At 31.8% G+C, this 132,791-nt stretch overlaps 3 protein-coding genes and 1 non-coding gene across 5 annotated transcripts; 1 reads left to right on the forward strand and 3 right to left on the reverse strand.

The window, feature by feature from the left end:
- Positions 1 to 2,361: 2,361 nt before the first annotated feature.
- Mst84Dc (Male-specific RNA 84Dc) lies at positions 2,362 to 9,895 on the forward strand. Of its 2 annotated transcripts, none has more exons than XM_035371559.2 (3): positions 2,362 to 2,523; positions 6,178 to 6,262; positions 9,103 to 9,895. In XM_035371559.2, the coding sequence occupies exons 1-3, from the start codon at positions 2,491 to 2,493 to the stop codon at positions 9,513 to 9,515; spliced, it is 531 nt and encodes a 176-aa protein (XP_035227450.1). In that variant the 5' UTR covers positions 2,362 to 2,490; the 3' UTR covers positions 9,516 to 9,895. The 2 variants fall into 2 exon arrangements, with proteins under 2 accessions (XP_035227450.1, XP_035227451.1); XM_035371560.2 differs by having other exon boundaries at positions 2,399 to 2,653.
- A 12,382-nt stretch (positions 9,896 to 22,277) lies between these two features.
- Positions 22,278 to 31,956, reverse strand: LOC146998289 (uncharacterized). The gene is made up of 2 exons (XM_085813891.1): positions 31,870 to 31,956; positions 22,278 to 25,541 (listed from the first exon to the last, which is right to left on the reverse strand). The coding sequence occupies exons 1-2, from the start codon at positions 31,890 to 31,892 to the stop codon at positions 25,076 to 25,078; spliced, it is 489 nt and encodes a 162-aa protein (XP_085670017.1). The 5' UTR covers positions 31,893 to 31,956; the 3' UTR covers positions 22,278 to 25,075.
- A 1,492-nt stretch (positions 31,957 to 33,448) lies between these two features.
- Positions 33,449 to 33,521, reverse strand: TRNAT-CGU (transfer RNA threonine (anticodon CGU)). The gene has a single exon. It is a non-coding gene; the product is annotated as a tRNA-Thr (tRNA).
- Positions 33,522 to 61,653: 28,132 nt separating this feature from the next.
- Positions 61,654 to 74,662, reverse strand: LOC118193005 (cuticle protein 10.9-like). Its single transcript, XM_035364037.2, has 4 exons — positions 74,507 to 74,662; positions 66,990 to 67,061; positions 64,840 to 65,197; positions 61,654 to 62,355 (listed from the first exon to the last, which is right to left on the reverse strand). The coding sequence occupies exons 1-3, from the start codon at positions 74,516 to 74,518 to the stop codon at positions 64,886 to 64,888; spliced, it is 396 nt and encodes a 131-aa protein (XP_035219928.1). The 5' UTR covers positions 74,519 to 74,662; the 3' UTR covers positions 61,654 to 62,355; positions 64,840 to 64,885.
- Between the last annotated feature and the right edge of the window lie 58,129 nt (positions 74,663 to 132,791).

Here is a 132,791-nt window from a genome sequence, read left to right on the forward strand (position 1 = left end):
AAAATGATGTCGAAAATTACCGTTTATCCAAGTTTTTAATTACCGTTTTTTTAATTAATTTCTCTGATTTTAGCTTTTTCTTTTCTTTTTTTTGAAAAAAAGTGCATGTCGACCTTTTCCAGGACCCAGAAAAGAATTGTAGAAAGGTTTGGTGACGATAGCTATAGTAATGATTGAGTTATTAGCGAATAAACACACAGACTTTCTTCTCTACATATAGATAAGAGAAACTAAGTTTTTTTAACGCATCATTTGACAGCTACAAAATACGATCATCGCGATTAGAGAAACTTACTACTTTTATACATTCAGCGAACGAAGCATAGAATGCGGAAGGGATTACTAGCATTCTCAAATATTTGTACACAAGTGCGAAAAATGTATTTTGAGCATGTCAAGGCGTTATTAGTGCGTTTTGGGCTTGCGTGCACTGGAAAACTTCAGCCCATCGTTAAGTTTGAGATAATATTTAAAATGGGATCTTTTACCCTCCCCGTCAATTTCATCAGGCAAAGGAAAGATTGGCTGAGATATGCTTCATAGTTACTTAAGTATTTTAAATAGCAGGTACTCTAACATACAGGAATAGATAGCATTTCATTTGGATTTTCAATGGCACTATGATTTCAAGCCTTTTGATCCTTTTTGCTCTAATCGCACTAGAAAACTGTCAAAACCGTACTGGAGTTAGTGAGCTGTATAAAGGCACAAATATTTCTGAGCAACATACTATTTTCTAAGTAGAACAGCTCTGATTTGGTTACCACAAGAATCTTTTTTAGCTCTCCACTTTCTGAAGGCAATGATACTGACTGAAGGCAGTGGCAGTGGCTTCAGGCAATGGGTAAGGGACATTTATAAGAAAATTTCAACGGAATTTTTTTTTTTTTTAATTTTCACAAAAGTTGTCTGATTTTTGTTTTAAAATACGTTTTTCTTTCTTTTTTTTTTAATTGAAATAATGTCTTCAGCAGACTTTTCTTTAAATCTTTCCATTTCTGTGACGTACGTAATCTCGTATATTTTTGAGTGTTGAGAAGACAATAATACGCTGTTTTCAAACTCAAATTTTGATGATTTTTATCAACAAATTTTGGCAATAAAATCGAGACAAATCTCTAATTAATATTTTCAATTTTATTTTATATTTACTACCATTAGACATGCAGCATTCTTAATTTGCAATAATCTTCGTTCAATTACAAATGGGTAAATGTTCAATTACAATCCCTCATATCCATTTACAGTATTCCTTTATTGAACTGAGTATGCTGAAATTATCTGTCGGCTTCCTATAAAATGAATATTTTCCCATTAACTAAAATTAAAATTTAGAAATATGAAATATTTTGCTGAGGTACTTAAGATTAGTTCTTCGCCTTCTTATTAAGAATTTTCCCATTTGAATGTTATGTAGTAGTAGGTAAAGTGCCAGATTTTAAGTCCTTAAAATAGAGACTTTTTTTTAAATAAATTTCCAAGACTAAGGTAAAATATGGTCGATTTCATATTTTTTCCAGAAAACTGCGCCGAGAGTCTGTTGTTAAAATTTCATAAGTTTTTTTTTTTTTTTTGAGAAGGTACTTTAAGTTTTATTTTGCTTACATGAAGAGTTCTTGCATGCTTAACAATTTATATATATGAAATAAAAACGAGAAAAAGACGTAGCGAATGCTGTTTGACGTAGAACGTAAATCCATACTGAGGAGGAATACTTCTGATTGCGCAGAATGCTAATCCATAAAGAATGAGAAACTTGGCATTCGAGGTAGATTAAATTCCGCTTTTATTTAAATTCACACTTGTGGCCACAATTCATTTGGCACTCTAATCATGTCTATTTCCAGAAAATACATTTTTGATACAATTGTGATAGGAAGAAAAGCATAGCGAAACACCGTCCAATCAGCACAGAAGGTAGAAGCGAAGTGCGCATTAATCCATTACGGCAGCTCACGAAAGACGAAGGCTTTGGTTTAGGTTAGAAAAGTTTCAGTCCTCAGAGTTTAGGTTCCCATTTAACTACGCCATCAGCGTTTCGCAAGCTCTGGCATAGACTTATCTATAAATGAAGCAGTCCAGAAATGTTATTAATTTTTTTTAGAATAAACAGGGAATACCCAAATTAAAAATGAGGAATTAAGAGAATAAATTATAAGGCTGATTTACATATTTTGTTATCTTATATATATATAATTTAAGAGCATATGAGAACCGCTCCCTTCCTTATTTCAAAAGAATGACAAATTAGGATTTTAATCTCTACTGTTTTGACAACGAAGATAAGGAAATACAGGTAGAGGGAAATATATCCATTTGTTATCACATCAGTTTTTTTAACCTTCACAAATGCATATCTTCAGCGAATAATGATTGGCTGTAGTATTGGCAGACATAAATATTTCTCATTCCCATCGGGAAAAGTGGAAGAAGTACTTCTATTATATTACACTTGAATATGCGTGAGCGTGATAGAAATTCATTTCAATCATGATTGGAATTTCATCTGCTTTTCATGCAGAGGTAAAATTTTCATGTGTTTGTAGCTAATTTCAACGATTAAAAGCAAGAAGAATAAACCGCTGCTAAAATTTTGAGGGTTTTTTTTTTGTATTATTCTGGAGCTTGAACTGTTTAGCACAAATTAATGAATGTAAGTTTAATATATTGGACTTAAACTGATTGATTAATTAATAAAGATAATGATTTCTTTAAACTGACTGAAAAATATATTTATGAACTGTGTATGTAAAAAATTATTTATATATTGTGAAGTAGAAAGCTCATAAGGAAAGTAAAGGTAATTCGAGTAATGCACTAACTACTTTCCTTTCCGAAGCAGTCAAAATTATTCTGTTAATAACAATTAAAAAAACTATCCAGTCAGCATACCATTTTTTTTTAATTTTTATATTTTACAAATTCAATATTATGCCCAAATTATAAGTAGCAAAAGAAAATTTTTAATCCATTATCGCTGCAAAGTTGACGGTTTCGTTATTTAAGCATTGAAAATATTTTATTAAAAAAAACTTGTATTCGTAGCAAGCGTTTTAGGAAAAAAATAAATTTTCGGCGACATATCAATACAATAATTTTTCTTTTCGTGCAAGTTTGCATTATGCTATTTCTGCAAATGTTATAATAAAAGTTGAATATTTGAATGTGTTAATGGTGCATGATGCATGAATTTAGTTTTACTTGTTAGATATCATTTTTTATGCTCATTATTACTGTAAAACCTTACTGCTATAAAATTTGTTGTGCCTTTCAAAAATCTTAACGAAAGCATTCCTTAAAATATCTAACTATTTCAAAACTGAGCTCTTTTTGTACACTATCAAGGCAACTTAGGAGGCCAAAAAGAAGAGGGGGGAAAGGAGCGAATTGCATGATATGATGGGAGAAGCTGTGGACGTAAGGTAAATACTACTGCATTATTTAAAGAATAGGATTACTTTTCGGGCGATGCTATGAAAATGACTGTACTGTAACTCTAATTGTTACTGTATGTTACTGAAAACATATTTTTAACCACCAATAACTGAAATGTTTTGAGCGTATACTGTGCCAGATTTTGATAACAAAATGCTGCGGATAGCACTGGTTTTCCTAGAGAACCTCAAACGATTAAAATAAACTTTTATCAGTATTTATAATGGGAGACCATTTTACTTAGAATGGAGGTAAGTTCTTTTATTGTGTTCTCCAGAAATAATTCTTCTATGAGCACTTAAATAAATATTTACTATTAGCTAACATGCAGTGTATATCATAATATCTGTTTATTATTCTAAAAAAAAGGCTAAAAAGCTATAACCGTATTTCAAAAGAAGTTTTATTACTTTCTAATGCTGTTTTACTTATTTAACAACTTAATATGTAGATCGCTCTGAAATGTTTGAGACATGCGTGGACAATAAGTGGAAAAAAGAAAAGTTAAAGCTTAGATTTGAAAATACGAATCATTTTAGCATAGCACACGACTTTTTATTGGCCAACTGCAAGTAGTTTAGCGTAGAATAAATTTTAGACAGAAGGAAAAATGGAGTTGATGCGAGAACACTATTGCATTATGATTTCCTATGATATTTAAGTTGTATTAAATCAAGAACAATGCATTCAACGTTTACAGTTAGCATTTAGAAATGAAATTCCATCTTGTACTACTATATTCAGATGGTTTACAGAATTTCAGGATGAAGTCGCAACTCTCTTCAAGATGAAGAAGACACAGGAAGGCCGTTGTCAGCTGTAATCCCGGACAATGTATCTCTCATACGGAAAATATTAATTGATGATAATCGCTGCATAAGCCAAATGATACAGAAAGAACTTATCATTGTATCCGCCGCCGTATATAAAATTATTCCTGAAAAACTGCATATGAAAAAAACTAGTTTGCCAATGGGTTCTCCATAATTTAACTTATGAGCACTGAAAAGTGGAACGTCTGGTCAAAGACATCAACCTAGAAGGAAAAGAAGACAGTCACAGCTAGTATGTGGTACACCGCTAATGACAATACATCTTTCTCATTCAGCAAGATAGAGAGTTGATTATCTTGAATAAAAGCATATCAAAGTGACTGAATATCCATTCTATTCGCTCGATCTATCTATGCGTGACTTTTGGCTATTTTTTAATCTAAAAAAAACTTACATTGACGTCGTTTTCATTCCGAAGATGAGAATGATGAGACTATAAATGCACCTTTTCACCGCTTCCAAGAAATAAATATGTTGCGGCACTTTCTCCAGAGCTGAAGACATGTTAGAAGTAATTAATAAGAGCTGATTACTCAATATTTCCTTACGGTATGAGTTGTGTATTACTTTTATATACTATAATAAATTATAATACAGTTCATTACACTTTACACATAAATTTGCATTGTAGTCTCTTCACTTTCTAATCAAAACCAATGTTTTTCCCAGACATGATAATTTTCATTTGGAAAATATGATCATAAAATATTTCATGACATTGAGAGAAACATGACATTTTTTATAAATTTAAATATCCACATATCGTTAAAGTTAACATAAATAATTTTATTTTTAACTTATATTGTATTTGATTTAGTCTGAAAGTTATAATTTTCTCTAATTTCTCTGCTCCTTTCTTTTTATCCTTCCCTAACACGTTCAATGCACATTTAAAAAATATTATTTTGCAGTTCACTTCAGCTGAGCTTTTGATTATAAATAACATAATATTTTATTTGTTAAAGAAAAATTTTTAAGAGTAAACAATAAACAAATGTAATTAAACAACTTTCAGCTGAATTTTGCTGATCTGATAACTTGCATTGAATTAACATATTCTAGTTTCTAGGATTCGTTTATTCTAAGATAAGATTCTAAGATTCGTTTATTCAAGATTTCTATATTTTTGTTATCCGTCACTGTATTTGCTTAACTGCTTTCTGACTGTATATCTAAAAATACATGCCATTTTGAAAATTCAGTACCCAATAAAAAGTGTTTTCTGTACTGAAAGCAAAAGAATCTGTTTCTGTTTTATTAGAATACAAAAATAATATTCTTCCTACATGATGCGTTTTTCCAGAATACTGAATAGAAAAATTTTGATTTCGCCAGAAGATACAGAAATTGACATCACTGAGAACTAAAAGTAACCAATAGTTCCTTCAAGCAGTGAGCCGCCAGCTCTCTTGCGTGTATCTAGCGGCTAAAGCAATCAAAGCAAAAAGAATTTTAGAAAAAGGCAAAGTATGTTGTGGTAATCTGCATCTGTGCCTAAAATGAGCCTTCAAATACTTTTTCGATATGCAGTTGGATATCGGAGCTAGTAGTTTCCAAACGCTTATTTTGTCAGTACTTAGTAGAGATTTTGTGTACTAATGCTTTCCTGCACCTACATGGATCGCGTGCCACCAAATTCTTAAGACTTATTAATTTTTTCTATTTTATCGCCATGGCATTGGATATAAGATCAGGTAGATATGTGCATAATTAGAAATGAAATTTCTTTGAAGTTAACTTTGAACTTAATGAAATTTTGAATATAATGCATCGCTAAAGCGCTTATTAAATAACTTTCCATTAGAAGTAATTTTAAAATTATCTTCAGATGTATATTTCATGAGTTGATAAAAATAATTGTCCTGCCTGTGAAAAATGTTAATATTTATTATATATTTTATATTGACAGACGTGGTTATTACTTTCGTTTGTTCTTCTACCATTCGCTATCTCCGGCGAAAATGCATGTCCAGATGGCAGCACGTGTACCGAAGGTTAGTACTCTATGTAATTCAAAATATAATCTTTTGTAACTGTAGCATCATCTTCAGAATGGGCGAAGAATCCTAGCAATGTCTAAAGTATTGTATATTGTAAGTTTGAACTGAATCAGTTTCAAAGAAAGTACTTTTTATACACTTTGGGTAAATACAACAGAAATTCAAAAATAGTTTTTCTGATAATCCTCCCCCCCCTCGTATCAGCCTGGCAGAGTTTCTTATCGCGCAATGCTTTTTAAGCACACTAGACAGGAAAAGTTTCTTATTTCACATGCACTTCATTCTTATCTATCTGACATTTTCATTTTTCTTTACAAATATTGCGTTACAACTGATTTTATTTCAGATTTGACAAACGGACTCGATTTGTAGCTGACAGATATGATCCACTTATATTTGATTTCGACCGTTAATGGTGAAATACGAGTACCTCTATGAATAAATTAAGATTCTTAATAAAATTTCTGAAAAAATTTTACCAATTCAAATAAATTAGAAGAAATTATTTTTTATCATTGTTAAAATAATCAGAAGGTTAATCTGTAGATAATCATAAAATTATTTCACAATTTCACTTCAATTGCTTTGGTTGCTGAAATTCATTGGTAGCATTATTCACACTTGAATCCGGAATGCTCCTTTAAACACCAGTGAAACTGTACTTAAATGCTGATGGTATATGCAATTTTGACATCGATCGCTTCTTTTTAACAGAATTTAACACCAGTAAAATCTTTGAAGTAAAATTATTTGTCTTGTTTGGCTTTAAAACAAAGTAGTTTAACGTTAACAACGTCTTATTTAACGGCTAATTTTTCAATTTTTTGTCGCGTCCATTGATTGCCATTTCATTTTCATGAACATTTCTAAACCAAGCTTTCAGTGTTTTCCCAAACGTTGCCATTTTTTTTATATTTGTCTGACTCATGCTTTCATTTCGACTTTGCTTTGATTCGCAAATAACATGATTTTTCTTCAAAATCTTACATGAGAGATGTTGAGAGACCTTTGTCGAAGAGCTGCATTCCACTGACTCATTTTTGGAAGTTTTTCATAGCAATCGAAAACGTAAATTTTATCACTACTTTTACTAGATTCCATAACATTTTAATGTTCAAACAAAAAGCGGTTGCAAATGATAAAAAATAATTATGTGTACCTTAACGGAATAAAAAGCAGCACTTCCTAGAAAAGAACATTCATCAAAATTTAAAGCTCAGAACAAAGCAAAGATTTTAATGCTTAGTTACCTTCTAGTTAACCTGAATTAGTCCCAAAGAAGTCTATTTCATTCCAAGAGCTAACCAAAGAGGTTCTATTCTAATCTTCTTGCTCAGTCTAGTCGTTCTTTTGTAAAACTTGAAAAACGGTTTCCTTTGTATATGGTTGACTTATATCAAAACCAGAGCTGTTTAGCGACTTCAAAGCTTACTTGATGACTTTTCAATTTCTATTTTGACTTTATTTGGCGACTTTGTCATTTATTTGGACATTTTATTTCTGTTTAAAAAATTTAATCACAATAAGCTATGTAGTTTTCATGTTTTTGCATACGAACAGGTGACACTTCGGCAATTCGATAATAATATTCGAATGATAACATTAACTATGATCATATGTCCCTACTGTATTAAAGACTACTAAAATTTTACGCATGAGCAGATTAATTTAATTTAAAAAAATGGGAATTCTATCGTTTGTCTCTCGAAATATTTTGAGCTTTTTTATTTGCTGCAAACAAATTGTATTAATACTGTTTGCTGTGTTATAGTGGCATTAATCAAGATGCTGCCATCTCAGATATTTCTCGAATAAAATAAATTTAAAAATACCTCTGACGATCATTAACAGACGTTATCTCATTTATTAGTGAAAAAAAAGAGAAATTAAAAAAGTTTTTTCAATAAATTGCATGCTTTTTTAACCTTGCTTTAATCTATAACGATCATTAAACAGATGTTATCTCAGTTATTGGTGAAATAAAGAGAAGTTTAAAAAGTTTCATTAAATTACATGCTTTTCTAACTTTGCTTTAATTTGCACGAAAATGTTGGAGAATGACTCAGCATTTCTTGGTGCTTAAAAAAGTTTTAAAAATATTTGAATTCTAACTTCTTAAACCAGATTTTTCTAACGTATAAATGTTTCCTGTGCTTCTCATATGTAGTTGTTTTGTATTAATCTTCATGTTCGTTAAGATGAATGAAATTGTTTTGTAGAAATGAAGATACTAAATATTTTTCACAAAACTTTTTTTGATAAGAAGAATAAAGATGTAACCCGAATGACTACAAAGAAAGTTCAGATTGATACCAATTCCTATTTGCACAAAGACGAACGTGTTATAGAATCGGAGCAACACTCGTCTTTAATAATTTTCTTACTGTAAATATATTCATTTGTACGTCAATAAGATGACTTGCAAATAAAGCGCAAGAAATATTTTTCAACAAATAAAGAATTAGCGTAATAAAAAAAGATGCTGTTTAACGGGAAACAGAGTTATAAGACACAAAGTAACAGAGAAACCGGTTAACAGAGTCGATATATATATACATATATTTATATACTTTTGGTGAGGCCGATTGCAACCAAAATACGAGGTGTATATCTACATGTTATAGCAGTGCTATATACAAAATTTCAACGTTCTGAGGCTACTGGTTTTTGAGTTATGCGAGATACATCCGTTACGTACGTACGTACGTACAGACACCAGGAAAAATTCTCTGCAGAATTCATTTTAAAGCAGTTTTATAAATCTTTTGGAGGAAAAGAGTCTTTATTTATTTATATTTCTATGCACTTGATGATGTATTTACTGTTCTTTTTAGGAAAAGAATGCTGTCCACAGAGTTTTGGTAGGTATGGATGTTGCAATATTTGGCATAATCTGATGAAGGAAATTAATGAAGCTGGCCAACAGCATGTCATGGGAGCACCCTCTATGTTTGTACAGAATAGTTCTTCAAATTATCAGAGCTGCTATTGTCCCAGGGGAACTTGCTGTGGTATGTACTGCTGTCCGCTTCGAGGTGCGCAGTGTTGTGCATATCCTTCATTGTGCTGTGGAAGTGGAATGAGGTGCTGCGGAAATGGTCAATGGTGTTGTAAGAGAAAACAATTTTGCTCAGCAGCTTATGGCTACTGTCTGAACACAGCTTCTACTATTGTCGGTTCTCTGACGACAGCCTTAATCATGGTATTCACTTCGGCTACATATTTTCAGTATAGTGTGTCACATTAAAATATTCTGTGCTGTATAGTTTATTATTCTTTGTCATGTGTTCGTAGTAGCCATTTGAACTAATTTTCGAAGTTCTAAAACTAATGAAATAGTTTTGTTTTTAATGTTTTTAAATCAAAGCAATTTTACAGAACACGAATTTAAATAACTGCATTCACTAATTCATTTTCTTTGCTGAAATTTTGAGATTTAACTAGTACCATGAGAACTCATGCAAATGTAGATAATTTAAAGGAAACATATGTTACGAATGTAAGTCATGCAAATGTAGATAATTTTAAGGAAACATATGTTACGAATGTAAGTCATGCAAATGTAGATAATTTTAAGGAAACATATGTTACGATTATAAGTAAATAAAATTTGTATAAGCCATAAAATTACGGCATTTTGTTCTTCTATTGTACATCTTTCCTATTTTCAGTATTCGAGTGTTATCACCACAGACGAGAAAAGGTCGTACTTACAGTTCAAACTTATTTTTGTTGTATTTATATCAAGTATATATATCTTGCAATTAGGACAATCTCTTGCCCCTCAGTAACATAATTAACACTCTAGTTAATTTACTTTCAGTTTATGTTTTGAGTGAATTTAGTAATGGTTTCAAGTGAGGCTGTTTTCAATTCCATCTCACACATTTTTGGCTATAACTAAATTTGTTTTCCATATTATGTCTATACTGTTAAAAATAAATTAATATCAACTTGCATTGGCTATTATCTCAACTATAAATGTCAATGCATTTCGAAAGTTTGGTTTATTTTATTATGGCAAAGCACACTAGACCTATCTGTCTAAGGGAAGAGATGCCTTCTTGAAGGATCGTCTAAGGAAAACTGGCTCGTATACACGTTAAACAAGGTGAAAACCACGAAAATGGCCGTGCAGCTAGCCCGTTAGCCTGGAATCGAAGCCAGGTCGGAGCTCAGTGTCTAGCGATTTTGCCATTCGACCCCTGAGATGTAGCATTTCGAGAGACACACTCATGTTATATCATCCTCTGACAAATTGAGAATATCAATTTATTCTTCGAAATTCATTGAATTTTTGCAACTGAAATAAAAATGGCAATCTAGGGTTGAATTTTGTTATTTTTCAAGTTAAACTGACATTATATTTTAAATATCTCTAAAAGTACTAACAATAACTCCCTTATAATTAGTACTAATAATAGCACTATTAATTATAAGAAAAGTAAAATTTTGACATAAGTAAAAAATTTTCTAAAACGCACAGTTAAAAGAGCCGAATTAAAACTCTCATAGGTTTAATATAGATTCAACTGAGAATGAATGGGACCACCTGGGTTTTACAAACGGTTAACAGATATTGTCCCATATTCATAATTAATTAGATTAATTTTTTTAAATGACAATGATAGCATTTTTTACATTTTCAAATTTTATTTTGTAATTTAAATGTATAAATTTTTAAAGAAATCTACGTGAAGAAATAACGAACTAAAATTAAAATAAAATACAGTTGTATTAAAAAAAATTTCATAAAACCTACAGTTCATGGAGTTCATAAAGTTCTATCTAATTTTTATTAAACCGAACATCATACAAAAAAGTCATAGTGTCTTAATATTAGCCTTTATACCTCATGCTCATAAATTAAAGTTACTTTGTGCGGGCTTATATATAAAATAATAAAATTTTAATAGAAGAGTTAAATACGCTTCTATTATACTCGTATTTTCTAGCTTGTTGTTAAATATCTTTGCTCAACGCAGAAAGTATATTCATAAGTTTGCAAATTTTAGCAACAAGCTGTCTTTACTTAATAAGAATCTTTTAAAAGAAATGGCATTAGCTGCAGGAGGATCAATATGGTATTGTTTCGGGTCATTCGATTATATAATGATCATGAGATCCTTTGTCCCCACAAGCACAATGATCAGTGGGTAAATCCATGTTTAGAGTAAAACGTTATGAATTTACCATGTCCCGTTATGCGTCAAGAAAACTGCGAAGTTGAAATATTGTGATTTAGATCAACTATTCGTAGATGCCTAATGTTGCGTCTGCCCTGGACACAAATATGCCACTCTTCTTCTCATTTCTTTAGTGAGATTATTAAGAGATACGTTTTTGGATATAATCTAAGCCAGGGAATAATATATTCTGCATTATAATTTTCGGTGGCCTTTCTAGTCAACTGATCGAACAAGTCGTTGACATGAGATCCAGTATGAGCTTTCATTTAACAAATATTGACATAGAGATTTTTTAAAAATTTCTAATAGCGGGGCATATGAACAAGAATTGAAAAAGTGGCAGAAACAGAATAAAAACAAATTTTAATGGCGGTGAAAACAAGAATAAATACAAATAGAAGAAATGACATCAAAAAGTTCATTTTTTTCCTCATGAAGTAAAATATCTGAGAGTGCTGCTAGATGTAAAATTGTTCTTTCAGGATACCATCACATAAAATATTTAGAAAATTAATGTAGCAGCAGTGACTCTCTATTCTAATTTAGGTCACAGCCCGAACCTGTCAATCCAGACTACAGATCTCATATATATTGAAAACGTAAGGTTATTTCTTACCTATGGACGCACACTTTAGATTCAAAACATCAGAGAAAACGTCATCAGAGAGGACTTAAAATATGAATATGGGAATATCTTTGAGAACCCTATGAAATTTTCTTACATTTGCAAATGCTATATGGACAGGATCATATTTAAATAATCCCAAATATATTCCTCAGCTTTGCGTGGGAAAAGTGCTTCTTAGCAGCATTAACCCATTTTAATTCTTTATGTGCACAATGTCCTTAATTGCACGCAAAAAGATTTGCAAGCATTTGCGGGTTGCATACCCGTGGACAGTTTTTCAAGTGGATGTTCAAGGATAGGATAAAAATAATTACATCAATAAATTTTTAATTAGCTATTTAATTTGGGAAGTTTGGAATACATTATTACAAAAACATACTTTTTACTCAACTGCGAATGGAGCACAAGTGCCCTGTTTTAACAACCCAGCGGACGCTCGTGGAAGCCATGTGAGGTTGGATTCAGTTTTTCTAAAGTTGAAACTTCCTCTTTATTATTTGATTACACTGAATTCTGTAAATTCTAAAATATAATTATTAACACGTGTGGTTAATAAATCAATTATAGTAACAATTGTTATTAAATAAAAGTCATTCGCATAAAAATAATAAATAAATTACTCATAATATGATATATGGTTACGTAACAATAAAGTATTCGTAGATTAAGGATACCACTATAAAATTTTGGTAGAAGAAATGTTTTCTTCCTAGGAAAATTTCTCTCTTATTTAATTTAATTTTTTGGTGAAATAAAGTAGCTTAATTTTGTTTACATTATAGTTGATACCATGAAAGATTCAGTCTATCATAAAAATTCCTTTTCAGTTAAGTTCTTTTCAAATTTCCTATAAGCTTAAAGTATATTACATTAATTATTAATACAGTAATTCGAACTTTTACTGATGAAATGCATTTAAAAAGAAATTTTGTAGTGTTTTAGATTCGTGTACTACAGATGCATTCATAATTGTGGATCATTCATGTAAATTTATGTGTGAACGAGTGAAATTAAAAATTACATTCTGAATCATGAAAATATTTAATATCGTTAAAGCTTATTGGATAATATATATAAAAAAAAGCATGAATTAAAAAAAGTTCCTCGTGAAGAATTACCGATAAACGTAATTTTTTTAAGTTCCTTAAATAGTGAAAGTGAACTTTCTATGCCGTATCATGAGTGTTTGGTTGACTGCACAGTAACTTTCACTATTTAGCTTCGGGTGATGTTCTCCTTACCGTGACATTCTGTCGTTTCATTCATTTGCGTGTGTTACAACTACTCTTAAAAAAAAAAAAAAAAGTGTAGTTACGGTAATCGATTCGTATCATTTCAACTTTATCTTATTTTTATTTGATGACTTTCTGAATGAATTTAAGTTCGACGTGTTTGGATATACTTATATTTTATTTCAAAGTAAATTAATGAAAAAAATGTGAAAAATTTACTATATTCTATTACTTGTAAAACTACTCCGGCGTATGTTTCCCCATTTCTCTTCATTGACTACAGAAATAATATTTCTTCAAAGTGCTTAAAACGTTTCGAAAAATTTTTAATCAAGTTAATACTAAATGTTTGAAAGAATTTCAATAACGAGAACTCCAAATATTGGGATTTAGTGAGTTTTAAACCCTTTTAAATATTCTAAAATCCGGATAACTTATTTGCCGATTTTATGTTGGTCGAATACTTATTTATTATTATACAAGCGAAGATACCTTGTTTTTTTTTCTATCATAGTTTGTTTACGTATAGGTTATGCAATTAGAAAATAAAATATTTTTATGTCTATAAAACTAAATACATCAACTACTCATGATTTACCAAAGCCCGTATTTAAATAAAACGTAAATTTTTATTTAAGTACAGCATAGAATTTTAAGCAAAAAACTTAAGAATTTAAGTAAAGATTAGGAGTCACATTACACTCAAAAATGAAAAGAAGCATTATGTCAAAAACAAAAAATATCCATGAAAAGCAATGCAACATACATCAAAAAGCTAATGAAAGATAAGCGACTCGAGTTTTATATTGCATATTACAGGACATAAATTCCTTGTGACAAGAACCGGCGATTTATCCACGTTTGTTCAGTATTTTTTTATGAAAAGCTCATGGAGCAATGACTTATAGAGTAGGTATCGACAATATTGTATTGTATTGTATTAGCCTTTGATCTTAGAAAATTCTTAACGCAGTTCTAAAATTTTTCGACTGTTACAATTCGCTAAACTATCACGTTTTACCACTCACTCGACTCGAAAAGTGTTGCTATTGCGTGGGATGTAATACACGTTTCAGAATGTTGCCAGTCAATGCAACAAAGAGATCTTTAATTCGTCTGTTAAAGTTTACCTCTGAATAAGTTGAGGGATTTGAAAACATTGAACGGATTTAAAAGTTTAGAAAATGTAATTTAAATCTCTGTTTTCAGTTCTTAATAAGATTCTAACGGATGTAATTTAAAATACATTTTATATTGTCAATTGATAACTTTCATGAACATTTTTTATGTTATTGAAATTTCTATAAGTATCATTCCAATCGATGAAAATAATAAAAAGAAAATTAAGAAAGTTAACAATTTTAAACCGTAATTTTACTGTTCTTAAGAAGGATCAAATCATCAAACTAATTTGTATTTTTAGTCATACAGAACCCAAATAACTAGAATCGTACATTGTATTTTTCTTATACAGCAGCAGTGAAGAAAGGTATATGTATTTTAATTATATGTAAAGATATATGTATTTTACATAATTATACATTTCCCGTTATTTCTGTAAAACGTCTTGAGCAAGCAGTGTGCGTTTATATGGAAACAAAGGCGACATAACAGCAAAACAGAAATTTTCTGTCTATCTCTTGTGCATCCAGTAATTTTAATGTGTTTTCTTGGCATATTTCCCACTTTGCGTACTTCCTGTTCTAGCCTAAGAGGCTAGGCTTTGAAATTTTAAAAACATTCGCGTAATTTTCCCCTTTCTTTACTGCATACAGTTGTTTCCTTTGAGGGTTAGTTTGCTGGTAAATTGCATTCAATTGATTATTTTCATTTTCATTTTCATTTCAGCCATGTTATTTTTCCTCACATTTATTGTTTGAAATATTTGTGCAGATTCTTCGTTAAGCTACCTGGACATGGCAGGTGACGTCACTGTGTCAGGACTTGTGCTTCTCTTGATTTGCGTTGGAAACATGAATGATCCTGAATAGGAACAGGGAGCTTACTCAAGCTATGTTCAAGAAGGTGTGAAGTATCCAACACAAGCAGGAAGGGTATACGAAACCCTTTATTTTCAATACATTACAGGTATTTCCGAACTTCGGAATACAGAGACCAATGCCTTGTGGTCTGAACGTAAAAATATAAAAACTACTAACTAAAACTCTAACTAAAAGCTAACTTTGAATTAGTATACAAATGCCTAGCACTAAGACTGGTCTTTATTAAAAAAAAGTTACGTATGTAGTACGCCGAGCTGCTTAAACTACAATACGTTTGCAAATATCAAAAGGGCTAAACCTCTGGCCTTAAAGGCAACCAGCAACCGAGTGAAAACTCGTAAAACTACAGTGGCAAGCGGCTTGCTTCCTAAAACTCCTTTTCTCTCCGGCTTGGCAAAAAGCCACAACTTAAGTACCTGGGCGTTAGCAAGATAATTTGCATAAACAAGTTAAAGCATTTTAATTCTGGCCGGAAGTATAAAATAAGAAGTGATAGTACAGTTTTAAAATAAAATAAACGTTAGTAAAACTTAGGATCCTTACAACAGTTAAGAAACTTTTCAAATATGTGATTTCAACTTACTTCTGTTATGTACGTTTCAGTTCATTGTAGCCTTATATATTCGATGCTGAATTTTCGATCTTTCGAAATCCTCGTCCTTTATTCGCTCTCTTTTCCTTCGTTCTTCTGACGTCCGTTTTTGGAACTGTGGTCAAGACTTATTTGTTATGTATGCTAACTATGCCTTTTTATGCTAACTGAGGAGGACACGTTGCGCATGCTCAGTCACTGTCTGATATTGGCTCAGTATCTAGCATATATTATAACGTTGATGTTACTGTGTATTCTTATTGGAATGTAAGTTTCTTAAAGAAATAATTGTATGCTAGTTACCAGTATTTTACTCACGACTACTTTTTATTCGTTATGTTCTTAACGGTAAGCAGGTTCTTCGGAAATGAAATAACTTGCATAATTTTCCTCTCTCGATTTTCAGACTATGAAGTTAATTAATAAAAGGAAAACTTGCATGAGGTAAATTTATTAATTTTTTTACTCAATTAATTTTTTTTCTAGTGTACCGCAAAGGGCAGAGTTTAACTTTTTACAGATAAATTCGGCTTTAGCGGCTTCAATTTTATTTAAATACACCCATTCATTAAATTATTTAAAAAACCAAAAAGTTATCTAAGAGAAATTTCGAAAATCTAACACCTGAATTATAAACATGTGCCTCCACAATATGGCGAAGCAAGTATTTCTATCATCCATTGCGATCTCTATTTCCGTAGTCTGTCGTCCCGTGTTTATAGAACTTTGTCACCCCTAAATTATGCAGTTCGATGCGACCGCAGCTATTGCACTGGTTCTGACGTTGTTCCTGCATCCACGATTTAAGATGCATTTGATTTTTTGTTACTTTCAGTTTTATTTGAGTTCTTATTAGTCTTTTCATTATTGTTCTTATTATATTGACGTCTTAATTTTAACACAGAGTTGCTATTTTCCTGCCTCTGCAGTAGTATCTCATTTATTCATTGTGTATTATTCTAATTTTGGGAGCAGGAAAGAAATATGATTTTTATCCTTTTCGGATTTACAACAATTTCTTATACCTTTATTTTGAAAGAGTTGGAATAACCGAATTAAATGCAACAAAATCTGTGCCGCTTAACATGCTCATTTTTATCTAAATATGCGTTACAACATTCGTTAAACCTTCTCAACATGCAATTGAATCAAGAATTGCGTCAAGAATCATCTTGACGCAATAAACGCATCTTAATTTTACAAAATGTGGCTATCCTATGTATAAAAGTTTTCTGTCCTCGATTTGTTCCTTATATGAACTAAATAATGATAGCTAATAAAAGAATATGCTACAACGCACTCTAATTTGGAAGCATAACACGCACTTGTAACTCTTTAAAACGTGTTCAAACTGCAGATGAATTCACAAGTTTAATTCCCCCCTCCCAGCAGGAAAAAAAAGTAATAGTTAGAACTAAAGACGTCAATCAAATTTGATAAAAGGTACAGTAGCTTCAAAAATATTTCATACAATCCTCAACAGATGGCAGCAGTAACAGGCAGGAAGTTGATTCCAAAGTCTCCAATGAGCTGCATTACTTTAACAGATACATGACTCAGTTTGCAGCAGTATATCCGTCATTCCCAGAATATCTCGCGGTACCATATTTATGCGAATCTAATGCGCCATCGAATCTAATGCGCATCCCCATTTTAAAACTTTAAATAATAAAAAAATTGTTTGTCGGCGAATGTAATGCGCATCAATGATATGAGGAATTTATTGAATCTTATTTTATACAACAATGGATTTGTATATAAACTAGCAATTAATGGTATGATAATTTTCTTTAAATTTAGATACCATATTTTATACAACAATGGATTTATACATAAAGTAGCAGAACATAGAATTAACCTATTAGTGGGCTATTGTCATGTGACATGTGAAACAATCATTGTTAATTAGCACTACCGTATATACGGTACCTATCGTAAAATATGAATATGAAATAAATCGTAACATTTCTATCTAGCTAACAGTTTCTACAATCAGTGATTAATAGTAAACGTCTTTATTCACTAATGTTTTCATCACTGGAATCCTCGCAGCTCTCTTCGTCAGAAGCAGATTCATTTCTTCTTTCCTCATCATCGTCATCGTCATCCTTGGCGTTCCAGAGCACGTCATCGTCACTGCCATTCAATGAATTTGCAATGCAGCATTTCTTGAAAGATTTCACAATCATTGGTGCTTCGATGCTTTTCCAGGCAGCAGAAACCCAGTGTGCAACAATGTGCGGTGCAGCACGCTTAATTTTTCCTGTCGGGGTCAATACACGGTTTGGCTCACAAAACCATTTTTCGTACTCCGCCTTAACGTACCCCTTAAAAGGTTTATTTATACTAACGTCCAGGGGTTGTAACACAGACGTCATCCCTCCAGGAATGATAACAAGATCACTGCCTAGGCTGTGCATCTTCTTTTTTACGTCGTCGGTGAGATGACCACGAAATGTGTCCAGACAAAGCATTGATGGTGGATTAGAGAGCCCACCGGGACGGCGTTTCCATACATTTCGGAGCCAATCAAGCATTAATGATTCCGTCATCCACCCCTTCTCTTGGTTTCGAATCAGGACATCATCTGGGAACAGCTTTTCATTCTTAGGGGTTTTAGGGCATGTTTTCCGTTTGAAGATTAAGAAAGGGGGAAGTTTGCACCCGTCTGCTGTTATTGCCAGCATCACTGTTACGCGTTGTTTTTCACATTTCGAAATTTTGATGATAACTTCCTTAGTCCCCTTCTCCGTAATGGTGTAATTACGAGGCATATCAAACCAAATCGCCGTCTCGTCAGCGTTACCAATTTGCCCCATTGAAAAATTCTTTTCCTTCCGAAGTGTGATGACACACCGCTGAAATGTTAGTAGTTTTCCCTCAAAATCTGCAGGAAGCTTATGGCGTCTTAGAGATAAACCCATCCGCTTCATAAACCGATCCACCCATCCACGGCTAGCCTTAAACTCTTGTTTCGGTATTCCAAGAACTTCAGCCTCCTCTTTTGCTTTATTTCTTATGGTGTCACTAGTCACAGGTTGTCCATTCTTCCTCCTTTCCCGTACAAATTCCAAAACCTTTTCTTCAATTTTAGGGTGTCTTCCTTTGCGAGGACCAGTGAATTTCTTTCTACTAGCTTTAGTTGCAAACAGTGCCAATTTCTGTTGCCGCCACAAGCGAACATTGCTCTCAGTTACGTTGAACTCTCTCCCTGCCTTTCTATTGCCATTTTTTTTTTCAGGATAAAGAATTACTTTACGTTTAAAAGCAGCGTCATATGACATTCTTCTCTGTTTGCCCTCCATTTCGTGACTACGGACTCTTCAGTTTGTATCCTCTATGCAATAATGTGTCAACGATAAATGTAACGGTAAATGTAGTCGAGAAATTTGGTTGACGTCATCGGCGAACTTTGCACTCGAATCTAATACGCCATCGAATCTAATGCGCACCCCAATTTTGAATACTACATTTGGCCAAAAACGATGCGCATTAGATTCGCGTAAATACGGTATTTGTTTGTACTGCAGACCACTGCTTCATTACCTGGAACTCACAGAATAGATCTGTCCAAGGCGATTACAAAGCACCAAATACTGATTCAGAAGTCAAACAACAAAAATCAGCGTTATATTTTCAAAATTTTCACAAGACTAGTTTCGATAGTTTTACCGAACCACCATTCTCAGCTGCAAAACAGCAAATGAAGTGCGGTTCATTTGCGGCAAATATAACGCTGATTTTTGTTGTTTCTGAATTAGTATTTATTCGGCGTGTTATTGTGTCTTAACCAAATACTGGTTTGTCAGAACAATAATGACACCGGAGTACAGCCGCAAATTTAATGATGCGATATCTTATCTCAAGATTTGATAGCTTGCATATTATCAATGTACTTCCATCAACCATGTGTTATTTATGTTGAGCATTCAAAACTTTATTTTTATTTGCATATCAGAAACTGTATGCATATTAAGCATTATTTTGTAATTTAGTCAGTAATAAATGGTTTCAAGCTTTTGAAAGGCATTGTTTATGCAAGAACAGGTTTTTGCCTTGCATTACGCGAAAGAATAGACTAAATAAATGGAATTCTTTCGGAAACTTTTATTTAACAGTATGTTTTCGTCAGATTCAAGTTTAAATTAAGTGTTCCAATTTTACTTCAGGGAGTTCTATATCATTTTCTCCACATCAGCGTATATTAATGTTTTTAAATGTTTTTTTAAGAGAAAATGATAACTATATTTTACTGAAGTTACACTGAGTTAATAGAAATTATGCTGAAGTAATAGAAACATAATAAAATTATTTTATTGTTTATTACATGCTAATGAATGAAATGGAATTTATATTTTATAATATAATTTTTAATTTATAATATAATATTTAAATTATACATAATTATTATCAATTAACTATATAAATCCTATTTCAATATACAAGAGTTAAGCACTACACTTGAAGACGATGCAAAATCGTAGTTCCTAAGATGATGAACGTAAAAATATGACAAAGCTAACAAATGATGAAAATTTTTTGACTTTTGATGAAACTGGCAAATGCAAATTTATTGATTCAAAATAAGTTTTACTTAAAATGTTTTTCTGTGACATTGAGTAAAAATGATGCAAGGCAAAATAGAGTGCTTTTTCAGTTGTCCTTGACATAATGAACTCCTTCTTAAATGTTTAGATAGTTACGATATACGTTTAGATAGTTGCGATATATATTTAGAAATATGATTTGTAAAATATCCATTACCTCAACAAAGAATTACAATACATATTTTAAAAATTGCAATAAATGTATACAATTATAGTTCAATTGTTTACATTAAAATAATGTATATTGGAAAAATTTCCAAACAACCCAACAAATTAAAAAATTACAACTTTAATATAATATTTACGTTTAAATACAAAATTATTTATCCAAACATTATAAAAAAAATCATTATTGAAGCGAAATCACATCGAAACCTCGAAACAAAATAATTCGTCCTTAGCAGCAAAGCATTTTAAAACAATAAGATTAGTAGTTACAGTACCTTCATTACACTCAAAGATAATATATAAATCATTTTATTTTTCGAAATAAACTATATTAACAAAATCTCTAGACATCTCCAGGGTAAATAATTCAATCACATATGTTTTGTTTGTAATCAATGTGAGCGATATACATTTGGTTTCACAGAATGTGTTACATAATTTCACATTTTACGAAAAGTTGTTAAATAGTTATGTGCAAGTGCGTAGTAGCTAATATCTAATAATTGCTCAGTTAAAAAAATTACCACAAATGACAATATTGTGCTCGCAAAGAATGCATCTTTGTTTTATTTCAGAGAAATGTGCAAGCAAGTTTTTGATACGACTATATTCATAGCAAAATCTGAGCGAAGATAATATAAATATTCTGAGTTGACTGCAAATATGTTCCAGGTATTTTGACAGCATAGAAGTTGGTAAAAAGGTTACATAAGAAATTGTTGAAAATTAAATGAATGCCATTTGAAAACGGAGCATCATGCACCATAGTATCTAGAAAAAATATTAACTAATTAAAAGAAAATTGCATTAAGTGAACTTAAACATGGCAGACCTTTTAAAGTACTAGCAGCTGTGAAACAGAATATATTCTACAAGAACTGCTATAGTTAGTAAAATTTGTTTAAAATACATAAATTAAAATAAAAGGATAGATGCATTTGATGCCATCTTTTTCACCATTTCTTACCGAAGCATTAGTTAACTTATTCTACTCGTTTCTCATGTTGTTGTCAACATTAAATGGCTTACAAGTATAATAATGAACGTGCTCTTCTTTACAGTTTATTTCAAATTGAATGGTTATTAGTATATTTTGTATATCTTCCTGGTATTTTTAGTGACATACGCTGAGTATAAAAGAAGCAACTTCATTGTTATTGCAAAAACTGTATTTTCTGTATGTTGTTTTTTCGAGATAGGTTTGTTTCATATATGATTTAACAATTCCAAGTTCTTATTATCATGTATAAGATTATTAAGAAGCTTTTGATTTTCTCATTATTTCATTTTTAATGAATGCGGTTTTTTTTTCAAAGTTATTCAAAATGGAGGAATATAGCATCTCTTCTGAATCCATTATTTTCAGTTATTTAGTTGGAAATAAAATTGGTTAACAAAATTCTGAAAGCATCAGGAAATATGCATTCCGATTAAATCGTATTTATTGAAATTATATCGTCATTAAATATATAATTTCAATAAATACGATTATAAATTATATCGTCATTATATTAATATCGTCATTAAATGGTATTTAATGAAGAAAAGGATAATTGAAATTATGATGGATATTTACTGTATTATTTCCAACTGAAGCCTCTGAAGGATTTTAAAATGGGAAAATTAAAATTAGCGGTTAATAATAGTAATAAATATCCGTTGTCCAATTTAAGCTTAGTACGATTTTAAAATTAGAAAGCTGAAAGCTTAGTAAAATATAACAGTGCGTTTATGACAGGAAAAATATTGTATTTAATTGGTATTGAAATAAATTGTATAATAAAATATGTATTGAAACATTTCTATTTTTTTAAATGCATGCTTATATAAATATAATAAGCTACGTACTTTTAGCGAAATAATATGATAAAATATTCACTCTGAATTTAAGGCAGTTCCTAATTTTAAGTCTTAAAAATTTGAATAAAACGAACCACTTAAATTTGGAGTAATAAGGTTACTGAAAAGTAGCTACTTGCCATATTAGCCATTATTATAATTTTCATATTAATAAATTCACTCTTTGAAATCACATATTTATTTTTCTTTGTACTATCAGTTTAGCTAATAGTATAAAATGGTTTACGAAACCAAAAGTGTCATTTATAATTACATTAATCATTGTAATAACTAGTATAACGCGTTTAACTAGGACATTAAGGTTTGATAATTAAAGTGTTAATATATGAGTATAAGAACAAGAAAAGCTACGAAGGAAGAAAGAGCATCAATTTAATTATAAATTTTCATTTATTGATGCATGTGGCCAAAATTTAATTTTTAATACACTATTTTCAACATAAATTTTCAGAAAGCCCAACCACTTTACTTAGATTTTAGGTTATTTGATTTTTAATTCTGCTAAAACTGCGCACATAAAATTATATACTTTTATTTCAATTTTAGATCTAGGAAGTGCTGTCTCTAAATTATAAGAGTTATGAGAAACGCGGGTGATAATGCTGGAAGAAAACAAAATTAGTGGCAATACAGTTTTAATTTTTCTAAATTAAAATTTTTAAGTTTAATTCATCTTCTGAAATAATTTACTTCAAGAGTAATATGCAAAAATTAGGTTTTTTGGAAGGCATGCATAAAGATCAAAAATGAAATAACGGCAACGACATGCATATAGAAATCAAATGAATCAAAATATATATAAAAAAGCGAGCATACATATAATTATACTTAACATACTAGTCTTCAAACAGTTCATTATCGCATGAAACTTATAATTTATTAATTCTATAATATTTCAAACTAAAAATAATTTTTTTATTCTTAGAATAGAATGAAAAAGAACGCTTATCACTGAATTATTATTATATCATTTTTATTTTTTACGAAAAAGATGAATTCCTTGGGTTTTATGGTAAACATTTTTTGCCTGTTCAAATTTACGAGCTATCGAAAATTATAGCCTTATTTATTACATGAATATAAAAACACACGCTAAATTTGCATGTACATACTACAAGCGAACGTTTGATTTTGTTTCAGAATAGAGAGAATAATTTCAAAAAAATTTCAAATTCGACACTTTTATGCACTTTTGGAATTATTTCCTCTTCAGTTGATAGTGCAACTGCATTCTTCCCGTTAAGATCAGTTTTACATTAATACCATTTTGAATTAATCCGTTTAAGTTCAGTCGTTTTAATTGACTCAAAATTCAGTATCAAGTAATAAATATTTACAACTTTTGCTATTATTTAAGATTTTATTAGTTCAAACTTTAAATCATAATGTGTTGATATTACTTTGAAAACGACGAAGAAGCAAAAAAAGATCTTTAATTTTTATTATAATTGCAATTCTTTATTATATTTGACTTAATCATTTAAGAAAAAGGAAATTATTTCCACAGCAGTGAGTTAGAAGATAACAAATAAATATACTTAAAGAAACCTGTAAATATTTCTTTTAAGTATTGCGTTTGCTTTCACTTGTATAAAGCTCTTTTAATTTTTTTTTAGTTCTTTGTGATCTTTTCTTCCGTTTCCATACAATATATAAATAAAACGAAATTTGAAAAATACAAAAATTCTTTTTATTTATTAAATAAATCGGATTTTCTATTTTAGGGATTGGGGAAACTAACAATAATTTGACTAAATATAGATAGCTTGAGAAAAGTTTAATTGATTTTGTCCTTCTTTGAACTAACTTCAAAGCTTTAATATACGTTTCACTTCATAATTATAAATTAATCTAAATTATTTTAGAATATGAGCTGAAAAACATTTTACTTTAATTTGAAAGTGTAAATGAATTCCAGCATCCAATTTTCCAGCATCTTTCTTATAACTTTCAAAATTTTCAAATTTCTGACATTTTAATAGTTCCATGTTTCACTACAGACGATATTCTACTCTCATTCAATGTGCTTACTAGTTTAACTTATATCTTATTATTTCATCTAAATACTAAATTATTCGAATTCATTTCTGAAATCTTCTAGCTGTTATTTCTGCTCCTAGAATTTTTTAAATTTGTAGCTCAATCATTTTCTAACGTATGATTTCATATTCTTTTCTTATGATTGATTTTCTTTAAATTTTATTTTTTTGAATTTACTGGAAAAAGTTTTGTGATTCATTTCTATTCAAATACACTTAGGTTTAGCCATAATAGTTCAATCAATAGTTATCTCTTTTGGCTTTCCTTTGTCTGAAAAGGAAAGCGGGGAATAAAGCTGATGTAGTTGAATTCATCGTAAGTGTAATATTTTCTTTTCATTTTTTTTTCAGTGTTATCATATTATTTTACTGTGATTACCATATAGAATTTATATGAATTATGACTATGGAAATAAATGTGTCTACGTTAATTAAATGCTCATAACATGCAGAAGTGGATATAAATAGAATGTGGCTAAACAATACAATTTACAAACAATCATCTTTTGCCGAACTATGCGTTAAGCCTTGTACTTCGAAATAGAGGGACGTGATGATAACTAAGAAAGTTGCCATATAGCAAAGATATGACAAACATGGCAAAATTTTATCCCAGCACAATCCAAAATAATATGTTGACAATGCGGCAAACATAGTAGCTAGTAGACGTAACGTAGTCTTTACAACTTCGTCGACAGTTTCCTCCATCCATGTATGAAATAATACGATCAGTGCTTCTAAGATTGTTCCAATAAACAAGATCTTAAGAATCGTGAGAGCAAGAACAATAAATCTAGCGTTGTCGGAAATCATATTTCTACAGACGTTGCTCCTGAATAAGAGACTTGGATTGTTCTTCAAATACTCCTTCTTTTCTCCAGAATCAAAAATGATAATAAAAGAATCCTTGGAAATACTCGAACTTTCGGAGTTTGAAATTTTCTCCTTCGTTTGGCTGGAAAATTAAAATACATATAAATTAGGTAAAAAAAGAAACTTCTTAAAAAAACATATGTTTGTTTAGAAAATAAGTAAACAAAAGAATCAGCTGATCTTTAAAAATGATCTATTTCTTTTATTCTCGTTAATTGATACGATGCATATTAAAATGCTAATAACGAAATCATAAATGAAGCGCACTTTCACGGATTTCGCATGTGACCACAGCGAACCTTAACATTAATGCGTGTAACAGAAATGAGGAATAAGAAATAAGGAAGTAGACGGAGGCTACGATCGAAGTTAAATATCATGTATATTACATAAGTACAAAAGATTTTCGCAATGGTCAACAACAACAACAACAACAAAATTTGAAAAGTTTCAGATTTTAAATTACGTCCAAAGGGGCGTTTTTTTTAACGTTTTGCATGTTACCTTTATTTATTAAATATCATGTTCTACATACTCAAACCATAAAATTCAGTTCACCAGCAATATCGCAAAATAATATTAAAATGAGCATATCTTTAGAATTTCAGATACAGTCTCGCAAGCTGGAGATGAAAATATTTTTTTTCTGTACAGTGTTGCCCATTGCTCGCTTTGAATTCGATTAGTTTTCTTTAATCAAAAACTCGTTGAAGTGTTGCAAAATATAAAATCGATAATAAAACAAATTTCAAAAATCACTTTCCCGTCTAGCAAGGACTGCTGCTAGAAGTGATTTCTAGCGACAGTCCCTGCTAGACGGGACTTTTCTGAGAAACGAAAGTCTGGTAGCACTGGTTTAAACGCGATGATTCCTACGTTTGATTTTTTAGTTAAATACAAATTCAAATACTTCGCTGCTTAATTTATGCACAGCCCTGAATACGATGTCCAACTTTAAAACTAAATATCTAGGTCAATGTTTGTAATACGAGAATCACACATTTTATATTGTACATTTTATAGTGAATGTAACATTTTATTAAATGCAAGTTTAGAGACTGGAAAATGTAAAAAAATTTGGTAATTTTTTTTAAAATTTAAAAATGCCACAACATGAATATTTTCACAATTTAAAATATTTTTTTTAACAGGAAATATTTACGATCAGCGGTTTCTAAAACAGGGTAAAGATTTTTCTGGAGGTGGAATATTTAAATATTTCCTTCAGCAAAGTTTCAAAAATTATGAAAATTTCACAATGGATATTAATGGCAAATAGTTTTAATACATGATAGCTACTCTTATTATGTTGTTGTATGTTTACAGATTGTATTTTCGCCTGTAACCCTGTATAAAAAAGGAGTTTTTCCCACTAAATTAAAAACAAAAGACCGAAAGGAATGTATTGATCTCGTACTTAGGCTCACCGGCATATATCAAAACACAGAACAGCTGCGCAAGGATACCAGCTTTCTGAAACGTTTTTCAAGGAGGACACTTTTATAAAATAAAATAGTTTACGGATCAGCTTACTCTTGCCTTCTTCGAAATCAATTTTTAGTATACATGTTATTACCAATATACTTAAGTTTTAAAAATATAATTAACTGAATTCATTTAATTTTATATTAGTATTAGGTTAATAGTAAACATTTAACTTGTTTTTAATAATTCAGGATTATTAGAGTTTGGATAAAATTTATCTTGTTACCTAACAATTAAATAAATATTGATACTCACGTTAATGAGGTGGATAAGACTGAGGGTCCTTGCGCAGCTGTTCTGTGTTTTGATATATGCTGGTGAGCCCAAGTACGAGATCAATACATTCCTTTCGGTCTTTTGTTTTTAATTTAGTGGGAAAAACTCTTTTTACTTCCTTGTGCGAAGTAAAAAGGAAGTATTGTTTCGCGAAGTCGCGAAAAGTTTCAGGCAGCATATTTCCATTTTGAAAATATCCATTTTGACCGCTATCGAATGCAATTTAACGATGTTTTTGCGTCATAACTGTACGTAAGGACAGAATAAAATACTTTTTTCCTTCAAAAAAAATTATAAAACTGCTTTAAAATTAATTCTGAAGAGAATTTTTCGTGGCGTCTGTACGAACGTATGTACGTACGTATCTCGCATAACTCAAAAACGAGCAGCCTCAGAACGTTGAAATTTTGTATATAGGACTGCTATAACATGTAGATGTGCACCTCGTATTTTGGTTGCAATCGGCCGCACCAAACGTATATAAATATATTTATATATATATATATTATATCCACTCTATTACTCGGATCAGTGATCTCAGTTTCTTTACTCTTATATGTTTGTAAATTGTACATTTTTTGCTTTAAAAATGATTGAATTATGTTGTTTTTATCTTCCGGTTAAGGATTTTATGCCTTTAGTAAATCTGTGTGCAATATTTTTAGAATTATCAGCAATTTTAAAGTTGTTTAATTGCCGCTAAGCTTGTTTTTAATGGCGGCCATTGATGTTTACATTTGAAACAGGAGACTAGTGGATTTGTTGCCAATCTAGAGAAACTTAGCTTCGCAACAACAAAGATAACGCATTAATTTATTATTGCTACTTAAATCATGCTTAATTCTTTCTGGAATTTTCTCGAGGAAATAAGCGTTTGAAATTTACTTCGTAATTTTTAATATAGATATTTTGAGTTTTTATGTATTTTTGCCTTCTCGCGAAGTGAGAACTGAATTAATTAAATGAGAAATACTCAATCGTCTGTGAAAAACTGTTTCTGTTTTGTTTTGTTTGCTTAATTTCTTTTATACATAGTTCTAGTTTTATTATAGTATTTGAATAGAACATATAATATGAACGAAATATAATACTGTTAAGGGAATTTAGCGCCAGAGTGTCGCTATGGTAAACAAATAGAGTGAATTTTAAAGAAGGCATTTATTCTATTGTGATTTATGCGCTGTCGGCGAAGTAGGTTTAATTCAATCTAATAAGTTTAAATAAAATGCAAGAAAAAATGCGTATAATTTAATATTCCTAGGCCCACCAGCGGCCGAGCGGTAAAGTCGCTGAACACTGGTAGTTCGGTCCGAGGTTCGAATCCCGCGAACGGGCTGGCTGCATGGGTGTTTTCGTTTTTTTCCCCATGTGTAACGTGTATACGAGCCAGTTTCCCTTAGAAAGTCCTCCACGAAAGGCATCCCTCCTCTTAGGCAGATAGCCCTAGTGTGCTTTGCCATAATTAAATACACCACCACACACACAATTTAATATTCCGTACAAGGAAGTCATGTGGTGTACACATCAGATTTTTTTTATACAGGGTTACAGGCGAAAATATCGTCACGGAACGAGAACATCACGGAAAAAACAAAGGAAGGCGAAAACGTCGTCGCACAAAACATCGTAGGAGAAAAGAAAAAAGGAGAAAACATCGCGTCCAAAACTTCGCATTTTAAAAACATCGTCGTCGAAAATATCGTGGTAAAAATTAAAGCACGTACAAATCATCGCAAATACGTTTTAACGTTGTAAATGTACATTCGTATCAAGACTTGTGAGCACAAGAAGGAATGAGGAATATTTTTACTTTTACACTTTGAATCAACTAATAATTTTTTGCTGAAAAATTAAGAAGGGCTCTTAAGCATTTAAAAACTGAAAATGAGTAGAGAATTATTGTTATTTATAGAAGTTAACAGAATTTTATAATTTGATAATTAATCAAATAATTTTAATGGAGGTAACCATATGCAATTACTCATTTTCCTTTTTCTGATCTTTTTTAGACTGTATTTTTCATTAAAAAGTACCAGTAAAGCTTTATAACAGAGATTAATTAATTAATGACCTTTATTATTTAACTATGTAAGTTTGAAAATCTATTAACCACTAAGTATTATTTTCCCACTCATTTTTCAGTTTCTGAATGCTTATATTTTCTTCTAATTTTTTCCAGCAAAAATTTATTAGTTAATTCAAAAATATGAAATATAAAAGTAAAAATATTCCTTATTCATTCTTGCTGTCATAAATAATTATGCGAATATGCGAAAGTTTAAATACTGAAAACGCATATCTGCGATGTTATCGTCATGCTATGATTTGTGGGTGCTTTATTTTTTACCACGATATTACCGACGACAATGCTTTTAAAATTCGAAGTTTTTGAATCGTTTAATTATCGATGATGATGTTTTCTACCACGATGTTTTAGAATTGCGATGTTTTTTCCTTGTTTTCTTTTTTCTCATGATGTTATGTAGACGACGTTTTCGTTTTTTCCACGACATTTTCGTCCACGATCTATTTGCCGCTATGTTTGGCTCTGTCAAACAGATACGTAAGAGCAAACTGAATTACAATTTTGAAGGCTCTTTTGAGAAGTTGACTCTATTTTGTTTTCATTGGTAATGCGATTCAAAAGTTAACCATATATTTTGCTGGGAATTTCATTTTAAGTAACCGGTTTCGTACGATGAGAATTTTGTTATTTTCAATATCGATTTCTTTGTCTTTTTTGGAAATTTAGCAGGATAATAAAAGAAAGCTTCGAAGACCACTTCTTGCACCAAAGATTATTAAAACTAGCAGCATAATGCAGCGTTTGTAAGTCTATGGTATGAAACATAAATCTTAAAAACCTTTGGTGCAAATTCGAGAGGAGGTTTACCAAGCAGAGCGCATGTTTTGATACTATGAGATGTATTCTTTCGGGAAAGGTATTGAAACGTTTTAGAAACCATTTCCAAATATTTGTTAACTTAATTTTCAAGACAATAATTTTCCGCTTGGTAACCGGATATCGAGAAACTGGAAGTATTCACCTTCAATGTAACAAAATCACCATCCGCATGATCTGAGTTCAGACAAAATGGACAAAGTCAGAAATATAATTTTGCAATTCCTAACAAAGAGTGTCAGAGAAAGAGGATAGCGCAACTGAAATTATGCATTACGAAGTGATGGGCAACCATAAAAATTCTTTCCCTTTTAAAAAAAAAGTCATCTTAAGACAAACGTTAAATGTAACAGCATAAGCTGCAAGTAAAATTTCGAATGGTACCTGAAAAAGTACATTTACTTGTAAGAGTATAGGGACATCATCCGCTGAATAACTGCCTTTATTATCTATTTTGAAATTCCACAATCTTGAGAGGTTGCAATCACGTGCTATATAAACGCGACGAAATGTATATAAATATTTGGTTGCGTCATCCTTGTAACTTTACGCTGTCTAAGTAAAATCTCTTAAGTTCGCTATCAAACTAGTTTTATCTACCAAGTGAGCACGAAAGTATGTCAAAAGCCGTAATTTTATTTCTGCTGGCATATCATTGTAACTACCTTCTTCCCATTATTTCATTCTTCCATTCCGTTCTGGCACTGCAATCATTTTCTCATTGATTTCATACTTTAAAAGTTTCTACGAGCAGTTTCATTCATTTTTGAATTTTGATTCGAAATTCTCACATAATAATGAAGCTTTTTATTGTAATTTTCAAGAAAACTTTCGTTTATCCTTAGTCTTCTGTGCCCTCTCTTTTTTGAATGGGTGTTGGAGAGGCCAAAATGTGTTTTGGAAACATGCATTGAAACTACAATCAGTTGAAATGGTGGATGCATATTTTAACTCTCGAGTCATTCCTTCCATAAACGCTGTTGATATGACTGTTGTAATTTCATTAATAATTACATCACTGTAGCATCTAAAACTTTAGTGCAAAGACGTAAATTATTAATTCACTTGACAAAATTTGGAACGCAGAAATATGTCAAAATTTACAACTTGAAACCTTTTGTATTAATTATACTCAAACTTGATATACAGCCAGATAGAAACAAAGAAATGGAACAAGAGTAATTCGTCAGCAATAGACTGGCTGATTACATCCCCTATCACAAATATAAGACAGAAACCATTTATAAACTGCTTCGTCTTAAATGTGATTGGATGATATGTTCCTAACTTTGAATACATCAAGTAATAATTGTAATTTGAAGAAAATTGTTTCTGTTCTTTAAACGATAAAAAGAAAGCCAACAAAAAATTCCAAACCGTTGTACGTTTCATCATTTAAAAATTTATAGAAGCTCTATAAATTTCATGTCGTTCTAATAAAGATTAATTTTATTTTTAAAATTTTAAAGCATATACTCAAAGCATTTTATCTTCTCTATAATTTTCAAGAATTCTAATGCTCTAAAACTAGATAATTATTTGTATTTTTATAATTTGAAAACAAAATTTTATAATAACTGCAAGTTAAAAATAATTATTTTTGTTATTCGTATCATTATTTCGGCCAGCCCAATTTGCATTTATTATAGCGGCAGTTCAAAGTATATGCTTAAAATGAATATTTTATATCAGTTTCATCCTAATCAGTTCACCCTAAGTTTACTTAAACTATTAGCTGAAAACTCACCTGCTCATCGTCTTCAACGCCATAGCTGCAGAGAAGTTAAATCATAAAATAACAACGTATGCTCTAAACGTATGTGTTAGAAGTAAGGCCAATAGAAGAATGTTTTTCGCAAATTTGTTGTCCTTTATATAAGTGTTTAGCATATGAGTCACAGTCTACGTAAACTGTAACAGAAATTTCCTAGAAAAACGATTTTTGCTCCTATCAAATATGAGCATATATCCGTACGAAGGTCAAACCGGATGATATCTAATATCACAATTATAATCAAATTTCTCAAAATACAGTGATTATCCCATATATTTTTGGTTAAGTTTTAGCAATTTATTTTATTTTATTTTTTTTTTATTTTCAGGAAAAACTGATTTGAACAAGTTTTAGATTTTAAGCATCTATGTTGCATAATAACTTACAAATTGTAAAAATAGAAATTTAGCAGAAACTTATTAATATATTTCTATTGCAAATAAATTGGTAAAATTTCTGCAGTAAAACCAATGTATAAAAAATGTCTTTGTATTCAATGAAGTTAGAAGAATATTAATTCAGATAGTTTACCCAGCATTCATATAGAAGTTTCACATATTTGTACTTGTTTTAAATATGCTGTTTCACTTACTTTCATTATATTATTATTATTATTTTTATGAAATATTTATATATACTGATTTAGAAAAGTTTCATCCATAACAGAAAATTTTCGATATAATAACAAAGATTAGAAAATGATAGTATCAATTTTTCATATTTAAATTTTAACCACATGTTTCAAATTACCAGATTATTCAAAAATTGACTAGTAAAAACTATATAGATTTCAAACGTTAAAGTTCCGTAAAGTTTACAGCAAAATAGTAGCAATATTGAAAGTCTTTACCCATCTTTAGAATATATTCTCGAAACTCGTGCATATAAATAAAGATGGTTGATGATAAAAGGACTGTGCGTTATTAAAGCATATTCGTTCTTAGTTAAGCCCACGAGCGACCGAGCGCTGAATATTGGTAGTTCCGACCTGGGTTTGATTCCAAACAAATGGGTTGGCTGCTTGGGCGTTTTCGTGGTTTTTCCCATCTGTAATGTGTCTAGCAGTCAGTTTTTCTTATAGAGTCTTTTAAGAAAGTTCCTTAGGCTAACAGCCCTAGTGTGCTTTACCGTAAGCAAACCAAAACAACGAAAACGTTTTTTAGTTAAATACTCAGAAAGCGTGAGGCGAATCCTCCTTTCATAAAGTGTCAGTTGAAATTCGTTGAGAGCAGATGCTTTTTGGAAAGCATGTAGAGAAATCAGAATTTTTTGGAAGCAGGAAAGATGAAAAATGAGTAACCCTCTCGCCGGGAATCGAACCACGAACCTTTGGATTACGCGCTCAGCGTGCTGACCACTACACTACAAAGGGATGCTAAGAAGGTGTTTGTAATACCTTATATACTCCCTTTTAAAGGACGACTGGGTTTCAGGGGACCCAATCGCCAAATCCTGGGTGTGGAGAATCATCATCCACCACCCTTTTAGTTCGGGCTCCACTGTAGAGACATTAGGTATTTTTTTGGAAGCAGGATTCATGAAAAATGAGCAACGCCTTCGCCGGGACTCGAACCACGGGTCTCTCGAATACGCGTCGAGTGTGCTGACCACTACACTACGAAGGCATGCTAATTTGGCGGGAGAAATAACTTATAAACATACAATAAGAATATTACCATTAGCAAAGCCATTTCTAGAATTTTGTTTCCGAACCAGGCTAGAGTAATAGCATATAAAGTTTTTAATCACTTACAGGGTAAGAACTTTTAAATATTTCACAAGTAAAAATTGAAAACACATCTGTAAACTGAGGTACCTTTAGATAGTTAAAAAATGAAATTTTTATGCTATTGTATTAAAATTCAATTTATTAAAATATTTTAAAACAAAACACACGTAAAAATTTCCCTACGGAACAAAATTTCAAGCTTTTGCCATTTAAAGGCATCATGGTTGGTAGTCGTACAGACCTTCACATCTTCGACGCAGGTTCAGTCAACGGGACCCGTTATTGTAACGAGATTCTTCTTCCATATGTGCGTCTTTTTAGAGGCGCTATGGGTCCGCAGTTCCTTTTCATGGACGACAATGCACCATGTCATCGCACAGTTTATTTACCTTTGTATTTTAGAAAGTTCCTCGTATTTAATCTCCCGACGTATACCCGTGATTTTATATGCAATTTTATATAAAGATTTAACTACACATAACAGAAAAGTTGACAATTTTGTTAGCAGCACATCTATCTGTATATTTATTAATTTTAGGAGAGCAATGTGTTTACCAGATTCCAAGATAATTTTTTCTTTCGAATAATATTTCATGAAAATGTGATTTTCTTGTTTGTGCTCAGGACTCCTTTGGTTGATTAGAATTTCAGTAGTTTTTCACGGACTGTGTAAGCTTTGTATCTGTACAAAATCGCCCGTTATTGTGTTATTGTGCTTCTAACATAATAATTTAAAGAACCATAATTAAATTTTAAATCATATGAAAATTTTGGCTTCTCATTTTCATAGCTTTAATAAAAATTATGGTGTTTATATATGCCATAGTGCTTAACTATAGTATAACTATGCATACTTACAAACTTTAAACTATAAAAACAATTCATATTTCTTTATTAATATTAAGAAAATACACTGGTGTGCAAAAATTAAGGACGAAGTCGAAAAATTAGCATATCAGCTGAACGAAGAGGCAGAGCGGACAGAAAGACCAATCAGGAGATTAAGTAAGGTGATGTACGGTAGCACATGCGCAGATATGCAGGTAGACGTAATGGGGGAGTGTCTGAGTAGTATAAAGCATGTTGTCGGTGTAAGATCAGTATTTCTGGCAAAGAGATTGCACGCCGTATAGCAGTTAAAATCACACCGAGTTGCTGCCTCAGCGAGAAATGGCGAATAATCAATCTGTTAGACGACATCTGGATCCTTTTACCCGAGGTCGAATCATTGGGAAGTTGGAGGAAGGCCGCAGTGTGACAAGTGTGGCTGCAGAGTTCGCAATTGCTCACAGCATCGTTTCACGACTTTGGAGACAATTTCAAACTACAGGAACAGCTATCCGAAGGTTTAGTAGTGGTCGTCCACGAGGAACCCCACCCGCAGATGACCGGTATATTGCCTTACAGGCCAGAAGAAACAGGCGGCAGACAGCGGGGGAAATCGCTAGACACACGACACAGGCTACTGGACGACCGATATCGCGTTTTACCGTGGCCAGAAGACTGCACGGTGGTGGTCTGTTTGCACGACGCCCTGTACGGTGTGTACCTCTAACGCCTGCCCATCGGAGAAGGCGTTCTCTGTGGTGCCGGGAACACCGGAATTGGAGAGACAATGAATGGGGACGAGTACTCTTTACAGATGAGAGCAGATTCAGTCTGAGTAGCGATTCTCATCGCATACTCATCTGGAGAGAGCGGGGAAGCCGCAATCATCCCTCGAACATCATTGAAAGGGACAGGTATGGAGGTGGCGGTGTTCTCGTTTGGGGAGGCATCATGCTTGGTAGTCGTACAGACCTTCACATCTTCGACGCAGGTTCAGTCAACGGGACCCGTTATTGTAACGAGATTCTTCTTCCATATGTGAGTCTTTTAAGAGGCGCTATGGGTCCGCATTTCCTTTTCATGGACGACAATGCACCATGTCATCGCACAGTAGCTGCCGAACAGCTCTTAGAGAGTGAGGATATTGAACGTATGGATTGGCCGGCACGATCTCCGGATCTCAATCCCATCGAGCATGTATGGGATTTTCTAGGCAGACGCTTGGCAGCTCATATCTTACCACCAGTAACGATTCCGGAGCTTCGATTGGCGCTGCAAGACGAATGGGCAGCAATGCCTCAACAACTCATTGACACCCTCATTCTCAGCATGGGCAGACGCTGTGAAACCTGCCTAGCAGTCAGGGGAGATCATATCCCCTATTAAAGACCGGATGTTTCTTGCTGGACACCCATCACAGGGATGTTTCGGCCTTCAGTCGCATTGCGCTCCATGCTACTTTTTCAACAAAGCTTCTTTTTATCCCTCTGATTTCTTTTTTAGTAAGTGTTGCTTACATTACTCATGTCATGGGGATCTTACGGTATTAAATGTGTTGATTTGGAAAGCTTTTGTACAAAGTTATATTGAAAAAAACCGTCTCGTCCTTAATTTTTGCACACCAGTGTAATGTGTATTCACAGGATTTGAAGTGAACTAAGTTTTTAAGATTTTCTAAAATTTATTTTCCTGTTTGCGAGTATGATTTCCTGTAATCGCTGGTCAGGCTTTTAATAAATTTTGATCAATTGTATAAATCTTATACGAGAATAAAATGATCAACTGTTATGTTTCTGGCACAAAAAGCTTAGAAATAACTTTTAGTTTTATATAAAATATAGTCTATTTTGACTTCTTAAAAGTCATTTTCTAATTAGTTAATAGTTTAAAATAAGTCATTTTCAAATTAGAATATATATATATATATATATATATATATAATGATTTGTTAAATGCATAATGCTGTTTGTTGTATATATTACAAGTTTACGTCGATATCAAAATAGGTATATCATTTTTATTTTAATTGAAATACTTCCATATCTGGAACATAAAGTAAATGAGCAAATGCAATAGCAAGTATATGGAAATAAAGCATACGAAATTCCCCTATTACAAACTGTTTGGTCTTTAGAATGTGCTATGTACTTAGCTTATTTTTATATTTGAAAGGTAACTTGACCCTTTGAATAATGAAGAAGAGATAAAAAGTATCTCTTAACTTTTGCACAGGATGATTTATGGGTGTACTCGAATGAATGAAATTCCCCCGCCCCCGTTTCGTGCTATAGTCCAACTGCGCTAATCGAAGTTTCTTCCCCCTGTCGCCTACAGGATTACAATTTAACTTTTCGAAGCCAATTGTAGCCAAGAGAAAAATAAAAATAAATAAATAGATAAATACATATCACAAGAAAAAGTAAAAAATATCTAACAAGCAGGCTAATTACTTGAATAACAGTAATAAATGCGAGAGCTAACAAAGAAAATAAAAGGTATTGGTAAACATACATATTTGCATTACAAACATCTTTCATTAATTATAATAATATCATAAATTAAATAATTATAAAGCATGTAAATTATATTTTTAATAAATTACATTAATAATAGTCAAGATGTCTGAACTAGACTTGAAAATTTAAAAGAGTTCACTAGCGTGCAAAAAATTATTCCATATCAAAGTGTGCTAAAGTGTGCTTTGCAGAAATTAAATTTAGTTAAATTTAAAAAACGCATAGCATGAAATCTATTATAACAACATTACTATGCATTTGAAACACTGACGTATAAATTTTAAATAAATTTAAATTGTTATGCTAAGAAGTTTTTTCTAAAATTTATCTAGAAGAAAGGAATTAGATAAACAATACTGCAATTAATATAATCAATCAGGCCTCTCAATAATTAAAAGTTTATTTTTTTAACCAAAAATTAAAAATTGGGTTGCAAAAAATTGAGTAATATACTTGGAGATATCTGAACATATAATTAATTAGAAATGTATAATTAAATTAATAAGAAGCTAATTAACAGTAACATTAAGCTTAATTCCATTCAATCTAAAACCAGCAATCGATCAGGAACTCCGCATAACTGAAGTTTCATTACTATTTTACGTAGATTTGCGTATAAAATAAATATTTGCACTTGTGAAACAAGTGAATAATGTACTGATAGTCAACAGGAATTAAAATACAGTGGCTCAAAATATAACTACTTGTCAGAAGATATGCAAAGTTGCCATGGCTAGGGAAATTGAATGATTATAGAAAACTTATAAAGTTAAGCGCTACAGTGTGAAAAGAAAATTCTGGAATAAACATGTTAAGAAAATTAGATAGAGAAATAATCCTTAATTTATTGATATCCATATAAACTCTATGCTTTTGGAAAAAGTTACATATAATTTGCACCGACGAATCAATCACCGAAAACGAGTTAATTTCGTTCCTTATTTTTTCTTGTTAGAGGGATTTGTAAAAAAGGTATGCCAATGTGAAAATTTTTGCAATATTTTTAAAGAATAAATAAAAAACTATTTTACTTCATGAACTGAAATTTTTACGATACATTTTTACACGGTAAATAAGTACAAAAAAAGAAAGAGCTGTGAGATATCTGGGATTAGAAACTGAGGTCGAACTACTAATGTTTAGTGACTTTTCCGCTTGATCATAAGACATTTTGAAATTAGGCCGAACAATATATTAGAAGATACAGCACAGATAAGAACAAAAGTGGGCTGAATTAGAGATTTACATTTTTGGTGAATGAGTTAAACGTATCTATATGCCATTATGAAATATTAGGAATGTAGCATAAAAGCATCATTGAAGAAGGCAATGGCAATCTAAATCATTGTAATCTAAATGTGTAACATTATCAGTATCTGCTATTAGTTTCAATACTGCTGAAAAAATTTGAATTATATTCTAAATCGCATGAACTCGTTGCATTATAAATTACAACAGTTAGAAATATTATTAGCGTGATTTAGCGACCATCCTTGTTAACAAATAATTTCAAATAATTAATTTTACAAATAATTCAGCGTGAAACTAGGCTGAAAAATGAGCTGCGTGCTGAAGATTAAACTTTACCAAGGTGTTAGAAACATCTTAACTAGAGTTATGATGCAAGAATTGCTAAAAATTATCATTTAAATATAAATTGGCATAAATGCAATACAAAATATATAAATTCTACATACATGAAAACTTGAATACGGTGCAATAAGATGTGAAAACGGAATGAATTAAAAGGGAACTGAAAATCCCAAGATATGAATATAAGGGAGTTCGATTTTTTTTTGTTAATTATGAAAATTCTGTAGACGCTCATAATTATGAATTTATTAATTAAATGTGCATTAGAAATTAAATGTATGCCAAAGTACATGAGGTAGAGTAACTAGAAAACAGAATAGATATTCAAACGTTTCTAGTATTAAAATATGGAATTTGTAAGAAAGTTAAATAACCTTAAAATAATTTCAATGACTAAAAATGGAAAGCTTAATACGGCAATGTATTGCAGTAATATTAGTGTGAATTCAGAACCACTTAAGAAATCTAATTTTTAGATTTAATAAAGAGAATTATTTAAATTAAATTAGAACTGTTTAAATTAAATTAGAACTTTTGTATATATATATATAATTTATTTCCTAAACAGTATTGATTAATTGATTATATTATCTCCTAAGTTTAATTAAAGTAGAATTATTTTAAAAGTGTGCATCCATACTGGTAAGTTATATTTTGAAAGATGTTTTGAAGTAATTTGAAAGCAAAATGTTAATAATGTTTTAACGGGGACTGGAGTTAAATCATCACGAAGAATAATATTACAATTGTAAAAGTAAAAATTAAAACATGTAATTATTGTCATTGATCGGAAATTAGTTGACTTTTCAAGGGGAACAAACCAACTCCCGTTCAATGATCAATAATTGAAAAAAATACGTAAATATGAAAGTGTTTCGTCTTTACTCGAGTTATAAGTTAAAGCCAAACCGGCAATTCTAGTCAGGCCAAATATTTCCGCGAATAGTTGTTACTCAAAGAACTTATTCTCATGAAGCATTTTAGTCAATTCAATTTGGAGTAAAAATCAATTACTGTAGAGAAATCCTGTAAAACTCGAGTAACCGTCCCCGACACTATCATCTTTATATATTTGAGTACTATATTATTTGTAGAAATTAAACATTGGAAATTGTCATTATGAAATCGAAATCAAAGTAAAGTTGAAATAAACATAGAAGATTATAAAAAAGATAAATAATGCAAACTTTGTAAAAACAAATCAAAGAGAACATAAAAATAATATAAAAATAATATAAAAATAAAATAGAAAATAATATAAATAAGATCAGTGAATGTACATGAAGATATAAAGGCCAGAAATGTATTAAGTAACTTACATTCTTTCTAGTGGGGGAGTTGGCAATGTGTTCTCTTCGTGTCTGACTCAGAAGTGTAGGGTGTCCGAAAATTCTTAGCGGCAGTAGGGGCTTTGAATTATATCAGTCGGTAAGACTTGGGTGAAGAAATTTATGGTAGTGGGTGGGACTTGGAATTCTTGAGGGATGTAGTTTGTGGAGTTCTTATCTGAGAGAGACCGTCTGTTAAGATTTTTTTAAAAATACTAGTGAATGGAAATTAATTAATTTCTGGCTGATTGTCGTGTCGCAATGATTAAGAATTTAAGAAAGGAAAAAGGCATTTTCGCTATCCAAGAGCTAGTAGACAGTCTAAAGGCAGGAAATAGGCCCATTTTTTTAGTAACAGTATAGTAACAGTATATATCTGAAGACAATTAGCTTTTTACAATATATACAATTGAGTAATTACACTATATACAAATCTTTCAACTGACAGTCATCCAACTTATACCGCCTTCTCAGGTTTAGGAATAAATTATCATATGCCTATCAGTTAAATGATTTAGAGTGAGTATTTAACGCCTGCTCTTTTAAGGCAATGGTTGATAAATTGAAAGGGAATTAGATTATTTTTGAGAATTTTGATAAGGATCAAAATTTCGCGTTGTAAATCTATTGTATCTGTGCATATAGTTTTAATTCGTTGTATTTGATTAATTATAGTATTGTTAATTACTTTTTTGGATATGTTGGAGTTCCAATTTATTAATTTGTTAGTATTGAAATTGAAGTTTCTTGTTTTGTCAAAAAGTGAAATTTTTTTGTAGTTAATGATTTGAAGATCTAGAAAGTCTATGCTATTTTGTGAATTATTAGTTTTATTAAGTTTAAGACAATTCGGATAAATGTCGGAGTTTTCAATTTTACCAAAATTATTAATTGTAATAAGGTCATCAATAAATCTGTAAGTGTGTTTGTAGTAATTTAACTCTTGTGGTTGTAGATTTTTTTGGAAGTTAAATTCTTTGACAAATAAAAAGATATTACAGATCGAGGTGCTGGAATGTAAGCCCATTGGCAATCCTCTGACTTGTTTAAAAAGTTGATTTTGAAACTTGATGTAGTTATGAAAAAGTGTGCATTTTAGGTAGGTTTTCCATTTGTCAAGAGTCATGATATTGAGTATATTAGGGAAAAGTTTTGGTAGATCAAGTAGACTGGTATAGATTTCTTCTAGAGGAAGTGAGGTATATAAGTTTTCAAAATCATAGCAGTTAATGTTTTGGATGTTAATGGTATGAATGGTATTAATGACAGGAGTGTTATTATGAATGATCCAGCAATAGTTATGATTAGTGTTACAATCATTGAAAATAAATTTACAGATTTTATTAAGTTGAATTGAAAAATAATAGTCTATATATACACATTTAATTTAAATACAAATTTAATTAATTCTTTGCGCCATTGCTGCAAGGAATGAAATTTAAATTTAAACAAATTTAAATTTTAACAAACATGTATATATGTAAAAAAGCAAATTTAAAGTTAAAATAATTAAAAAATGTGCAAACATATAAAAGATTTAATTTTCGAACTAATCTACAATATCATTTAAATTCAGATAGCATAAGTAAATCAAGTGCAAAACTAAACCATGAAAATAAATTCACCAATTTATCAAATTAAAATTAATCTAAATTTTTTTTTTTAAAATGCATAAGTGAATGATTGTTGAGCAGGCAGGAGACAGACTTATCAAAGGGAAGTCGCCTCCAAACCTAACTCTTCAACCATTCAATTCGTGTTTCGTCATTCATGCAATGTTTGTTAAAATTTAAATTTGTTTTAATATATATTTATATCAGCGACTAAAATCTACAACTTGATAAGTTTTTAATTCTTACATAGAATAAAAAAGATCTGGTTCATCATTCTTTTAAGCATCATAAAACTTTAAAGTGAGTGTAAAAGAAATTCATTTTTACTTTAGCACACGCCAGACTTTAAATTAATATTTGTTTTGTATGCACAATTTTTACAATATTGATAAACGAAAATAGAGGCTTGCAGTCTCAATAAAATGTCCCATTAATGGTGATAAATGACTTTTTGTAGCACCCAATCGTCTTGCCAAAGAAAGAGGGGACAGGAAAAGTCGCTTATTTCGTGGATTAGATAAGATGGGGGGGGGGGAGAATCTTCGATCAAATTTTGCGCAGTTCGTACCCTACCTGATTTATATTACCGCCCCTCTTTCACTTTCAGATTAGAGCTCCGGTGTTAAACTACAAATGATAAACAATACATGTTAAAAAAAACATTTCATTTGTTTGGCTACCTAATTTATCCCACACTTTTTATTGCTCAGTGAATAGTAAGAGGCGCATGCGAGTTTTAACTATCATTTAATTTTTAGGTTTCCTTTTTATTCCCGCTGTTTACAAAAAACTTTTCTTTCTGCGATCATGTTATCCATTTTCGTGTTTAATGTTGCGCAATATGAAACCCTTAAGATGAACTGTAACTTTCATAAATTAGCTCAATGAATGTAAAACTTATGAGAATACATTCAACGAATTTGGTTGAAAATGAATCCACTATTTTAAGAAGTCATGCATCAAATTACTTCAAAAATGGAAATACGATTCAACTTTGAATGGGCAGCATTAATTTTATGATTAATTTTATTTTATTTTATGATGATATATTAAGCCACATAACATTCATTTCCGGTTCAGAAATAGTATTCCAAAATACATCAAAACGCTTTGAATAAAGTTATTTCAGATACTAGTTTGCGTGCAATAGAAAATAATCGCGTGCTCAATTCATACTGGTATCGGTAACGTTATGACTCGATATTGCGAATTTCGCAATGTGTCTGGCTCAATAAAAATGTTACCCTTAAATAAATACATCCAAGTGATGAGATTCCCCGAACTAAGCAGAGTTTTGAAAAATATAAGCAGTGATGAATCATTACTTTCTGCTGATATCTGTTATTAGTTTATTTGTCAGTACTTTACGTAGAATGAGGCAGATTTGCATGGAAAATTAATTCTAATTTTTGTAATCGTTTGTAAATTTTCCTACCAATTTTGCCCTCCACTTGAAGTTATTTCGAGTTCTTTGAAGAAATTTTACTCTAGTAAATATAGGGCTTCTAAACTTAATGCATTCTTCTAAGTCAATCTTAGGAGAATACATTTATTTTGCTGCTATTTAAAGCTGTGATTATATATATCATTAAGCGTTTTACGAACCAGTAACTGCAAAAAACGATAATGGGAAGCTGTTTTAAACTGAAAGAATGCTGATTTGATGAATATTTAACCCTTTGACGCGCGGTGGTCGCGCCCTGAAACCACCAATTTTCGAATTTTTTTCTCCTCTTCCTTCCGAAATTTTTGAGTGAAAATCAATTGATTTTTGATCCTTTACCTCTAAATAACACAAAATGACTGCAGAATCATACATGTTTTTAGGTCTTAGTACTTCAAATCGGATGCCTTTTAAAATTCGTTTTCAATGAGACAAAATAATTTCCTTTTATGAATATAAACAACTTTAAATTTCAAATGTTATTGATCGCACATCATGATTTTTATCATAAACAATAAAAAATAGCAATAATTAAACTGAATATATATATATAAAAAAAACCTCTATATGTGTGACATTTGCTTTGTGGTTTCAGGGCGCGACCCCTGCACCATGCTCTAGAGGTTCGGTGGTCGCGCCTTCAAACCACTGCTCTTCACAATGGCGTCTGCTTGCTTCTCAAATAGGAATGTTTATTTTTACCCGGATATAGATAAGGGGTTTTGAAATCACAGAGTTATTTTATTACTAAACAATACATGCACCTGCTCAGTAAAAAGGCCTTTCTTTTCCAGAGACTTTTCTCTGACCTCAACACACTTGCTCCCCAAGCTAGTATTGTGAATTTATAAATTATTTCCTGTGGTTTAAATTTAATGTAAATATACTTTGCTGTAATTAAAAATAGAAATCGCGTAAAGTTTTATTTAAATTAAAAATATATTTTGGATATTTTGGGACGAAATACGAATAAAAAAAGTGTGAATGGGAAACGAATGATCCGTATCAAAGCCAAAAAGACCAAGCCCCTCCTCATTAACATAAAAAAACCATTTTTCATGTGCCAGATGAAAAGAAACTAAATAACGCTGGATATATACCAGTGAAATTTAGACCCAATCAGTGTACATTTTGTAGCACAAGGAAGAAACCTCATAGAAGAAGATACATGTGGCGAAACGTGCAATGTGGGCATGCATGTACCAAGAAGACAAAGCATGCTTTGAACAGTGTCACAAAAAATATTTGTTCTTTGAAATTAAAAAAAATTTAAAAAACACTGCGTCTTTTTTTTTATCCTTATTTTACTGAGTTTTTTAATCCATGTAGCCAAACGTCCTTATTATATAGGTACTTTCACTGCTATAGAAAAATTACATAAATGTTTATTTTTTAATTTTTTCTTACGATTTGCTTTGTAAAATAATGTAAAAAATATATATATTATATATTATGCAATTCCTACACGCATTTTGTTTTAAAAAATTCGTAAATTTCGTCATTTATTGGAAACGCGCACGGGGATAGGTAAGTTTTTTTCTCCTACTTACCTCGGTAAGTTTCAAAGTCCTAGACGCGCGGCGGTTTCACAGTGCGACCACCACCCACAGAACAATGGGCAAGAGTAGATTTTTTTAAATTCATATATTATTTGTCTCTAGGATCATAATATTCAATTTCTAGAGTTTTTAGTTAAAAAAATTATAAAAATAATATCGCGCGCGCAAAGGGTTAACTGAGATACTAATATAAAACACCGTGCTTATCATTTTAATATTCGTGAAACAAATGAAAAGATGGCGTGTTAGTTTCTCATTTCAGTTATTTAAAAATGTCTTCAGTTTGAAGGCAAAATTGATTATTTAAAAACTTTCAATCTGAAAATTGCACGCTGTTGTCTAACATCTAGGGGAAATTAACATTAAAGCTTTAAAACTCTGAAATATGCAGTCTTAATCGTTTAACAATTGCAGGTATGCATTTTTAGTCCACATTTTTTAAATTTAGTTTATTTATTTATTGGTTTTATATTTTTAGCCTAAAAGGGCAATTTGCCGAGAAGGGCTATTAATTTCATTTTAGCATTTTGTGTCGGTTTACTATAAATGCCGGTTCACTTTTCAAATTGCTGCCACCAAATATAAGAGACCTACCTGCTTTATATTTAAAGAAATTAAATAATGAAGAATTTGCATGAATGCATGTATTTTTCTCGTACTATGAAAAAACAATGTTACCTAGAGACATCAAATTTTGAATAACGCAGTCCTCCATTCGAATATGAGCATCTGGAAGCCCAAACTTGAAATTTAGAATTTGTTTTATTATGTATTTCATATTTTGTCAAACATTAAAGAATTTTTGATTAAGAAAAACTGTGCGGAAAAAAATCTGAAAGTTTTCAGATTTCAAATTATGTCCAAAGGGGCGTATTTTTTAACATTTTGCGTGTTACCTTTATTTATTAAATATCATGTTCTTTGCACTTACACCATAAAATTCAGTTCAAGGGCAATATAGCGAAATAATTTTAAAATGAGCATATCTTTAGAATTTCCGATACGCAGTCTCACGCGCTGGAAATAAAAATGTTTTCTCTGTACAACGTCGCCATTGCCCGCTTTGAAATCCTTGAGTTTGTTAATCAAATATTTGTTAAAGTGTTACAAAATGGGAAATCGGTGATAAAATGAATTCCAAATTTCAAATTTGGTCTTCCATGTGATCATATTCACAGGAGGATTGCGTTATTCAAAATTTGATGGCTCTAGGTACCGTTGTTTTATCACAATGCGAGAAACATACATACATTTATGCAGATGTTTCAATATTTAATTTCTTTAAATATAACACAGGGCGATAATGTTTGCTGGAAACAATTTGAAAAGTGGAACAACGCTTTTAGTGAATCAAACCAAAACGAAAACCAAAATGCCAAAACGAAATTAATAGTCCGTCAGGGCAAATTGCCTCTTTGGACTTAAAAAAAAAAAAAAAAAAAAAAAAAAAAAAAAACCTGCAGCACGCGAGATTGTGTATTGGAAATTCTAAAGATATGCTCTTTTAAATATTTTGTGATATTGCTGTTCAAATGAATTTCATGGAATTTCAAGTGTGCGAAGAACATTAGGTTTAATAAATAAAAGTAACACGCAGAAAGTTAAAAAACGCCTCTTTGGGCGCAGTATAAAAAATCTGAAAGCTTTCAGATTTTATTTTTAAAAAAAATTTTCATCCAAAATTTCATATGTAGATTCCAGTTTAAAGTAAAACTGCAAGCTGATCGTGATATGCAGATTACAATTCAATATCTGAAACAATTTTAAGCTAAACCGTTATAATTAATGGAGTATTTTCAAGAATTTCCTATGAGTTCAAGATATACACTCGTGTGCAAAATTTAGAGATTTTGCAAACTATGCCTGTTTTTACGAAGAGTATTGAACCAAATGTATTAATTATAGCCCCTAAGAATTTTGCAAATGTACAGAGTTTAACACTTGCGTCTCTGCGGAATTGCGATTGTGGAGGGGATATAAGCGCACGAAGTGTTTGTGTGCTCGTACTCCTATACGACATTTCGCCGTGTTTCTCGTAAGAGTTTGGTAAATTTTAGAAGCGAATAGGTAAAATAAGTAGCTACGAACGTACGGATAATGAAATAAGATGAAAACTGTCGCAAGATTGGAAGGAAAGTGCTGACGGCTTCAGAGCTCAATGTAACGCTCATAGTCACCTGTAATTTATGGAAACAATTTCAAGACACTGAATCCATATTAAGACGACGTAAACAAGGTCAATTACGAACGAGGATCGTTTTGTGGCACTTTCAGTGTAACGACACGGGGCTGCTACAGCTTCACAACTTTCACGTGAGCACTGGGAGAGTTTCACAGGCTATAGTTGCTCGGAGGCTTCATAAGATAGTGCTGTATACAAGAAGATTCGTTGTTTACGTTCCGCTCACTGCTGCATACAAAGTGCCGCTTTTAGTATGACAACATGCGCCTTGACCAGACTCCAGTTCAGCACCGCGTATTTTTGTAGATGAGTCGAAATTCACTTTGGACTCTGATTCTAGGCATAACTGCATCTGGAGAGAGAGCCTGGAACACGATACATCCCTCCTTCGTCAAGGAAATGGATCATAACGGTGGTGGAGGTGTGATGGTTCGGGCAGGCGTTATGTTGGACGGCCGTACAGCCCCACATATATTTGGGAAAGACTTCCTGACTGCTGTGAGGTACAGGGAAGAGGTCTATGTTCGACTTTTCAAGTTAGGGGGAGTTAATCCTGTTTTCATGTAAATGAGCGACAACGATCAGTCACATAGGGCTCAGCTGGTTGATGATTATTTGGAACGCGAGGATATTTACTGCATGGGTTAACCAACCAGACCTGTCTCGTCAGCTCTCTTCAGCCACTGGTACGACAATTTCAAGGCAGACCGTGTACAGACGCTTAGGGCAGATTGGTATATATGCTCGTAGACCTGTCAGATGCGTTCCACTTACTGCAACTCACTGTCGCCTGCGGTTACCCTGGAGTAGAGAGCATGCATTGTGGACACCGCAACAGTGGGCTTATGTGATGTTTTCCGACGAGTCCAGGTTTAGCTTGCAGTCTGATTCTCGCCGGACTTTCATATGGAGAGCTCCAGGTACCCGTTACCACCAAGAAAACATCATTGAACGACACCGTTACGGTGGTGCAGGTGTGCTCGTTTGGGGTGGAATTATTCTGGGTTCTAGAACTGACCTGCATGTTCAAATTGGAACCATGACAAGCCAAATCTATCGGGACGTCATTCTGGAACAACATGTACGTTTGTTTCGGGGCGCCATGGGCGCACAATTTGTGTTTATGAATGACAATGCCCGTTCTCACCGTGCAAGCATCGCAAGAGAATGCCTTCAATCGGAGGATATCACCCGTATGGACAGGCCAGCATTCTCGCCGGACTTGAATTCAGTAGAGCACGTGTGGGAATGCTTGGCCGACGAGTTGCAGCCCGTCAACCTCCTCCTACATGTCTACCGGAACTTCAACGGAGAGCATTGCTTTTTGAGTGGTGTAATATCCCCCAAGATCAGATCGATAATTTGATACTCAGCATGCCTAGGCGTTGTACGGACTGTATTGCATCGTCTGGGAGACATACAATGTATTAACAATTATACCAACCATGTAATATTGGTTTTTTGTAAATAGGTTTTTTTTTTTTTTTTTTTTTTTTTTTTTTTTTTGTAATTTGCTCCAGGGAGAAAGAATCGCTAATTTTTTTAATAATATCAAACATATAGCATCTTTTTTTTTGCTCTTTACCTTTTGTTTAGTAAATAAGCTTTACAAATAAGTCAAATTTGTTTTGCTTCTAACTCTTCCTTTGCCTGATTTTGCATTATCCTTAATTTATGGACATGAGAGTATATAATTAATATTGTTACCTATAGATTGGTTCTCCTGCTCTATATTTAGAAAACTTTCTTCCAACGACATACAAATTCTAATGTTTTGTACAGTGCAATTGAACGTATTTTTTTCAAACAGAAAACTAAGCATTTTATTCCAGTTTTCTGAATCCCTTAGTAAATACTGACTATTTTGATAGAAATAAATTGAAATTAAATGCCATTTGCGAATACAATAAAAAATGCTTTTAATTTGAATGAATAATAAACCAAAGCAAAAGTATTTGAAAAGTAGATCCAGTGATTTTCTCTACTTTTAATTCATATATAACCATCTGGAAGGAATGCAAAATAGGACAACTAGATTACGAAGCTGCTATTTGAGAAAGGTTTGTTTGCTTCCTCTAATATGGCAACGTACACAAGGGCTATCTGCTTAATGGAAGATATAACTCAGTGGAGGTCTTTCTAACTCAGTGAAGGACTCATATATATATATATATATATACTCTATTAAAAGGAAGAAAAATTGTTTCAAATTAAGCTGCCCATTTTCTACGGTTTTTCTAAAAAAATTATAATTTTTTTTTTCTATGCATCAAATCAACGATTTATAGGAGGATCAACATACTGAAATCTATTCTAGTATTAAATAACTGATATAAGTCCTTAGACTCGAATTGGATTATGTTCTGTATGGGGAACGAACGACAGGAAGATTACGATGGTATAAACTATACTACTTTATTTACTAAATTGTTATGATGAAAACAGAAGGTTGGCTGGATATAAAATTGATATAATTGCTGAGCAACCCCATAGAATGTGATAGACAGGATAGATTTACGCTGTCTACGACTTCAGCTCGTCTGATCCTCTAGGCTGGCAGCCAACTGAAGTGAAGTCAGTGCTGACTGGGCGTAACTCCTTATATCTGTATTTTGTTTCTTCTAGGAAGTCTGAATCTTCAGATCCCACTAATCTTCAAAAGAATTTGAGTTAAACTCGAATCTTAGAGCTTTTTTTTAATCATTCGAATCTTTCGAATCCTAACTTAAGAAATCGCTTGTCGTTTTAACTGAAAATTTTGGGAAGATTAGTTTTATTGATACTGAAAAAAAGCGTTCATTTATAAAAGAGCAAGACTATTGCAACTTCAGTGGTACCGAAATCGCGAAAATCAACTAGTGATGGCTTTGATTTCAGTGTAAGGTCCAGCAAATTTGCGTCAATGTTAAATTAACTGACGCACTTAGCTTTCTCCAAAATTCTACAAACTAAGGCTTGAGCACTTTCGATATTCTTGATATAGTGATATAGAAGACCTATATCCTACATCTTTCTAATAACTCATGGCATGGTATATAAATGCTGAATCTCATATATATATGACTGTAAGTGTTTAACTGTTCAACTATTCAGTCACGGTTGCTGAATTGCAAGCTATCAATTCAAATCTGAAGCATTATTCCAACACGCTTGTTAAACTATACTGAAAAAATGAACTTTAAGATTCAAGAGCTTAATTATGTACGTTTATTCTGAATTTTATGCTCAACTTTTTTGTTAACTATAGGCAAGGGTGCTTTCTGAAAACCTTATTTTAAAGCAAGCTTTTATTAACCACTAGGTTCGAATTTTGCTTCATTCAAAAACTTTTAATTTTTCCTCTTTCCTTTGATTGGCTCAGGATGGAAAGCAAAGACTTTCCTTGCATTCTGGTGCAGCAGTCATAACATCGGTGCCAGCAATTCACTCGGCAGACGCGATAATAAATGAAGGCAATCCAAACAGGTTTTCATCACACTGCTTCCAGGAAATACTGTTTTGTAGTGAAATTACTTTCCCCTCCATCCTCCTTGGAGCATTCGCATATTTCACTCTTTTTTTCATAGTCTCATTCGGAATTCATGGTAGTTAGCAAGTAGCGTGCTTGAAATGGTAAACTACAGAAGCTATACAGCGGCTTTTAAACTGAAAGTCGTAGAATTTGCGCAGAAAAATGAAAAAAGAGCAGCAGCAAGAGTATATAATGTTGACGAAAGTGTGTGCGCAATTGGAGTAAACAAGAGTGATCAACTGGTGGCAATGAAAAAATCAAGACGGGCGTTTCGTGGTTCGAAAGGTAAGTTTCCGTACTTAGAAAAAAAAGTAGTTGCTTATGCCAGATAAGAGTACTTGCTGCGGCACAAGAAGAAGACATTCCTGCAAATACAATTCAAGGCGAGTGAAGGCTGGTTGCGGCGAAGGATGAAACTAAATGGATTTTCAATACAGTGCGTGAGAACAGATTTTTTTTAAATAATGAGTGCAAGATATTAAAAGAACTAACGTTTATATTTGTGTAAAAGTAAACATTAAAATTGAAAGTGTTGGTTAAATTGTGCCTCTATATCGTGCTCTTGTTCTAACTAATACGTGAAGAGTGTTGATAACGTAAACGGAGTAATTTATATTATATATGTGGATGGGAGAAAGTGAGTTTATAAATTTTAGGTGGCTGTTTGACAGCTTTAAATTTGATACTTTTATTACTTATGCCATTTTCTTCTACTCAGAACTTAACTTGGCCGTTTGAAATGAAATTTACACCCAAAATTACTCACGAGAAAAAGCGTGACATTTGAACTACCCGTGTATTGTCCTCACTTGTATTTTAGTAATGTAATTGTAGTAAAAAAAGTGCGGACATTACCTGAGCGTATACGGTACCACTTATATACCTTGGGTGGTCGGGTCGCGACATTCAATTCTGAGATCAAATTAAGTTTATTTCTTGTTGTAATGTTTAGCTGCTACGTAATATTTTGCTAATATTAGCAGGGTCGGATTTACGTATAGCTTAGGGCGGCCACTTTCTTGCCCCCCCCAAATTAGAATATAGTATAAATAGTATTAAATATACATTATAACAGACTTATAAAGGGCCCCATATTTCAAATAGTTGGGGACCTTATAAAGTCTAAATCTAGGCTCACCAGCGGCCGAGCGGTAATGTCGCTGAACACTGGTAGTTCGGTCCGAGGCTCGAATCCCGCGAACGAGCTGGCTGCATGGGCGTTTTCGTGGTTTTCCCCATGTGTAACGTGTATACGAGCCAGTTTCCCTTAGAAAGTCCTCCACGAAGGCATCCCTTCCCTTAGGCAGATAGCCCTCGAGGCTTTGCCATAATCACACACACACAAGTCTAAATTTGGCTCTGAATATTGGAAATGACACACAGTTTGTCAAGAGTATCGAGTTCAATTTTCGAATCATATTTACAAGGAGTTTTTTAATTTCATAGAATAGATGGTGCCACAGTTAATATTACTTTCAGATTTTGTTCCAAAAGAGTTTCACTGGTATTCTGCAACAAATTGCCTGTTTTTCATTCTCGCAGAATAGCGAATCACTAACCAATTTTATTATTATCAAACTACCAAAATGCTGCTTATCATCGGGAGTTAAGAAGTACAGCTGTCTACAATTATTGTTTAATTTAATTATTATTATTTAACTCGAGATACATAAATCATCTTAATAACGAAACTGTTTTTTAATGTATGGATTTATTTTATAAATAACAATCACTATCATGTACAAAAAAGGCCTCAAATAATTAGTAAAATTTATTGAATTTTACTCGTTATTGAGTGAGAAACCAAAAAAATCTTACTTTTTATTAAAAAAAAATAACAGAGTTAATTATTTAAAATTTGCTAAATTTTAGGTAGACAGGCATCTAAAAATGCAGTAATTTCTATGGAATACTCAGTGTTAAAATACTTTAAACAAAATTCTTTTATATCATTATTGTGAAGCGTATACAAGAAAAATAATACTTTTGACAAATCAATGATATAAATCAGTTATACATTTTTGTAAGCAAAGTTTCTTATTATAAATAATTAACTGTGGTAAACGCAATTAATTAAACAATATATACTTATACCACTTAGTTTAGCTTCCTTGTTAGTAGATGGCACCACTAGAAAGAATGCGATCAAGGCTTAATTTCGGAAATTACAAGTGCCCGAAAGCTCTCAGCAGAGGCGAATAAATACATAAAATAATATATAATGAATAATACCGTTTAAATAAAAGAGAAGAAATAAAAATTAATTAAATTAATGAAACAGACAAAATCCATGTATGCATAAAGAAACCTTTTAGAAGAGGTTTTGCTTTTAAAGCACTAAGGCAGAGTTTCTTAAACTCTTTTTTTCAGTCGCGATCCCTTTTTATCACTGAGATTTTTTCGCGACCCCCAGGACCCCATAATATGTACAAAAATTTTTGGGACCCCCATAAGTATTGCGCAAATCCGACACACGCGTGAGTGAAACTGTCAATTTTTTCACTTGTACTGTAATATACAAGTTGCAGTTTTAGTTTTAGGTCATTAATTTCTAATTTTAAGACATAGAACAAAAATTTTAAATAAGTAACAGACGAAACGACAGCGTCACATGCAAAGCAAGGAAAATGAACGTTTATATTATAAAAAGAATGCGTCGAAACGTTTTCGTTTTTTTTTTTTTTTTTTTGTCTGTATTGTCTTATCTTTATCTATTTTCAGATACATTGTGTAAAACTATTTGGTAATTGTAAAATTATTATAAGTTAAAGAAATTTCAAAACTGCTAAAATTTTTGGTGACCTTCTGCTGGAGGTCCCGCTACCCCCTTGGGGGTCACGACTCACAGTTTAAGAAACCCTGCACTAAAGTATAAAAAAAGTACCTGAAATTAAAATAAAGTTTTGAATATACAATATTTTTAAAATTAAGTTTCTGAAATAAAATGACAAAGATAGGTATGATTGGCTAGGATTTCATACGAAACAAATATTAATTATTATTAATATTATTATTATTGTTTTTTGAGCCCAGTGTGGCGTTAATCCAGAAAGCCCTAAAAGAGTGTTTTACGTCAAATCGCTATAAAAGGCTGTATCACTTTTCAAATTTTTGCCTAAAATATTATTATTTGTATACCTCTGTTATATTTAAATAGTAAATTAAATAATGAAGAATCTACATGAATGTATGTATGTTTCTCGCACTGTGAAAAATCAACGATACCTACAGCCATCAAATTTTGAATAACGTAGCCCTCCACACGAATATGGGCACCTGACCTACGTTGAGAAGAATCTGGGACCGTTAACTATCCGGATGTTTCGAAAATGAGAATTAATTGGGTAATATGTTTTAGTTTCGGCCGCATACGAACATGTTAAATATAATACAGAAGAGAATATGTTATGTTCTATTTACAGCATATTATTTCAACAAGAGTGGTTATTCTGAATTTAGTTACTCATCCAGCAGCGCAGGGTTGAGGCTGTTGCAGATCTTTACACTTTATTTTTTAAAATGGTATTTTTAGAGAAGACTGTCTTTTCAAAGTTGGCAAAGATAGTACAAATTCTAAAGATGTAACTGTCACATGTGCTCTATTATTATAGTAGTAGCTTCAATTACCGTCCGTCCAATTTCATAGCTTAAATTATTATAAAAGAAATTAATTCTTAATTTTTGTTGCCACTAGTAGCATTTTGTCACTCTGAATTTGTAACAGGGACAATGATTTTATAATTAATTGAAAAAACAGTTTTGATGCTTAAAGTAAAATACAGTACGCACGTTATTGGTAAAGCAGATGATTAAATGAAGGAATAATTTTTCTATTTTTATATTTGAGCAGCGTGTTTTAACTAAAATTTAAGCGTAGAATTGCTATAGTTATTATAACTTCTTTTAGTATGGTTTAAGCGATGGTGGCTCACCTAATAGCTGCCTTCATAATAAAGAGACCACCACATCCGGCCTTGTAAAATAGTTTAATGGACTGTGTAAAACAATATTTGTAATTGTTCGCAATCTGCCATTGGAAAAAAAAAGTTTGGTTTAAAACTAAATATATAACTTTATTTTTATTTTTATTGTGCTAAAATCAAGCAAACAATTATTTTTTTTATTTCAGAGAAGTAAAAGAAACAACTATCTCCTATTTAATTAAAATTAAATTAAGATATTATTACAAATTTTGTATATATTAAGTAATTTTTGCGACATTGTGAAAATCGCAGTATCTCTTCTATAAAATAACAAGAAAATACTCTAGACCTCGGAGCTTCACCAGAGTAGTAAAATTAGAGGGCGGGCCCATTTAGCATTGAGGCAAATGGCTATCTCGCCAAATTTGGCGAGAAATCGTCAAAAGTAGCCAAACTTTATGACTTTTTGGTCCGATCTCTGTATAACGGTAATTGTTCTGATCACTATATATAACTTAAACCGTCTTTATATGTAACCAAAACTGTATACCTTCCAGCAATTTTGAGAAATAGAAGGTACTGGAAATTTCTCGGCGGCCGGGTGAAAGCTATTTAGACAGAGATACCATCAGTTCTCAGTTTTTAGTTCAGAGCTGACTTTAAAATAGTGGCAGAACTGCGTGCGACCTTCGCTACTTAAATTAGCTCTGCATTGCGTTGAGGCCCGGTGGCGCAGTAGCTAGCTCATCGCGCAACAGCACCACAGGTTCGGGGTTCGAACCCCGGGCTGGACAAAGTCGACTCAACCTTTTATCCCTTGATTTCTATCCCTTGGGTCGATAAAATGAGTACCAAGTTCGCTTGGGGACTAAACACTGGCGTCCTGCGACCAAGCTGAACACTTGTTCAGGGCACATGCTTACGCTACCCGGGGTCCACGGTCAAGAAAGCAGATTTCGGGGCACTGCAAGCTTTGGCCCATTAGGGCTGTTTGCGCCACTGGATTAAGTTTTTTTTTAGTTTTGCATAGCGTTGTGTTTAATGTTCTTAGTAGTTTGAAGTGGTAACTTTTGACTGCACTCTGTCCCACTGTAAAGAGCTGTATGAGTATTTTTGCGGAAAGTTTTAGAACTGTAAAACGTTTCTTTTGTGAAAATAAATTTCATCAAGTTATCATGGGTTCTGTGTGCATTCAGTCCATTACGAGCCTGTACGCCCGCAACTATGTTATTTTTTACAAATTCACTGCATGAGTATTATTTTCTATAGATACTTCTAGGCTGTGTACAGGATGGAGAACGGAATGTCATAGCATTCAGTCGCTCCATGAAATATTTTATATTATATACTGAATGCTGAAAATACCTATTCGGGTGTTTTTGTTCATGGAAAATCCGGAAGATATCAGGGAGGACTCTAATTTCTAGCAAATCAGAAGTTTGCAAGGTGACAGATAATGCCCGACTGACTGCTGAACAGAAGGTGAAAGCTGCAAAGTTTTTTAAAGAACCAAAGAGGTAGGTGGAGACATTTTTACTCTCAGTTTGGTACAAGATTGGCTCCTGGAAAAGAGACCATTCACCGATTTCGCTATCAACTTGAAGACAATAGCTCTGCACTGAAGACGAATTGACGGCACCCTTTAATTATCCGCGCAACTTGAAACTTACACAAGTCTCCCTTTACACATTCTGTGGTTCATGCAACATGAAGCCCATTACACATTACGCATGTTGTTCTCGGTTTCCCTTATGAGATGTTTAACATGCATGTAATGTTAGATCGATTTTCTGAATATCAGGAAGTTGGGAGAGACTGACCGCTGTATATTAATCCATTAGATTTCTTTTTATGGGATTGTTTGAAAGATATGGCATTTGCAAGGAAGATTATAAATCAAGTTCCTTACCTCGTAGCTGTGCCTGCGTGTCGTATGCTGGAAGGTTATAATATACTCGAAGATTTTCTTGCAAAATAAAGTAAGGGACTCATTAAACACATTCTGTACTAAACTCGCGTTAAATATTCAGTGTAATATTTCGATGATAGATAATGCTCGTAAGCAAAACCAAGGGTATAAATGAATTTGATAACGTTTTGAAAATATGCACAGCAATCTCTTCTCATTTTACTTTATTTATAGCGCATTTGAAAATTAGAAGCACTTAAATAAACTAAAGACAAACTCAAGTTTACTTCGTCTGAGAAATACATAAGGGATCAAAATAATTGAAGATGTAATATAATTCGAATATATGATAATTTAGGTGACAGTGATTCAAATGCAAAAGTAATTAATTGAAATGGCATTTCTTAAGTATCAGTATACAGGTAGTATATTGCTTACAAATTTTGCAAATTGCTCGATTACTTACAAATTTTGCAAATTACTCGATGCAAATTGCAGTGTTTGAAGTTTTACTTTATGGTACTGAAACATAATTGTACAGTAAGGATACACAAACACACGCGTATAATAACTGAGATACTTGTTTTTAATATTTTGCAGCAATATTGCATTTAATCATGATTATGAGAGTCTTTAAATATGTTCTTGCTTAGACCAAAGACTTACAACTTTTTAGCGTGGATCAATATTGATTTTATTTCTGAAAGTATTCTAGATATATTTATTTCGTGCTTTCTTGTTATTAAAAACTTATCGTTTTTAATCAGGGTTTCTGTAAATTTGTGAGAAATCGTAATAAACCGCCAAAATTGGTAATATAATAGGTAAAAAAACTCCACAAGACCAAATATGACTTAACATAATAGTTTGTATATTTCATTTATAGCTGAGATTACTGATCACGAATTTTACTTCCATTCGGAACACTCTTTGTTTACGCTTTCAGGTGAATGCCGTAGGTAATACAAAGGTTTCATATTAGAAGCCTAACACTATTAAAAAAATAAACATCTAGTTTGTTACTCATAAAATACTATCTCCTTAAAATTAGGGCCCATCAGCGGCCGAGCGGTAAAGTCGCTGAACACTGGTAGTTCGGTCCGAGGTTCGAATCCCGCGAATGGGCTGGCTGCATGGGTGTTTTCGTGGTTTTCCCCATGTGTAACGTGTATACGAGCCAGTTGCCTTAGAAAGTCCTCCACGAAGGCATCCCTCCCCTTAGGAAGATAGCCCTACTGAGCTTTGCCATAATTAAATACACCACACCGCACCTTAAAATTAGAAAGTGCATGATAATAACTCAAAAAGAAGAAGATGAGAAATTAGCCTTGAAAGGAAAAATCTAAAAGGCTTAGTTTATTACACAATGCAACAAGAAGATCATTTTAAACAAGGCTACATCTTAGGTGGAAAATCTTTTCACAGTTTTTTTTGCCTCATAGTTCTACACATTTACATGTAAAATTTAAATAAAAAATAATCCTTTTTCACTGTTTTCACTCTGGCAAATCTTCTGAAGGATTTTCTTCTAGCGTGATAATAAATAAAGAAAAATAAATTTTAAGCTTGTATTATATAAATTGGAATGATTTAAATTATATTCTTCAGCCTAGAAAAATGAAAAATCATTAAATGTCCACTTTCGAACGAAAATCGCAATATTACATTCGAAACACATTTTCGCAAAAAGTTAAAGTTGTTAATAAAAATTATCTTAAATACTCTGTTTTAGCAGTTCTCATGCAACTCTATATTTAAATTTAGAATGCTTCGTAAAAGAAATGAAAACTGAAAACTGATAAAACCAAAATGATACTGCAAAAGTACCGAGGAAATTAGATTTAAATTTAATTTACTTTGGATGCATCTGATGTAGATTTAATAATTACAAAGCATTTTGTTTAAATAAAAAGTATGAAACCGGAATTTAAAATGATAATACTAAATGGGAACAAGGTATGACATGCGATTTTATGAAATGGCAGTAAGGCATAAATATTAGATATATTTTAAGTAGAGTGCTTCAAAAAGCGACTGGAAGTAATCTCTAAGCTTGAATTATTATACCAATTAAAGATTTTGTAGCTGTAGAACACTGGAGGATGCATGATCTAATAATGCGTTATTTTCCTATGGGTATTTAATAGCTGTTGGAACCAAATGGTGTTTAGTAATTGAGCGGGCACTTAAAGAACGCGCTTGTCTATTAAGTGGGTGTGCCACTGCCTGTATCAATTATAACATACATCATTTAGTGACTCTTTCCTTAGTACTGGTCAATTCGTCTGGTGGAAAGAGTTATTTAATGTCTTCTTTCCATCAAAATCTGCCTTTTTAAATGCATATCATGGCAACAGAAACTCGATTTATCTCTCATCATAAGCAAAACCAAATGAAAATGTATTATATCAAAGTAGTTGTGAATAAAGCAGGACATTCCTAAGTCCCTCCCTGAATTTATTTTTAAACGATTACATTGCAATGTACAAATATTACACTGTAATACTTTTATATAGAAACGATAGTTATTGTATCTCAATCCGAGAATTACACGTATCTTGCGAAAGATTCGAGTTTTCAAATCTTCAAACTTCTCGATTTGTCACTCGAATCCTTGTACAGTACTAGAATTTTTTTGGAATGTTTTTGGAAGCAGGAGAGATGAAAAATGAGCAAATCCCTCGCCGTTACTCGATTCACGGACCTCTCGAATACGCGTCGAGTGTGCTGACCACTACACCACGAAGGCATGCTAACAAGGTGGGATAAATAGCTTATATCCTAACCTAAAATATCGCAAAAATATTTTAATTGAAAATATTAGGAAGATTAGCTTTAATGAAATTCAACAAAAACCTGTTATTTTGTAAGTGTTATTTTGAACAAGTTATTTTGAAAAAGACAATTTTGATCTACATAGGCCAAATAGTTTCAATATTTTGGTAGGCCAAATAATTTCAATATTTTAATTTTTAGCCTAACTATTCCTGTTTCTGGAACTACTTTTAGTTTCATTGCATATCATTTAGAAAAAAATTAATACTAATTTTAAAATGTGTCATCTGCTGTGAAATCAAACTGGAAATGCTATTTTGATAGCAGAACTTATCAAGAAATGCAGTATTTCACTTATATCAACTATTGCTCATAGTTCAACATTGAAATAATATTTTCAAAATGTTGCTCAAGTAAAGCCGCATTTTTACTGGCATTTTTAAATTAATTTCTTTGCAGAAAAGTTGAATTATTAGATCGTTTTGTTTAGAATAATTTCCTAATTCTTGGATTGCAGAAAACCGAAGGGCTTAAATGTTACCAAATTCGACATTTTGGTAATAAAAAGTAAAGTATGTATTTCGATTGCTTTCTTTGGTTGCTTTCTTGTAACCTTATTCTGTCTTTCGTTAAATAACTATAGTATGATAAATTTGTTTTTCAGTTTTTATGAATGTTTACTCAGATCCAAGAAATTTTTATTAAGCACTTATTAAATCATATTTAGACTTCATTTGCTTTATAACGCATTTAGTGGTGGTCTTTAAATATTAGAAAAAAATATATTTCTTAGAGCAAAATTTGTCGTTACATTTAAAGCAGGTAGATTTTTGTATTTGCTGAAATTTAAAGTAAAAGATACTAACTAGAAATTTAATATTTTTATCTGGAGAAATATCAGGGGAAAGCTCAGATTCTTAGACGTATGAAAATTAGGTATTTAATTGCCAGTGCCTGTAAGTTGTACAGTATGATTGGATGACATGGTAATGACTGAAATATGAAAGGACTACATTCTAGTATACGTACATAATTAATGATATATATCTACGAAGATTTACAAACATCTAAATTTGTCATGCATCTTCTGAAAATTATTTGATATGCTTACAAAAAAAAAAAAAAAAAAAAAAAAAAAAAAAAACTATTTGTGATTAGTGGGGAGAGAAAAAAAAAAAAAAAAAAAAAAAAAAAAAACCAGAGCTAGTTCTCCCGTTCTACTGGGCCGATTGACGACTTAGGATATATATTAGATTTAAATATAGCAATCTTCTAACATAGGTTTTTTGACACAAAACGGGGCTTTTTCTGAAATAACAAACCAACATTTTTCCATATTTCGATTCTACAGCTCAAATTGTGCCTAAATATTAAATTTTGTAGAATTTAGTGCGAGATTTACGGAGAAATTCAAAAATTTATCTTAGCGCATTTTTTTTTTTCAGTTTGCGCCAAGATTTTTTTTATTAATCTATTTGTATTTTTTATTAATCTATTTGTATATTTTTATTAATCTATTCTTCTTAGTTACATGGCAACCTATTTTCCTTTCCCTTCCATTGTGAATGAGGGGAAAAAGTCACATCGTTCCTACTTTCAAATAGTTTTAGTAAAATGCCTAAACAGCATTTGATGTTATTATTGCTTTCAACAAATATGCCAAATTTCAAAACGCGCCAATATAGAAATTCACGTATATCTTTTGAAATTTTGAATAACAAACTCTAATTTTTTGCAGGTATGCTTAAAAATACATCTACCTTGAGATAGATGATGGTAAAAATTTTACACATTATGATTCAAAATTTTTTCGTAGAAGTTTAAAAAATTATTTAGTTCATGAAATCATAAAATGGCATAAAAATTCATCAAATCATAAATCATAAAAAATGGGCAAATATTATTTGGAATAAACCTAAATTTCCAAATGTGAAAGGAAGAATCAAATAAGTATAATAAAAAAAGATATATTAATAAATATATATAACAAACTCAATTAACACTGAGGAGCTAATTTTTTAAAAACTACTCGTAATTTAAATTGGATAAAATCATATGAGCTAAGCTCCAAGGTTAGGTAAGTTAACACATATTTGTTGGCGCACAGAGCCAAAGAATATGAACTCCCTTGTAAAATGGTTTTTAAATATTGTGAATCTGTGATGATTAGAATTCAGTGCGTAAAAAGGAGAGTAAAAAATTAACCTCAATTTGGGCAAAAAAAAATAGAAAACGCATAAGAGATAACTGCACTGTAGGTATGTGCCCTCCAGCTTGAAGTTACAGAACTTAATAGGTTCTTTGTCTGATGGAAAATTGGCTTTTTATCAAACAACAACAAGGCAGCACTGAGGACTACGGTTATCGTTTCAGAAGTTTTATGATAAGACATCTGAAGAAGATATTCGTGGACGAGCAGTTCAGTGCACGCAGTGTAACAGATACAGTTAATTCAATAGTGATAAATGAGACACTGTGCAAAAGATATTCAGTTACTCAAAGGACACTTTTAATATTCAAGAATCTAAGTGTTACACCTACGAAATGCTAACAAAATTTGTTAAATGCCAAAAAAACTATGTTAATGTTAACACAGTCTGTTAAAATGAAGAAGTTATTCCAGTCCTATCTGGTTAACGCTACTTTTTGACACTTCCTAATATATGAAATCTGATAATCAAGGTAGAATATTAATCATCAGAAGGAATGTCTACTCCTAGAACGTGGCCTATTTTTATATTTTTGGGCTGTTATTTACTGCTAGGGGTATTAATATATCGTGAACAATCATTGTAAAGTAGGTTTCTGTATAGTGAGTTGAGTTAGAAGACAAATAAAGCGAATCAATTAAATAAATAAATGCTTTATTTACAAACATCCATAAAACATTTCAAGTGTTCCCATGCATGAGAAAAGTTCGATAACTGGAAATACTAGAAAAGATTTCATAGATAAACATGTTGATTGGATTTCTCACATTTTAAATTAAGCTATGAAACCCTTTCTGACTAATACTTGCACAGATGAATATTTTGGCATTTAAGTAGACTTCGTGTTTGGTTTATAGTGTTTGGTTTCATATAGCGTTCCGCTCGAGATCACTTAAGCAAATAGTAGTATAAGAAAATTGAATTTTAAATAAAATTATTGTTTTTACATTAAAGCAAAAGGAGGAACAACTAAATAGTCCCACATGAGCTTGAATAAACAAAATTAACTATTTTCCTTTGAAGAAAGACAATAAATATTTTTTAAATTTATAAACATGAAGCTGCGAATCGGTACCATTTTTGCAGTGAAAGACACTTGAGGATGTCTGTTCGTTAAACAGACGTATTTGAATATGCCAACTATGTACACACTCTAAACAAGTAAGAGAGTAGTCCTGCTGCTGTGATACTTTTATGGAAATCCATAATCCTTGGAAATGCATAATCCTTGGAGATCCATAATCCTTGACGGTTAGTGCCATTCATAGATGATATGCAATACCCATGGCAGTTAGTTGCATATTCGAATCAGATAATTATTCGTCTGGTCCTTGAATACCTAAAAAGATAAAAAGTTTTGTTAACAATCTTTTAGCATGTCAGCGTTAAATATTGCTGCTTTGCTTTTCTCTACCAACAATGGAAAGAAGCGACCCATCACAGGTTTTCTAACTGTTCACCACGATCTGAAACGATGTTCTGGATCTATAAGGAATCTGTGAATGTGCTTTGATAATGCGTTAGTTTTATTTGGCTTCGTGTAATATTTATTACGTTGCAATTATAGCAACGTAATAAATATTACACGAAGAAAACTCATCTGAAATCATGTGCTGCTAATTATTGCATTGTTATTTACTATTATTGTAATATATTACCCCAAAAGAGCTATTAGTCTCGAAACACGATTTTGCATCGAATCACTATAAATGTGTGGATTCACTTTTCATTCGAGTCTGTTGCCGTTCGGTAAAGTATAAGATATTTATCATACAAATTGAATCTGTTTGTTGGGAAACAACAAACTAAGCTACTTGAAAACAGTAGATGAAGTTCTTAAGAATAATCATTTCTTACTTTCGAAGAGGATTGATTAAAATGCATATGATTCATGGTTTATCTAATTAAAAATATTTAATATTTTCATAGAATGACGATATAAGTTTTTTATTATTTATTTCCTATTTTGTAAAATTTTAATGTAATTGTGATTAACGAATTCAATGATTTGAAAGCGAACAATGGCAATACTGTAAGGAATAAAATATTTTTATCTCCAGCTCGCGAGTCTGTGTATCAGAAGTTCTAAAGGTACGCTGTCTTTAAATATTTTGCGCTTTTGCTGTTGAATTGAATTTTATGTGGCTTAAGTGCAAAAAACATCATATTTGATGAATAAAATTAATACGCGAAACATTAACGATAAAAAGATAAGAAAAAGTTTTGTAAGCCATATTACTAAGAAAACTGAATATTGATATGATAAACTGAGAAGAGATTGAAAAAAGTTTTAAAAAAAGATGCTAACATTTAATACTGTGTCAGGAATTCTAAACATATTGTGCTATGCTGCATTTAAAATTTTATTATTTTGCTGTTGAATTGCATGTGGTGAAAGTGCAAAGAAAATGATGCTTAACAAGAAAGCTAAAAAGACAAAAAAATGGGTTAGTAGAAGTGAGTGCAAGATCAGACTGGTAAACTGTGAGCTCACCGAGAGCATAAAAAACATTAACAGACCCTTTTGGGTAACCGTTAGAATCTGAAACCTTTCAGATAATTTTTTTATGTATATTATATTCTTTTCTTTGGTTACAAAATAATACATTAATATAGGGCAGTTTAAGATTCACTTTGGTATAAAGACGAATGCATAGGTTGTCGTAAAAGATTTCTGTAACTGTACACAATCAAGAAATTTGGAAACTCCTGGCATATATATAAATTAGAAAATGTAAAAGATAAATGAGAATGATTAATTCTGTTTTTGAAATTAAAAAAATCTTCGAAGATTTTTATGCTGACTATCTGATCACAAGAATTTAATACTGTTTTTGTTGGACATTTTAATAAAGCAAAAGCTATTCGCCCTAGCTACATCAAACATTGCTTTTTAGAATATACATTGAAAAATTATTTTGTTTTCAGTGTTGACATTAAAAATAAGTCTAGGAAACGCAAATCCATTGAATTAAAAATTGTAACAGAAATCTTGTTCTAGGAAGCGCAAATCCATTGAATTAAAAATTTTAACAGAAATCTTGTCCTTGAGCAATCACATCAAAATGAATTATATTATGATTAATCATAGCTGCGCAAATTGTCACGCTGTTGGTTAGTAGTTTTCCAATGTTTCATGTAAAATGTTACAAGAAATATTGGAAAACTACCTTTCAGGTATTTCTTTATTGTAAGTACAGAACAAAATCACGTAATTATAGATAAACCATCATAACTGTTTTAAAATTGGTTATAATTATAGAGAATTAAAGATTAGTCTCAATTTTTCATTGTAAATTAACCATAAGGAAGTCTATTGCGACTAGTGTCTGTTGTGAAGACCTGAAAGGATAACAGGAAACTAATAAAAGTTACCCACGTTTCAGTTGCAGGTATCTTCGGCCGATACATGTGATTCTAAATGGATACATTAAAGTAAAAGGTAATATAAATCAATATAATGACAAAATGTTGGAAGTAAACATTACCAAAGTTGTGAGATAAGCTTTCATATTTATTAATGTGAAAGTTAATTATTATTAATATTTTGATAACTTTTAATCCAAATAATAGCTCACCCGAGAATGTCTATTTCAGTATCATACATGTATAGAAATGAACCTAAACAGTAAATATTTTAATTAATGAAACTGTAGCTATACCATTTTAATATTGATAATTTAATGATTTTTATGGTAATAGTATAGGCAACAAGGAAAAAAATAATTAAATTCCTACTCATCGATTTTAATTTCAGCAATTTTTTCATAGAAAAGGCGTGAAAAAGTAACATGAAACTATGAAACCAGCAAAAATGACATACTTGCGTTTCAATTGTAATTATGTTCTATAGGCCGGTCATTCATCATTTAGCTGAAATATTCTTGATGGTGTGGTTCTGGAACATCTTCGTGAAGATGAAGATATTCATGAGCGTTCGAATGGAATCCAACATTAGCAGGCTGTTGGTTGGCAGTTCCAGGCTCGTTGGTCTTAATTTCAGCACGGAATCCTTTCTCGTCAGCAACGTAATGGACTTCTCGGTGGATTCCTTTCTCATCAACGAAACCGTAACTACCCTTCACGTTACCATGCCCATCACTGGCTTCTTCCCTATGTTGTTCGCCGTGGTGGTCCTTAACATGGTATCCAAAGTGATAAGGTTGGGGCTCATAATGATGCTAAAACAAGAAACAGTACTTTATAGAAACTAGTAGCGGATTTCAGGGAATGATGCTGATAGAAAGAGTATAAGTTAGTTTCCATTCTGATAAATTTCGCTATATAAATTTATGATGCACGAAGCACAGCTTAATATTACTTTTATTTACAAAATAGCAAATTCTTTGCATCTGGAAGCTGAAAATGTTCTGTAAATGCATTTGATTGTGATAAATGTGAAACTTCTTTCACACTAAATGTACTGGAACGAAACTGACAACTTCGTCTTTTATTGTTGCGGACGAAATCATTTATGTGATTACATGGTGAGATAATACGCAGAATCATTTACATGATTATATATTCTATAATGCCCATTCCTATATTAGAGAATATGCACCAAACGTTTCATGAAACACTCGATGAGCGTATAAAAAGAAGGCATTATCTCTTGACCTCTGAAAGGATGAGGTATATCTGCTCAGTGAAGAAGGAATATGATCGCCCGGTGGCGAAGTGGCTAGAGCGTCGCGCAGCTGCATCACATGTCCGGGGCTCGATTCCCGGGCTGGGCAAGGTTAACTCAACTTTTCATCCCTTGAGTGGGTCTATAAAATGAGTACTAACTTCGTTCAGGGGCTAAACATTCCGGGGTCCAAGGACAAGAAAGCAGATTTCGGGGCACTGCAGACTGTGGCCCACTAGGGCTGTTGCGCCACTGAGTTTAGCTTAGTTTAGAAGGGAGACGCCCATGCGTCTATTATTCACAGGAGTTCAGATGCTCAGTTAGAGATAACGAAATAATATGGAGTGAATTGAAAAAAAAATATCAGTGATAATGAATTACATCAATAATGTTAGTGATTATTATTATTAAAGTATGATAATAAAAGATTTATACTTTATTATTATCGTTATGCTTTTCTTTACAGTAGAGATTTTGATGTGTTCTTTACTTAATTTTCACTAGAGAACCTGAATATATCACAATGTTTACTTTTATGCACGTATGTCAAAAAATTTCAAAGTAAAATTTTGCTTCTGAAATTCAACATTTTCCGATTCAGATATGCTGAAGATAAATTGGCAATAAAAATATTTCGAATAAAATACTGAACTAGAGTAATCCAGGATAATGATATGAATATTATCTTTTAATATTCTGACCGGTGACTTTCGAGTAAAACTTGAGGGAAAAATAATGAATTTTGAAATGTAATGATGAAATTCTTTAAAATTTGCTCTATGGTGATGTATTTTCGATTAATACGAAATACAGAACATTGTTGTAGCTGATTTAGTGATTATCACTTTACAACAAAACGTTAGTCGAGATCAGTGAGTGAGATAAAAATTTTCTTTCCTTCTTCTTAATTCATTTATAATTTTAAGCTCGCATTATTGAGGATTGTAAATAGAAATATATTATTCCTGTAAAGTATCCAAATTTCAAAATAAGATAATGCTCTTTTAATATGAATTAAGAGATTTTCCCTCTAACCACTATTTCCTTGTCGCTGTGCTTCACAAATTCAATTAAGCTTCAGTTTTAGCCATTTTAAATCTATGATATACTAAGTGGATTATCACTTTGAATTTATCCTTAATCGCATTAGCAAAGAAAGGAAACATTTCAGAAGAGAGATTAAACTTCTATACTTAGCCTATGATTAAAGCAATAGTTTTCATTTGCAATGAAAACAATTTTTATCTTAAATCTATATGATGTTTCCTCTGATTGACTTAATATTTCGATAGAAACTAATAAAACTCATGAACAAAATATTAGTTGTCAATGAATTATTCACTTACGTCTTCCTCTGCTTCGTAGCCATAATGTTCTCCAGCGAAGGCCAAAGTAAGAAAGGTGGCGAAAACAACAGCCTGCGTAAAAATAAGTAAATATAAGTGCTTATTTAAAAAAAGAGCAAAGCTTAATTATTTGGAACTATATTCAATATCCAGGATTAAATGATTCTAACATAATTTAAGACAACAGAGGAGCTATTTAGTCACAGTAGTGTACTTTCTTTTTGAAAGAAGATCCACCAATGACGAGGCTAAGAAACCGAGGGCACAGTCTTAAGATAGGTTATCTTGAGTAGCTTTAACATAATTACTCAGTAATTTCAATTAATTTCGAATTTCTTCTCCCCCCATATAAAAGAAATGAATGAGTAATTATTGTCTAACTTAATAGCTATCAGTATCTTGATAAAATAAAATTCAAATTTTATTTACAGAACTGCATTTCTGTACATAAATTAGTAGCTCACAGTAGACATAAATTACGTTGAATAGAATTGATCCAGAATTCTAAATATTGGCTTTACATTTATGGTATATACTAATCGACAAATAAAATTCAGAAAAAGGAAATTAATGCTTAGATGATTGAAAACAGTATAAAATTCTTGCATAGTATTCCTTCATCACTAATAATTTAACATCGATTTCTTCACTGAAATTTCGCATTCTGAACTTCACAAGATTTGCTCTGCATACTACAATACTAGAGGTACAAGTCTGAGAAGGGAGTTAAATTATTTTCTATGTTATATTAATGAACTGTGAGAATTCTGCAGTTTTTGGACTGATACGTTGACTGTTAATTTGCCTACAATTGTAACTAGCTTATACCCGAAGTTTGAAATGAGTTAAACTTTCAAATAATATGCAAGATTAAATAACAAATTTAATATTATACAAATAATTTTAATTGAGCATTTATCACAATATAATAAATTGCAAGTTAATTAACATTTTAAAATTGGTAACAAAAAGTAAGTAACGGGTAAAATTAAATATTCACAGCAAATTTTTACTGTATACAGCAATCAAAAGTTCATATTGGGAACAGACATATGATATACTGTTGCACTAATTCAAATAGGAAAATTTTGATAATTGCTCAAATAAAAGGTACTCATAAATGTTTCAAAGTAATAGGTCGTTAGGAGTTCGTACAATTTTTTTCTTTTGCTTCTGATTTTGAAGATTAATAAATTTCGCTTAATGAATTTTATACTAATAATAATTATAGTTGTTTTATTGTTAAAGATCAATTGGAAGCAAATGTTTCGGTTTCAATAAGCTAACATAAGTTCTTGCCAACTGCAGGAAAAAAAAAAAAAAAAAATCTGTAATATCTTTTAAAATTCTTACTTTGAAGGGCAATTTTACTTAATAATAACAAGTATATACCGTCGTTAAATAATAGTAAAAATAAATCTTTATTCTCTGTTGATTCGGTAAAAAAAAATCAAGCATAAATGTAAATATTTTGAAAGGCAATAGCAATACACGAAAACTAATCGATTACTCTTTTGCAGTACTATTTTCAAATAAATATTGGAGATTTTCTTTCATTTGAATAACCATATATAAATATATATATATATAGAGTGTTTTACATACTTTCAGGAGAGCTATAATGCACCTAGATGATGGAAAAACACATAGCAATGCATAGTCAGAAACGCTTTCCTGGAGCGGTAGTGAAGACACACAGCACGAGAAAGGAAGGACACGAACAAAATTAGAATAATGTTTGTAGAGACATTAGGTGTTTTGGAAGCAAGAAAGAGGAAAAATGAGCAACGTCCTCCTCGAGAATCGAACCGTGGACCTCTGGAATGGGCGCCCAGCTTGCAGACCACTACACAACGAAGGCATGCTAAGAAGGCGGGAGAAATACCTTACACGCTCACCCTTTTTAAAGGGCGACTGGGGTTTTTAGGGGACGCAATCGCCAAATCCTGGGTGTGGAGAATCATCATCCACCACCCTTTTATTTCGGGCGCCATTGTAGAGACATTAGGTTTTTTTCGAAGCCGGAGATGGGAAAAAATGAGCAACGCCTTCGCCGTGAATCGAACCATGGACCGCTGGAATACGCGCCCAGCGTGCATACCACTCCACTACGAAGGCATGCTAAGAAGGCGGAAGAGATACCTTATATGTTTATTACGCTAAGAAATAAGAATAAAAACAGACGATCGTCATCAAAGAAGGTGTTCGAAATTACGACCTGGACCATGATGCAGTAACCATGCATCGTGCATCTTCCATGCGATCTTCCATGCATGACGCAGATTTCCATGCGCCGGAGATGTGAGACGTGTATAACGTTTCGGGGGAATAATTTCGAACAGCATCTCATTGATTATCGTTGTCTTTCTCATTTGTTAATTTATGCTGTATATAATAAAACATGTTTTGTCATACTGTTCGCGTCCTTCCTTTCCTGTGTTTTTTGTCGTCATCAGCGCACCAAGAAAGCGTTTCCGACCGTGCATTTACATTTACCATCGTCTAGTGTACTGTCTCTCTCCCGGAAGTTTGTAACTGATTTGCTGAAATACCTTGTATTTAATTGACAGTTTTGTGATTTTTGTGCATTTATAGGAAAAGAAGAAATATTTTATTAGCTTCTAATTTGAAATTTTTTAACGTGTATAAATGGCGAATTTTTTAAATTTTATATCGTTAATCTCAAACGTTTTGTGACTCATCATATCTATATTTCAAGAGGAAACATATTGCTCTATTCTTAACACCTGATGATCGTATGCATCTGAATTATTTTAATATATTGCTTGTAAATAAATTCATTTTGAATGTATTTCATGCCTGAAACAGCAAATCAATATTCTTTCAGAAGCAATGACCTCCACTTCTCGCTTTTTCAATATTCTATGAGTTTTCACCTGCATGGATTAGAGTTCTGCATAGATAAAATTGTGGCTGGAAAGCCGATTAGACACTCACTTTAAGTGCTAACTTCAGGAAAACTTTAGCACACGTGATCATAATAGTTGCAATTGCGGGGAAAAAATGAACTTTCCTTTTTTCTTTAGCGAAACGTAACCAAAAGCCTTGTTGTTGAGTAAAGAAAGTATTTGAACTATATTTGGTACACAGGCGTTGAAAGAAAACTGTTAGTGCAAGTGGCAGTCTCTCTGTTTAAGTACTTATTTATTAATTTTTTGAAAGAGATGGTGGAAGAAAATAAAAATATTTCAATTATTAGAGGTTTCAAGATTTAAAACTGAACTTCTGTTTTCCAATTTAAAAACATTTTAGCTTAAAGGAGCGTTAGACCAGAAGGGTTATTAGTCACGAAACGGCATCTTGCATTGAAAAGATTTGTATATATTTACAAACTGTTGCCACAAAATATTATCACCCTGTATTATATTTAAAGAAATTAAATAATGAAGAATCTGCATGAATGTATGTGTATTTTTCGTATTGTGAAAAAAACAATGGCACCTAGAGATATAAAAGTTTGAATAAAGTTGTTCTCCACCCAAATATGAGCAGCTGGAAGGCCGAATTTTGAATTTGCAATGACAGCACTGTACGAAAAGAATATTATTATTTTTAGTCCTAAAAGATATCAGCCGAAATGCGCTCGAAACCTGTATGTGTGTATATGAAAAGAAAAAAACGCCCATTTGGATATAAAATAAAATCTGAAAGCTTTCAAATTTTTATAGTTTTTTTTTCTTTTCTAAAATCTACAACATAATCTAGCATTGGTATAGCTACAAATCTCTCTGGAATCGATTTCTTTCTAGAAAAAATTTTTTCCCTAACTTTAGGCTTCTTTTTTTAGCGATGGAATTAAAATTGAATTGTTTATATGCGTAAGAAAAATTTAATGAATTATAATTGAATGAGATGCTATACATTATTTTTTCGTTTTTTGTAAACAAGTGAAAGAAACTAAATCGAATGCTTTATTATTTTCATATTTACATTGTCATATTTCTCTGGAAATTAAAAAATGTAACATATCGTGGACACCACGACAAAAAAACACAAATTTGCAAATCCATTTTGAAAAAAAAAAGTTAAGGATTTAGTTTTTGTTTTGAAGAAAATAGAATTCTAGATTGTTTTAAGTGTATAGCTGTCTTATAATACAATATGAATAATTGACATACAGCCGAGAAAACGAAGGCAATTAAAAAAGAATCAGATTCGTGGCTTTAGCATGGTGTCTGTAAACATATATTTTTGGCTTAAGAATTTGAACTAAAAACAATTTTTAATATTAGAAATGTTTAAAATTTAGAGTAAAGTAAATAAACTCCTTGGTATTTAAAATCTTAATTTTGTTGTAAAGGAAAGGCGAAGCTTATATTTTGAAGAAAAGAGACTGATGCTGTTTAAAGTTTCATTTTTAATTTTCATGTGCTAATGCTTAGAGGCGAAAAAAAATTGTTTCAATCTAAAAGTACCCCTCTTGCTTCTAAATGCTACTTTCTTGTGTAGAATCTTTTTATTTATTTTGTTGATAATAAGTTATTTGATAATAATTTAAAAGCATATGAATTCTCACAAAATTTATTTCAGAAGAAGCAAGAGAATTACATTAAATATTAAGCAGTATGATTTTCAAAAATCCAGTTCACAAAATTTAAATGGGTTATATTTGCAAACAAGATTATTTCAAAAACACAGAGTTCTGACGTGAAGCATTTAAAAAATACTTCATTCTTAAATATTTGCTTTTTTACCCCATTCATTAATATTCATTTGAAAAATTTAACTATAGAAGATTAAACTATTTTTAAAGGATTGTGAATAAAAGTAATTTTTGTATTTTAGAGCACTATATTAATAGAGATGAAGGTTTGTTAAGTAAAATTTTTATTCTTATGAAAATATTATAATTGATACAAATTGCCACATTATATGATGAACGCACATGAGATAAGGCAAAATAGTTTCTCTTACTGTACTTAATATCACGTTATTAATAGGTCTACGAATTTTCTACGGCTGAGTCCCTGACGTGATATATTTGTAAAGACGTAATTTATTTGTCAAACAGCATATTTGAGCAATATTATTTCCAAAAGAAAAGAAAATTTAATATTGAGAAATATATACTATCAACTAATTAATTTAGTTTGAAGTAATTTACCCAAACTAATTTGAGCTTTTTAAACGTATACATGCAAACATACATATGTACTTATATATTACAATACCGTTGTTTAAAATTTTTGTATTAATTCTTATTATGCTCATTTAAATAATTATTTTTATTACATTGAATAATTTCTAATGCTTAGAGGCGAAAAATTGTTTGAATTTAAAAATACCCCTCTACTCTGAAGCGTTTCTGTTGTTTCCCACTTTTTAGTATGATTATTGAAAATGTTACTTTTATCTTTTCTTTTTTTAGCATGATCATTTATCTTTTTCCTTATCCTTTTCTTTCTTAATGTGTTTATAAAACGTTTTCTAGCTGCTGATTTTCTGCTGTAATTTAAAATGCTTATAATAATAAAACTTTAACAGACAAAAATTTTGCTATGTAAGCTAAGTTGTTTTGTCTACAGAGGTTTATATGGCAGGAAAACGTAATCAAACTATGAGCTGTAACATTTTGTTACATTACCCATAAAAAACTACTAATTCGGTGAAATTCAAAATAACGTTAATGTAAGTAATATGTCCAGATTAATGTAAGTAATATGTCCAGAGTAACGTGTTTTGAATAAACGCAACAGATTACAATAGGTCCTAAATATGTTCACTATAGATTAAAAATTTTGCCCTTAGAGCACTCTCGATTTCAAATATTTGAAAGAATTATTAATTATAGGATTTTAAAAAGTTGCTTTAATTATGTTTGCATTCAATAATTAAAAGAAACAAATTTAAAACAACAGAATAAAGAAACAAAGCAGCAAGATTTGTTTCTGTAAAATGAACGATTATTAAGAAATTCTCATAATTAATTGATGATTAGGATATTCGAAATATAGTTTTTTTGTTTGTTCTTTACATTCTATAATGAAGTACACGAAATTATGGATAATTACTAATACTTACTAATTATAGATAATTACTACGATCTTACTTCAGAGTAGTAATTAGTATAGAAATTATAGATAATTACTAATACTAATTACTACTCTGAAGCACAAGAAATTATAGATATTCCACTAGAAATTATTATTCGTAGTATAGATAATTACTACAAATACTTGATGTAAAGAATTAATTCCAACTGCAACAGAATTCAAACAGAATTAAAGCAAATAGGAAAACTGATTATTATAATGTACTAAACTGCAACCATATTCCGACTGGATACTTAATTCATCACTATTATATTCTTCTCTATTTTCAGAAGAAAATGCAAGTATTACTAATTTTTCTAATACTAGAAGAAATGCAGTTTTACAAAAAATAGCCGCATCGTAAAGTTAAGATACTTGAAACCATGGGAATCCTCCAATTTGAGAGAAAAGATACTTTTATATTTGAGTCATTTATATATTTGTACATACTTATTTGCTCCACATAAAATACAATTTTAATTTTAGGTTTACGGAGTCATCTTTCACTAAGCACTTTCTTTCGAACTTTTTACATACTGGAAAATGTTCTATAGCGCGCAGGTAAAGACATTGATTTTATCTATGATTCCCAATAAGAAATTTCACTTTTCAGCCATTTATAAGAATTACTTAACTCCTGCTATTACATTTTTTTTTCATTTTTCGTGGATAGCTTAATGGATTATTAAGGATCATTAAAGGATTAAGAGTCTGTTATTTAATAAATTATATAAATGATTTCAAAATAAGTTATGATGGATAATTCCTACAGTAAAGCAAAATGTGTGATAATGTTAGACAGAAGAATTTATTTATGTTTTAGAAGTAATTTTACACTAAGATTTCACTCTTAAAATTTAATGCTTCTATAATTGCATATTAAAAATGCATTGTCTGCATCTCGCCAAAAACACGAGTCTGCAAAATTTTGCTTCAGGAGAGGATATGCAAGAGTAGAAAAATTTAGAAATATTAGAAAAAGTAATATTTTTGCACAATAAATGGGACACTTTTATCTCATAAAATATGCATATTTCTATTTCGACTTGCGATAAAACACCAGAAAATATCTTATAAATTTTGTCGAAATGATGTCCTAAACTGTTAACATTAAATGCATATTTTTACTCCAAAGGTAAATTATATTAATAGAATATATTATAATACAGCATTTTTGAGTAATCTGCCAACGTTAGATATTGAAAAAAATAATAGATTCATGGTAGGCAAAAGCTTCTATTCATTTACTGGTTAGATTAGTTCCAAGAGTAATTTTGTTTACACTTAAATTTAACAAATACCCACTTTCTGCAATTTTAAGGATAGGGAGTTTATTTATATATATTTGTTGTTTATAGCGCTCTACACTGTAGCCGAAAATGTAATATATCCATTCAGAGAAAAATCAATATCCAAATGCTGTCTTTGCTGAAAATGAAAGTCAAAATTTTCCCATTACATTACCTTGACGATCATGTTGATGAAATTCCTTCAGCGGAAGAACTGAACTGAAGAAGGAAAAAGAGAGAAAGTGGGTGACTGCTAGCTACTTGGAATGAGCTTTCGGATGGGAACTTTTCGGGGGAGAGTGTTGCAGAGATCTTATATAGGAGCGGTGCTTCGTGGAGTGACATCGACGCAGGAAAAAAAGAAGGTTAATTTTTCTCTTCCTTTTTCAGGTCGACACCGCATCCGCGCTTCAGCGAGCACAGCAAATGGTGCGCGACTCTTTGTGTGCTTGTTTGTTTGTTGATTAGCTTCAGCAATGGATCCCCTACTTCGAGTGGTTATGAGTAGGGGGAAGGAGCAAAAAGGAGGAAACCCTCGTCACTTTGTAACCTCCGTTATTTTCGCCTCGATGATTGCTGAGTAACCTATTCACTTTCACTACTCGATCGCATGTGACAGGACTGCACACAGGCTTTGTAGCGGATGACTGGTCATCTTGAAGCTAGTTTGGATTTTTTAGTTGAGAAAACAGAGGATCTGAAAATTCACACGAGTTTTAAGTTAAGCTAATTCTTTGGCTTAAGGGAGAGAAATATCGTTTTAATGATTATTGGTAAATTGGTTTGGTAGATTGGTTTTAATGATTATTGGTAAGGATCGTAAATCGTATCTCATGTGATGGATTAATCACCGAAAGGTAGTTTAATCGTTAATATACCACTTGTTAGAAAATATAAAACCATGCTTTCAGATAATGAAAATTTTATGACAAGTGAAAATTGTATGTAAATTAAAAACTTTTTTCTCACACTTTATAGAAAAGAATTATTAAATATTGTGGTCTGGAATTTGCAAAGATGAGTAGAATATTAATAGTATTCTCTGACATACATGAAACCAAGATTATCTCGACTATATTAATGGATTATTATTTTACATATTTTATAATATCAGATCATTAGTAACATGCATCAATTATCGTGGAAAAATAACCACGAATTTGTAATGCGATTTTAAAAATGGCAACCAGTACATTTGATTAATTATTTACAAGCTTGCTAAAAATCTTCCAGCTAATAAAATTAAGAAATTTTAATGAGCAGATAATACTTGTGAATATGAGTTATATATAAATTTATCAGCAGACGATTCTGATGAATTTTATGCGAAGAAATTTATTAAAAGCATTCAAGAAAATTATGCTTCCTCGACGCTTAAGAAATCCTCAAGTAATTGAAATGTTTGACTGTAAGAAAGACAAACTGAAAGCTCAGCATTAAGTATGCCGTATTCGAGCACACATTTCAGATGGAGCACATCGCTTCCAAAAGGTAATAAAGAGATGATGCAAAGTTTATAAAGCAAGATTCAGTATATAATTGCATTTAACGTGTTAGGTATTTCTCCCGCCTTCTTAACATGCCTTCGTAGTGTAGTGGTCAGCACGCTCGATGCCCATTCTAGAGGTCCGTGGTTCGAGTCCTGCCAAGGGCATTGCTCATTTTTCATCTCTCCTACTTCGAAATAACCTAATGTCTCTACGAACTACATATGTGATGTACAGCGCCAAACACAATCTGTTCAAAGAGATCTTTCTGTCCCTGGTTTTAAATTAACTTCATCCATAAATTCTTCGATAAAAATACTAATTCAGTGAAACTTTCTCAGCTATGATGATAACATCAAGCCTTCTATTATCCTGATAAAAACTCAGGAATATATCCTTTCCTCATCCAACATCCTATATCGCAATAATACTGGAAGTTAATAGCTTTTCCAATTGTTATAATCTTTCTCCTCGTATCACTCTAACTGCGGTTCTGTGAGGTTTTTACTTCTTTTTGTTTCCTCCATTTTCAGACTTTCCCATGGAATTTACTATCACCAAATTTCACTCTCATGCTCATAGAATGTTTGTGCTCAAACATGGTGCCCAAGCATAATATTTTATTGGTTGTGTGAAACAGAAGATATGCATTTAGTTTCATTATGGCATGCTGTGTCACCAAATGGATACAAATGTGTAAACACGAAACATTTTTCGTGTTTTAGTTTCATGATAAAAAATCTGATTATGTTTCCTCAATCTGCATTTATGCCGACTGTAGGTTTCGTATGTTTCATTCGTACAATTCCTTTAACTTGTTGTACTGTAAGTATTTCAGTAAGAATTATCTCTGTTTATTTTTTACATTGTAAACAATTTTGTGAAGATACGTTACATATTTTTTGATTCAGACAATAACTGACCTTTACTGAATGTGTTTTGATTTACTTCCGTATTTATATGTTTGCTCTATGAAAAAAACTTTGATATTATCTACAGCAATTTTCTATAGCAATATATTTAACGAATGAAAAAAAAGGCGATTTTGTTTTTAAACTATTAGCTTATTTTTAACATTTTAGTCCAAAGGAGCTTTGTCCCTGAAGGACAATTGTTTTCGTTTTGCGATTTTGCGTCGGAACATTATAAACGGCTTATCACTTTTCAAATCGTTGCCACCAAATAATATCGCCCTGTATTTTATTTGAAGAAATTAAATAATGAAGAATCTGCATAAATGTATGTATGTTTCTCGCATTGTGATAAAACAACGGTACCTTGAACAATCCAGTTTTGAATGACGTAATCCTACTGCGAATATGGGCATCTGAAAGCCCAAATTTGAAATTCGGAATTTTTTTTCTTATCGATTTCCTCTTTTGAGAAGCTTTAACGAATTTTGATTAAAAAACTCAACGATTTAAAAGCGAGCAATGGCAACACTCTACGGGGAAAAATTTTTATCTCCAGCGCGCGGAACTGTGTATCGGAAATTCTAAAGATAGGCTCATTTTAAAATTATTTTGCGACATTGCTGTTGAACTGAATTTTATGGTTTAAGTACAAAGAACGTGATATTTAATAAATAAAGGTAACGCACAAGACGTTAAAAAACTACCCTTTGGAGGTAATTTAAAATCTGAAACCTTTCAGATTTTATTTTTTATTATAGGTTTTTCTATGTAAAATCTTTTTTGATATTATTACTTTCGAGTGTAAATTGTATTACTGATATTTTTGTTAGATTTGAAAGAATAGCATTGATTAGACATCCGCTATTAAAAAGATATTGTACTTACGAAACATCACGGATATACTGTGCCTGGGAATTAAGTCATTAAGAAATTTATGTAAATATTAGAAAGAATTTCTTGCTTTAAAACAAAAATAAGTTAATTAAAAATTGTCTAACTGCTGTGTAAGGGAAGGCCTGACTTATTTCTAATACGATTTACAAACAATCGCATTTTTACGCTTCTTTCTGTGAAGATCATTAAGAAAGGATTCAACTAAGATGGTAGCGTTAACCCAAACAGCAAATCAAAAATTTGAGATACGACATTCTATCTCATCCTCAATACGTTTCTGATATTTTATCAACAGATCACCATTTTTAGAGCATTTACGTCGTTTTTTCAACAGACCTAAGCAATTTTAGAGGCACCGTCTCTGGTGAAAAATGTTTACGAACGTCTGGTCGACGAGTTAACCGTAAAAAGGATGAAAACGGAACCGAAGTCGTGTATTTACTTTTCAAGGATCCTACGTGCAGATCGTAACAAGCATTCAAAGCCGCCCGCACACCAGACTAATTAGCATATCAAGAGCATTGAAGCATCAGCTTTCTCCATTAATGATATTAAAAGCCCAAATTAATCTTAACCTGCTTTAAGTTTTTTTATTACCGCTTACTTGCTATAAATAAACTATAATTTAGGAAAAATTAACTTTGTGTGAATTTGGGAAAAAAATAATATTTTTATATTAACATTAAAAGAAACCCAAATCAGAATGAAAATTACAAATAAAAATTCCTTACGAAGTGTCTATGAATAATCCTAGATATTCCTTTGTTAGGAATGAAATTTGATGATCTGTCACATTTTAAAGAAGAAGAAAAACTGCATGTTCTGAATGAAATTTCTACAGTTCTTCTCTATCTTCAGTCAAGCGAGACTAGTCAACATCCATTGCAACTTGTTGAATCAGGTTGAATCAAAGAAAATAAAATCGAGACACGTGAATCTGAATGAGTTTTTATTATATTGTGGGAAGTATTAGCTCTATTACATTATTTCTCTTCCCTTTATGTTTAAAAAAATTATATCTGCGTAATAGATTATAAAACTTATTACATTCTTAATTCAGTCCAAAATAAACAGCAATTGCAAATTTATATGAAACAGCATTTTTTTTTAAAAATGGTTTTTAAAACAAGGTTATCACAAAAAAAAAAAACTTATATCCCTAGCGGCCTATCTAATTAATTAATCGGAATTAAGTTTCAGATATTATTATTTGAAGGTATGCGCTCCAGATTGTGATGATTTAAAGATAGAGCTCTCACCGTTACGTTTACAGTGAAAAGGTTTTAAGATTTTCGAATTGCAACAGTCACGTTTTCCTCCGCAAATTTATCAGCGCATTGAAAAAGAATAAATGGCAATGAAACGATATACGTGTGACGAAAATTGTCGGTCTAAAATATTCGCTAAGAACAGCATTGTAATTGACCAATGACATAGGAGAAGAAAGAGGGAAAATAAAACGCTATTATTGGAATTAAAAGTTTTCAACGTGCTCACTGACGTAAAGATGATAACGAATTGCATGTGGAAAATTGTTGACAACAATGACGAACGTAACATCACAAGAGGATTCTGTATAACTTCACATTTTATTGCATGTTTTGATTCTGACAAATCTTGTGGATTTGATGTGTACATCTTAGACTTCAGGTAACACCTGAAACAAAAATCCATTACAGTGAGGTCGTAGGGTCGCGTGGCTACGAAATTGCAAAATTACGGGAAGTAATTCTATCTCCAAAGTGATGCTGAAGTGCTTGCTAAACACATGTGGTGACGTATGGATGAGCACCATTTTGCATCTATATTATGTCATTAATGTTATTCCGCTGCTGCAGTTCTAGAATTACGTAATTCTGCAACATTGTTCCATACCAAGCACTTGTGATGGAGCACCTTTTCTTACCTGTGGGAGTGACTTCTTCGCAGAGGTCGTACTACACAGTCACTTTAGCTTCGTGTAAAGGTGCTGGTGCCACATCGAGAGAATTTGCATCAGACCAGTGAACGCTTACGTTCCCAGTTAAAGAGAAATTCATCTTATCCATCCATAAGATCCGCCGCGGCCAGCAGTTATTATCATCATATCTGATGAGAAAAAAATACGCAAAGTCGACCCACTGTTGCTCGTCACCAAGTTGCAAAATTTGGACATACTGGAATCGATAATGAAACATCCGCAAAACAGAGCGCAGACGTCTGAGGACTGTGGTTTTACTGTGGTTTCGTACATCCAAACTACCGGTAACAATTCTTGCAATAATCGTGTTATGCACTTCCGCAACAACTTCAACAGAAGTACATGGTGATCCAGTTACTTCAAATTTTTTTTACAAAATCACGAACAATTTTTAAGGAATATGGACCTCGTCTTAGTCTATTATTTTATAGATAAACTTGCACTGCTTTAGCATTTTTCCCGTTAAGATAAAATAGCTTTAATAATTCACCTCGTTGTTTCCTTTAAGTGTCATCTTGTTAGCATATTTGAATCCTTGATTGAAGAAACAATCTTCCCACTTGCTTATTAAAGCTTTTCCATAAGCAATGCTTTGAACATTATTATTTGCAGATCATATTCTGTTATTAGAGTTTCCACTATCTATCCCTATGAATTATGCAAAATGCGTCAATGCTCATACTCTCTGTGTTGTCACTGGTCCTTTAGAATGCTTCAATCTAAACAGAATGAACAGCATATAATGTACATGATATGTTTTAGTACAGCAGCTATTTATCATTCTTTTAAATCACTAACAGAGGCCCACCAGCGGCCGAGAGGTAAAGTCGCTGAACACTGGTAGTTCGGTCGGAGGTTCAAATCCCGGAAGCGGGCTGGCTGCATGGGCGTTTTCGTGGTTTTCCCCATGTGTAACGTGTTTATGAGCCAGTTTCCCTTAGAAAGTCCTCCACGAAAGGCATCCCATCCCTTAGGCAGATAGCCCTAGTGTGCTTTGCCATAATTAAATACACACACACACAAATCACTAACAGTACTCGATGTAATATATGGATTTCAAGCAATCGAAGACTTCCTGCAGAACACATATTTTGAGAAAGGTATGGCTATTTAAATCTTTTAACCTAAACTTATTTTAGGTGATTCAAAGTATGAAAGAAATCAGGTTGCAGCTCTTTTGCCTCTTCCAAACTGCTTAATAAATCAAACAGCATCTTAGAATGGAATGGGATTACTTGAATCAGACTGTGATCATATCATGAGATTCATTTCATATCATAAGAATTTATATCAGTTCTCATACTTTTTTTGTAACGTCAAATACGAACCATCAAATATCGCATTCGAGAGATTTAAGCATTTGATTCTATGTGTCAGAAAAGTCCTTTTAACAGAAAGATTGATTGAATGCTTATGACATCTATGATTGTGTGCGTTCCCAGTTTCCATGTTGTATTATGTCAGTTATGTTTTGTACACTAAAATTGCTTTTTTTATTACTTTATAAATACGTATGATTTTAATGTGTGTTCCTTTTTAACGCATTTTTAGGCATCGCTAAACGAAAACAATTGCTTCTTTTATTTTCAACTTTGGGATAGTAATTTAGAGAGTTTAGGAAATTTAAAAAAAGTAGTCATAACACTAATTGAAATTCACAGTTTAATATAAGTTTTTCAAATGCATTACTGAGCCAAATGTTTCCATGTAATTTAGTGTTTTTATATCAGAAAGTTTTGAGAACACAAAAAGATGCTAGTACAAGGCAGACAGTTTATTAAAAATAAATTAATTATTATACCACCATTAACATAGACATACGCTCAGTACACAGCCGCTGGTGGGGCCGCAATTTGCATGTAGTTTTCTCATTTCAAAATTTGGATTAAAAAGTTTGTGTAGGGTTTCGTTTGTTAAAATACTGAATTATTACTTTTGCAGGTTTTGTTTTCGGACTCGACTCAAAATATTTTTTAAAAATTTGGCTACTATTTCGCCACCTTTTTGAATTTGTTTATGTTTTTTGACGCTATAATTTTGCATTTTTGACATTGCTTACTTCGGCCTGTAGGAGTTGGGCTATTTAAGATATTACACTTTAATTCATGTCTTTATCTTTTTATTCATGTCTTTATCTTTTTATTCATGTCTTTTAATTATTTACGTTTTTCGTTGCGCTAATCCCCTGACGGCGACGCGTGAAGGATGAAAGTTTCATTTTCATTTTTGGTTTTGGTATATTTGGTATATATGGGATGAATTTTAAATATATTTTTTATTTTAGTTTGTTTTGCATTATTACCCCCACTTGTTGGTGCTGTCAGAGCGCAACTGGATTAGGTTTTGAACTGTTTTTAATTTGTATTTATTCATATATATATATATATATATATATATATGAATGAGTGTGTGTATACCTTTTGCTTTCAAGATAATGGGATGTATTTACTTTCCAGATACTGGAATGATAACTGAGCTTTTATTTTAAAATGGGAACTTCAATGTTATTTTACTCGTAACCATGCGAACAACAGTTGAGAAAAAATGTAGAGTGGCTTAATTTTTTTCTTCTACTCAGTTTCGTTTATCCTCTTTCTCTCTATGAAAAGCAGGTGAAAGAAATTGACTTGAAGTCTCAAATGAAATGTTGAAATTAAAAGCTGAGCGGTGTTACGAGTTATGGTCGCAAATAGAAGTGGTCTCGGGCAGCGGATTTGAAACGCCTATTTTAATGTAACAGACTACAGTAGCACCACTACTGTTAGATTTTAGAGTTCTTATTGCGGGGAGGGAACCTTCAAAAGCACGAGAGTTACAATAAGACAGCGTTATTGAGAATGAGGAGAATGTTAAAATCAACGTAAAACCAAGCAGCGTGGTTAGAAAAACGGTTACAGCTGAAAACATCGCGCAGAAAACAACGCAAGGCAAAAACGTCGTGGTACAAAACATCGTGAGAGAAAAGGAAATTAAGAGAAAACATCGCAGTTCTAAGCATCGGGGTACAAAATAACATAGTCGAAAATAAAGCGGCTCAAAAACTTCTCAATTTAAAAATATTGTCGTAAAAAATATCGTGGTAAAAAATAAAGCACCTACAAATCATGGCATGATGATAACATCGTAGACTTGCGTTTTTCAGGTTTTAAAAGTTGTAAATGCATATTCGCATAAAGATTCGGTAGCGCAAGAAATGTTAACGACACTTTAAGGAAAAAATCTGATGTGTACACCACATGACTTCCTTGTAAGGAATATTAAAATATACGCATTTTTTCTTGCATTTCATTTAAACTTATTGGATTGAATTAAATCTACTTCGCCGACAGCGCATAAACCCCAATAGAATAAATGCATTCTTTAAAATTCTCTCTATTTGTTTATCATAGCGACACTCTGGCGCTAGGTTCATTTAACAGTATTATTATATTTCGTTCATATTATAACTATATCTTATGTCTTATCATCATATCACTTAGTAAGAGGCAATCGACCATTAACGGCCTTTACCAATATATTATACTTGACTTTTAAATGCTTGAAGAATCGAGTAAGTTGTATCCAATAATATGGGAGTACTTGTGTACATGCTGTGCTAGAACTCGAAGATTACTAGCGACGGAGGCTGCTGTGCCGCCGTCCGTAGAATAAGTAAACTTGAACAAATGAGGAGCTCGTGTGGCGCCATCTATTAGTAGGTATGAAAATCATTTTAGTTGACTGGAGCTCTGGTTGCGCCATCTCTTGCAGGATGTAATGTAAGGCATTTTTAAAATTTAATAAAAATTATTCTTCTGATAAGCAATAATTGGAAAATGGAATGATAAAAAACACAATTTGCAACACATTGAAACGTTTCACAAGCGTGAAAACTATTTAAATACTAAGTCTACCTGCTTTGGCAGGAACAAAGTCCATAGAGCATTGTAATTTGATAAGTAAATCTATATGTAAAGAAAATGAAGTAAAATCTTTGCTAAATAAGAAGAAAACGAAAATATATACATTACCACCAACTATTATGGTGAATAGTGCGGAGCTTCTTGTGGCGTTGTTCAATTGTCAAATCATAATTTCCTAGGTTTTTGATGATATTCTTAGGATGACTGTCACATTTCATAAAAATGTTATGAGAAGCTTTTAGAATTTCAGAATCCCTGGGTTTAATTTTTAAGTCATGTGCTGTTTCGTACGAACCAAGGCGCATTTGTAATTATTCGGATGGCCTTGTTTTGAATTCTTTGTATTTTTTCGCGATGTGTTCTTGCAGTTGCAGCCCACGCTGGGGTAGTATACAGTAAAATCGGGCGGATAGCTTGTAGAAAAATAACTCTTTTTGTAGCGAGACTAAGTTTAGAATTTCTACCTATGAGTGCATAGATACTGCCTATTGCTTAGTTGGCTTTTTTACAGATATTTTCGATATCGTATTATAACTCAGAACGCACAAAATTTATATCATTTAAAGAATTATCTAATCGTTGCCATATGTTCTATTCAAATACTATAATAAAGCTAGAACGATGTATAAAAGAAATTAAGCAAACAAAACAAAAAAGAAACAATTTTTCACAGACTATTGAATATTTCTCATTCAATTAATTCAGTTCTCACTTCGCGACAAGGCAGACATACATGAAAACTTAAAATATCTGTATTAACAATTACGAAGTAAATCTCAAATCTAGAAGATACCACGAATCTAGAAGCACGAATCTTAATATCTTAAATCAAGAGTCATCATTACGTACAATTATAAAATGTATAGCATCATACGGTATAGTTTCATCCCCGAAGAGATATTTCCTTTTTTTTTTTTTTTTTTTTTTTTTTTTTTTTTTAACAAAACATGCGACGTATTAAAAATTATCCATCCAATCATGTGCAAAAGCACACAGTTAGTCAACTTCTTTTCTCTCATTTTTGGCTATGATATTGCTATGCGAACTATGCTGTATTGACATAAAGTATGATTGTATCATCACATGGCCTAACTTATTTGTATGCTGAATACATCTTTTTTTATTACGCTAAGAGTAAAAAATCTGATATGTACACCACATGACCTCCTTGTAAGGAATATTAAATTATACGCATTTTTTGCTGCATTTCATTTAAACGTAGTTCCTCAAATTACATTAGAAGGAAAAAATACCTAAAAACTCAAAATACCTTCATTTAAAATTGAAAGATATAGAAAAACATAAACACCGAATACAGTTAAAACAACTAAAAAAACAATTTTTACATTTAAAATTACAGTTTTTACGCAAAAACAAGTAGTTCGGCCAACAGGCAAGAACGCAGATTTTTCGGTGCACGAAACTAAAATTTTCGTTTTGGTTCCTCTCGACAAAAAGACACTGAAGGTGCAGAAAGACTTAATTCACTGCTATGTTAAGTTTCAAATGTAAACAAATATGGCTGCTATAGTAAAAAAAAATTAGGTTTAGCCGCTCTTAAACAACTTTTAAATTGGTCATGATTCTACAACTATTGCATGCAGATTAACTAAAGGCATAAGAACTTTAATCGAAAGATAAGAACAGCATAATTCGATAATTAAATAAAGCAAAAAATGTATAATTTACCAACATTTAAGAATAAAAAAAAAACGAGCTCACGGAGCCGAGTGACAAACAGAGTGAGTACATATATATATATGTCTTTATATACTTTTGGTGCAGCCGATTGAAACCAAAAAGTGAGGTGCACAAGTACATGTTATATCAGTCCTATGTGCAAAATTTCAACGGTCTGAGGCTACTCCCTATTGAATTATGCGAGATACATACATATATATGTACGTACGAGAAAAAGCTCTTCTGAATCCGTTTTAAATCGTTTTGTAATTCTTTTGTGGGAAAAGAGTCATTTATTCTGGCCTTACATACAGATGTCACCCAAAACCATCGTTAAATTGCATTCGACAGCGGTCAAAAAGGATATTTATATTGAACTGCTCTAATATGTAGTTGTGCATCTCCCTTTTGGTTGTAATCGGCCTCTATATATGTATATGCCCACTAAACTTTTAATACCAAGAGAACGAAAAAGTTTCGTAGAGATTTCTATAAAGAATACAATTGAATACAGCTAACAATTGAAACCGATTTGGAAAAAAAAAAAAAAAAAAAAAAACTTACTGAATTCTTAAGACAACCAAACTTTGTTCCTTGCAAAAGAAAGTAGAATTCAAAGCTGCTCTGGAGAAGCAAAAATTTTGCAGCTCTTGAAAAAACTAAGCGATAAGGTTCAAAGTGTCCAATAGCAGAACTAAGTATTTTAACACATGTTCAAATCGTCCTGTCCTGTTTTTAACAGGGATTCGCGTATATGGTTTTAGATCAATTTGTTATTTTTTTTGAATGGTCAATTTGCATAATGTTAAGTTTTATGGTTTCTTTGAGTAGTCAATGGGGCACAATGTTATGTTTTATTCTTTTTTCCAAGTGTTTCGAAAGCGTTTGGGAAAATTTTGGCGCATTCGAGATTCGAGTTTTCAGTTTTATATGAATTTTAATGTTTTAAAGGTAACTTTAATTGAATCTTTTTTCGGTTTTTGATCTCAAACGAACCAGGAAAACGAAACATATTAATCTACTTTTATGAAGCTTTAATTCATTTTCCCCTGATGAGTTCTGAATTGGAGCTTTAGTAAAAGGAGATTAATTTTTATATTTTTATAATTTTGTATATTTTCTCTTTCGCACCTTTTTTTAGACTTTGTTCTACTATTAATTCTTATTTTAATTTTGATTTCTTTAGATATTGTCTTAAACCTCTTATACACGGTTGCAATTATTAATATTGTTGAGGAATTGCCTTGCTTTGATTCCAATTTAATTTTAGCTTTAGATGCTTTGAGCTTATTTTACTTCAATCCTGCAGCTATAGTGCTGGACGGGTTTAAAATATGTTGTTTTTAATTTTTAGCCTGTTATTATGTTTCTTTGTATATACATACAGAAAGAGAGAGAGAGAAAGAGAGAGACAGACAGATAGATAGATAGATAGATATACATACATACTCGTGTACAAAATTAAGAGAAAACACGTATATACATATTTATGTATATAATTAAAGGGAAATATTCCTATTAAAATTCTTATATTTCAAATAAAAAATGTTTATAAGTATTAAATAATAACAGTCAAATCGGCGTGGAAAAATTGTTTTACTAGCAATGGCCAATAGTACTGGATATCCATAAAATTGTAACAAAAATTATTAAAGCCATATAAAGGAAATTACTTAAAAATGAGCAATTGAAAAGATAATGAATACTACCGACTCTTCAGGGAGGATTAGCTTATTTCACACTCCTTCCACCGTTCAGACATCGTATTTCGTCTTATTATTATTAAATATGCAAATCGAAAGTAGAAATGAAATTAAATGTAAATATTCCCCAAATTTAGCATACTCATTGCATATCAAGAATTTCCTACGCGATGTAATTAATTTAAAATTATTTGGTATGAAAACCTTTATTCAAAGGAACGATACTTACGTTTATTTCAATAAAGGAATTATTTAGAACAAAAGATTTAGAACAAAACGTAAGTAACGAATCAATGAGATCAGCATAACATGTAAAAATTTGAAAATCAAATTTTATAATGCAAATGAAAATAAAAGGATTGTACATTAATATATCAAAGTATTCAATTAAATGAAACGTCAAATTTAAAAATGAATTAGGCCAGAATAATTTTTAAAACCAAAAACTTACTCTGTATATCGTTTTATTATATTATTGTTATACTCTGTATATATTTTAACTACAATGAAATATATTTTTTTTTATTCCAAAGGTAGATGTTTTGCTTGTTGTTTACAGGTTTATGAGAATAGCATAGATTAAGTTGGTGAAAACTGTAATTGCGGCATGGCTAGAAAGTGCGACTAAATATTAAATCGAATAAGTAAGTAAATTATTTTTTAAATTTCTGGCTAAAAGTCATGAAATAGAAAAAAGATAGAATTTATTCTATTGAATGAAGTTAAAAATCTTCATGCAAAAACGAGCCGTAATTGCAACTTAAGAAAGTTAATTGGCTCTGAGTTAGTAAAAGCTTAGAAGCCAGAAAAAGAATATTACAAATTTTTATACTTTGTCCTATTTACATGTATGCAAATCTTCCAATATAAGCTATCCAACTTTATCCTCCTTATTAAAGATTTCGGATATAGCCTTCTTACATCTTATATTAAAACATTAAAAGTAAACTTAATGCCTCCCTTTTTGATAAATAAATTGAGTAGGTACTTGGTTATCCTTTAGAGTGCTAATTAGTAAGTAGATTTCATTTTTAATATCTTGAATGCCTGTACAAATATTCTTTATTCTGTTGGTTTGAATTATAAAGGTATTTTCTATTACTTTTTTGGAAGTATTGGACTTCCAATTGATTAATTCAATAGTAGTGTACTTAAAATTTCTTTTTTTGTCAAAAATGTTTACGGCGTGAGGATCAATAATTTGCAAGATAGAATATCACATGTTGATTATTATTAGTAGGACTAAGTATGAGAATGCTTATATAGATTTTGAGTTTTTCTGATGCTTTATTATTATTGTTGTAATATAATTAAGTAAGTATATCATCTATGCATTTGTAGGTATTTGCAAATAATTTTTATTCGAGTGCTTTTAATTTTAACTAAAATTTACACTCTTGTGTAAACAGAAATAAATTGCAAATTCGTGTTGAACTGTTAGAGCTCATGGGAATTCCTCTGACTTGTAGAAAAATATGTAATTTAATAAAGTTATTAAATAATGTACACTCAAGGTTTTTCTAATTTTTGATACTAACTATTGAGTGAACTTGTGGAAATAATTTTGGAATATCTAGCAGGCTGCCGAAAATATTTTGAAGAGGTAAAGATACATAAAGCTTTTAAAATTCGTAGCAGCTTATTTCATGTATGCTTATTTTTTAATAGTGTATATTACTAATAGGTTATTGTTAATGATCCAGCTGTAATTGTGGTCTTTGTTGACTAAATTATAAATTAATGTGCAGATTTTTTTAGCTTTTGTGTAAAAGATGTAATCAATATTTTTCTTATAGTTGTTGGTACCATTGGCAGTAAATCTGAATTTAATAGGATCTTTATGAAATTTAGGAATTGCTAATCTGTTGCAACTTGGAATAAGTGAAATTTTTAGTTTTTTGTGAAATGTAAAATATTTTTTAACTATTGTAGTCTCTTGCATTTTGGTATGTTTATAGGTAAAGGGGCTATTTAGTTCTTTCTCTAATATTTGAGCATAAAATGTATTCAAATAATACTATTTCTAGCTTTATCGTCGACCAGATGAGCTATTTGTGCACCAGTATTGTCCCCCATAAGCAGGAACCCAGGACAAACTGCGCCTCTGAAAAGTCAGACATAGGTCTCTAAGATTTCCTCTCTTTTGTGAAACAGACGCAGGAGCGTACAGCCTTCCGACATAATGCCTGCTCAAACCATTACATCTCCCCCACAGTAACGATATTTTTCCCTGAGAAGGAAGGAATGGTGTTCTAGGCTCTCTCCAGATACAGGTACGCAAAAATCAGTGGGGCAGACTGAATCGACTCATCTGTAAAGAGCATAGTGCTTAACTCAAGTCTGATCCTAGAAGCATTTCGTCCGCACCATACTGAATGCGCTGTCTTACGTGCTGCAGTGAATGGGATCCAAGCAGCTGTACTTTTAGCATACAGGCATACTTCGTAAAGCCTTCGAATAACTGTAGGCCTTGAAACTCGGGTTCCAGCGGCAGCATACAGCTCACATGAGAACTGTGAAGCTGTAGCAGTCCTATGTCGTCTGGCTGAATGTGCCAAATAGCGATCCGTATTCGTTGTCGTGGATCTTTTGCGCCCTTGTTCAAGTCATTTCGATATGAATGCAGTGTCGTGAAAATGTTATCACAAATTGTAGAAGATTCTGTGCGTTACACTGAGCTCTGTAACCGTTTGCGCTTGTGATTGGTCTGCCTCCAATCCACCGACAATTATCCATCTCATTCTGCCATCCATACGCAAATGGCTACTCATTTCACTTGATACGTTATAAAAGTTTACCGAAATCGTGTGAGAAATATGACGATTGTCAAAAAGGAGTCGGAGCGCACAAATCACCGAAAACTTCTCGTTCGCTTACATCTCCTTCGCAATCAGAGCTCTGCAGACCCACACGAATATGCTTACTTATTCTATTCTGAATATTTGCATAATTCTTCTGTGGCATAAATAGCACCTTTACTTCAACACCTTTCGTAATAATAGACATCATTTACAAATTATCTTAATTTTGCAGTAGAATGTGTATATATAATACACATATTGCCTGCAAAAAATAGAGCTGTTAAATTGCAGTTAGATTAAACAGGAATATATTTAAAACGTTTTTATTTTTGTTATTATTATTTATAAATGGATATTTTTGTTGAAATATGATACTCGGAATTTTTCATGTTTACAATACTTCGTACAAGGAAGTTAAACTATTGAATAAAATTTACAAATTCGAAGCCTTTAACGAGCATACACGAGTATAAAGACTATTATACTTTTGCAGTATATATTAAAGTAGGTTTTAAAATATTTGGATTATATTCACATTTCTTTAAATGTTATCAGTTTTATAATTATTTAATCTAATTTAAAGGTTTGAGTTACTTAATTTAAAATATTTTCCAGTCAAACATTTATTTAATCTAATTCGAATGCTGTAACATTTATTTTTATTTAAATTTCAATGTTTAAAATTGTACTTTTATCTCGATTTGCTAACAAAAATATTTAAATCCAAAACTTTCCTTGCGAGAACACAGGTATTAATTATGACTTCACTCATGCGAATCAAATTCTACATTCTGACATTTTTGATCGTATAACTTGATCGATGATTGTATTTATCGTCATGAAACGATAAATGCTCTTAAGCAGTTACTAAACGTATTTTCGCGCTTTCAGGATATTTTTAAAATTCAGAAGATAGCAGTTTTTGTATTAGCGCACAATTTATTCATAGCACAGATTTCCTTTCATAAATTTCAGGACCTTGAAACAACATTGAAATAAGCGTTTTTTCCTAATTTTTAAACAGAAGGATAAATTTGACGAATTCGTAAGTAGTAAATTTACAAGTTCCATAGTTTATGATTGATACCAAACCCTTTCTTATGCTAATAAATATTAGCAATATTAAAAGCTGTAATATATATTTCAAGATAAAAAGAATTTTAATGGTAATATCTCCTTTTGTGGTCAGAAGATGGTAAATAAAGAAATAAAAATCATTTTATAAGAATATTAGCAGAAATAAAATTGATTATTTGTAAATACTACGTAAATTTGTCTCATTAATTAGAGAGTTTAGTAGTTTGTTTAGATAATGTCTCAATTTATCATTTATAATTATACCTATACCTCGATTTACACGGTACTCGTTTTACACGATTTCGGTTTCACATAGTTTAAAAATTAACGGATATCAAAAACTTGGTAAAAATGTATATTCGGTTGCATATACGACATATATTTGAAAACATTTTTGAATCTCATTTCTTTGGTAACACTGGTGGCAACAATAAGAATGGGAATTCCCCGTGTTGTAAAAGGGGAATCCCCGTAATATCAACAGTAAAACTATTTAGTTCAGGTAAACTAGTGCAGTATCAGTACTTTAGCAGCAAAGCTTACATCATTTTTATCTACAAATTTGAATGTTTACCGTTTTATGTTTCAACAGTTATATTTTTTGTGGCTTTTTTATGATTTGCGTAAATTTTTTAAGGTTTTATAATGCCAAAAGATTCGAAAAAAATCAAATAAAAAGAAAAGTTATTTCTGTAGAAAAAACAAAAATTAAAATTTAGATCGTCTACTACAGTTGTTGCTAAATTTTACTCCATGAATGAAAGCACAATGAAGACAATTAGAAAAGTGTAGCAGAAGAAAAGACTAATAGTTCATGAAAGTGATGACTTTGATTAAGCTTATAATACATTTTTTGAATGATCTTATATTTTCCTAATGTAAAATAAATTAAATATATGCTTCTATTACTTACGTCTGCTTGTTATTTTGTGAATGAAGTATAACTTTACTTATTATAAGATGTCTTACTTTTGTTTTATGTAAATAAATAAGTAAATGACACACATTTAGTGTATTTTTCGTTTTACACGGTTTTACATAGCAAATGCCAAGATTTCGATTTATGTGTAAATCAAGGGATTGATGTGTATAAGATTATTCTATATAGTATTATTATTATTATATTATTTATATTATTAGAGTTTTTAGTTTGTTTCGATAAGGTCTCAGACGTTTTCGAAAGCATTATCAAAGGCTCCTGACCAATCTTGAAGGACACAAAATTTACAAAGAAACATAATTGAAGTAGATCTTCACACTACTGGCTGTAATTTTCCAAATGTAAGGGAGAGTTTCATAAAAATATCAAAAAATTTTTATGTTAAATGTAAACAGACGTAAAAAAAGGAGCTGCTTTCACATCAGATTATTTTTTAACAGAGAAAAATGTGAAAACATTAATTATTATGCTTGGGAGAAAACAGTTTGTTTCATTTCATGAAGAGAAATGAAACTACTACAGTGTAAGAAGCACTAAGCATTAGGTGATAATATGCAGAAGGTATAGTGGTTATCCTCGCTGACTGCCGTGCCGAAAGGCCCCGGTTGGAATATTGGAGGAGGCATAGATGTTTGTATAGTGTCCATGCGGCATGGGGGCACTCTAAATTTGCGGCGAGCCGAAAATCCTCTCCAGAGGTTGGTAGTAGGGGAAGAGGGGTGCGAGACTCTCGGGACGTCCCTCCGCGGTGCTATCATCAAATTGGGGGTGGAACTGAGTTAAATCGCACTGTCACCTGTAAGGTACTCAAGGCTGTTGCCAACGACAGGAGTAAACTTGCGCTCTCTGCCACAGGACTGAATTTCGGGGGCTTGGGATGACTATTGGTCAGACAAGTGAACATTAGCAACAACAATAATGTGCAACACCTTCAAATTTTGAATACGGAGAATTTTAACTCGAATATTGAAAATATAAAAGGCTAATTTAAAAAAAACATGCTGAACTTCAGCAACAATGCGACTCAAACCTTTAAGCTATGAGTTATAAAATTATTTGTTGTTCACTATGTTCTCTCTTCCGAAGTAAGATGCACGTTTACATATTTAAGCCTTTTCTGTATGAATAAACATAAAAAATTGAAAATAATTTGTCCTTGTATTCTCCTCATTTTACGGTTCTGAAGAATACAATTGTGGGCATTTAAATAATGTATAAACTTTTATTAAAACCATATAATGAATACATATCCCCAAGAGAGACATCTGAAAGGTTTTCCTTGAGAATTCCCTTTGCATTTTCTATGCTCCAAAGGTAAGTATCGTTCCTCTTCTCTGCATGAAGTTTTAACAAAATTTATTTACAATTTCACATCTATCGACCCAGAGTCGGTTCAGAATTTAAAGTAAAGATAATATTGATGGTATTGACTACATTAATATAAAAAATATATGATTGAGGATGCCAACGGGAACTTTTAGCATGCAACTGTAGTTATTTATTTATAAGTGATAAAATTTTGCCTTAAATTTTACATAGCATGCCTTCGTAGTGTAGTGGTCAGCACACTCGGCGCGAGTTCCAGGAGTCCGAGATTCGAGTCCCGGCGGGGTCAGTGCTCGTTTTTGATGTCTCCTGCTTCGAAATAACCTAATGTTTCTACAGTGGCACCCGAACTAAAAAAAGGTGGTGGATGATGATTCTCTACCACCAGGATTTGGCGACCCGGTTCCCTAATCCCCAGGCGCCCTTTAAAAGGGGAGTATATAAGGTATTGCTCCCGTCTTCTTCGTATGCCTTCATGGTGTAGAGGTCAGCACTCTCGACCCGTATTCCAGAGGCCCGAGGTTCCAGTTCCGGTGAGGGCATTGCTCATGTCTCCTGTTTCAAATAACCTATTGTCTCTACACAGTAACTGTTTTTGTCAGATGCATACATGCAAAATGGTCAGTTCGATTTAAAGAAGACCATTTCAAGTTGTTTGAAGGCAGTTTTCCAGTTTCAAATCCCCTTTCAGGATACTACCTGCTCATATTTATATGAACTATTTGAGCTCACTTTGTTTTAAAATCGCTATTTTGAATTTAAATTCTCAGTGCACATAATAATTTCGTGCTTTTGAAGGTAAGGCAGGCGATTTCATAAATATATTATTCATATGAACTTTATTTATCTCGCAAGTTGTATCTTAAATATTTTTGACTTTACTATAAAGCGCGATTAATTTCAGCACTTTACGTTATCCGAAAACTTTTCCTGTATATCTTTTTCCTTATGCAAAATCTATTCAATGCTCTAAAAATGACTACATGCTTTTGCCCTTAAGGTTTGTTTTTCACTGTATTCTGTTGCTCGGGAACTCATTATTTAAACTCTTTCGCTATTGACAGAGGCATTTCTTTTTCTACCACTGATAAAAGTTTTAACAATTTTCGTCTTTCAATTTTAAAGAACATTCTTCCCATAAAACAATCGCTATAATAGCATTGTTATTTTATTTTCTTCTTCTGTGAGTCGACTGAAGTGATTTTCAAAGCTCAATTTGCTGGTAGATATTTCTTTGTGAACGAAAATCATTGCTTAGTTCTTAAACCATGGAAAAGTCGAAAATATTGCTTATCAGCATGGTTTAGCAGGTTTATGCCAGATTTAGAAAACTTTAAAATTTCTAATTACGAAACATCAATATTATTTTAGGAAAGGAGAAAGTAATATATGTTCCATAACTAGTAATTGATGCACTTTTAATGTCTCTTAAATTTGTTCTACTAGAATTATCCAAAAATCTTCAGTTTTCGAGTTACATTGAAAATTTATGTTTATTTTCCCAATCCAGGTATTCGAAAAATATTTAAAGGTTTGTCCTATATTTTTAAAATTATCTTGTTTCTATATGTTCTAGATATAATTATTCTTTCCTTCTTATTATTATTTAATTACTTTTTTATTTAAATGATGTATTTCCGGTATACTACATTATAATTTCCCTTCTCGAAAAAGAACTATTTCTTTACAATATATGCTTATATTATTCTTAATGAAATAAATTACGGTTATTATCTTATTTAAATCCATTAAAGTGCTCCGTTATAAATGTTTTGAGAACTACCGGTTACCTCACGTATAGCGAAACAATTTTGAACATAGAAGTTCTTCTTTCCTGCAACACATGTACAAAGGCAATATTAATATGATTCATAATCCTGCTAAAGTATATGTTATAAATGCAATGATTTGCATCGGCTTTGTGTATCTCATGGGCAAAATCTTGCACCATTTAATAGGTTTTACGAAGACAAGCATAGTTCAGGTAAAACAATTTCTTAATATGAGATCTTTAAGTAATAATATTGTTATAATGTATGGCCTGCAAAATGTTGTTGATGAGCAGAATGTTACTGCCATTCCATAAGTTGCGTTGGCTTAATGCAGAGAAGGCTAAAAAAGAAATTACTAAATGTCAGTCGTATAAACTGCCAAATAAAAACTGTATCTCCTTATGGATGGCTTGTCAGATGATCTGTCAACTGTCTTTGGTTAAATGATCTGAAATTGTTTTAAGAAATATTAATATGATTCATATTTCTTTCTTACTTTCATGTAAGTAAGTAAGTCATGCTTCTTTCTTACGCACGTAAGTACTTTCATGATTCTTATTCTTACTTTCATGAAATTAGTAATAGTAAAGTTCTTAGTATACGATAGTGCTATTACTTTAAACTGCCAAATCATTTCTGAATAAGTTAAGAGACTATCAGACGATTTTCAACCCATTTTCAAATAAAAGGATCACAGGTTGAAGAAGAAGGTTAAAATAAAACTAATTACTAATATACCGATCTAACGGTTATTACTAATTAGAAGCGTGGGATAAAAACCTAAATTCCACTAGCTTTGCAAATTACAAACTGATATGACTAATCTAAGCTTGGCTCATCTCTAGCTAAAAGCACAGATATTGTGGCTAACAAATATTACTCGCAAGTTCAGTTGCAACAGAAGGGAAACTAAAACGAAACGACGTCCAACCACTGGTACCAAGAAGTTCATGAAAAAAAATCAAGAACTCGGAACTTATGCATACTTTAACTAATTTGGTAAACGCCGACTAAAGTAGACATTAGAGTAAAGCTAAAAGAATAAGGTAACTGAAATAGTTAAAATAAAACTCTTACAGTGGTATCGACATGCATAACCTAAGGTCAGATGGAAAAATTGTAAAACTGATAAATTACCATTGAATTTCCATAAAATCTCAATAAATAAAATACAAAAACATTTAAAAACAATTTTGCATTTAGCTTTATGTTCCATAAAATATGAAGCAGTATTTACATTATAATAAACGTTATGCAAGGTTTACTGTCAAATTAACGCTAGAAGCAACATTTAAGTAAGTTCTTTAGTAGTTTCATGGAAATGATGACATTTAAAAAAGATCAATAACAAACCTCCCTGTAACTCAGTTAAAATACTTCCAGTCTCACCATTTTTTTAATGTAGCTAATAAAGAAATGTCCTATCAGTGTATCATATGAAAATTGTCATACTGCATGCGTCTGCGTAACGTGTCAGTACGATAAAAACGCAAATGTAAGCAACATATAAAAATTATTAAGTTTAGGCTGTGAAAGTAGTCGTTTGAATGTACAGTAAAGCTCCAGTTATAAGAAATCATCGTTCAACGCTGAGCGTTTTCTCATGGCGTAGCTAGTAGATCTTCCGGAAACTGGGAAATCATTGGCTCAAATCCCGGCGAGAAACGTAGCTGATTTTTCACGTTTCCTAACCTGAATAGCCTAATTAGTTGTATGATCTTAATTGGACTGCAAAATTTCGGTTATTAGTCAGCAAGACCGTTTGTTTTTCTTCCCCTATGCAAATAAATAGATTTTGTTGGTAATTTATTAAAGTGATTAGAAGCGTTTTTCTTGATTGAGTAGTGTACTGGAAAATATAAATTTCGCGTATAATTTTCAAAAGCTATTAAATTGCTTTAATCAAACAAGTAAGCCTTCTATTGATTCTATTTTTTGGCAAGTGCGCAGCGTTGAAGGAAAAACAATTGCTTGCCGTTTGCAGGTTAAAAAGGAGTTATTTTCATCTGTTGATTCGGAAAAGGCATCCCGTATTTTATTGCGATTGATCATTTTGTGCTTTTCCTTACACCAGTATTGGTATAAAGTTGATTATATATAACTTAAAATCCAAATCCTCGTATCATTTCTGTCTGATAGGTCCAGTTGCCTAGTGGCAAAGTTCTGCTTAGTTAAATTGTTATCATTACGGCACAGTGCGTGGAAAAACTAACCCATAACATGATGCCCAGTTTCCTCAAGATAAGCTCCATCACATTATTCTGAAAGAAAAATTTACCATTTTAGAATATGAGTGATGCACAGCAAATTGCACCGAAATGTAGCCATTTAGTGTGAGAGATTTGAAAATTCTTCTAAAATTGGAGCAACAGATATAGACTTTTGCACTATTTAAACACATTATTTTTAAAAGAAACTTCAAAAATAACTCACCGGTTTGTAATTGGTTTCAGCCGAGTTTTTAAACTCTAGAGAACCGAAGTTTTCATCGAACTAAAATTTATCATTGTATATCATGTAATTTGTTCACAAATATACCGTGATATTCCCATTGTGATTACCTTTCAAGAGCGAAATTGAATTGTCTTCTTTAAATAAAGTTTCAATAACTTATCTGGTTTTAATATGCATCTTTAGAATTCATATACAGTTTATAATTTCACTTATACCAAAGATAATTATGAGCTTGGTTCTTTGTAATAAAAACCATATATATATATTTTTTAAACCAGATAATATATTTTGATTATGCCAAACCACAGAATATATCAACTCTGTGATTAAATACAACCACTTCAATATCTTTTTAGTTGTAGAGTGTTGGTTTTGCTTCATATGTTATTCGCCTTCATTGAAAGAAATTAGAAATTTGACATCTGAGGTTTTTTATATTTATCACTTTACAAAATATTTGCACTTGTATATTCAGTATAATGGGGGTTCTTCAGACCTTTCTACGGTACGAAGTTTAAGGTAATTTAAACTTTTATTCCAATTTAGAGGAATTATATTGGAAGTTATTTATGTGAATTAACCACTTATTCTATGCGGCGACTCTGTACTGTTACCTCTCTCTTTTCGTTTTCCTGCCAGAATGCAAGTTAGTTCTCATGCATTTAAGTGAGGGTTTGAGAATGTTTTAGTCAGAGTGTGATGTGCCTGCTGATGGTCACATATCTAGTGGTTGTTATACGATAAATATTCTTCCCTATGGCATTGCTTTATTCTTGACAATAGTGCTGTCACGCCGGTGGTTAAGAGCCAACTTGCGCGATCTGTTTAACTTATTGAGTTCTTAACAAAAGAGTCTTAGCACTTAGCACGTCTCTGTTACACTTTCCAAGACTTAGCGATAAGTCACTGACAGTCTTGGGAGTCTTGACTTAGAGTTTATTACCAAAACAAGTGAACCTCTACAGTAGCATGAACTAAACTATAATTACAAAATTTCAGGTTAACTGAAGTTCGAAATGATTTCGAAATTTTCCTTTAATATTTAAGATGTGTTGTGATTCAATTTTAAAGACACTGATTTAAATTTAATCTTTGCATAGACACTTATGTAAAACAGGTACTGTTTATTTGATAAATGCTTCCATTTTAAAGTTTTAAGTACCAGGCAGAAAAGTTATTTGAAGCAGAATTTAAAGAATTGCTGACCTACATTAAAATTCTGTTTCCCTTTCTAAATACCTTAGGTATTGTCTAACTAAAAACGTCTCAAACTGCAGTTTAAGAGATTAAGAGATTTAAATCTCTGAGTTAAGAAACGAAACACCGAAACGGTTCAGAATGAGTTAATGACCGACGTTAAGACCAAGCGTTATGACGTATTTATACATTTCTTTTTTATTAGAGAAGACAAAACTAGACGTTCTGATACTGAAGTCGAGAGAATATGCTAAACTTATTATGCTTCATACTAACCATGACAGTTTCAGTTCTTACGAAATGCTAATCTCGTAAATCGACGTTTTTGGGGGAATTATGCATATCACCACCATGTGTTTCTCAACTTCTAAAAAGAAAACTGTTTAAAATTATTGTACAAATTCGCAGAATCGAGCTTTTATGCTTCATTAAAATTATGAGATCCGTGTAAAATATGAACACTTTTCTTAATTACCGTTAATCTTACCCTTTCGTTCAGTTATTGTTGCTACACACGTTAGAGGTTCTAGATAACAACTGTTTTTTTTTTAAATTACAAATGGAGTTTTCTCAGATTAAAAGAACATGTTTCTAATAACGTGAAATTTGTACGATGAATATTTCTAGAGGGGGAAAAATTGACATTCCTGTTACTGTCATGCTACTCAAAAACAGTAATTAATACAATAAATTTTTACATTTATATATATGATTGCCTTATATCTCGAAGCTGAAACTTCAGATATGTCATTAGATTTATGTAGAATATCTAACTTTTATATGATAAACTAACATATATATTTTGATATAAAAATCAAACTTTATCTGAAATGACATGCTGATTTTTTATACTTCGATTTAACTCCTCATATTATTTATATCAAAATGTAAGGTTTTGTAAAACGTGTTATGTCCAAATCACATGAGCAGTTTCCTTTCTTTTGAAATTACATCTCAAACTTTAGGATTAGTTATGTTTAAGGAAAAAGATCTCGTTCAAGAGGCCGATTTGGGCTAAAATTCTGAATTTTGTTTTATTTAGCATTCTTAGCTATCAAAAGCAACTTTTCTTTTCTTGATATATTGATTAGAAGTGGAGATATATCAGTTTTTCTGAGGTGAGAAACCGGAAGTTACTGTCTGCTACACCGAATGTAAAATTTAGACAAATTAAAGATGCAGTTATCACTCCTTTTTTTATGTTATTTTTTTAAAATAAATAATTAAGCATTTCAAAGACTCTGAAAGTATCTTATCTTATGGAGAATCTGGAAAAGTATGCTTATTATGTTTTTTCTCATTTTCGTTTTGCAATGTGTATATATGTCATGTAATGTTAATCTGAAACTTTAAATGCGATGTTTAATTAATTGTTTCTTCACGATTTATGTTCACAACAACTACGATATAACTCTAAAAGCTCTTTATAAACTCACGTAAAATTTTGCATACCAGGTTTCTACATTATAATGCGTGATGCAGAGTACGAGTTAAAAAATTAGCCTCATAGAACTTAGATTATATCACTTTTCCTCCAATAGTGTAATAGTGATTTTTAAAATTTTTGAGTTCTGACTAACATATTTGGCCATATATTACTAGTGAATTAATATTTTACAATTATTCTTCTTCACCGTATGCTTATGATTAGTATATATAACATAAAGTCACAAATATGTTTTTATCATCATTATTTTCTTGTCAGTGATCATTGACGTTTTTGTTAACTTCGATCTAAAATTTTCAGTTCTCGTAGAAATTCATAAAATAATAAGATTTTTATTACTTTTGTATTGATTATATTTAATTGGGAGTACAATCCAATACTAATTTTCATAAATTCAGAATTATAATAAACATTTTGGAAAAAGCTCTTCGAACGATGTCGGTTAACTTAAGCTATTTATATTCTTTTTACTTCGATTTATTTTTCGTTCAACTTTACTTTCAATAAAATTAAAAAAATGAATTTTTACCAGCGTATTTAGTTTAATGTAAAAAAAAAAAACACATGAATAATTTTTTTCAAAATGTAAATGTAATAAATTTTTTGAATATTAGTTAAGGAAAAATGATAATTCATTAAAATTGAAAGCAGAAATGTTGTTTATTTCCTTTAACATAGCAACTGTATTTTACATATAGTTATATTAAAACTTTTCAGTTCAAATGAATAAGTTTCCTGTTGCCGTATTTTCAGCTAAATGCATTTAGTTAGTTTTTTCAAATAATTAATATTACAAATTGAAAGATTAAAATAGATTAAGATAAAAGTAAAAGAAAGCTGTTGTGGAATTTGATAAATTTCCTAATGATTCGCAGCATGAAAAGTTATGCTTCTCCAAACTGCATACTTTTCGAAGCTTTACACATCAAAGAAATAATTTAATTCTTAAACTGCCTTTACAAATTTTGTCGAATTCTCAGTTATTGTTATGTACTTTTGAGTGGCACCAAAAGTTTGTGCCTACTAAGTTGACAAGTAAAACTTAAATTTTTCTAGCAACAGTTATATATATACTAATACCAATAAAACTTGGACATTGCGTTGTGTTTCGGATTAACCCTGAAATCAATCTGAGTAGTTGACTGGTAAAAGACATGAGCACACACACAAAAAAAATAAACATTGACTGATCCAGAAAAGTAAGCCTATTTATTAAATTCTTAAACAGTTAATTAATTAATTAAATTTATATGCATTTTATATTCAAGCAGAACTGTAATATATAGATTATTACAAAATGTATACCCTACCAAATAATCTTACATTTTCTTAAGACTCTATAATATCAAACTATTATTTCAATTTCATACAGGTAAGCATAATCAAATAAAACTTTTGGATAAATTAACAGTACCCTCCTCGGGGAGGAAAAAAAAAGAATATTTAACAATTTACACTTTCAAAAAAAGAAACATTTCACACAGAATAATCAATAAATGAACTGGGTACAGAATCCAATGGAATTAAGGTTATTGCACATAGTAATCTACTATTTTCAAAAATAATAATAATAATAATAATAATAATAATAATAATAATAATAATTTAACCGGATAAAATATTAAGCAAAAATCAGGCTTTTACATTTTAAAAACAATTTAATCCCTAAGCGAAGCAAAGAAGCTCAATTAATGGCACCTTACATAACAATCTTAACGATGAAAGAACTTCACTGTTTTAACTAAATAATTTAATGAAGAATATATTTCCCTAACCAATCTAATTAAGTTACATTCACTGTTTCAATTAAATAATTTAATTAAGGATATATTTCCTTAGCCAATCTAATAAATTACTTTTATCGACAAACAAAAATTATTTCATTCGAATTAAGTTAATATACTCAACTACAAAATTAAATTCAATCTAATTAAGTTAATTTATCACTACCAACTGCAGTATTTCTTTAACAACCGACTATTGAAGAAAGAAAAACAAAACAAAAACTTATCTGGACAGAGGAATGGCTGGACGGCTAGCTGAAAGAGGTGAAAACATTCGTTCCGGTTAGAAAAGTTTCCTTAAAATTCTCCAACAATTGCAGGGAAGTTACCAGTCTTTAAAGTTCCGACATAGAGAAGAGTTATTATATGAAACTATTTTCTATAGGTGAACTCGAAGCCAAGCTATTGCAAAGGAAGTTACAAGTCCTTAAGTTCCAACATTGAAAAGAATTATTAGATAGCTGAGAAAAGGCAGGTTAGCGGAATCGATGAGAATCATCACCATCACGGAGAGTATTATACAGAATTTAGCATCTGCTTTGCAGGGGCGACCCAGGAGATAACAGTTGAAATTTTCTTGCGTTGTGAAGATTAATTACATAGTGGCGTAATAGCACATCAGCGGAATAGATGACATCTCAACATGGAGAGTAGAAACTTATATTTTTAACGGCACAAATTTTTAAGGCCCTTTTCTTTCCATTATATATATATATATATATATATATATATATATATATATATATTTTATATTAGTTAAACGTTAAAAGATTCAAGAAAACACCGAAGATAAAATAAATCAGGCGAAGAAATGTTGCCGACGCTATGCCCATCGTTTCATTGCTCAAGGGCAAGAACCCCGTAGATCCAACGGTTGGTACTTCATCTTTCCTTCTTACCCAAAATTCAGCTTACTTCACGGCCTGCGAGTAGCAGCCTCCCATGTCAAGTCAAAAGTCCAAAAAAAAAAAAGTGACCTTGTCCCTCAAAACCGCCAGTTAAAAAGAAACGCGCGGGAATACCAACTTGGCAACTCTCACGCCCCGCCAAAAATGAAACCAGTTGCAACCTCAGCATTCCTTCATGCTAACAATCTCGCCAAAACAACCACTTTGAAATCCCAACGGATTTTCCAGGTCGCCAACCAGCCACGCCTACCAGAGGGGAGAAGCGTGGAATTTCAATAACTCTGTAAGCAGTCCCAAAGAAAGTGCACTGAAAACTCGAAAAAACGACCATTCTACCGGAAAAAGGGAGATTTCTTCCCCCAGAATAGAAATCACAATGACAACGGTAAAAATCTATTAATTAAAAGCTCATAACTTACATTTTCTTAAGACTCTATAATATCAAACTATTATTTCAATTTCATACAGGTAAGCATAATCAAATAAAAATCCAAACTTCAATTGCTAAAATGCAATTGAAGTTAGGAAAACAAAAGTTATCTCAAATTAAAGAGCTAATTTTTCTGCAACTATTGATATTAAATACTAAGAGTTTAACTTTATTTTTATCATGGAAAATTGAGTTTATTACATGAAAATTCACCTATATCCATTGTCTGAGTGTACAAGTTTGAAGACGCTGTTCGCGTAAAACGAAATAACCCAAATAAATTGCAATAAAATTAATAATAGTCAAATAAATGAATATATCCAAACTTAAGACACAATAACGCTGATTTTTGTTGTTTGACTTCTGAATTAGTATATCCAAACTTGTTGTGTAGCTAAAATTTTGAATATTTACACATTAAATTTTTGATTTCTGTATTTCGTGTAATTACGTTAAATTTGCTACACAACATTATTATTTCACTCTGAATTTTCTGATCTATAAAATTAAAATTTTTGTAAATAGTTTTCAAATGTACAGTCATTAATGTATGGAAAAAATATTTTAAGGTAGAATGTGTTTAATATTTTCACTGAAAATAATGAACATAAAAAAATGCATATGATACTTCTCACCAACTTGATAGAAGCGTAGAAGCGGCATTACGTAAAATGTGTTGATCGAGCACTCAAGAAGACACGCACAGCACCAGTTAAAGGCTAAATATTCGGTTACAGCCGAAAACAATGCAAGCCGAAAACAATGCAAGCCGAAAACAGCGTGATAGAAAACATCGTGGGAGAAAACATCGCAAAGAGAAAACATCGCAGTTCTAAATTATCGTGATACAAAATACCGTCGGCCAAAATAAAGCTGTTCAAATATTTCGCAGTTTAAAAACATCGTCGTTGAAAATATCGTGGTAAAAAATAAAGTATCTACAAATCACCGCATGACGATAACATCACAGACATGCTTTTTTCAGGCTTTAATAATTGTAAATGGATATTTCCATAATTCTTTGTGAGCGCAAGATGGAAAGAAGGATAATCTTTACTTTCATATTTTTTTTATTAACTAATACATTTTTGCTGAAAAGTAAGGAAATTTTAGCATAGAAAATTAAGGAAATTTTAGCATAGAAAATTAAGGCAACTTATAGCACTTAATAGAATTTTAAACTGACATAGTTAACTAACAAAGGTCATTAATAAATCATTTTTTATAAAGTTTTTGCTTGTAAATTTTCATTAAAAGTATAATCTAAGAAAGTTGAGAAAAAAAAAAAAAAAGGAAGCTACGTAACTGCATGACCTTATCTATAAAAAATTGCTAATTATGAGATTATTTGCTTCACTTTTTGTCAATCTAATACTCTTATAATGAAAATTATTTCTTGTTCTGCTTCAGTTTATTCTTAAGTTTCCTTCTTACTTTTTCAGCAAAAATTTATTAGTTAATAAAAAATATGAAAGTAAAAATTATCTTTCTTTCCATCTCGCGCTCACAAATCATTATGGGAATATCCATTTACAATTATTAAAGCCTGAAAAAAGCAGGTCAACCATGTTATCGTTCTGCGATGATTTGTCGATACTTTATTTTTTATCGCGATATTTTCGACGACGATATTTTTGAACTGCGAAGTTTTTGAACCGCTTTATTTTCGACGACGATATTTTGTACCACTATGTTTTAGAACTGCAACGTTTTCTCTTTGTGACGTTTACTCCTACGATGTTTTGTAGCACTACGTTTTCGCCTTGCGTTGTTTTTTCCACGACGTTTTCGCCCTCGATGATTTTGCCGCGATGTTATCGGCGGACACCAAATATTCACTAATGTTTTACATAATATGAAAGACATGATGAGAAACTACACCAGAATTTTAAAATCTATGCAAATTATTCTTTTAGTTTGTTCTCCGTGTGTAATATGAATAAGAGCCAGCTTGCCTTAAAAAGTCCTCTAAGCAGCATTCCTACCCTTACCTATCAACCCTCGTATGACCACACTGAAATAACCTAACATAATATTTTAGTTTGACTTTTACATAGGATTTTACTCTAAACACAAATACTGAGTTCAGACATTTTTGCTTTTTGGGATTTTTATGAGAACATGAATATCATTAATTTCCACTTCAGTTATTAACACCTCTAAAAGGTTATTAACCCTTACATTTAAAGATAAAATTTTATTCGAAAGTAATAATGATGCACAGTGCACATGATAGCACAGTGCAATGAATGCAAAGATCTTTTATTTATCCTCCTTACTATAAAAGTTCGTTGCTTTAAACCTAAATGATTTAAAAACATTTTTATTTGTAATTCTGAATAACATTTTTCAGTAAATATCCTTTCATACCATAAATATGAGTAAAGAAGCATATTCAATGCGTTAAGCAATTATTTCTAAAACCCTAGGTTTAAAAAAAGTTTATTTATCAATTGCTAAATCTTTAATTCTTTTTTTTTCAAACTATTATTCTTCTTTTAATTCTTTTTTCATACCAGCTTCTGCTTTCGAAATTCAATCTGAATATATGATAAAGTTTTTCAGCTGTAAATATATACTGCAAGACCCTTTATAAAGTTCTTTTTTAATTATTTTTAATTATTTTAAACTATAACAACAACCTCTATTTAAATTGAAACTCTTTATGAGTTCAGTTTTAATTTTCGTTCAACAGAAACAAAGATTTGGTTATATGACCTGACAGCATTTCATATCATTTCTACTTAACGAAAGAAGCATGTATTTACATTATTTTTCATAATTTTTAGTTTTCAACTTTAAAGCATTTTTAATGGTTACCTCTTTTTCGAGTTAATAATCTGAAGTTTTCAGATTGCAAGTAAATTTTTTAAAAATTATTTTATGAGAAAGACTGGTTAGTTTCAGATATGGTTCTCTTAAATAAGTGATATCTGCAAAACATATTGTTACGGTTTTTGTATTTAGTTGTTATTTTGAGAAATTTGCGATTAAAATTGCTTCATTTCCCCGTGCAATGGAGCGGGTGAGGAATTTTAAGAGAAAGCTACGCCGAACAAGTAAAAATACAAAAGCACGTGTATTTAACATTTAATAAATAGATATTTCGTAATTGCACTCTTTTGCTTACCAGAAACCTCGAGAAATTAAGAGAAGCTTCTCGTGGCTGATTAAAAAGTTTTAAAAAGGCGGAGAAAAACATCTCAGTTCATGTGTTTACTAAGTTTTTTGCTTTGTTACTAAGTTTTTATCGGACTTGTGCATTCAATTTAGTACGAAACCGGACGCACGCAACAATATTGTCAAGTTATCTTCGCTCAAAGCAAGAAAAATTAAATTACGGAAATAAAAAAAATTGAAAATGAATGCAGTAATTTTTGTATTAATTGCATTATTATTCATACCATTTCGATTTTGTTGGCTATTTATTGGAAGAATTATTTTAATGTTTTTGTTTTAAAATTATAAGTTATTGTAATATAATTAAACATTATACGAGTAATGATATTATTATTTAATATAGTTGCCTTCATTATATATACAAGTACAAAGCTAAATTATTTGATTTTATACAGGAACACTGATTTACCTCTTTGCTTTAGATTGAAAAATATATAGGCACGGCTCTGTGAAATTAATAGACTCTTCGTGTCACTAAAATTGTACATGGAATAAATTTCATTCAATTTTTGTGATTTACTTCTTGCTGCGGCAATTTTTATACACAGGAATATGTAATTTAACATTATTTTTAATAACTTTTAAACACACGCTCTTGTCGATAATTATTAGTTTACTAAGTTTCAAGCATATCTTTTAAAGAGTGCTCTTGCAATGGCTTAGTGATTAAGACCGCTAAATGCTGAGAATTTGATGCTTGGGTTAGGCTCGAACAGGACGATGCATGGCTGGTTTCCGATGTTTTCCCCATATGCAATCCAAATACGGGTAAAGTTTCCTTAGAATGTCCTCAACAAAGGCATTATTCCTCTGTACTTTTTCATATTCAAATAACAGCCTAACTTTTAAAGAAAATATTTTATGAGCTGTAACGGCCTAAAATCTTACCTAAAATCTACTTCAATATAACATTTTTCATTTAATATATGATTAATGCGTACTGACACGCATTAATCATATATTACATTTAAATTCTTATTTTTATATAACAAATGTTTCCCGGTGTCATATTTTATTCATAAATGAATGAAATTTTAAAGGAACTTCTTTTCTAAATCCATTATGCATTCTTCTGTGTTGTGAAATATTTTTAATTATTCAGTTTAAAATAACTCTAGTGCTTCTCGAAAATTAAATAAATTTTATATTTGAAATGCGTAAATAATACTTCATGTTATGAAGCTTAGAAAATTTAATATGTGGTTATTGACTTAAGGAGGAGGCAGCAGTTTCAACATAAATTAGAAGTTCATCAAGTAAAATGTTTTCTGTATTACCAGATTTTCAACGCAAATAATTTTGATACGGATCATAAGATTTTAATAGAATTTAGAACTGAAGCATAATTTTAGATGTAGAACCAAAATTTAGAAAATTTGGCACGTAATATAGGAAAAAAGGAATTTCGTTAATCGGCTAACTAGAATGGGAGACATAAAGCTCTTTTTTGGCTTACTGTACTGATTGGGTAGTTTGATAGCAATGAAAGAGAAAAGAAATAAGAAGGATGTAGCAGATACAGTTTATACGATACAATGGAATATCCTCTTGACTCTGTGAGTTGGAAGCTGAGTTAAGTGTAAATTATTCTTGTAAGTAGGTTACTGGAAGTCAGTATAATTAACATGAGTCAATCCAGTGAGATAGGGTTTACTTGCATAGTGTGCAGCTAATAATCTGCTTAATAATATACTTCATTTTAACTGCTTCATTATTACGTTTTAGAAATTAACATACAAAATTTGGCTACATGACTAGACGACGAAGCACTTTTCAGGGGTATAGTTGATGGATCAGAAAATCTAGACCCTGCAACTGGCATTCACGTTTGAAGTTTTGACCAGAATATTTTGATTTCATCTTAGAGTCTTTATTAAATATAATACAGATTAAGTGCGACGAGATGAGCCAGGAAAGTTGATATCAGATTCAATGCAGGAAATCATACAAGTACAGCTTTGGTGCCACCATCTGGCCAGGAATGGAGTTGCCTCTGGATATGGAAAATTAATATTATAAAATGGGAAAGGGATCTTGGATAAAATAAAATATACATACAAAACAGAGAATGCATAAGATAAAAATTGGAGAAAACACAATTGTAATAATAAAATATTTTTATACTAATACTTGCTTAATAGAGAAGATCAGAGTTCCAGGACCGAACCTGTAAAATGAGTATTCCTAGTAAAGTCTGAATGAAATGTCTAATGAAAATTCGAAAAAGTGATATAATAGAGTATAGCAATTTAGTAATCCTGAGAAAAGTAAAGCAGAGACAAGTAAAATGCGTAAATAGTTAAATAATTATCTCATAAATAATAAATAAATTATGTACAAAATCAATTCCCACTTAGAGTTGTGTGGAATAGATCATGGTCTTTTTATCACGTTTTCGTTTTCTATAGTAAAATCACAGTTGGCAATGGATTAAATAGCAGGATATTAAGAATTTAACAAATTTATGAAGAAATTATGTAAAGTGCCCATATGATCGTAGATAGAGTCCCAGACGTACCATGGAAAATTTACTAATGTTATTTTGGAAGATATCTAATTTTTTGCAATCACATTTTGTTACAATGGTCTATGCAGGAACTGAGCAATAAGCAGCCCAACCAGTACAGTGGTTAGCTACACTGATTGCCGTACCGAAGGGCCTGGGTTTGAATCCTACAGATGGCATGGATGCTTGGAAATGTATAGTGTCGGTTTGGCATGGGGGCATTCTAAATTACATGGCGAGCCGAAAGTCGCCTCGAGAGGTTATAGTGCTCAAGGCTTTTATCAACGACAGGCGCAATATTGCACTCCTTGCAAGGATGAATTTCGTGACTTGTTCTGATGTTAATGTCAGGCAAGTAATAATAAGTCACAATAACAATAACTGAACAATAAAACTGGCCTGATACGAGTTAGATAGAGGATACACTTGACATTGATTGTCAGTTTAGAATTTCAAATTGGCTGCAAACGGACATGAAATATGCACTAGTTTTATTTAAAGTTGTAGAAATATGATTTTGAAAGTTGAACTTGCTGTCGAGTAAGCTGTGAGATATTTACGAGTTTTTGACAGGACTAATTTTATTGTCAATAGCAATGTCCATACTTACTCGAACGTTCTTTTTATTTCGTCGAAATAATACAAAAGAGTATTTACTGGAATTCAGTTTGATTTTCCATATTTTACATTAGTGATTTTTTACGAATTTTTGATATTCATATGGAGTTATAATTTGTTGATGGCTAATTGTGGGTTTAAGGACTTAGTTAAAATCACCGCATCGTCTGCGCATAACCGGTAACGTTACAGGCACCAGCAAGTCATGAATGAAGATATTAAAAGGCGTTGATCCTAAAACACTTCGCTGGGGGTCTCCAGCTTTCATAACCAATTTTCTTGAAAGAGTGTCTCCACATCTAACTTGAAATCTCTTCCTGTTAAGATAAGAATTTATTAACTTGATGAAATTGATAGGTAACATGAATTTGATGAACTTATGAATTAATGCAAGGTGCCACACTCGATCGAATGTTTGACTGCAGAGCTTTTGATAAAGGTACTGGAGATATTTTCAATAATTTCAAAATCTGGTGGATAGTACTGTGTGGCCCTTCCGAACCCAAACTGACTATTATTTATCTAATTTTTCTGGAGGTTTGGTTAGTCTTGATTTTAAGACGCATTAAACATTTTTCCTATTGATCCTAGCAAATTAATGGGTCTGTAACTGGAAGTAAACTTCGGGATTTTGGCCAGTTTGGTTTGAGGATAGTAGAGATTGCGCTGTTCGAAAATATAGTTTCTACACTGGAAATATAACGAAGTAAAAAAATGCGTATCCGGGAAGTAACATAAAAGCTCTTTTTGAGATGTTATCAAAACGTTTTAATTTTCTTATGTCTATTTTATTAATGACGTCACTCACCTCTCTAGGCGAAGCGTGAACACTGAAGGCAGATGGTCTTTCTTAGGAAATGTGGAAACTGAGTATTCAATTTCTTCATCATGTTTAGGGATTGCCAAATCATTCGGAAAATACGACTCTGCCAATTCTTCTTCTCAGGCAAACACAGTTCCTTGTTAACGGGTTCGCGCACAAGTGCACTATCCCGTTATGGCACGCTTTTTGACAATTTTGGAAGATGTGTGAGTTTCGAAAATTAGCTCACGTGGACTCTAGAGCATAACGGAGATAGAGAATATAAAAATCTCACTAGAAATGTGTCTTTTTAACCCCTGTTAACTAGATTCGAACTCCAGACATTCAGATTTCTAGCCGGACTTGCTACTATTTACATCCTAAGAGCACCCATTGGGGAAAGAGAAATTTCCTTATAAAGTGGGAAAACTAAAAGGCTAACTATTAGCAAAATAATAAAATCTTGCGAATAAGAGTATAAACAAATAAGTGCATAAACCTTCAGAACCTCTCTAACATAAAGAACAGCAACAGGTGCACAGAAGTTTTAACACAAGAGGTGTTACAAATTTGGAACCAACAGTTAAAACTGTAAAAATGTTCCCTTAGTACAACATTTCGTAGGTACATAGGCTCCTACGTACGTAGGTTTTATGGGCTCTTGCGTAAGTGCAGCCTTACGTAAGAGCCCATGAAAAATTATTTAACGCAGTTAAATCCTTGATGAAAGCAAACTTTAATGTTAGTTTAGAAAGTATTTCTCCCGCCTTCCTAGCGTGCCTTCGTAGTGTAGTGGTTCTGCATACTGGGCTGGTATTCCAGAGGTCCGTGGTTCGATTCCCGGCGAAGGGGATTGCTCATTTTTCATGTCTCCGGCTTTTCCAATCAGCCTAATGTCTCTACAAGTTTAAATACACATAATGCTGATCCATTTAAAAATAATTTTAAGTATAAATATCATACAAAGAGGAGTAGAAAGACATTTATATAACATAAACTATTCAGATGTATAAAACGTAAAAATAATTTTCCTAAATTTGCTAGATATTTCGAATCGAGTATGAAGATTGAGTATAATGCGTCTTTTTTAACTAATAAAATTAAACTATAGAAAAGTTCTTATGGATGAAAAGCAGAATAAGTCTGTTTTTAAAAAATTGCTTCTATGTGTGTGAACTAATGAAAATGTTACTTTTAATTTTTAAAAAATATTTACCTACTCTTTCTCTGCCGAAGATATTGTTATAAATAACTATCTTCAGTAACACTATTTGTCGTTTCTGTTAGTAGGCTCTTAAACCGCTTACTTCCAAACTGTAAATTTGCAGACTGCAGAAGATATTTTAATTTTAATTTTTTGAAGATGAGGAAAAATAAAGTCAAGCCTTTTCAACCGACTTTTGCTAATGGTTGAGAATATGCTTTCATGCTCATTGTGCGTTTATACATTAAATGCCATTTCTTTAAATACGTTTTTGAAAACAGTTTACACTGAATAAAATGCTTAAATACAATTAGGACGTTCTGAAAGTTTTTGAACATGTGAAGATCATTTAAAATTGTAATTATATATTTGGGATAGCAGGAAAAGGCACATTCTTTGAACTTCATGGATCCATTTTTATTTTTATTAATGTGATGTTCTAGATCATTGAAATTATCTACGAACCCTCGGAGGCAATCTACAAAAGTATGATTAATGAAATTCCAGTTTTATAGTGACATTACATGATTGAATGTCCTTTAAAAGCACAATAATTAAGCTATTTTAAGTTGACTGCTGACATAAATAAAATGTAGTCCTTTTATGAAGCTTAGTGAATATATCGAATTCAGCACTAGATTCTTGTTTTCTTGTATGTTTAAAAGACAGAATTTCTCTTCCTCTTTTTAATCTGTTTTAGTCTCTTTAAGTCTATTTTTTAAAATATATTAATCATACTATCATCTAATTAAATAAATTCGTTATAAATAAAAAAAATAATACACTAAATATTCATATTATCATGAAAATTTCACTTCTAACCTTTAAAAGCATCACTCTCATTGCTTCTGATGAAAGAAATTTTTCTCGGTGCTACAATTACCATGGAAAATCGTGTTTTTTAATAATATACAGTCATAGTATATTTAAGAACATAAATGCCTCCCAGACGGTATAGTAATTAGGGAAGGTAAACCGCTGAGTTGGCTTCTGACCCAGGTATAGATATATCCATGCAGAATTGGTTACCAACTCGGCGGGAGTCAACTACTAGCTACCAGGCCGCGGCCCTGGGCAGCCCCGGCTGAGCCTCGGCTGAGATTTATAAAATGCAAAAAAGATATATACATATGCATACAAGGCACTTGAAGAAGAGTACAACAATGTAAAAAGAAATATATACATGCGCATACAAGGCACTTGTAAGGGACCGCGTTCGAATCTCGGAAAAGGCGTGGATGCTTGTAAATGTATAGTGTTTTTGCAGCATGGGGACACTAAATATATGGTGAGCCGAAAGTCCTCTCGAGAGGTTTTTGGTAGGGGAAGAGGGGGAGACTCTCGGACCCGTTCTCTTTTCGTGCTATCCATTGAACTTGGGGGTGGAAATGAGTGACGCCGTACGGTCACCTGTATGGTGCTTAAGGCTTTTGCCAAAGACAGACCCAATCTTGCTCTCCTTGCCACGATGAATTTCGTGGGCTTTTTCTGATGGTACTATCAGACAAGTGAGATAAGTCACAATACAGCATAAGAACATAAATAACACTTTTGTGCCGCTTAATAAGAAAAAAATGTATATTTTAGCATTTTTTGCTGCTAAGAAGATTGTAAAAAATTTTATAAAGCGAATTGCGAACAAATACAAGAAAGTGAAGTGATATATATGAGTTATTTAATTACAGAAAAAGCTATCTGGTAAATGTATTCATCGCGTGGATAACATCGCGTGTGGATAAGCGATAAGTGAAATTAAATGGAAAGCCTTTAAGCTGAGTGTATTCAGTCCTAATCCCAAAGAAAGTACGAAAAGCTGAAAAGACAAAGCTACGCTCTTGTGCAAAAGTAAGAGAATCTGAAAATTATGTATATTATTCCGAAAAGTATTGAATCAAAATGCTGCAAATATTCAGAATCGAATACACAAGTTTACACGTGCGTGTGTGTTACTGTAACTGCGAAGGGGATAAAAGCGCACGAAGAGTTTTCGGGGCTATGTTCGTATTTCTTCATGACATTCGCCACGTTTCTTTCAAGATTTCCGAAAATTTTATAGAGATATCAGGTAAAATGAGCAGCCAAGAGCATATGACTGGCACAATGAGATGGAGAATTATCGATAGTCTGGAGACAGGCCAATCACAAGCACAAGTGGTTACAGACCCCAATGTAACGACACGAGACAGCTACAGCTTCACAGCTCTCGTGTGATCTGTATGCTGCCACTGGAACATGATTTTCACTATCTACAGTTAATTACTGTTTTACAGGCTGTATGCCAAAGAGTAGCTGTTGGCATCCCGCTTATACAGAAGAAAGCTGATTTCGCATGTTGCAGGCAACATGTGCTTAGGACCAAACGTGAGTTAAGTACCATGCTCTTTAGAGATGAGTCGAGATTCAGCTAGGACACTGATTCTCGTCGTACTTGTATCTTTAGAGAGCCCAGAACACGTTACCATTCCACCTTCATTAGGAAGAAGGATCATTACGCAGTTTGATGTGGAATGGTTTGGCCAAGCATTTGTTGGACGGCTGAGGACCCCTTTATGTCCCATGAAAAACCCATGAAATACGAACTACAGTATGGGAAAATTATGTATTGCAATTCTGTCATAGATGGAAAGAGGCTTTCAGGACTTTTCCTTTTAAGATACTCTAGCTGCAAATATAAGGTCCTAGAAAGTTACTATAATTATTATTAATTTAATGTAATCATCAGAAGGGGCATCAGAAATTTTGCTGCATTTCAAGCCTTTCCACATCTATCCGTCAGCCATTTTTATAGTTTTTGAGAAAGGAATATCTATATAGGCAGAGCCAGATAATAAAATAAGCTTATCATAAAACATAAACACATAAAATTTTATATTCGCTGGAAAAGGCTGAGTAAATTATGCCACATTTTTCGAAGATGAACGAGGTAATATGTAAAATTTAAGAAATAATTCTTTATTAGTCGGGAAGCGATCGAAGCTGCGTTGTAAGAGTTTTTAACTAGCCTTTAGAAATAAAATCAAGAGTTTATGGCATATTATAATCTCATATTAAAATCTAGAAACATGTACTTGCGAACAGAATACAGTAAGTGTTACAGAAAATCATTTCAGAATTTTAGCATGGCGAATGGGTCACATCAAGAATTGCATAAGAAGTTGGAAGCTCGGCATTGCTCTACGTTGTGAACTTATATAAAAAATATGCTCAATTACAGCAGTGTCCAAATTTTGCAGTTAAAATTGTCCTTACGTGAGTATTTCGAAAACTATCAGATTGTTACATTATGTTAATGTGCCGCTGTTCTACCATATAGTTATCATCAATGCGCTTTGGCAGGTATTACCTCCGCGTGCCACATTTTACTCTAGTGATCTCTAAATCATTTGTCTTGATGGGCAATAGGTTCTTCAGCAGTCAGTTTTAGTCAGCTATCTAAATATACTACACCGACCCACTCCCGTCACTTAGGATTACCTGCCAGTGACTGGCAAACCATAGCTAACTGGTGACCAACTGCAACGGTTATAAAATTTTACTATGCTGCTCCATATAGGTGTCTCGTAGATCACCGCTATAGTCAGTTTGCTTGTCACAATTTTATCCTTCAGTTTGATTTTGGTGTTAAAAGGTCATACATTTATCATCACTACTAAGTATTGCCATTGAGCGAAACCTAAAGATCTATTTATTTTCTTTCCAAATGACCTACTATCAGATTCCTCTCATTGAAAAAATCTTTACTTACTTTTCGAATTTAACCAATCCGTAAATGCTTAACAAATTGAGTGATTTAAAAGAAATAAGCGAACTTGTTAATAAATTTCTGCATCAAACCACTCCGTTGATCCTCGGTCCATAGGTTGCCGATGACTAAATTTAACTGTTTAAAATTAAATCGTGAGACGCCATTGGTTTTGGAAACCACTGACATCTTACGGTTTAATTTTAACGATAATAAGTCGTTTCATAAAAGTAGTTTTTGGAAAATGTTTTGTTCGCTGTATAAGACGTTATGTTTCAAAGTAAAATATCTGTCATGTTCCAGCTAATGTAATATAACTTCACGGCAAAGTAAGAAAATGAAATAATAAGGAATGAAATGTTCAACACGTTATTACAAGGTTTAATACTCAAACATTCTTACAGAAGATATAGGGTTTCCTTTAGTTCAACTAAAGTATTATTCAAATGTTTGCTATCTTAGCTGAACTCCTTAACTTCCTCACGCATTTCCGCCCTAAGATGTTAATTTAAAGTTAAGTGGAGTGAGTATTTAAACGGGTGAATCTTAGAGTTTATTCAGAACGTATTTTCGCTAGCCAGCGCACGATTCTTTTTTGACCTTGCTGGCCCACCAGCGGCCGAGCGAAATCTAAAGTCGCTGAACACTGGTAGTTCGGTCCGAGGTTAGAATCCCGCGAACGGGCTGGCTGTATGGGTGTTTTCGTGGTTTTCCCCATGTGTAACGTGTATGCGAGCCAGTTTCCTTTAGAAAGTCCTCCACGAAGGCACCCCTCCCCTTAGGCAGATAGCCGTAGTGCGCTTTGCTATAATTAAATACACACACACACACACACTATTTTGACCTTTCTGTTATGCTGATCTTGCTCTTGGCTATTTTGAATAATTATCATGCCTGTTAGGTTTCTCGAGTCAACCTAGCTATCTGTAACTTAAAAATGCTAATTCAGCACTATTCTTTTGAGACTGAAATTGATCTGTGTTACAAATTCTTAGTTTTCTCCGCAAGATTACGGTGTTATTGTAAAGCACGATGTATGTGCTTTTTCTGTTCATAGTTGAAAATAATAAAGGGTTATTTTCATCTTTCCTCTGTGCTGGTATTATTTTGACGCCTGTGCGAGAAGTCGTCCGGTTCATTAATAGGATCTAGATTAGTGTATGTGGAATAGGAGAGATTTCATGTCGCATTTTAGAAAGCATTATATGTACAAAATTATATTGCCATCTACGCAAAATATGAAAGATTCGTATTTACACCGCCCTCAAATTATAATGCAATTCTTCTTTTTCCTGCTTGTTTTGTAATACTGAAGACAAAAAATGCTTTGCAAATTTGTTAATTGAAGACGCATTTCCTAATTCAAATTGTGCTTCAAATCAATGTTAGACTTTGCATCAAGAATATATTATAGTTAGTTTTAAAGCCTTATCTAACAGTCAGATTAATATTAATTACCAATGTTTCTGGCTTATGAGCTCATTTAGTGCTTTAAGCTCAATTCTAAGAAACGGAAGACACACTCTTAACAGCGGAAGATAGCCATGAGTAGTAGCGATTAAAAAGTAGATTTAAAGATTCAATCTCATATATACTGATGACTATAATTAACATTTTTTAAGACTTGACGTTTTAAAAATATTTAATAGGTTCGCATAAGCATATCGAAATTAATATTTTGCATTACTCGTTTTAAACTAATAGTGGATTCGGACTATCAATTAAATATAGCTAATTCCCCTACTTTTATACTTTATCTGTTGTGCAGTACTTAATCAATATGTTTTAAATAATATTTAAACCTGGAAACACTTTTCTATCATATTGTAAAAAACTAATTAAGACTTATGATGCACATAAATATTTTAAACACGAGTATTTAAGTACAGGCGTTTTTCGCTTCACAGAATTTTTTTTTTTTTTGTATGAATTTTATTGAAAAAGCGAAGAAAATGTAAGGCTAAATCCTTCATTAATGCAAACGAGAAAACTAATTAGAGTAAGTTTTAGAAAAGAATAATGCAAAAATAGGTTAAAAATATTTTAGAGCAATAGTAACTAATCAGAAAGAGAATATTACATTATAGAAACCTCTTATACGATATGAGGCTTGAGGAAAAATATTCAAAACAAAGTTATTAGGAATAGGATTCATTTTAATTTTAGCAAAAGTTTCATAACTGTGCCGCATATTTGCTTAACATGTAGCTCACATATTCTATTTGAATATATAACAAAATATGACCTCTAAAATGCCGTGGGCCAAGCTAATGAATTGATCGACGAAAGGCATTTTCAGTTTGTTGTGGATTTTGTTTCATTTAAAATGATAAAATGAGGAAGCATTAAAATTCATTGAAGCAGAAGAATAGGTGGAAACATCCAGCTCGTGTGAAGATTGTTCATAAGTATACCATGTATCGAAGTCAATGAAACTGAAAAAGTAAAAAAAGGAGCGTGAAAGAATCAGCTGCAGAGCGTGAAATATGCAAAGAAATTATTCAGACGACTATTGCGTGTTTGTTAGCAATTCGGAGAATATTTGAATGTAGTAACACTTTAATATTCACCAAGTAAACGTGGTCTATGGAGTGATAAGAATCATTATTTTGCTTGAATAAATTGCTCATATTGTGTATTCTACCACGCAAATCACAATTTCATTTTTTATTTTATTATTCGTTTTTATCATAATTTCCGGAATTGGCAATAAAACGAGAATCGAATTAGTAAAAAGAAAAAGAATCCTTTCCCAGCCAAAATGTGGAAAGAAATATCATCTGAAAAAATGAAAACAAAAAAGTTGTTCCCAGCGATTTGTCAATTTTCTGCCGCCCAATCGGCTTAAATGAACATGTTTCGGATGAAAAAGTAAATAAAAAGAAACTGTTTTCTAACAGGATTAGAAGAGGAAGTTGATGATTTCCGCCTGGAAATCACTTTTGACGTGTCGTGGAGACAGCACCAACAGATGTCTCTTACATCCTCTGACACAATTTCGAACCGTATCACCTCTGCCAGCTGAAAACGAAGTCTCTGTCGTTTCTTTGGGCATCATACCATGCTCTCTACAATGGATCTCATAAGAAATTATTAAAGCTGATGTCAGAAATCAATTATATCAGCTTGGAAAATCTATAAATTTAGTAACCTCAGCTAAAAATACTCTCAGCTTTATAAAACAACCAAAGCGTACCTGCATATAAAACTTTATTTTACTAAAAAGAACACCAGGAGAAAGTAACTTACAGGAAAAAAATTCTTAAACTCCAAAATATGAGGTTCTTTTTAGTGATAAATATCTGACTTCAAAAAATATTGTTTTCTTTATTATATAATAAATAAAATTTCGGCTTATTCCATTAAGCATAGATCAAACGTTTTCATTAAATTAATAGTAATTAAATGCATATTGCATTGTTGAAAAGGTATTCCTGAGTTCCTTTTTAAACAATTTTGTTATTTACAATAAAATGGGCAAAGATTTGATTGAAACTATTCGAATAGATTAACACTATTATAATGAATATATAAAGAAATATTAACCCCATCAGCTGTAATTAATTTTTTATTGACAATATTTCTTTTCGTTTACCTTGTTATTCTCTCTAAAAATTCTTAATCATACATAATATTAATGTTCACCAGCGGCCGAGCGGTAAAGTCGCTGAACACTGGTAGTTCGGTCCAAGGTTCGAATCCCGCGAACGGGCTGGCTGCATGGGTGTTTTCGTGGTTTTCCCCATGTGTAACGTGTATACGAGCCAGTTTCCCTTAGAAAGTCCTCCACGAAGGCATCCCTCCTCTTAGGCAGATAGCCCTCGAGGCTTTGCCATAATCACACACACACATAATATTATTACAATCCAATAAGCTGATATTTTCAGAATATTTTACAAGACAAAAATTCTTTTAATTGATAAGGAAGTCGAATATAAATACAACTTTAATGCTATCTACTGTACATAACAGCTGAGCAAGACCCAATCGCAAATAAATGTGAACAGGAATTTCTTGCCCGGATTTATTTCATGACTTAAAATGTTTGAACTAGTATTTTTGGTGCTTTTCGTACGCATAACTCATTCAAGAAAATTTCCTTCATCTGTTCCTCAGTGAAGGCATTGTTCCTAAAGTTCGTTGTTTGAGGTAATAAATTACTTAGTTATATGAATATGCGACAAACCAGGAAAGTCTGCTGTTGTGAAAAAATGCCTAGTTATACAAGAAGCCAATTTCATTAAAATTCAAATGAAGCCATTACTTGTGACTTTGAAAAGCAAATGTGATACAAAATGTATAAAACGATCCATGAAGTTTGTGCAAATATGTTCGTATTCACAAAGAAAACTGTTGGACATAGATTTTGCCAGCTTGAGCCAAGCGATAAGTAAAACCACGTGATCTTACCTTCTATGGCAGAAATGAACGTTTTCCACGAATATAAAATTAAGGAATTACATTGCATTTCTGAGAATAATCCATACTGTATTAAATGGAATGCTATGGATATGTAATTTTATGACGCTTTTAGTATCTAAAACGTTAGTGGTGTTATTTTGGAAAAAAGGCGTTCTTACAGAGACTCTTTATTTATGAATATCAGTGTGAAAGATTACTTTCATTATGAACTGAACATAAATTCCATTTAAAATGACTGATAAATTTAAAAATAATTAAAGTGCCAACTGTCATCTTTTTTAAATAATTTAAAATGGAAATTTTAATCCTGACCACGCTGTAAAGTAATGCTATAAATGAACAATATTTTGTAACATTAATTGCTGTGTATAAATATATCTGAAGTGCGATCAAAGATTATGTGGAAAAATTGGTATTTCTGTTATATAGTGGGATTTAATAATTTCTGAGTTCAGCAGGAGACTGGTTTAATGATCGACTTCGAATCCCAGAAAAGACATGTATGTTTGTAGGGGTTCAGTGTCTGCGCTGCAGGAGGGCATTTGAAATAATGGTGAGCCGAAAAGTCCTCGCAATTCGTTCGGTGGTAATGCAAAAGGGACAGGTAGATTCTCGAATCCTGCCAATATTACCTTGAGCAAAACTTGGCAGAGTTGCACAGTTAGTGCGGAGAGACAATATCTTTACAATTCAATGGTGAAATTTCGGTTTTTCGCCCACTTTTTTTTGTATGGTGTATCATTGTTTCTTGTATAAGGTATTTTCTTCCTCTTTCCAACATGCCTTCATGGTGTAGCACATTCGGAGTGTATTCGAGAGGTTTAGATTAGAGTCACAGTGAGGGCATTGCTCATTTTTCATGTCTCCTGCTTCAAAATAATCTATTTTTAAGGTACACGGTTTATTTTTTTATAGAAATATTAACATAGTTTAATTATTCACGGTACATTTTAGTACTTTTATTATAATAGTTTTTGTACTTTATAGTTTTATTTTGCTATCTCCAGACCTAGATATATTTTTATTGTTGAATAGTAACTCCTTGTACTGTGGGTTATTAACTTCCATCTGTAAGCCTAGTGGAACACGAGGAGTTTTGTGTTTGCTTTCTTAATTAAAAAAATAATCTAATCTACAATGGTGCCTGAACTAAATGGTTGCCAAAGCCATGAAAGTTTCAACTTCTATTTGCGGAAAGCATAGGCAAAAAGATATTTGATAACAATTCACTGAGCTGTCTATGAACCTGAAGAAGGTCTTCGAAAACTGGAAGTTTGCTGGCATAGATTCTTTTTAATCAAAGGCATTTCATTTATTTAGTATTATTTCAGTCAAAAGTTTGAATTTATTTAAATTTTACAATGTGACTACAACAGCTGTAAGTGAGTTATGAAAATATTTTAACAGAAACGATTAAGATTCAACAATACTGGATCAAGCAGACATTTTCACTGAAAATATTAGCTAATAACGCGTCTCTGTAAGTCTACATTTAGGCGAGCAAAGGCATTTATTCATCAATATGTTGTAGAGTCATTAGGGTATTTTGAAGCAGTAGGAATGAATATGAGCAATGCCCTCGCCGGAACTCGAACCTGGACCTCTCGAATACTCGCGGAATGTGCTACCGTTACACCACGAACACATGCTGAAAGGAGGGAGAAAATACGTTGTACTCCCCTATTTAAAAGGCGACTGGGGTTTAGGGGACTCAGTCCAAAATCCTGATGGTGAAGAATTATTATCCGCGAACTTTTTGTTTTGGGTACCACTGTAGAGTCGTTAGGTTTTTCTTTAAAATAAAAAAGCAGGAGACATGAAAAATGAACAATACCATCGCCGGGATCTCTCAAAATACACGCTGAATGTGCTGCCTTTACACCACGAAGGCATGCTGGAAGGAGGGAGGCAATACTTTATAAGATTATAGTCTGCATTTCCCAACAGCTGTAAATTTATTAGAAAACTTTTAACAACCGAAGGAATTATAAGTACACAATTCATAAAAAATATAAATATATAATAAACCAAAAAATATTGTGCTGAAACAGAATTTAGGAAATATGTGAATAAGTGAATATATCCATTAAAGTTTATAAAACTCCTATCAAAATTTTTAGCCTTGTCAGAATTTTGAATCGTGCAAAAACAAAACAAAACAATAACAGAACTACTGCAACTTTTTGTGATAGGAATAGCTACCTGTGAAAAGCTAAAGCCTGTTATCATTATTACATTGCATAGTGTCACAGCTGAAAAAAATATATTAACTCTTAATGATGGCGAAATTTACAGAATGCTCCTTATTTTGTGATAAATAGCTGCTTAAATTTAATAATATATTGAGGGCAGCTACATTTTAATCTAGAATGAATGGGGCAGCTCAAAGGGCAGTGTTTTAGGTCGCCTCTTTTTTCTCACATGAAATAGTCTGAAGTCAATACGTTTAGCCAGGGAAAATGTGAAGCAAGGGGACCAGACCAAAAACAAATCTTTTCAGGAAAGGCTTAGAAGTTAATTTTTGTGTTTCAATGATGGACAGAGATTTAGATATTCGTTTTTCTGATTCAGGAAGCAATTTGGCTAAGTAATCGCAAGTATCTCTGCATTTACTTTGAGGTCAGTCGCTCTCTCAAAAGCATCTGCATTTTCATAGTTCCCATGCAGTGGGCATTGAAAATGTATAACGATAGAATTGAAGCATATTGGGCATATCTTGGGATGGAGTAAAAGGAGGCTTTGTACTAAAGTACGAAGTGTTTAACAGTAAACTGACTAAATTATTTTTCCATTATTATCTGTACAGACACTAATTCCTGATCTGAAAGTGTTAAATAATGTATTCTACTGCGGATGTGGTAGCACAAAGGTTTGTTTAAAAAATTAATGTTTTCTAGCCTTATGTATACTTCTATTCATTTAGCTTTCCTGGTACTTCCTACATTATATGAAAACTACCAATTTTGTTCCATAGATATGATTTATCAGTAAATGTAATGTTAAAATTATTGATTAGAGCAGAATCAAAGGAGTTTATTTCCAGTTTGGAGATTGCGAGATGTAGAGTGTAAAAACGCTTTTTGATTTATAGCTTGTTTCCAGAATGTTTCCTGAAGAAGCAAACATGCGTTCCTGCAAAAGGTTGCATTTTTAGACTTTATATCTTTTTAAAAATGCAGTGAGATAATTTAAGAATAATTCAAAGATGCACATGACTAAATTGTACAATGGAATTTTGTAATGTTTCAAAGGAAAATAATGGTAAATCGCTTTCATATTTTCTAATCTCCGATACTCCCTGAAAACGGCAATTCTAAAAGAGCTCTGCTGCAGTTATACTAACCCCATCTCTTTTTCATTCTTTTTTTTTGGGGACCCGATAAGTTGTCTAAATCGACCTTTATGGTATACGAGGTATGCTTATACGGTATATAGAGTTAACCCAGGTTGACTCTTATCCAAACTCCAAGGATATTTCACACATTTCCTAGGCATTCTATAGAATGCCAAATAACAACCCGGCAAAGTATGAAATACATTTACGATTCGTTTCGAAGAACCAAAAATGCTTACCAGAAGATAATAAATGATGTAAAAGAGCCAAAATGAGTCCTGAGAAGGAACCACGGGACTACTGGCTGCTGAATCGCTAGGATGTCATGTTTGTGGAAAACAAAAGTACATTCATTTATCCTGTTAAAGAAAGCGTCAATTCTATACAGTATTATGCCAAGGACGCCGAGTTATTTCTCGTACTTCATGAAACCTCATTTCAGTACTGGACACGGACGACGCGACAGAATGTTGAAAAGAACATTCAACCAAATAGAAAAACGTTACACGTAATGATATTGAACTGTACAACCACCTTTGTGATCCTTGCCAGAAAAAGCAAAAAGGTATCGAAAAGGGGATTGTTTTGTGAAACATATAATTATTTTTGAATTTAATTTCCGTTGTCGGGTAGATCTTACTGATTCCCAGTCTCGGCTAGAGAGAAAATATAAATTTATTAAGCTATATCAAGATCATCTCACTATTTGTTTTTTACGTATTTCGAATAACAGTTTTTAAATGCCATTATTTCATTAATTTTTCAAAATAACATCTGTATTTTTGAGAAATGAAGGCCTTTTAAATAATAGCCTTAACGTAACTTTTTTCAGTACGTTGCCTAAAGATCCTTCCATAGAATAGACATTATATAGAATGCCTAGGTATTATATACAGTGTCTAGGGAAAGTATGTAATACTTTTCATATTTCGTACTTTGCCTAAAAAGTCCGGCATTATATACAATGCTTAGACATTCTATAGATTGTCGGCATTTTATACTTTGCCGGTAACACACACATTACCTGTCTTAAGACCATCTGATTTGATGTCTTATTGATTCGTCGGCTCATCTCTTCGTAGGCATACCTGCTGGTGATGAATTTTTCGCCTGTCCATGGAACCCTCCTCGTCTCTGTCCCATCCTTTTCTAAATGATCGAGTGGCTATCAATGTTGAATGAAGACTCTAGATACCAGATCGATCTTCCTCATTTTTAAAAATTATGGACAAGTAACTGACCATGCAAGACGCTTCATGTATATTAACAATAATAATAGAAAGGCTATAGATATAGAGATTTAGATATGGAATTTTTATTTAAGTTTTTTTACCTACGCCATTTCTTATGATTTTTATTTATATATTTTCTTTTGTTTATTGCGTATAATTAAGTTAAGTTTTGGTACACCTGTAAATGTTTAATACATTTTTTTTTCTTTAGGTTTTTTACTTTAGCTTTGTTGTTGGAAGGGATGGTCCCTACCTGGTCTTAGCCTGAACACGTTTCGGCTAGGTTTACAGGGCTTCATTAATTATATCAGGTTAAGTTTGTTAGTTTAACTTTGTTAATTTTCGCATTGTCACTTCTTATTGGTTTCGGCGCTGTTCGATCAGCTTTCTATGGTGGAACCTTGTACTGATGTTCCGTGTTTCATGCCATCAACCTTCAGAGGATTCTCATCAGAGTGGATGTTTCTCTTTTGATTACTTCTGACTATTATTTCTATATGAACAAAAATAAGCAAAATGTCTCTGAGTTGAACTTTAACTATTTGGATGTATTAATTACAGTAAACGCACTGTGAAATGCTGCAGTGGAAAAACTCACGTAGCGCAAAAATTGCAATAAAAAATTTAAGGATTTTATTTATATGGTTGAATGTAATATCTAATACAGTTTTGTACTTGCAGTTTAAGAAATTTTACATTGCTCACTAGCTTTTACTGCATCTTCATGAACCTTTATTATCGAATACCTTTATCGAAGACCATTTCTCAGCTGCATCATATCTGTTTTAGGGCTGATTTCCCTGATGAATACTGAAACTTGAAAACAAAAATTACCTATTAGAAAGTATAGCCAAATAAATATATTTTCAGTGAAATATATTTCATAATTTATTGAGGGCAATCTTAGTTCACCTTTTGAATAGTTTATCCAAGATTTGACATTTTTAGTAGCTTGATACTAGGAGTGTAATAGAATATTTTAAATTAACGAAAGGAAATACATCGTTTACGTTGGGTTCGTGAAAATATCTGTAAGTAATCGAAATAAAACGTCAACAATAAGACACAGAGAGGAATATGCTTAACGAAAATTGCAACATGAGTTAATAACATGAGTTAACGAAATTGTTTCAGCACCTAAAAGTAACTGGCTGTTTGAAAGAAAAAGGGTAAATGTGAAAAATCTCATATGAGATAATAATTGGCTAATTAAAACTGTAAGTAATTTCCGTGACAAGTCCGTGATAAAAAAACTTAGGCTTTGAGCATGAGATACGTAAAATATAATTCGCTTTTACAAAAAACTTCTCATATTTCGAAAACCAGTAACTATTTATTTTAGTACTCTCAAAGGTCAATCAGGTTTATCTTGGAGGTCATGCGAGAAACAATATGTTATGTGCAGCAGGTATTTAGGAATATGGCTTGGGATAATAACCACAGCTGTTTCAAGATTTTTCAAATAATCTTTGGAAGCAGTTTCGCCGGTAGAACAGCTAACGAAAAGAATGATAAGGTTACACAAAAAAATTCTAAATACCATTTGGAATATTGGAATATCCTTTTCAGGAAATATATTTGTGCTTTTAAAGTTAAAAATGTATTAAAATTAATAAGGACACTGTGAGCATTCTCCCAAAGAATTAATTCTCTTAATTATTCTTAAAATTAGTTTCAATTCTTCTTAATAATTCTTAAAGTTAGTTTCAATGATATTGCTGAATTTTAATCCCTGAAGATAGTTTTAAGTTGATTAAAGGTAGGAAAATATAAACACCCATTCTAAAAATTTGGGGTTAATAATAACAACGTTTGCTATTCCGGATGCGGGCATACATTGTGAAATATAGTGCTGTAAATAATTATACTCATAAAGCAGTAAATTATAGTTTAGCACACTGTAGTTCTGCAAAAAAGTGCATGGCAGTAAAGTGTAATGCTGCAAACTACACAGCAGTAAACCATAATGCTGCAAATAATTATACACATTCTAATTGTATTGTGAAATTTTTCAATACATAATCTCTGGAAACACATTTAATTTTCTTTAAGTGCCGAAATACCTAGTAATTTCTGTACTATTTTTAGGCTGTCAAAGTTTACATCTAGTTATTTAAGAAAAAGGAGAGAAAGGAAAGAAAAAAAAGCAAGAAGTGAAAGAAAGGAAAAAATTCAACAGCCCCTTTTCTAAACTATTACTAGCTAATTAAACCACATCATAAAATATAAACTAGTTAAATTATTTATTAGTTTCTTTTCCTAATTTCTCCACTAAATTTGCATACAATGACCAATAGGTGAATAAAATAATAAAAACTTTTCAATTTTGAAATAGAACGATAAAATGAAACCCTGAATTAAACGACGTCTACTCTGATATAGATAATATGAGCCCTACCTTCGATGAATAATTAATTATGACCTATTAGGTCTATGTTATGCGGTCTTCCAGCAATTTATTATTCACCCGATAGAAAATTACGCGGAGAAGCCATTACTAAAGCAATTAAGAAATGATTTATATCATACGTATGGTACTGAGCGGGTGATTATAAACTAGGGTTTCAATAGCAATCTACTATTAAATGAACGCGTATTAAAATCCTTGACTGCTGCAATGCTGTAGACTTGATCATTTAAAGTAAATGAAGTAACCCATTTTTCTGTGCGGTGTATTTGTAACAGATACATATAAATTTCAATTTCTTCGGGTCAAATGTGATTTCATAAAATTTTTTATTATAATTTCTAATTCCTCCTATTATTTTCTACAATTATGTATTCAAAAAGTTCAAGGGTAAAAAGTAAAAACCATTAAAATTTATCTACGTGAGTAGATATGTGTAAATTAAAATATTTTACATATCATTTTCAGTTTTACCCTTAGTTTTCCTTATTATTGGCTAAATTATATTTAATTTTCTAAGTCAGTTGTAATTATAGATATTTGTAAATTTTTATTTTTGAAGTTTAAACCAAAATTTCTATTGTAAGCTGAGATTGTAAAGTTTGTTTCTTTGTGACGTATTCTATATTATAATACGTAGCATAATATACATTAATTTGTTTCGCTATAATCTAAGCAATCTAAGGGCTATAACCTAAGTAATTGAAGTACGACATTTTGATGGTAATAAAAGGGTAATCGAGCTAGGACATTTTGACGGTAACAAAAAGGTAAATTCATTTTTTTAATCTTTTAAATTCTTAATTTGTGAAACAAATTAAGAATTATAAAGAATTATAAAGAATAAAGAATTATAAATTAAGAATTAAAAAGAAATAATATATTAAATTAACAATTTTGTAATTTCCCATATCTCCTTTTAATTACAGGCTCAAATACTGGAGACGAAAATTTTTCTAATGGTGTTGGTGTATTTAATTATGGCAAAGCTCACTAGAGCTATCTGCCTAAGGGGAGGGATGCCTTCGTGGAGGACTTTCTAAGGAAAATTGGCTCGTATACACGTTACACATGGGGAAAACCACGAAAACAACCATGCAGCCAGCCCATTCGGGGGATTCGAACCTCGGAACGAACTACCAGTTTTCAGCGACTTTACCGCTCGGCCGCTGGTGGGCCAAAATTTTTCTAATACAAATGAAATAAACTAAAAATGATGAGGAAACAATTCTGTATAAAAACATTAATAAAAAAGCTAGAGCACTTTGAGAGATATTCAGATATTTTAATGAAAAGGTCTTAAAAATGAAATACTAAAAATGTACGTAAATGTACGAGATTTTCTCCAAATACCTGTTATTGACAACAATTTTTGGGCCAAAGGGATCTTCAGTGTTTCCAGTTCTTTATCTTTTGCATCTATGGTATCTTTAATTTTTAAATAATTATTACCTGTATATTCCAAAGCAAGCACTTTGTGACGTCTTCTTCCTTTTCGGATTTTCACAGTTGGTCAAGATTTTATTCTGCCTATCGTAATTTCCATCTCTCCTCAGTCTGAAACTTTGTTTTTCTCTGTTTATTTTACAGAAGGGACAATGTTCCCTCATTTATTAAAGAATAAAAAATTTTCATTTTATCAAGGTGAGCATCATAGAAATTTATTTAGAAACAATATTAATTTTGCAGATCGCTCTTCGTTGCAAAATGAAGCAAAATTGAAATAAGACTTTCGAAGCATTTCTCAATTCATAGCGAAAATTTATGTAACTGTCTAAATTTAAATAGTAGTCGTGGAATGAGAGATAGAAAGAAATCATAGGATATATAATGTGTAAACTCTTTATAACTGATCAGACATTTTACTTCCGCCTTAATATTATTTATATACGTTCCGAAAAGATCCGAATACAACTGATTATAACTGATTATAAATCTTACCAGTGAAATCCAGTTTAGACGGTTTATTTGGAATACTTATGCTTCTGTTCACTGTTAACCAACTAAAACATAGTATTTAAGTTGTCAAATAGCATATTGCTCTTTTTTATGTTATTTTCTCTTTTAAAGTACTGTAGAATCATACAGACACTTAACACTTTGTCTGATGATGATTTGAATTCATACATACCATACCTGTTTTTCAGTGGGTTTGATCTTTGAGCTGTAAATTTATTCCAGCTACTTCAAAATATTTATTTCAATTTTTTTATCCAACTTTTAAATTTCAGCTTCTTTTGTGAAAGTAACAAGTGGAACCATTAAACTCATTTCTTTTAAAACAGTTTCATAGTCGTAATTATCAGTTGTGTATAACTACTCAATTTTAAATTACATTTCAATTTTAAAACATGTAATAACCCTTCTGCATTCGTTAAAGAAGTTAAATGTATGTTTTAAGGTTGAATAAATATTTACAACTTGACTGTCTTTCCGTAAGCTCGAGTCTTTCTGCAAAAAACGTCGTTGCATTTTTTTCATTTTTTTTAATAATATCTGATAAATTTTTTACATATTCATTAGTTCCAGAATCACTCAGAAAATAAGAATCTTCCCGGTCGGTTTATCACGGGGAAAACGCATTGGTAGGCTCAGAATTTGAGCAGTAGTAGTTTGTTATAGTAATCAGTAAGGTAATCGGTAATCAGTAATTCATCAGAAACTTTAAGGTTAAGGCTTGTAACAAGAGAGTCTTAATCTGATAATTTTTCTGAATAGTAGACCTCCAATTTTTAAACACTTGTTATTAATCAAACCCATTCCATTAATAAATGTTACATGGTCATTCTCAATGGGAGAACGGCTTGAGTTTACAATTTTAAATTTTTGATAAAGAAAAACTTCTGAAAACAAAAAATAATCATCAGAAATTTTTGAAGAAAATTCTATTTTTCTGTGTTTGTCCTTAAGATTATTATTTTATATTCAGAGCTCTTTATATCTCGATTCTAATAATAACTCGTATTATCCAATCATAAATATTTTCTATTTATTTAGAAATAAAATAGGGCTTATATAATTTTCAACCTTTACGCACCTTAAACAGTATATATCTCAATTTATCATAAACAATAGTTTATTTTCTTCTGATGCTTCACTGCCAATCTTGGTTAAAATATCTGTAAAAAGTCTCTTCCTTGGATTTTGTTTACTCTTTCTATAATATCTATGATGATTCATTTATTTAGAATAAAACTTTATAATGTATTTTCTCCCTTCTTTCTGAATGCCTCCGTGGTGTAAATAGAAGCCTACTCGATTGGTATTCGGAAGGTCCGAAGTTCGAATCCATTTGGGAGCACTGCACATTATTCACGTCTCCAGTATCAAAAACCCTAATGACTCATAAGAAGTGGCGCCCAAACTGAAAAGTGATGAACGATAATTCGTTACCGCCAGGATTTGGCAGTTGCATCCCCTCAGCTCCAGTCGCCCTTTAAAAGGGGGAGTATATAAGGTATTTTCTCCCTTCTTTCCGCATACCTTCGTGGTGTAAATGGAAGTACATTCAAATCGTATTCGGGAGATCCGGAGTTAGAATCCAGGCGAAGGCCCTGCACATTTTTCGAGTTTCCACCATCAAAAACCCTAATGACAATAAATTGTAAATTCTTCCTAAATGTCCCATTTCTTCATTTTTAGATTGAAACATTAAATTGCATTCAATTTCTTGCTTGTGCAGGTTTAATAACTCATTCTTTTGATTTTTAACTCTCATGGCAATGCTCTTAACGTCTTCGTGTTTTACGCTGAAAAACATAGGCTTATTAAACATTTCTGAAATCTTACTGCGTGGGATTCTTGTGTGTTTCTATACGAAAAACTGATTAAAGCTCCTTTCGCAATATCGCAGAGTGAGCAGGCATTGTTATTTCCGTTTGCTGTGTCACCGATGTCTTCTCCTTCTTCATAAATTTTGCTTTCATATTCTAAATTTTTATGAGTTTTACTTACAGATAAATCCAATTTATATGCGCTTCGTAATTTTGTAGAATACAGTTGTCTGACTTAGCTGTCTTAGGATGCCAAACTGAATTGATGGATCATATTTCCCTACTTTTCTTCCAAATTGTTCAAGGAATATCTTCCAAATAATCGTTCAACTCTGTAATTATGTAATTTTAATCTGGAATAAAGAAATCGAACTACTGAAATCCACCACATTATTTAAAGGTATTTTTTTCTTTTTTTACTCTTATATTGTACCAAGAAACGAATATGGTAAATCCATTGAATGCTACAGTTTTAATTTGAAGCGGATGAGCAAATTCAACCGTGAACTCTTCCGGGTTATCTTTTAAATTTCAAAATTCTGAAACTTCTGAATTAGTATTTGTTCGACGTGTTATTGTGTCTTAATTCTAAAACGATGTTTAAAAGAAATTAAACAAAAAATAAGAAACAGTTTTTAACAGACGATTCAGAGCCGCTTACATAATGCGCATGCGTTACTAATTATTTCAGTTCTCACTTCTCGGCAAGGCAAAAATACATAAAAATTCAAAATATTTTCATTCAAAATTGAAATATATAGAAAAACATAAAACCGATGAAGGTTTGCGCTAAACCGTAGTACTGAAGTTGGATGTGTTACGTGTGACCAACACATAAATCCAACTGGTCACACGTAACACATCCAACTTCAGTACTACGGTTTACCGTAAACCTTCATCGGTTTGCCTTCCACCACACTTTAAATCATGTCATCCGACTAAACAAAAGTTAGCTTCATTTTATTCCTATGTTTTCCGTGCTCTTCAAGTTTGCTCCTCCAAACTATCCATTGATGAAGAACTAAATTATTTAAAAGCAATAGCTATGGACAGGGGCTTTTCACCCAACATTGTTAATCAAGCAGTTAAAAAAATTCTCATCTCAATACACCAAAAGGCACACTCTTGTTTTAGGAGATTATAAAAAATATGTTGTCATTCCCTTCTTCCCATCAATTAGCTATAAAGTTTCACATATTTTGCAGAAATTTAACTTTCGGATCGTTTATTCTCCCATCAATAAAATTCCGAGTTCCATACTCAAGGACCTCATTCCGGATATGAATTCCTAAGGTATTTATAGGATTCCTAGCCAAGGTGGTTTAATTTACATTGGCCAAACTAAGAGAGCCTTAAAACTTCGCGTCAAGGAACATGATGCATATGTTAGAAAAAAGGAAACACAGAGGTCTTCTGTTGCCCTACATATTGTTGGTCCGAAAATCACACTTTCAATTTTTCTGCTGCCAAAATTATTCAAAAAACATCTTCCATTGGAGAACTAGATTTTATAGAGGCATTTCACATTCAAAAAAAGTCTTTCTGTTCTAGTTAACGATCCTAATTCCAATCCATCTTTGCTTTCGGCCTTTAAAGAAATTATGTTTTAGTTCTGGTTTCATCAACAGATGGCGCTACTAGCTTATTTTCTGTACAGGCTTTCTTATCTTATCTAATCATTATATTCTATCTCGTTCACTTGCGCTTTTGCAGCTGCGGATGGTGGTTCGGTAAAACCATCGAAACTAGTCCTGTGAAAATTTTAAAATATAACGCTGATTTTTGTTGTTTGACTTCGGAATCGTTTTAGATTTATTCTAGTATTTAAATAGAACGTATGGTAATTCTTCAGATGATATAATTTTTGTGCACTCTGAGTTATAAATGTAAAGGAGATGTAACTCTGTTAAGTAAACCAAGTGCCTAAGTGTCGCTATGGTAAATAAATACAGTGAACTTTAAAGAGTGCATTTATTCTATTATGGTTTATGTTCTATGGACAAAGTAGACTTAATTCAAAGTTCGTTAACGGTTAATTCAATATGTTTAAATGAAGTGCGGGAAAATTGTGTGTAATTTAATATTCCGTACAAGAAAGTCATGTGGTGTACACATCAGATTTTTTTCGTTGATGTTTCGAGATATTTTAGGATAATTTCAGGAGTGTTTTTTCATTTCATGTAGTCACCAAAAGAGACAGAATATTCAACAAAAATATTATTGTCCTAATAATAAACCTAATGAGTTCCGGACCCTGTAATACGTCTAATTTGGTAACATTGTTTTCGAATTTTTTCATTCTTTTGAGCAATAAATCTGAAGTAAAAACTACTCTAAAATAATTTACATTTTCTGAATTATCTTCGATCATTTTGTTTGAAATTTCGAGTTTTGATGCACTATCTTTTCAGGAATTTGTTTTTTTAATTCGCAAGCGTTTTTGGCTCAAGCATCCTCGTTGCTGTTTATTTATTATAGTTTGTTAAGCTGCTATAAAGTCGGGATTAAATATTTTTGAGACGGTTCCTTAACACCATTCTAGCACCTAATATTCGCCTCTCGTG

This window comes from Stegodyphus dumicola, chromosome 3, assembly GCF_044657685.1.
Source record: "Stegodyphus dumicola isolate Sdum_Otavi_A_Nest chromosome 3, ASM4465768v1".
Lineage (NCBI taxonomy): Eukaryota > Metazoa > Arthropoda > Arachnida > Araneae > Eresidae > Stegodyphus > Stegodyphus dumicola.

Excerpts from the sequence above, each read along its gene's own strand:
- Mst84Dc (XM_035371559.2), top strand. The coding sequence starts at position 2,491 with ATGATTGGAATTTCATCTGCTTTTCATGCAGAG. Across the intron at positions 2,524-6,177 it reads CATCTGCTTTTCATGCAGAG|ACGTGGTTATTACTTTCGTT; the intron begins GTAAAATTTTCA and ends TTATATTGACAG. Across the intron at positions 6,263-9,102 it reads TGGCAGCACGTGTACCGAAG|GAAAAGAATGCTGTCCACAG; the intron begins GTTAGTACTCTA and ends TGTTCTTTTTAG.
- LOC146998289 (XM_085813891.1), bottom strand. The coding sequence starts at position 31,892 with ATGGCGTTGAAGACGATGAGCAG. Across the intron at positions 25,542-31,869 it reads GCGTTGAAGACGATGAGCAG|CCAAACGAAGGAGAAAATTT; the intron begins GTGAGTTTTCAG and ends TTAATTTTCCAG.
- LOC118193005 (XM_035364037.2), bottom strand. Across the intron at positions 65,198-66,989 it reads GCTACGAAGCAGAGGAAGAC|CATCATTATGAGCCCCAACC; the intron begins GTAAGTGAATAA and ends TTCTTGTTTTAG.